This window comes from Stenella coeruleoalba (genome assembly GCF_951394435.1).
Source record: "Stenella coeruleoalba genome assembly, chromosome: 14".
NCBI lineage: Eukaryota > Metazoa > Chordata > Mammalia > Artiodactyla > Delphinidae > Stenella > Stenella coeruleoalba.
Window position 1 is genome coordinate 73065234 of NC_137160.1, and position 120905 is coordinate 73186138.

General features: G+C 49.7%; 4 protein-coding genes across 8 annotated transcripts; all 4 read right to left on the minus strand.

Annotated features, from left to right (window-relative positions):
- Positions 1-7192: 7192 nt before the first annotated feature.
- Positions 7193-22104, minus strand: ACADS (acyl-CoA dehydrogenase short chain). The gene is made up of 10 exons (XM_079942877.1): positions 21654-22104; positions 20850-21013; positions 10277-10426; positions 9921-10032; positions 9328-9479; positions 8880-9050; positions 8672-8809; positions 8410-8505; positions 8144-8200; positions 7193-7997 (listed from the first exon to the last, which is right to left on the minus strand). Exons 1-10 carry the CDS (start codon positions 21697-21699, stop codon positions 7845-7847), a joined length of 1239 nt encoding a protein of 412 aa, XP_079799003.1. The 5' UTR covers positions 21700-22104; the 3' UTR covers positions 7193-7844.
- Positions 22105-24044: 1940 nt separating this feature from the next.
- On the minus strand, positions 24045-36435 carry UNC119B (unc-119 lipid binding chaperone B). The gene is made up of 5 exons (XM_079942063.1): positions 36058-36435; positions 33407-33520; positions 29829-29952; positions 29528-29700; positions 24045-27615 (listed from the first exon to the last, which is right to left on the minus strand). Exons 1-5 carry the CDS (start codon positions 36299-36301, stop codon positions 27503-27505), a joined length of 768 nt encoding a protein of 255 aa, XP_079798189.1. The 5' UTR covers positions 36302-36435; the 3' UTR covers positions 24045-27502.
- Positions 36436-40410: 3975 nt separating this feature from the next.
- MLEC (malectin) lies at positions 40411-57415 on the minus strand. Of its 2 annotated transcripts, XM_079943160.1 has the most exons (5): positions 56478-57407; positions 50509-50687; positions 49621-49797; positions 49457-49514; positions 40415-48276 (listed from the first exon to the last, which is right to left on the minus strand). In XM_079943160.1, exons 1-5 carry the CDS (start codon positions 56710-56712, stop codon positions 48047-48049), a joined length of 879 nt encoding a protein of 292 aa, XP_079799286.1. In that variant the 5' UTR covers positions 56713-57407; the 3' UTR covers positions 40415-48046. The 2 variants fall into 2 exon arrangements, with proteins under 2 accessions (XP_079799287.1, XP_079799286.1); XM_079943161.1 differs by lacking the exons at positions 49457-49514; positions 49621-49797 and having other exon boundaries at positions 40411-48276; positions 56478-57415.
- Positions 57416-69462: 12047 nt separating this feature from the next.
- On the minus strand, positions 69463-91526 carry CABP1 (calcium binding protein 1; the record flags this gene model as incomplete). Of its 4 annotated transcripts, none has more annotated exons than XM_079942932.1 (7): positions 69463-69596; positions 72777-72924; positions 73147-73256; positions 75020-75163; positions 75436-75466; positions 78354-78530; positions 90879-91526. In XM_079942932.1, 7 exons carry the CDS (start codon positions 91524-91526, stop codon positions 69571-69573), a joined length of 1284 nt encoding a protein of 427 aa, XP_079799058.1. In that variant the 3' UTR covers positions 69463-69570. The 4 variants fall into 4 exon arrangements, with proteins under 4 accessions (XP_079799058.1, XP_079799060.1, XP_079799059.1 ...); XM_079942934.1 differs by lacking the exon at positions 90879-91526 and adding an exon at positions 83295-83339; XM_079942933.1 differs by lacking the exon at positions 78354-78530.
- Between the last annotated feature and the right edge of the window lie 29379 nt (positions 91527-120905).

The window sequence follows — 120905 nt, forward strand, 5'->3', positions numbered from 1 at the left end:
TGGTCTACCCATACAATGAAATATTATTTAGCCCCAAAAAGGAAGGCAATTCTGACACACACTACAACATGAGTGAACACTGAAGACATTACGCTAAGTGAAATAAGGCAGTCACAAAAGGACAAATATTGTATGATCTGATTACATGAGGTCCCCAAAGTAGTCAAGTTAATAGAGACAGAGAGTAGAACAGTGATTGCCAGGGGCTGGAAGAGGGAGAAACGGGGACTTATTGTTAAATGGGTACAAAGTTTCAGTTTGGGAAGAAGAGAGAGTTCTGCAGATGGATAGTGGTGATGGTTGCCCAACAATGTGAATATGAAACCTCACAACTCAGATCTCATACCCAGCCAAAACCCAGATTGGGATTTGAACCCATGGGCTGGGACTTGAACCCACTGCCCTTTTTAAATTTTAATTTATTTATTTTTGGCTGCGTTGGGTCTTCGTTGCTGCGCATGGGCTTTCTCTAGTTGCAGTAAGCAGGGGCTACTCTTCGTTGCAGTGCGCGGGCTTCTCATTGCGGTGGCTTCTCTTGTTGCAGAGCACAGGCTCTAGGCGCGCGGGCTTCAGTAGTTGTGGCACATGGGCTTAGTTGCCCCACGGCATGTGAACCCACTGTCTTTTAATTAAGATCGCACACCTGGAGCTTCCCTGGTGGCGCAGAGGTTGAAAGTCCGCCTGCCGATGCAAGGGATGTGGGTTCGTGCCCCGGCCCTGGAAGATCCCACATGCCTCAGAGCGGCTAGGCCCGTGAGCCATGGCCGCTGAGCCTGCGCATCCAGACCCTGTGCTCCACAGCGGGAGAGGCCACAACAGCGAGAGGCCCGCGTACAATCAAAAAAAAAAAAAAGGATCGCACACCTGGTCTCAGGACTTAATGAAGCTCAGGTTCTTTATGTCTCAGCATAGAAGGAATTCAGCAAGAGGCAAAGTGATAGGTAAGAAGTGGATTTATTTAGAGAGATATACATTTCATAGACAGAATGTGGTCTGTCTCAAAAGGCAAGACCTGCCCTGGGAGAAACACACTCCACAGACAGAGTGTGGGCCCAAAATATGGGGTGGTTAGTTTTTATGGGCTGGGTAATTTCATAGGCGAATGAGTGGGAGGATTATTCCAACTATTTTGGAGAAGGGGTGGAGATGTCCAGAAACTGGACCACCACTGCCCACTTTTTGGCCTTTTATGCTGGGCCTCGGGACTGTCATGGCACGAGTGGGTGTGTAGTTTAGCACAGGCTAATGTATTACAATGAGCGTAATGAGGCTCAGGGTCCACCGGAAGTCGAATCTTCCACCATCTTGGACCTAATTGATTCTGACAAGTTTATGTCATATCTTCAAGGGCTCTGTCATTCTTTTGAAGGTGGTGCCCTGCCCCCTTCCCTCCTGTTTCAAATATACTTAATGTCACTGAACTGTATGCTTAAAAATGGTTAAAACGGTAAATTTCGTCTTATGCATATATTACAACTTTTAAAAACGGGAATATAGACAAGCTGGCTGGCCCACGAGCAACCTCTCCTCTCTCTGGTGCTGGGCAACTCTAGGATGTGTGTGTGTGTGTGTGTGTGTGTGTGTGTGTGTATGTATATATGTGTAGGGGGAGAAATCTTTCTGCTAAGGAGAGGTATAGAGAGGTCACTTGATGTAAAGGCCGCATAATACATAGAGCATTCATCCCATTTCTGGGGGAAAAATACATAACTGAGCTATTTGCAGATGCACAGGAAAAGGTCCGGAAAGATGTACCCAAACTACCCCCCAGGAGGGGACTGTCACTTTTTATCATGAAAAGTGTATTTGAAACGTTTACAGAGTATAGATAAAACTTCTGAAAGTTTTTTTTTTAATTTTCAAAGTGGACATTAAAATGTAAAACCACTTTAAAAAGTGAAAGTCGGGCTTCCCTGGTGGTGCAGTGGTTGAGAGTCCGCCTGCCGATGCAGGGGACACGGGTTCGTGCCCTGGTCCGGGAAGATCCCACATGCCGCGGAGCGGCTGGGCCTGTGAGCCATGGCCGCTGAGCCTGCGCGTCTGGAGCCTGTGCTCCGCAACGGGAGAGGCCACAGCAGTGAGAGTCCCGCATACCGCAAAAAAAAAAAAAAAAAAAAAAGTGAAAGGTCACACACTATGAGTCTTTTTGCAACTCTACAGCTGGCAAGTGATTAGCAGCCAAACTATGCCCGTGGGACGATTACAAATCAATAAGGAAAAGAATAACCCATAGAAGAAACAAAGGACATAAATGGCAATTCACAGCAGGAACCAGAATGGCCAATCAACAGTGAAAAGATGGGCAACTCCTCTAGCAACCAGGGGTGTAAGTTAAAATCACAATCAGGTTGAAGAAAAATGGTCAAATCTGATGGTACCAAGGGATGGACACTCCTCCCCTGCTAGGAGGCTATGTGCTGATGGAACCACGGTGGAGATCTGGCAAATATCTGTAAAGCCGAAGCGACAAACAGCCTGAGGCCAACAAGCCCACTTCCATTTAAATGCTCAGAAGATCTCACACTTGAACAAGGAGACACAGTCTAGAATGTTCACTGCACCATGGTTTATAACAGAGAAAAACTGTAAACTACCTAAATACAGTATATTTACACAATGGAATACCATACAGCAATCAAAATAAATGAACTAGAGCTATGTGTATCAATGGGGAAAAAAAGAATCTCTTAAAAAATATTCGGTTTTTATAGAAAATGACATGGGGCCATGATGCAAGTCTCAACCAATTTCAAAGAATTTAAATAATGCAGACAATGTTCTGAGACTACAATGCAATTAAGGCAAAACTCAATAGCGGTGGGGGACTTCCCTGGCGGTCCAGTGGTTAAGGATCCGCTACCACTGCAGGGGGGCATGGGTTCGATCCCTGCTCAGGGAACTAAGATCCCACATGCCACACCATAGCATGGCCAAAAAAAAAAAAAAAGAAAAAGAAGAAAAAAGAAATCAATAGCAATGGGTATAGAGTTGCCTTCTGGGGTGATGAAAATGTTCAGGAACTAGATAGCAGTGATAGTTATACAACTCTGTATATGTACTAAATGCCACTGAATTGTACTCTTTTTTTTTTAGGAAAAATGGTTAAAATGGTCTTTTTTTGGCAGAAGAGCAAGTCATTTATTAAAATTGGAATTCAGAGTGCGCAAGTGGGTGTACTGATCAGATCTGCATTTTAGAAAGCTCACTTTGCCATCATGCACAGGATAGTTCATCTTTTTTTTTAATAACTTTTTTTTATTGAAGTAGACTTACAATGCTGTGCCAATCTAAAATGGTAAATTTTATGTGTATCTTACCACTATTTTTTAAAAAATCAATAACAAAAAATACTGCAGAAACCCCGTCTTAATAAAATAATACTCTTTCGGGACTTCCCTGGTGGCGCAGTGGTTAAGAATCCACCTGCCAATGCAGGGGACACAGGTTCGAGCCCTGGTCCAGGAAGATCCCACATGCTGCGGAGCAACTAAGCCCGTGCACCACAACTACTGAGCCTGCGCTCTAGAGCCCACGAGCCACAACTACTGAGCCCACATTCCACAACTACTGAGCCCGCACGCCTGGAGCCCATGCTCTGCAACAAGAGAAGCCACCACAGTGAGAAGCCTGTGCTCCACAACGAAGAGTAGACCCTGCTCACTGCAACTAGAGAAAGCCCGTGCACAGCAACAAAGACCCAACGCAGCCAAAAATAAATAAATAATACTCTTTGAAACAACTGATAAGTCAAAGGAGAAAGCATAATGGAACTCAGAAAACTGAGTAATAATGAAAATACAATCTACTGAAATTTACAAAATGAAGCTAAAACCATGCTTAGAGAGAAATGCATAACTTTAAATTCATTCCTTAGAAAAAAGACTGAAAAAAACCAATGAACATTCATCCCAGGAAGCTGGGGGGAAAAAAACAGCAAATTAAATCCAAAAAAATTAGAAGGAAACTATCAAATTAATTTAAAAACCACAATACTGAAGGTCAGTAGTCAAAAATTGGTATTTTAGAAGAGAAGCCACCGCAATGAGAAGCCTGCGCACCGCAATGAAGAGTAGCCCCTGCTCACCGCAACTAGAGAAAGCCCGTGCGCAGCAACGAAGACCCAACGCAGCCAAAAATAAATAAATAAAATAAATTTTTTTAAAAATTGGTATTTTAGAAAGATGATAAACCTCATCTTAATTAAGGAAAAGATAAAGCACTAACAGTCGAAGTCAGGTATAAAATAGGGACTTCACTACACTATCGTCGCCCAAAAATACACACCACGCATTTTATCACAGAGAAACCATCAGACAAAGCTGGACAGAGGGACAGTCTACAAAATTAACCAGCTGGACACTTTAAAACTGCCAATGTCACCATAAATTCAGTATGAGAAACCGTCCTAGAATGAAAGAAACAAGAGACCCCTCAGCTAAATGCAACGTGTGATCCTGGAACCACCGTGAAGGGCATGGAGAGGACTGGCAAATCGTGAGTGACGTCTGCAGACCACGGTTAAGCTTCCCAACTTTGGTAACTGTCCCCCTGATGTGTAAGTGAATGTGACTGTCCTTATTCGTAGGAAACACACACTGGGCACAAAGCGACATGATGTCTGCGACCTACTTGCATAGTTCTAGTTCAAGGAGACCCAGGGCAGAGTTCAGCATTCAGTTCTGAGCTGGAGAAGCTTCAACTAAGGAAGGCCTGCTCCCCGTCAAAGCCAAAAGGTTGGTGGTTGACTCTCCCCACCTCCTGTCCCCCCACAGGAGAGGGAGACCCCCAACCCATGAGAGTATCCAGAAGATCTGGAGCGCACAGACTGGACCTTGAGCGGAAATGGAGGACGGTATGGCCCTCTATGACCCCGAGGCTGAGGTTCTTCCCAGCTCCATCTAAGCAGACGCCCAGCTGGGGCGGCCGCTGGGAAAACAGGCCCGTTCCCCGGCCGGGCGGGCTCTGATGGCCCAGCCCTTTGCCCTGGAGAAGCGCTGTGGCCCTAGCTGGCCGCCTGGCCCTTCAAGGCCCAGAGGCTTTTCAACAGGTAGGGCAGACTGGCCCGACCAAGACAGGAGGGGCCAGAGTCCGGAGCAGGAGAGCTGGGTTCCCAGCCTGGCGTCCCAACCTGGGACTGGGGCTCAGGTCGGGCTCCTCTGAGCCTCAAAGCTCCCTCCCCCACCCCGTCCCCCACTGCCTAGAGGAAAGGCCCAGAGACAGCTTCAACCACGTGCCTGTCCCCTCACCCTCACCTGGGCCAGCAGCCAGGGCTACCTCGCTGGAGGCGTCGTGGAGCCACCTGAACGCCACTGCCCCTGTTCGTGGGGTCAGCGACTCAGGGAGAGGCCGCCCTTCGCCTGCCTCCCAGGTGGGATGGGTCAAACGCGGCTGCTCCGGGGGAGAAGCCTGGAATCCCAGCCTGCTCCCCGCACCCTCGGCTTGCACCCGAGCCCAGGGCCCCGCAGAGGTGTGAGCTAGTTGCTTACCTGGAGCAGGAGGCGGCGCCGTCCACCAGACCCCAGGGCGGCAGGGAAGCGGTCTCTGCGTCTTGTTAGCGGGATCCTTCTCCTGTTGCCCCTCACGCCCCGCCCGCCTGCGCAGTGGGGGAAAGCGGGCCGCAGCTGCGCCTGTCGGCCCTGCGGGGCCCGGCTCCTCCACCCCGCACACCTGGGCCAGGTGCCCAGACCCGGGAGGCCCGCCCCGCCAACAGCGGCCCGTGGAGGCGTGTGCGCCCGGAGAGCCGCTGGCGAGGGAGTCGTTGTTCGGGCGCCGGGGCGCTGCCCGCGGGCCCAGGGCGAGGCCGGCGCTGGCGCGGGGAGGCTGGAGGCTGCCTCCCTCGGCCGCGCGGCGCCCCTCACCCGCGCCCCTGCACGTGAACCCGCGCGCCGCGAGAGCCCGCGCGGTTGGGCGCCCACTTGATGGTGTCTCCAGCTGGTCAGGTTCCCGTCCCCTCTTCCCTCCAGAGACCTCACAGCAGTGGCAGGTCAGCTTCCCGGCCCTTCCCGTTCTGCGGAGGGCTGTCCGCACCTCTTCTGAAACTGTCTGCGGGCTCTTGCCGCCGCCCTCATCCCTCTGTTCCGTTTCTCCCCCAGCAGCTCCGCTCTCCACACCGCGCCACAACGGTTAACAGCATGGGCTCCCCGCGCAGAGGCACGTCGGCCCAAAGCCGGCCCCGCACCACCAGGACCCAAACCGAGCCCTCCTTAAACCAACTCCCTTGCTGAGCTGGTGATTAATCTCTATCCAAAACTTTATCCCCTTTCTTATACCCTCTGGCCTCAACCCTGTGCTAACTTCACACTAATCAACCAGCGTCAGATGACTACAACAGCTGTTGTCAATAACGTTGTTAATGTGCTAAAATTGCTATCACAGATACCATTACCACACAAACTCAGGGTGCTTCTCCAGGGCAAGATGAGTTCACAGACCCCTGAGCCATGGGCCACCCGGCCAGAGAACCCTAAACCAGAGACACCTTGACTCCCGAAACTACCATTCATCACAGAAATGATTAATCTCAGCCTCTCTGTCCTTCCCCTTAAGAAACCACCTGGAGTGGATCTGAGGCTTGTCTCCACTCCGTTGCTTGGGGCCTGCAATAAACACTGTAGTTCCTTCACCACAACCTGGTGTCAGCAGATTGGCTTTGCTGCACGTTGGACGAGTGGACCTGAGTTCGGTTCGATACAGGACCCTCTCACTACAGGCTCAGTGCTGGCCCTCAGTGAACAGATAGTAAGCAAATCAGACGCTTTCAAAGTCTCCGTTTCCTCGGCTTTGCTCCTTCCCCTCTCCTCTCCCCCAGCCCCTCTGCATCCTCCTTCCTCCTGCCCTGAGGCTGGCACTCACTCACCTGCCTGCCCGCCCGCGGCCCTAACCTGGCTGGCCCTCCCTGCTCAGCAGTCGGTCTCCTAGACACCCAAGCCCTTATTCTCCTGAACTGCATCAACCCTGCTTCGTGCTGGAGCTCTCCCACGGTGGAAATGGACCCTCCCGCTGCAGCCGGCTTCACATAAGCACGCACACGCGCGCGCGCGCACACACACACACACACACTCTCTCTCTCTCTCTCTCTCTCTCTCTCTCTCTCTCACTCACTCACACAGAGGGGGGGGGTTTGCAGGAGAGCAGATTAAAGGACCATCTTTCCCTCCCCAGCAGCACCCAAGCAAGGACATGAGGGTCAGGGGACAGGTATGCTTTATTACTTAGTTCCCACAGGTGATCATCCCACAGCACGAATCAGACCACCCACCTGCACTCATTTACACTTTACAAAGAACAGGTTAATGGGATGCAGGGCAGCTTCCACAATGACCCAGCCCCGAGGCTACAGGGCCTGAGAGAACACTTCTGCTTCGAGGCCTGGTCATTCCGGGCCCCCACCGCACCCCACTCCTCCAGACTCCTGACCTCAGAGGAAAGAGGAGACGCTGGGTCTCACGCTAAGCGCCAGGGCCCACAGAAGAGAACTGGGGAGTCCCCAAGTGGTAATTTCTCCCTTCCCACGGCCCAGCCTCCAGATGAAGAGAATAAGGCACAGTCGGTGGTGGAGAGGGAACAAAGCCAAGAACCTGAGCTGAGGACGGGCATCCTCAGACCACAGCCCGGCTCTTCCTTTCTCCCAGGCAGCTCAGTCTGGGGCGGATAGAGCTGAAGGTGGCAGGTCCACCCAGAAGACTGGGTCTGGGGACCCTGGCGAGAGGAGGCATGGCCCCCGGCGTTCTGCCCCACAGGCCTTGACAGGGAGTCAGGGGGAAGGCCACATGGCTCCTGCCCACTTTCCCCTGGTCCTCAGGCCAGCCCGGATCCCGGCGGGCACTGTCGGCCCTACCGAGGGTTCAGCTCCGGTAGCTCCTGAGCAGGTGCCCGGCGATCACCAGCCTCTGGATCTCACTGGTGCCTTCATAAATCTCAGTGATGCGAGCATCACGGTAGTGCCGCTCGGCTGGCATCTCTGTCACGTAGCCCATGCCACCCAGGATCTGCATGGCCTAAGGCGGAAAGGAGGGGCTCAGGAGGAGAAGACCCCCACTCGAGGGGAAAAACAGGACAGGATCAGCCGGGGGAGGGGCAGCCAGCACACTCACTGCTACTCAACCCTTGGGACCTCCCTCGCCCAGGCACCGGGGGCACTCACCTGGTGGGTGATGGCAGTTGCGGCCTCCGATGCAGCCAGCTTGGCCATTGCGGCCTCCTAACCACAGGGGATGGTGGCGTCAGAAACTCGACCATGGGCGGAGCTCCCAGCACATGGCCCTCAGCAGGGTGGGCCTGGGGGAGCCACCCCTTGTAGCAATAAACCCACGGGCCCAAGGAACCAGGACCCCGCCCAGATGTTTCCCTCAGTCCCTCCACCACCAAAGCTCTGGGCCGTGCCCAGGGAGACCCCAGCCCCACGGGCACCTTGATGAAAGGCCTCTTGTTATCCTTCAGCACCGCAGCGCGCCAGGTCAGCAGCCGGGCACTCTCCAGGGCCAGGGCCATGTCCGCCAACTTGAACTGCAACAACCCAGTCCCACCCCGGCAGTCGGTGTTTGCCCTCCCTCCCCTCTCCCTGCAAGACAGGAGGGAGGAGGGCAGAGGACACGGGAGCAGGTGAAAGCCATCTGGGAGGCAGAGCGGAAAGGCCAAAACTCTCTCCCTCCGCGGCACCGTGCCTCGTTACCTGGATGACCTGCAGCTTGGTGAGGGGCGCCCCGAAGGCCGTGCGGTTCTCGGCGTAGTTCACAGCACAGTCGAGGGCAGCCTGGGCGATGCCCAGGGCCTGGGAGGCGATGCCGATGCGGCCCATGTCCAGGGTTTGCTGTGAGGACCGCCCTGTCAGTGGCCGGCCAGCAGGGCCCCAGGGCCCCCGCCCCCGCGGCTGGGCTCACCATGGCAATCTTGAAGCCCATCCCCGGTTCCCCCAGCAGGTTGTCCTTGGGGATGCGACAGTCCTCGAAGATGAGGTTGGCAGTAGATGAGGCCCGGATGCCCAGCTTGTCTTCCTTCTTCCCTAGCGTGAGCCCAGGCGTTGGCATGGGAACCAGGAAGGCACTGATGCCCTGGAGGCCAGATGCGCCCAGTGACTTTTTCACCTGCTCGAGGCCACGCCCCTCACACAAACCACCACAGCCACCAGCTCCTGTCCCTTCCCTCCACCTCCCTCAGAACCTCGCGGTGACGCCCTCTGCCGGCTCCTCTGGGGAAGGCGCCGCCCGGGGAGGGAGAGGGACAGGGACAGCGGCACGTGCCCCAGAGCAAGAACAGCTCCATCGGACCGAGGAGGTTTGGATCTAGAAACTCTGAACGTCTCACTGACCCTCTCTCCGGGGTCCCCACCTTGTTCTGCAAGGACCTGTCCGTGCTGGCGAAGACCACGGCGGCCGAGGCCTCCCAGGAGTTGGTGATCCAGGCTTTGGTGCCACTCAGGACCCACGAGTCACCGTCTGCCCAGGCAGTGGTGGCGGCGGCCCCCGCGTCGCTGCCGTTCCCTGCCCCACACGCAGACTCAGAGTCCACCGGCGCCTCCGCCCTCCGAGGGCACCGCCACCAACTCACCCGGAACCCAGCCTCACCCCTGGCTGGTGAGCCAGACCCGGGTCCAAGGGATCAGGGTCTGGCTCCTGAGAGAAGGCTCAAGGGCCGCACCGGCTCCCACAGCTCTCGGGGTGGGGGGATGGGGGGGATGTGACAGCTGGGTGTCTTCAAGCCAAAGGGACCCCAGGGCCCAAGTCCCTCCCTCCCAGCTCAGCCGAGGCGAGCTCGGGCTCTGTGGAGATCCCAGCAGCCAGAGCTCCACCCCAGGCCCTCACTTCTGCCCTCCTGCCCCGGGAGGCAACGAGCAGCTAACCCAGCTCAGCACCGGCCCCAGCCTGAGTCACCCCGATTCTGAGGGGAGGGGACAGGGGCAGACCACTGTCCCACGGTGATACCTGGTTCACTGAGGGCAAAGCAGCCAATTTTGTCACCACTGGTGAAAGGAGTGACCCACTGCTTCTTCTGCTCCTTGGAGCCAAACTTCAGGATAGGCCCCAAGTAGAGGGACTGGGGGGACAGTGCAGAGTGGTCGGAGGCCTTCCAGCCCAGAACACCTGCCCGCCCGCGTACCCACCCCCAGGCCTCCTCTCTCCAGAGGCCCACGCAAGGGACCAGGTCCAGAAGTGGTCAGGGGCAGGGAGCCAAGGCCGGGCCTTGCCCCGGATGTGGGGCTGTGTGGCAGAGGGCCTGCCCCCCACCCACAGGAGCTTCCCCTCCACCGGTGTATCCAGGGCCCAGGCGCGAGACTCACGTTGTTGACGCTCATGATGACTCCAGTGGAGGCGCAGCCCCGGCTGATCTCCTCCATGGCAATGGCGTAGGCCAGGTAATCGAGGCCGGCACCGCCAAACTCCTCGGGCACATCCATGGCCATGAGCCCCAGCTCACCCATCTTCTTCACCTGGCCCCAGGGAAGGATGTCATGGCAAGGGCAGCTGCCAGGGGACGGTGCCCACCCTCTCCACCCCCAACCCTCCTGCCCCTGAGCCAGTGCCTGCAGAAACTCAGGTCACATGGCCACATCCACCTACCCCAGGACCCCCGAGGCTGAGTCTGCAAGACAGCACCATTCATTGAAGCCGTCCTGTCCCCACATTCCGCCCCAACTCTACCCTGTGTCTACAGACACAACCAGTGAGCAAGCAGAAGGCACAAGAAGGCTTTAGGGGCCTCTGAGGTAGGGAGCAGAGCAGGGCAGCACAGTGCCACACAGACCTTCTTTCAGTCCCTCACACGTACCACACTTCCCCTCCCCACCACAGGGCCTTTGCACATGCTGTTTCCTGCCAGTGATACCCTTTATCAACTAGTTATTATCTCCTCCCGTCCTTGGGGCTCAGCTCAAGCATCGCTTCTGCTGCATGGCCATCTCTGACCTCACTGAGTCAAATCCTTTAATCACACGCTCCTGCAGCATCTGTGCCTCTCCTTAGTGGTGCTTGCGCAGCTGTAATTTCACACCTATTCACGTGCTTGTTCTGATTAAGGTCTCTCTCTGTGACCACGAGGGCAGAGACAGTGCAGTTTTGTCCACTGCTATATTCCAATGCCAGTGAAAGAATGAATAAAGGGGAAGAAGCTTGGAATTTTTGACTTGGAATACCAGTGGTGGTCATCGTTAATTATCAATGCCCAACACTGAAAAATGCTTTATGTGTACTCTTCAATTTGAGTCTCGCCGAAGCTCTGTGAGGACAATGCTGAGTCAACCTCATGTCACAGGTGAGGAAACCGGAGCTCAGGGAGGTGAAGCAACCAGTTCGGGGCGGAGCTTGTAAGTGGTGGGGCTGGGACTGAAACCCAGCACTGACTCCAGGACCTCAACCAGCTCAGACCCTTCAGCAGGTTCCTAGGACAGATTCCTTACCCTCTGTCAGCCTGCTCCCCACCTGGGAAACAGGGACCACAACAGAACCTGCGTAGCTTTGAGAAGAAACAACTAAAACCAATGGCCTCTACGGAGCAGGCTGGGGTAGAAGAGGGACCGTTGCTTTTCATTAGAAAATCATTTTAGGACTTCCCTGGTGGCGCAGTGGTTAAGAATCCACCTGCCAATGCAGGGCACATGGGTTCGAGCCCTGGTCCGGGAAGATCCCACATGCTGCGGAGCAACTAAGCCCAGTGTGCCACAACTCCTGAGCCTGCGCTCTAGAGCCCACGAGCCACAACTACTGAGCCCACGTGCTGCAACTACTGAAGTCCGCGTGCCTAGAGCCTGTGCTCCATAACAAGAGAAGCCACCACAATGAGAAGCCCGAGAACCACAACGAAGAGTAGCCCCCGCTCGCCACAATCAGAGAAAGCCCGCGCACAGCAACGAAGACCCAACATAGCCAAAAATAAATAAATTTATAAAAAAGAAAAAAAAAGAATCCACCTGCCAATGCAGGGGACACGGGTTCAATCCCTAGTCCAGGAAGATCCCACATGCCACGGAGCAACTAAGCCCGTGCACCACAACTACTGAGCCTGTGCTCTGAAGCCCACGAGCCACAACTACTGAGCCCACGTGCTGCAACTACTGAAGCCCACACGCCTAGAGCCCGTGCTCCACAACAAGAGAAGCCACCACAATGAGAAGCCTGCGCACCGCAACGAAAAGTAGCCCCCGCTCACCGCAACTAGAGAAAGCCTGCGTGCAGCAATGAGGACACAACGTGCCCAAAAATAAAATATAAATAAATTCATAAAAAGAAAATCATTTTGTCATTTGTATCCTGTAACCGTGTTCTTAGACTATGCTGACTTCAATGAAGCAAATCAGTAAGAATGTCTGCCATATTTTCTCATTTGTCTATAATTAACATTACTTCTGTGATTATAAGTTTGATTCCCCCCTTCCCCAAACAGTACTTACTTCATAGAACTGTTTTAAGGACTAACTGAGACAATATATATATAAAATGCTGAGCCCAGTACCTGGCACGAGGTGAGTGATCAGTGAATGGCACTGTTTAAAAAATTTTATTGAAGTATAGCTGATTTACAATGTTGTGTTAATTTCTGCTATACAGCAAAGTGACTCCGTTATACATCTATATAGTCTTTTTCATATTCTTTTCCATTATGGTTTATCACAGGATGTTGAATATAGTTCCCTGTGCTATACAATAGGACCTTATTGTTTATCCATCCTATATATAATAGTTTGGATATACTAATTCCAAACTCCCAATCCTTCCCTCCCCTTGGCAACCACAAGTCTGTTCTCTATGGCTGTGAGTCTATTTCTGTTTTGTAGATGGCTTCATGTGTGTTGTTTTTTGTTTTTTGTTTTGCGGTACGCGGGCCTCTCACTGCTGCGGCCTCTCCCGTCGCGGAGCACAGGCTCCGGACATGCAGGCTCAGTGGCCATGGCTTACGGGCCCAGCTGCTCCACGGCATGTGGGATCTTCCCGGACCGGGCACAAACCCGTGTCCCCTGCATCAGCAGGCGGCCTCTCAACCACTGCGCCACCAGGGAAGCCCCACGTGTGTTGTATTTTAGATTCCACATATAAGTGATATCACATGGTATTTGTCTTCCTCTGACTTACTTCGCTTAGTATGATAATCTCTAGGTCCATCCATGTTGCTGCAAACGGCATTATTTCATTCTTTTTAATGGCTGAGTAGTATTCCATTGTATATATGTACCACATCTTCTTTATCTATTCATTGGTCGATGGACATTTAGGTTGTTTCCATGTCTTGGCTATTGTAAATAGTGCTGCTATGAACACAGAGCTACATGTATCTTTTCAAATTATAGTTTTGTCTGGGTATATGCCCAGGAGTGGGATTGTTGGATCACATGGTAGCTCTATTTTTAGTTTTTTAAGGAACCTCCATACTGTTCTCCATAGTGACTTCACCAATTTACATTCCCACCAACAGTGTAGGAGGGCTCCCTTTTCTCCATATGCTCTCCAGCACTTATTATTCATAGACTTCTTAATGATGGCCATTCTGACCGGTGTGAGGTGGTACCTCATTGTAGTTTTGATGGGCAGTTCTCTAAGAATTAGCAATGATGAGCAAGTGAATGGCATTTATTATCATTAAGTGACTGATAAGTTCTTGTCTTGACAGTGATGTCTGGGAGGAGGGGCACTGGTGAATCTGCTGAACTTCCATAATGATTTGTGTCCCTCCACGAAACTGCTTGTTTGATTCTGCCTTGAGTTGTTCCCATGGGAAACTCTTGTAAGACTCTAAGCTTGGGGTGGGCCTGACTGTGCCCAGGGTCTCCCGTGTAACACAGGGGAGGAGATGGCCAGTGCGTGGGAGGCAGAATGACAGCCCCTCAAAGACGAGCACGTCCTAACCCCCGGGACCTGTGAATATGTTTCCTCACGTGGCAAAAGGGACTCTGCAGGTGAGATTAAGAGAAGGATCGTGAGGTGGGGGGGCTTCCCTGGATGATCCAGGGGGGCTAATGTCATCGCAGGGTCCTTGTAAGGGCAAGACGGAGACAGGAGGGGCAGAGAAGGAGATGGGACAATGAAAGCAGAGGCTGGAGGGACTGGGATGCTGGCTGGAGGGGTGGGCGTCATGAGCCAAGGAATGCAGGCGGCCACTAGACGCTGGGAAAGGCAAGGAAGTGATTCTCCCCTGAAGCCACTGGAAGGGACGCAGGCCTGCCCACACCTTGATTTTAAGCCCAGAGAGACCCACTTTGGATTTCTGCCCTCCAGGAACTGTCAGACACTAAATGTGTACTATTCTAAGCCACTGAGTCTGTGGTAATTTGTTACAACAGCAACGGGAAGCTAGTACACAGTGATAAGTGGGACTCAGAGCTCCCAGGGATGTGTCATTTCGAGAATCGCTTAAAAAAAATTCTGTGGTCACCGCGCACCTGGGGCCAGCGGGGGTGATGCTGCTCGAAAAGCTGCATCATTGCAGCTGGTGGGAATCAAGGAGGGGGCGGGAGTGGAAAGTAGACAGTGGTTTAGGCAGGGTTGTCTCTGAACACGGCCCGGCGACTCACTAAGCCCTGTGCCAGCACAAGCGTGGCCTCAGAACAGAGCCCCCTTTTTTTTTTTTTTAATTTTCTTTGGTTTTTGGCTGCACTGCACAGAATGTGGGATCTTCGTCCCCTGACCAGGGATCAAACCCATGCCCCTGCACTGGAAGCGCAGAGTCTTAACCACTGGACCGCCAGGGAAGTCCCAGAGCCCCTTCTGAACCCACACTTAGGGCCTGCAACAAACCTATTCCAGGGTGGAATAGTGTTTTATGGGGAATGCCTGTGCTGGGTCAGGAGCCAGGGTCGTATTCTACCAGGTGCCAGAAATACGCAGGGTCCCCAAGATTCATGCTCAGGCCTGGACAGGAACCCCGCTGAAGTGCTTTCTCTGGCCAAACAGCAAGAGAGACTGAGCTAAAAAAAAAAAGCCCCAATTGTCTCACCCTACACGCGCCACCCAGCTTCCCTGGACACTAAGACCCACCCCCTCTTCAGCCTCTATCTCCAGTACACAACCCTGGGATAAACGACAGATCAGCCGATCACACCATGACACCATTTCACCCCAAGAAACAGAACGGGAACCAAAATTCCCAGATGGAGTGTAGGCAGGACAAGGATTATCCCATTTTCCTGTTACGGAAGGGGGCTCACGTGCAGATGGTGCCAGTCCCGGGACACCTGGATGGGGAAGCCAGAACTCCCGGCACTCGTCTCTACACCACACCACTGTCCTCTGACTCTCCTGACAGTTCTCTCTGTCTGAATAAAAAGCTGTAGGAGTTCACAATGACTGCACCCAAGCAACTTCACTAGCATGCTATTTCCCCCAACCCTTCTCATTCTGAAGTGGATCTCGAGATTTCTGGCAATATGCCATGGCCAGCTGCAGGAACATTCTAGAAAAAAATTGGAAACATGGACTTCCCTGGCAGTCCAGTGGTTAAGACTCCATGCTTCCACTGCAGGGGCCACAGGTTGGATTCCTGGTTGGGGAACTAAAATCCCACATGCCGCACGGTGTGGCCACAAAAAAAAAAAAAAAAAAAATTGGAGACAATGGCAGTGGAGAGGAGAGACAGTACAATCAAAAAGAAGAAGAAATCAGGGACTTCCCTGGTGGCGCAGTGGTTAAGAATCCACCTGCCAGCGCAGGGGACACGGGTTCGGGCCTTGGTCCAGGAAGAAGATCCCACATGCTGCAGAGCAACTAAGCCCGTGCACCACAACTACTGAGCCTGCACTCTAGAGCCCGTGAGCCACAACTACTGAGCCCACATGCCTAGGGCCCGTGCTCCGCAACAAGAGAAGCCACCGCAATGAGAAGCCCGCGCACCGCAACGAAGAGTAGCCCCCACTCGCCGCAACTAGAGAAAGCCCGCATGCAGCAACGAAGACCCAATGCAGCCAAAAATGAATAAATAAATAAATAAATAAACTTATATTTTAAAAAAAAGAAATCAGAAACAAAACAAAAAGCAGCAGCACACACACACAAAAAGACCGCATGTTCAGTTGTATAAATCATTCCTGATCTAAGCATGTTGATGGTAACTGGCTAACAGCTGCCAGGCTCCCTAATATTTTCCCCTAGCAGCCTGACCTTCAGAGCGACCTCAAGGGGAACCCCTCAGAGCTGCTACCCACGGTGGTTACTCTCGGCCCCTTGTGTCTGTGAACCAGGAGTCCAGACCTGCATCCCTGACTGGGCCAAGCCTGGTGGTCTCCAAACTCCCAAGAGAAAATGTGAGAAAGAGAAGGACCCCTTTCCTAGCAGAGTGAGCCTTCAGCACCTGCTGCCTTCATATTTGGGACACATTTAGAGGACACTTCATATAAAAATAGTGCTTTTAAGTCACTTCTAAAAGCTCACATGTTTAAAAAATCAAATTTGTCCCAGGACAAAGTCCCAGGGAGTCTGGGACTTCCCACCAGGGAAGTCCCAGACTCCTTTTAGAGAATCAAATTCCCTAACTTGTTGAAAATTTGTTGCTTTATTCAAGGGGAAGGGGCCACGGGAGCCACCTCCCCAGTTCCCACGCTGGGTCAGTGTGTGCTAAGTGCTGGGACAATAAGGACACTCAGGATGACTTAACCATAAAATTCAAGTCCATAAAGTTCAGCAAACATCTGCTGAATGCCAAGCACTTACGGAGGGCAAGGAGGTCGGGGCGTGAACAAGACCAATACGGGCCTTAAGGGAGGCAACTGTGGGAAATAACTGTTGACACAGGATACACACCATCACGTGACAAGCACACCCAGAGAATTAGGGATTATGAATGAACACTCCTGAAACACAGAGAGATGAATTCTTGCCGGGAGAGGTGAGAGGCAGTGCCATTCAGGGGACACTTCCAGGGTGGAATTCACAGAAGTCTGTGCACATGAGGAAGAAGAAAAATGGACTATGATTTGAGAGGTTTCTATGCAGTTAACTACCATCTGAGATAGGGCAAGAGGACGAAAAGCAGGTTTTGCACCTGATATATTAAAGTTACTCAATAAGGGACTTCCCTGGCGGCACAGTGGTTAAGAGCCCGCCTACTGATGCAGGGGACTCAGGTTCGAGCCCTGGTCCGGGAAGATCCCACACGCCACGGAGCAACTAAGCCCGTGCACCACAACTACTGAGCCTGCGCTCTAGAGCCTGTGAGCCACAACTACTGAGCCCATGTGCCACAACTACTGAAGCCCGTGTGCCACAACTACTGAAGCCTGTGTGCCACAACTACTGAAACCCGTGAGCCACAACTACTGAGCCTGTGTGCCACAACTACTGAAGCCCATGTGCCACAAGTACTGAAGCCCACACGCCTAGAGCCCGTGCTCCACAAGAAGCCACTGCAATGAGAAGCCTGAGCACAGCAAATGAAGAGTGGCCCCTGCTCACCGCAAGCAGAGAAAGGACCGCACGCAGCAACGAAAACACAACGCAGCCAAGAATAAAATAAAATAAATTAATTTTTTAAAAAGTTACTCAATAAACATTCACTGAGTGAAGGAAAAGAAACTGGGTTCAGTTTCATACATATAAATATGCACATGTAGGGACTTCCCTGGCAGCCCAGTGGTTAGGACTCCACGCTTCCACTGCAGGGGCCCGGGTTCCATCCCTGATCAGGGAACTAAGTTCCCACAAGATGCTCAGTGCGGCCACAAAAAAAAAAAAATGCACATATACATTTCCAGGTTCCGGAGTCCAAAGCTGGTTTGGAAACACCATTCTATTTCCTATTTCCCTTTATAACATAAAAGCATTATAAACTCATAACTATTTCTTTTTTTTTTTTTCTCGGGGGCAGGGGTTAGGTTTGGACACAGAAAGAGTAAAGTTCCGCTTAGATTACAAAACAAGCCATGTGAGCAGAAACTGGCACTAGCTTTCCACCTCCTTCGTGGCCTGCCCACCTCTCAATTCTCCCCTTGACTCTTCCCCAGTAAACCCACTTTTCTTGGGGGAAACAAATTCTTCAGGAAAAAAATATTAGAAATCACTAACTAGGGACTTCCCTGGTGGTCCAGTGGGTAAGACTCCGCACTCCCAGTGCAAGGGGCCCAGGTCGATCCCTGGTCGGGGAACTAGATCCGCATGCATGCCTCAACTGAAAGATCCCGAATGCCGCAACTAAGACCCGGTGCAGCCAAAGTAAATAAATAAATTTTTAAAAAGAAGAAAAAAAAAGAAAGAAAGATATCACTAACTAAGCATCTCCTGTAGGCCGGTGGGGTCGGGGGGAAGCTCAGAGTCTACATCTGGCTCCTCCAATCCCAGCTGTGTGACTGCTGACCAAGAAATGTAACCCCTGGCTTCAGTTTCCTCATCTGAAGACTGGAGATCAATGAAGTAACTGCCTCAGGGTGTTTTGTTGAAGATTTAATGGATAAGCACCTGGAATACAGTAACCCTCAAATGATAGTTACTCCTGTTATTATTACTATGGTCATTTTAAAACACTAGTGGACACACAGCGCAGGGAGATCAGCTCGGTGCTTTGTGTCCACCTAGAGGGGTGGGATAGGGAGGGTAGGAGGAAGGGAGACGCAAGAGGGAGGAGATATGGGGATATATGTATATGTATAGCTGATTCACTTTGTTATAAAGCAGAAACTAACACACCATTGTAAACCAATTATACTCTAATAAAGATGTTAAAAAAATTAAAAAAAATAAAACACTAGTGGTATTATTTTTAATTTTGCAACCTGCCCTATTATCCCTGTGTCTACTGCTTTGACCCTTCTGCCTGTTTAAGCCCTGGATTCCCTTCTGTAATGGGGGGAGCTGAGCACTACCCACAATAACAGAGAGTGATAAAAGCAAAAAGCCAACCGGCCTCAATCCTTAGCGAAGGGCAACATTGAGCAACCTCTGCATCCCATCAGCCACCAAAACGACAGAGTCCAGTTTGTGTGGGGCAGGGGCAAGATCAGAAGATCTATTTCTCCCCAAGCTCTAAGACCTCAGGCAATTCCTACAACTGCTCCTACATCCTCTAGACAAAGGAAATAATAGCAGGACTCCTGATAACCTAACCAGATTACAGATATGAAAACACCTGTCCAAGATCAAACCAAATAAATGCTATCACTACTCTGAGCTAGGTCATGCATCAGCAAGTCTGGACTGTGCAGCCTCCGGGTGCCAGAATGTGTCAGAAGGTAGGAAGCTGATGCTTTTGATCTCTTCCTTCCACATCCATTTCTGCCACTATTTAGTGGCAGGATCAATCTGCAACCTTCCCCGCCTTATAAAGCAAGTAAGAGATTACAAAGCCAGAGGACTGGTGAAGAGTTGGTTGGTAGAAAGCCTGTTTCTACTGCCAGTTTTCTTGCACAAAGCAAGTCTATGTTTGTAATATAATAAGTATTATAATTTGAGGGAATATAGGAAAAATAAATCAAGTGGTCTGTCATTTGGCCAGAAAAGCCCCAATATACAGCCATGTCTTGGACAACTGCTCTGAGGGCAGCACCAGAGTGTGGCGGTATGGAGGATACAGGGGTAGTTTAGGCCCTTGGCGATAATATTCCCGATTAGAACAGGGCTTCCCAGCTGGGCTTCTGGGACAAGCACGTGGCTAGGGGATGGAGCAGGGTTTTGGAGCCAATCACACCAGGTCTACTGGTCCATAGACAGTATGCCTTGGAAAATCACTTCACCTCTCTGTGCCTCAATTTTCTCAACTGTAATAAAAATAATAATAGTATTAATAGCTTCTGGTTTTCAAGTACCAGGCACCATGAACTTGACATATGTGATCTCCCACAATCCTTGCAAGCATTCCAGGAAGCCAAATGGAGATTAGACGTGCAGCTGGGGATGCCCTCAGGACTAAATGAGATGACATGATTTCAATGCTTAACACCTAAACGTTGCCCAACTAATTTTGGTGCTCAGAATGCCACTTGCCTACCCCACTTTGAGCTCCTTGGGTATTCCCACAGTCCAGGCACAGTGCCCGATACACTGTGAACACACAACATTCACTAAGCTGGAAAAGTGGCCCCAGAGCCTATGAGGCATGTGAATGGTGATCACAACTCCTGAATTCCTCAGACTGGAAAACAGGCATGGAGAAGAGGCCAGACAGATTGGCTCTTTCACAAGTTATGTACTCAACAAATATCTATTGAGTATACTGTGTGCCAGACATCTTGCCAAGCCAGGGGATGGAGACAGCAGGAACATCTCAAACTTGTCGTTAAAGATGGAGTGATACAACGGCACGGGGAGGAGGGAACTGACTGGGATCTCAGCAGCCGGCAGAAGACAGACTTGGGTTCAAACTTTAGCTCTGTAACTTATTAGCTCCATGACCTTGGGCACATTTAATCCTCTCATCAATCTGAGTTTCATCAACTGTACAAAAGGGTATGTAATAATGGCACCTTCATCTCATAGGACAGTTTTAAGAAACAGATAAGCTAGGGACTTCTCTGGAGGTCCAGCGGTTAAGAATCCGAGCTTCCACTGCAGGGGGGCGCAGGTTCTCTCCCTGGTCGGGGAGCTAAGATCCCGCATGCCACGTGGTGTGGCCAAATGAAAAGAAACAGGTGAGCTAACCCATCGGAACTTAGGACAATGCCGAGCACGTGGTCAGCATTTTATAAGCATTAACTATTACTATCAACACAACGCCCAGTACGTAGTAAGCATATCAACCATCCACCATTATTACTGTTATTCCAGAAGTTACATCCTGGCTATAGGCCTCATTCTGGACAAGGGAAACCTCCAGGGCATATTCTGGGTCCCAGGACCACCCCCCACCCCCCACTTAGGGTTCCTTGATTGCAGTCTCCGTGCCTCTGGATGTCACTGTCACCAATCATCCTGGAGCTGATGGTACCTGTACTCTTAAACTCTCACCTGAGCCGCCGGGAAGCGATGTTCCTTGTCCACCTGGGCCGCGATGGGAAAGAGCTCCTTCTCAGCAAAGTCCCGGCATGTCTGACGAAGCATCTGGTGTGTCTCGGGCAGTTCCACAGACTGGTAGATGGTATGTAAGCAACGCCAGTCCCGAGGCCGGAGAGCTGCCAATGAGAAGAGTAGTCAGTGGAAGGGGAACGTAAGAGGTCTTGCGTAGTAATAATAATAATAATAATAATAGTGATCCACTAACTGGGTGGTTCTCCACCACGGATGACTTTGTCCCCCAAGGGACATCTGGCAATGTCTGGAGACATTTTTGGTTGTCTCAACCGAAGGGTAGTATGGAGTGGGTAGAGGCCAGGAATACTGCTAAACATTGTATAGGACAGATACCATGACAAAAAATTATAGGCCCAAAATGTTGATAGCGCTGCTGTTGGGAATAGCACTGAATGTTTACTATGCTTGCTAAACACTTTGTACAACAATCCCACTCAATCACCAGTATAACACCAATAATAGTAAGAGCACAGCTCTGTGACCTTAGGCGAGGATCCTAACTTCACAGGTTTCTCTAAATGTGGAGGACAGCAGTACTCAGCTCCTGGGCTGGGAGGATGAGATACTGACTGTAGCACTTAGCACGGGGCCTGGCAGGCCCCAAGGAGGCGCAAGGAGCAGCCCAACTGGAGCAAAGGCCGCGCGTTGCCGGAGGGGCACCGCCAGCCCGCCTGCGTCAGGCGAGAATCGGCCTCCGGGTCCCACGCCCGCCCGGCCCGCCCCGGGCCGGAGCGCACTCACCTCCGCGGACGGGGCCGCAGGCCCGGGCGAGCAGTGTGGCGGCCATGGAGGACGGAGACCGGCAATGGCACTGAGCTTCTTCCAGGCGACCTCGGACCGCGAGCGCGGGTTCCGGCGCGGGGCGGGGGGCGGGGCCTGCGGGGCGGGGCCGGCGCGCGCTCGCTCTCCGGGGGCGGGGCCTGCCTCGGGTCCTCCTGAGCCCCGCCTCCCTCCCAGGAGATAAATCAAACTGTCCGGTGTTTGGGGAAGTCTCCGAAATCGGTTTCAGGCCGATCCTAAAGCTCTTCGAGGTGGGGGCCCCATCTCTCCTAAAATCCAATTCCGTGGCCTAAAAAGCCCTATCTGGCCTTCCCCCGCCTCCCTCCCCGGCCCCACGCCCACCATGCTCTTGCTGTAGCCTCACAGGGCAGCTTTTCTCTAATACTTGTAGCTGGTTCCTGCCTCCAAACCTTTGCAGTCACCGTTCCCTCAGCTGGAACTCTCCTTCCCTTCACTCGCTGAGGCCTGCCGTGACCGCAGGAGGCCAGTGTTTCCCCCCACACACTCTCCATCCCGTTGTTTTATTTATTCCTGGCACGTAGCATCTGAAATCTTATCAAGCCCCCTGTAAGTCTGAGCGCCAAGAGGGACAAGGGTCTTGTCTTGCGCTGGTGCTCATTATGTAGACATGGGGAGTTGGGTTGCTGGGAGGCTGTGCAGGTGGGGTGGCACTGCTGCTTCCCTGTTCCATTGTGGTCCCACCGTCTCACTCCCAACTGGGGGGCAGAGCCCCCCACCCCACCCCTCCACCGGGATCAGGGGGCACTGGTCCTTAGCGTCCGTCAGGACGCCTTCACCCTGCCCCCAAAACTACGGCGATTTCACTTGCCTGCCAAGGGTCTTGCATGGGCACAGGTGTGAGTCAGACTTCACAGGCTCCAGACACCTCCCACACGCCCCCAGGAACCCAGTCTCTACAGCTGCCTTTCTTCCCACATAACTCAGCCAGGCGTCTGTCCCCAGCACTGACCCACACGCCAAAAGTTCTGTCTTCCTTCAAGATCTTGCTCTGCTTCCTGCAGATCTATTAAAAGATGCGGCAAAGTCTTTCAAATGTTACCTTGCACTTAAAAGAAATGCATTCAGGGGCTTCCCTGGTGGCGCAGTGGTTGAGAGTCCGCCTGCCGATGCAGGGGACAGGGGTTCGTGCCCCGGTCCGGGAGGATCCCACATGCCGCGGAGCGGCTGGGCCCGTGAGCCATGGCCGCTGAGCCTGCGCGTCCGGAGCCTGTGCTCCGCAACGGGAGAGGCCAAAACAGTGAGAGGCCCGCATACCGCAAAAAAAAATTAATAATAATTAATTAATTAATTAAAATATAAGTAAATTAATGGAGCCAAGATCTCAGCTTCATTAATAAATTAAAAAAAAAAGAAATGCATTCAAAAGAAAGCCTCTAAATCCACAGTACTTTTACTGTCGTTGGCAAATGCTCCGAAGTTTCCTCACCTTTCATCACTCTACCTGGGCACCAGGAAGAAAAGAGCAAGAAGCAGGAGAAAGGGGGAAATGAGTGATGTTTGTGGGCAGAGGCCAATAGGCCTTCAGGTGCCACAGACCATCTAAACCAGACTTATTTTTAACTTGTATTGTTTGTGAGCTTAAACATAGATGTAAGTTTTATATGAAAAGTATACAAGTTTTCCAAAAGAGACACAAATCAGAAGATGGTTGCAAGGGGTTGGATAGAGGGAGGGAACGGGCTGCAAACACCAGGCACTTGAGGGAACTTTCTGAGGTGATGGAAATGCCCTGTATCATGATTGTGATCATGTATCCATTTGTCAGAACTCATCAAACTGTACTCTTTTTTTTTGGTGTTTTCGTTTTTTGGTTTGTTTTTTTTTTGCAGTACACGGGCCTCTCACTGTTGTGGCCTCTCCCGTTGCGGAGCACAGGCTCCGGATGCGCAGGCTCAGCGGCCATGGCTCACGGGCCCAGCCGCTCTGCGGCATGTGGGACCTTCCCGGACCGGGGCATGAACCCGTGTCCCCTGCATCGGCAGGCGGACTCAACCACTGCGCCACCAGGGAAGCCCCAAACTGTACTCTTAAATGAGGTGAATTTACTCTTAAATGAGGTATAGTTAAAACACACCTTAATGAACATGTTTTAAAAACATGTATATACATTTTTAATTCTCAAAGAACTCCATCAAAATGTAAAGCAAAAAATACTAAGCCTAAAGCTCAATACTGTGCCCTAATCACCCTGGAAACCAGCTCTACTCATTAAACCAATACTTACAGAAAGGCCACGTAAAGAAACTCAGAGCCCACCCCCACTCCATACCTGCCCGCCCCGTGACTCAAGGGGCCCAGTCAGGAGACCAGAGAGGGTACGCGCATACTGTGAAAATCTTTCTTTTATTACTGTCTCTTGTGGCAAAATAACATTTTATACAAATAAGTCACCTAGTTTACTTTGGACACAAAGACAATACAAACTGGAATGAGGACCTCAGGTGAAGGGGAAAGGGGAAGAAGGACAGACCAGGTCATTAACGCTTCTTACATTCTGTGAAAAATAGATATACAGGGGAAAAAAATAGACTTTCACAAGTTCAGTGACTTTACATGATCCTTTGTGCAACAAGGGGTAAATCCACCTCCACCAGACCCTTCTTGTACCTAAGATGTCCTGTGACACGGAATGTGAGAAACATGGTGATCTGACAATTGGGCCCCTAGGCCAGGCACGGCAGCACCCTCTGCATCAGGGGTCCACACACACAGACGAGTCTGTGCTATGATTCTGAGAACTGTCCCCATTCCCCAACCTCACTGACGTCAGAGTGACAATGGCCACCAGAAGGAAGGGACGTTACAGAAAAAAAAAGAGAGTACCCTGGGAGCCTATCGAGGGTGGCAAGACACACTAAAGCAAGACTCACCCAATCTGTACATTAGACACAGCCTATTAAGTCCATTCCGGAAATGAGTCCCACTTCAACTGAAGAAACAAGCTGAAGATTCCCCCAGCTACTGCCACGTCAAGAATCTCCAGTCTCTGCATAGCCCCAACGCCCCCAAATCACCGCCCCTATTTGAGAACTGGATGGCCCAAAGACTGTGAGGTCTTCAGGAAGGCCGACAAGGCCCTGAAAAGTACTTTCCTTGCAAGACAGCTCTGAGCTAACACACGAGGAGAGGATGACCTACTTTATCCCAGGACTACTTTTACTTATTTCCTCTGTTTACTCTTTAAAACATAGAATAAAATAAACCAGGATCTTCTTTGCAGCAGCTGAAAGGGCATCTTAGCCCAAAAGCTCCACAGGAAAAGAGAGTCACTCTCCCAGGAGACTCCAGGCCAAAGGGACACGAAGGAGCAAGACACGAGAGGGAGGGGTGCAGGCAGCAGGCCCCCAGGCGCCAGCTGGGCCTGTCAGTCTGCTGGAATGTGTTACCTTTAGGCGCTTCCTCTCAGGTACCAGCTCTGAACAGAGGGCATGGTCTCCCCAGGCAGGTAGGTTTTTTCCTCCTATCTTATTGCCCACAGGTAACTGCTATCAATAGCCCAGACTCCTTAACAACACGGCCTCCTGATTCAGCTTCTGATGAGTTCAGCTACTTTCAGAGAAGGTATGACTTCCAATTCTCTCCCCAGTTCGGGTACAAAAGCTTGAATTTCAGACTTACCCTAGCTAACACCCCAGAGAGGTAATGCTTCTCAAGGTTTCCTGAGTAGCTAGCCACAAGAATCCAGAGTCCCAGGTACAGAACACCAGACCTTCAGGAGCAGAAGATAGCAAATCCCTGTGCTGTTGGGCACAGATCAAGCATGGCCTCAAAACGGTCTCCAGTGAGACTAAAGCAAGCTCTTGGGAAGAGGATACAGCACTATTCAAGCCAGAATGCCTGCCTCCTCGGCCCTCTTCCCAGCAAAAGCTAACACTGCAGGTAAGAGACAGCCCACTAGCCTACAAGACGTGGTCTGCCTGGGACACATTTCCAAGACACACTCTACTGAGCAGAGTTCTGGGCAGCTCCAGAAACCACATCCTAGGTAATAATTAAACATCAAATAGTAGAAAAACTCTCCAGACTGGGTTCTGTCACAGAGAGAAGGGGTTATTCTGAAGCTCAATGAACACAACTCTGTTGAGGGAGCCCCAGTGAGAAACAGAAGGTGAAGAGGCAGTGCTGATGTCTGTCCGGCAGCGTATGGGATGGAGCCACACATAAGGCACCTGGATTTGCAGCCAACTCCAGTTCTGGGATTCACCGGTCTGGGGATGAGTAGCCCACCCTGCAGGGAACCCGGTCTCTTCCTCCCTCGGGGGTTAGGTGCAGTGCCAGCACACAGGGCTAACCAGGGTTTTCTCAGTGAGGAAGTTGCCAGCATCTGACACAGCCCAGACTCTGGCCTGACAAAAAGCACTGGACCACGGTTCAAGGCCACTCACGCTCTAGAATGCAAACAGGGAGCAACACCGGTCAGTGAAAGCACAGGAGCATCTGTGGCAAAGCGCTGGCCCTTCTCTCCCTGGCTCCACCTGGCCTTTCTCCCAAGCACCTAGGGAGACAGCTCTCTGGTCACAGATACCACGTACCTGGGCCCTTCCTACTGTGACCTTTCTAGCAATGCTAAACCCTGGCCGCAGCAACAGTCTTATCAGAGGGTCAGGAGTTGGGCCTGAGCACTTAAATCGCCCGCACTGTCGGACAACAGTAGGGAGCTGAAGCGCGGACAGCCCATCCAGTGAGGCCTGAGGGATGTGTGAGGAAGATTTTTGAGAACACGTCTCTCTGATAGGCCACCTCAGCTGATTTCCCCCTTTCCCAACGCCCAAAGCCATTCCAAGTAGCAGACATTCGAAAACCATTCCAAAGGACCAGAATACACATTACTTAGGTCTGACCAGCCAGGATGATTCCAGGAACTACTTCAGTACAAAAGCAGGTACGACATGACCCAGATTAGCCCCGGGAGCCTGACTGATACTATCAGAAGTCTGGCCACACATCCTATATGCTGGGAATGCCACTGACATTTTATAAAGCCTCCCCACAAGAAGCTTAGAAATAAAAAAACAAAATACAATAAGGCCTGCTCTGGCCTCCAGAGATACTACAGTTCCAAGAGCAAAACTGACACATTGTATTTCAGGAGAAACTCAAAAGTTAGGAGCCAGGAGAAGCAGAGCAAGCTCATCTTTCCTCTGGAAGGAGAACAGGAAGGCACTGCCAGGTTGAAACCTCAGTGGAGCCCCAGGAGGACCGGCTGAGGATCCGGAAGTCAGACAGATAAGCGGCCCCTACGTAAGACAGATCCTTCAGTTTGGCAGCCTTGCCCACCCCAGTGCCTCAACTCCTGGCACCACTCCTTCCCTCTGCCCCCCGAGTTGGTTTAGGACGATGCACAGGCTGAGGTCAGAGTGTGCTGATGGCGACCCCGCAGGCGAGAGAGGAGTCTCAGCTTCCCACAGCGCCCCTGAACCTACAGAAGAGCCTTCTCTCCCCGGCACAGCTCTGCCTGGAGAGACCCAGGCTCAACAGGACAACCCAGAGGAGCCATGACTACATGAAAATAAACTTTCTATTTTTATCTGGATTCCAGAAGCCTTATGCTAAGTTTTACTATAGTACCTCCGTGACCTAAGGGGCAGGGAAAAAAGGAAGAAAAAATACTGGGGAAGGAAACACAGCACTGCTTGGCACCTCTCTTGGAGCACAGGAAACTGCCACCCCAGCCTCGGCTTCCTGGGGCCAGGTTCCAGATGTGTGTTGACAGACCGCAGCTTCAGCCACCTCCGTGCACCAGGACCTTGGGCCACAGCAAAGCACCTCCCCGTCCGCTCCTGCCACAGCTACTGGCCCCCGTTATAGGCATAGTCAGCCTTGTTGTGCATTATCAGCTTGTTGTCGACAAAGTAGAAGCTGTCAGAACGGGTCTCATAGGGATTTTCAATCATCAGACGAACTGCAAGTCAGGGAAAGGAAAAAAGCAAAGACTTATGTGTGAGTCTGCCCCATGGGCCAGGTGGGATAAAACTTAGCATTCCCTCTAAAATTCGTAAACCAGCCCTTCCTGAAAATGTGAGCGCACGCTGTCAGAATAATGAAGTCAGAACAGAGGGAGCCAGGCCTTGAGAGCTGGGGAGACCTGGGGACCACAGAGGCCCCCAAACTGAGCATGCTGTCCACTTCAACAGAAGGATGCAACCAGCTCTGGACCTGACCCTCCGAGGCCATCGCCAGCCTGGTGCTCCGTCAGAACCCCAGGGAGAGGTGCCCGCCCGTTTGCCAACAGGCACCACAGCAGCCTGTTGACTTGGTGCTTCTGGTCCCCACCTCTAGACACTCTGGTCCAAATTCAGAAAGCTGCGCCTCACTGTGCTCACGTCCCGCAGGCAACCCTGACAACAAAGGAATCCCAGATGCGCATGGATGTAGGGGCACAAAGGGCAAGGAGCCTTCTCCAGAGGTGGCTCGGGGTATTAACTTGCCAACAATCCAGCAAAGGGTGAGCTTGTCTTGGGATCCAGATTTAAATCTTCTGTTTGTTCTGGCAGTTGCCCCGACCTCTTTAACCGTAACTGGAGGGTCAAGAGAACTGCGAGTCACTACCTCTGGTTGGTTCTGAGTCAATGGTCACATGCTATTCTGAATCCTCTGGAGGAAATGCTGTTGCTGACCACAGTTCTCAAAAGGAAAGCTGACTGTTTCAAGTTCTTTGGACTCAGCCAGGCCAGAGTTATTTAGTTCATATCCAGAGTACTGACCCCCACGCTCTTTTAGCTTACTTGGCTTCAAGAAGAAAAAGTTACATGGCCTTAGATAAAAACTTGAAATACTGTACATAATCTTTTCTCGCAAGCATCTACACATCCCAGCCCAGCCTGGGGAGCGGGCTTCAAACGAGGATCCTAACAGTTGATGCGGTCATCAACGCCCTGCGCACTCCTCAGCAATCCTCACTTTACCTGGGAACAGTACTGCTGCACCAGTCAAGAATACCTGTCAGAAAATGACAATTTTAAGGACCTGGGATTCTGAGAAAATTGGTCGGTGTATGTAGACCTTCGCCAACAATCCAACTAAACTCCACCACTACTCACAGGATCCCACTCACATCCTGACTGCTCTAGAACAACCTTCCCTAATTCCTCACAGGGGATGCCAATGTGAGAGGGCCAGACCGAAGCCATGGGAATACACAGCCTGTTCTTCCTCTGTCATTCAGTCCATCTCCTCCCCGGCCCAGCCTTCTCCCTCCGGCGCCTTCCCCAGTTCTTCCTCCCCAGAACTACAGGGTGACTCTTCCTCAGACACGGCTTCCCTCACGTTACTCCTTCTGCTCCGAACCTCTAACAGCTTCCTAGCGCCTGCTGGATCTATTCTAACAGTTTCATCTAATTAACTTTCTACCTGCAGAGAATGAGAAAGAGGTAGTCCTCAGGACTAGAATTCTACTTAGCTCACAGTTTCCCATGTAGTTCTGATTAGGGAAAAAGCAAAGGGCTAAAAGGAGTGCCGAGCAGGAGCCGGTGACTAGAACACAGTGAAACCATGACTGGCCGTGTATTGAACTGGACTCCCAGGGATTGTCAGGGGCCTCCTCTTATCTCCCTCAGCCACTCTCTTCCCCGCAGCAGGCATCTAAAAGGGATGGCCTGTATTAAAACCTTCAGTGTTCCCATGCAGGCAGAGTCAGAGTTTGAAACATGAGACAGGAGCAATAGGAAACGAGAAGCCTGAGGTCGAAAGACTAGAGACGCATCATGTCCCTATTTCTCTGCAAATGAGGTCGTTGGACTAGATGGATTTCATTTCAAGGTCTGTTCCTCTAGCCTGAAGAATCCAGGATGTTCTGAAAGTCAGGGGATACGTACTGACATCCTCAGAAAGCTGGGGAAACTCATAGATATGTTCACAAGTGTTCCTACTGCTGGGGATGCAGAAGCCGAAATCAAAGTCAAAGTTTTTCAGCAGGCGTTCCCGGAAATAGTGCCGTTCGATCATCCGGAAGTTTGACACAGGTTTGTCTCCCACCGTGAACTCCACCCTGCAGAATAAATCTCTGTGAGCCTGACTTTGCCTCCTCCCTCCTCTAAAGCCAACCCCAAACCTAACAGAGAACATTCTTCTCTGAACCAGAAGAACGTCCCCCCTTCAGGAAATGCTGGTACTCACGTGGCGCCCACGGTGCGGAGGCGGAGAAATGCTGGCGTGAACTGATAGCGGACGAAGCGGCCAGCACTGACATCCACATCTCCGCCTGCCGCCGCCGCCGCCTCCTCCTCCTCCTCCTCCTGGTCTGCAAGAGCACACAGAAGCTGAATCACCATCTCGGCAAAGAGCACGACCGATCAGCAGTACCGACACCGACACCGATATGGCAGGGCAGCCAGTACTCACTGAGCACATGCTGTAATTCCAGGCCCCGTGCTGCACGCCTCACAGGATCCTGTGATCCTGTAGATTTTGTCTTCATTTTATCTCCACTTTAAAGATCAGGAAGCTCAGACTCAGAGAGATTAGCTAACGTGTCCAAAGTCACCCAGATATAGGCAGACCTCAGAGAGATTTGCGGGTTCAGTTCCAGACCACCATGATAAAGAGAGTCACATGAAATTTCTGGTTTCCCAGTGTATACAAAAGTTATGTTTACACTTTACTATAATCCATTAAGTATGCAATAGCATTATGTCCAAAAATAACAATGCATACGGCTTAATTTAAAAATAATGCTGCTGGGGCTTCCGCGGTGGCGCAATGGTTGAGAGTCTGCCTGCAGAGGCAGGGGACGCGGGTTTGTGCCCCGGTCTGGGAGGATCCCACATGCCGTGGAGCAGCTGGGCCTGTGAGCCATGCCCGCTGAGCCTGCACGTCCAGAGCCTGTGCTCCACAACGGGAGAGGCCACAACAGTGAGAGGCCTGCGTACCGCAAAAAAAAAAAAAAAAAAAAAGTGCTGCTATATTCAATATCCTATAATAAACCATAATGGAAAAGAATATGAAAAAATATACATATGTATAACTGAATCACTTGGCTGTACACCAGAAAATAACACAACACTAAAAAAAAAAAAACTGTAAATCAACTATACTTCAATAAAAAAAAATTTTTTTTAATGCTGTTGAAAAAAATGGAGTCAATAGACTTATTCAATGAAAGGTTGCCACGAACCCTCAGTTTGTAAAGAACACAATATCTGTGAAGCACAGTAAAGTGAAGCACAATAAAATGAGGTACGCCTGTAGTAAATGGAGGGAGCAGGGATGTGAATCCGGGTCCGTCAGACTCAAGGCCTGTTCTTAAACACTAAGCTGTTTGCCTTTTATATAATCTGGGGCCTTGGGCCATATCCTAACGGTGAAGCTTGAAACACCAGCTGGGTGGCTGTGACGTGGTCTCTGCTATACAGACTAGGTCTGCTGTTGACCCAGTTAAAGTGCTTGCTGCTAACCAAAAGAATGAGGCTATAAAAGTTGAAACTATTCAAAAGGCACCTTCAAAAAATGCAAAAATTTCTGACATAGCAAAGACAAATCCCTAGAAATAATTGTGCTATTTAAATGGAAGACATTGACCTATAGCCTTGGGGTACTGCACTTCCTTGGACTAATGCCTATTCCAGGCCATACCAGGCCCAACACTCCGAGCACCTGGGAAAAGGTGAAGCAGATGGGCCATGAACCAACATGTGAGACCTGAGAGAGGGTCCACAAGAGTAACGACGGGCTCTGGTCTAGTCCACTCCTGAACCCAGGAATGAAAGATTTGTAAAATGAATCAGAGAACATTCTAATGTAAACAAGGAGTTAGTTCCCTCTCTAATAGCTACAGCCACCCAATATCCAGCAAGGGTATTTTTTCCAGTTCCAGGCTGAACATAGGTGCAGTAAAAGAGGAGTCTTTTTTAGCATCAAACATCTCTGCCTGTGACAAGTCCAAGAGGAGCTGGGCAACCAGACTGAGTAGGGGTTCAAAGTCAGAGACTCCACAGCCCTGGCTCCAACAATGGCATTCAAAAAGGATCAGACCAAACCTTCTCAGGGATTCGAACTCATCCGAACAAGTGCTGTAGGAGGGCACTGAATCAGTGTGTGCATATTCTTAGTGAATCAAGATCCTTAAAGGTAAAGACTGGATGGGTCGTAAATCAAGGTATTTTTACAGTATCTGCAGCTGACCTTCTTCTTGAGATTTAGTTTTATACTGAAATGACTATTCTGAGCCCAGTCTCATGCAAATCCATACACCTGAAGTAGCCCTGGGGTCCTGGGAACATCTTAAGTACTAGGACCTGTGGCTTAGAGATAGGAACGGCACAGGCCCAGGAAGCTGGCTGGCCCTGACCCTCCCAATACAAGATTTAAGTACCCACAAGCTTGAGCCTTTAGATGCCCTGGTCAGTACTAGATTATGACAGCATAAAGAATACTGGGTGGTGAGACTTCTCTGCTGGTGCAGTGGTTAAGAACCCACCTGCCAATGCAGGGGACACGGGTTCGATCTCTGGTCCAGGAAGATCCCACATGCCGCAGAGCAGCTAAGCCCGTGCGCCACAACTACCGAGCCTGCGCTCTAGAGCCTGCGAGCCACATCTACTGAGCCCATGTGCCACAACTACTGAAGCCCGCACGCCTAGAGCCCATGCTCCACAACAAGAGAAGCCACCACAATGAGAAGCCTGCACAACGCAACGAAGAGTAGCCCCTGCTCGCTGCAACTAAAAGCCCACGTGCAGCAACAAAGACCCAAAGCAGCCCAAAAATTAATTAATTAATTTCAAAAAAAAAGAATACTGGATGGGGTGAGGAGACCAGTGCTCTAGCCTTGGCTGTATAATTAACCTGAGCTGAGACTTTTTCATGAAAGCCTTTTGACTTACCTGGGTTACCAACAGCTGTCTTACCAAATTTACAGGCTCTTTCTGAATAGCAAATCAGATGAGAAAAGCTTGGCAAAAAGAGTCATCAACACAGACCATGACTGATACTCTGAAGGACTATCTAGGCTGGTGTTCTAGTAACTAACTCCAGGGGGTGCTCCATTTCCAGTGATGTGCTCCAAAGACCTACGTGTGGTCCCCTGGTCAGAAATGAATCACCCTGGAACTGCATCACAAGCACAGGAAGTGTCCATTCAAAGCTACCTTAAGGGGTCCCAAGTAGATGAGTTCACAGGTCTGGGCCTTCTGTTCATCCAGAAAATGGCAGACATTAAAGTCCAAACTAGGACTTACTGGGAAATCTGAGACACTATTTAAAGGAAAGGGCGTGAGAAGACACTGCCTCATGATCTGGACTAGAATCCTCCGTATCACCCTTCCAGAGTGTCCCCAGGACTCAAGGTTCAGGTAGGCTTCCTCACTGGAGTTTAATTTCAAGGATTCCTTTCCTAAGTGGAGGAAACATGGTAAGATCAAAGGGCAGAGGACCTTAGAAAAGTCACCTGGAAATTCTGGGCCTCAGTTCCCTTATCTGTAAAATAAGGATAATAACCCCCCAAGGAGGTGTGAGGATTACATGAACTGATGTAAACAGAAAGATGTGGAACACAGTGACCAGCGCAGAGTAGATACTCAACAAACATCAGCCTCTCAGCACAGCTTCAAGCCAACAGGCCCACAGGCAGGTTTCAGGAGGCGGCTGGAAGCAGGCCGCTGGAGTCTGTGACACAGGATGCAATGGCACACAAAAACTCAAGCGTGAAAGACCTTTTGCTCCAACTGTCAAGTGACTACTGCAATACTAAGGCCTACCTGACACACAAGGTTTGGCAATCTCAAAAAGCACTGTCCCGGTCTCCAAATCTCGAATTTTGAAGCGTGTGAAATCAATACTGTAGACGTTGTCTTCGGGTTTACATAAATAATCTGAAAATGAGAGAGAGACCAATGCCGTTAAACAATCCTCCAAATCCACCATTTCTTTCTCAAGTTTTGAAGCAAACTCAGGTTTTTTTCTTACACAATTCACTTAAAATACACCCCAAAACTTCCTTTTATGTTATAAGCAAAAGTTGTGTGGAGAGAATTAGGGGATCCAAGAAAGAAAAAAAGTGCATGGGCTTGTGTGGATGAAAGATTACTGTAACACTTTAGAAATAGGGATGGTAAAAGGGGATTTCTTTGGAAACACTTCAAAAATGGCCTATAAACCTTTCATTGGATATCACAGCAGGATAGAATTTTTTTTAGAAATCCATTTTAAAACATTTATGCTGATCTAATGGCTAATATGGTGCATGTTTGCTGAACGTATCACAAAGCACAGATCAGCAAACATTTTCTGTAAAGGGTCAGATCATGAATAATTTAGGTTTTTGGCCACACAGTCACTATCACAACTACTCAGCTGTGTCGCTGTAGCACAAAGGCAGCCACGAACATGGAAATGAATGGCGTGGCTGTATTCTAATAAAACTATTTATAGACACGAAATACAAATTTTATATAACCATGTGTCCCAAGATTTTTTTTTTTTCCAACCATTTGAAAAGGTTAAAACCACTCTTAGCTTGTGGGCTGCACAAAACCAAGTGGTGGGCCATACCTACCCAGGCAGCAGGACGGATCTGCTGTGGAGGGCGTGAGGCCAAAGTGAAGGAGAGCCCCCAGAAACCTGATCAACTAATCAAAACAGTACTGATCAAAGACAATTTCATTGATTTCTTTCTCTCATGACTCCTGAGAGCATCTTCTCCACAACTCACTTTGACACTTTATCTTATACTGCCTGTTTGTGTTAGCTGTTTCATGTTTTACGAGCTGACTCTCCAATAAGATGGCAAACTTGAGAGCTACTGATTATTCTGTAACTCCCAAAAGTGCTGAGATTGGTTCTGCACCTTTAGAGGGGACTCAATAAATAACCTGCTGAACGCAACAGACTTTAAGAAGAGTAAAGAATCCAGAGGTCACCAAGCTGACTTGTGATTTTCTCCAATAAGCTGCTGAGGTGTGTTTGGGCAATGGCACCACGCTTAAGCTCCTACACAGGACCTGAGTGCTCTCCTAGAATGCCGCGTAGGGCCAGGCATTAGAGTGGCCTAATTCACCTTTGGTATCAGGAGAAAGCATGGGGTGAGAAAGGTGAGGTGGTGAGCATTTCCGTACCTTCAGAGCCCCAAATGAAATCTGGGTCAGAACAGAAGCAGCTTTTTCACAATGTTTCTATGAAACAGAATAGCAAGACCTTCTAAAGATATACTCAGGCATGCAAAGGACAGTCCCAAACCAAACAGTGATGGAAAATGGGGATATGAAAATACCCAGACTCAAATTAAAGCTATTTTAGGAGATGGGAATTCCCTTTCATACAGGCTGGACCAAGGCCTATCCCCCCAAACTGTCATCCTCAAATCACTGGGGGCGGCCTCCATCTCCCTGAGGGACACCTGAGCACCCCTGGGCTGCCGACTAAAGCAGTTCAGCAGATAATAGGACGGCAGCCTTTAATCCATCAAGGGAGTGCTGGTGCTTCAACGTTAGAAGTCTGGAGGACAGGGCCGGCTGGGCAAGCAGGGTCTAACCAACTGACTGCAAACTCTTAGCGGGGAACAGCAGCAAGAAAAAAGGCATCAAGTCAGGGGTTGGCCTGGAAGAGAACAGAAAAGAGGAAAACCAGGACAGGGGGTGAGCTACATATTTCTCCCCACCCCTCGTACTATCAATGAAAAGGTGTAGGACGGTTGCATTTTATGCAAGAAATGCATCTCTGACACCCTGACATATTCTTAATTCACTGGAACAAGTGTCAAAAGCAGGATTCACATTTTGGTTTTGTACGTGAACTGAAACTTTATTAATATTTTTTTAATGCGGCACGAAATGCCACGGCAATGTATTTGAGGAAGGAGGAGTCCACCTGCACACAAAGGGGCAAGCTAGGGACCCAAAGAGGTAGGGGGCCAAGGCAGGCTGGAAAGGGGGCGGGGCTGTCAGGGGCCGGAGGGGAGGGAAAGGCAGAGAAAGCAGCTAGGGTAGGGGTCTGGGCTGGCAGAGGGCGGCAGAAGCTGGCTGTAGACAGGTTGAGGGCGCCTAGCTGGTCAGGAACTTCACTGATGGCTGGGGGGCAGCGGCCCACTTCCCAGGGTCAGGAGGATCCGGTTAAGCCAAGGCGGGCCCCCACCCAAACAGATCCAGCTGAGGAGGAGAACGGCCGGGCCTGAGGGCCCAGCGGGGACGGGCCACAAGGAAGCCCAGCGTGGCCGGACTCAGAGGAGGGCAGTCAAGCCCACGAGAACCCCTCCCGACCAGGTCTAGGTGAGGGTGGGCAGCGCGGCCCGGCCGGCCGGAGGCGCCTGGGTGGACACCCTGGGCCGGCCGAGCGGCAAGCGGCTGGCTCCGCTTAGGCTACAAGGGACCCAGGGACCGGCGCGAGGGGAGGGCGCGGCCTGCCCCGCACTTACTCTCTGTGACCCGGCTGAGGCGCAGGACGTGCTCGGGCCGGATGGTATCCAGAGCCAGCAGCTCCTGCTCCGTAACCGCTGCCCCGATGCCGTCGTCGGCCGCGTGGTGGGGCGCCTGCCGCCGCGCCTTAAGCCTGTTCAGGACGCCGCCGCCAGCCTTCTTCTTCTCCTCCTTGCCAGTCACCAGCCCCCCGGGCCCAGCCGCCGACCCCACGGCCGCAGCCTTAGAATTCGACCCGCTCATCGCTCCGCCGCCAAGATGGCCGCCGCCTCCGCAGCCGTAACTATGGAGAGCGGGGGCGGGGCCGGGCCTGTGGGGGCGGGACCTGCGGGCCGCGTCGCTAGCGCCCTCCCGCCAGCGTTGGTCCAGCCAGGTGGCTGGCACCTTAGCACTCCAGATTCTCCATCAGGCCCCCGAGGTCACCCCAAATGTCTAAAAAAATATCCCGTACAGTCAAATGACTTTCCATCACATAAAATGTAGACGAGGCATCTTGAGAAAATGTTTTTTCATCTGTAGTCTAGGAGGTAAGACAGTTCTTGCTATGCAAAGGCAGCTTTCCAATTAGATTGCCATTTCTAAACCGTACTGTGTCAGGCTTTGGGCTAGACATTGGGCTGGGCTACAGGGAATATAAGAATACGAAAGAGGGAGGGATTGAGTCTGCTGTATTCACCACTGTATTCAGGCAGTCTAGCTAATGCCTGACACATGGTAGGTGCTCAATGATGATCGAATGAATGAATGAGTGAAGGAAGGCCTGAACAGCACCGGGCTACGGAGGAGCTCCCACTTTGTTGGGGAAGACTGTGAAGTACATAATTCATCATGTGGCCCTTCCTCTAGATCAGCCCAATAAGTATGAATGAACCAGAAGACAAAACAGACTGCTAATTGCTGAAGCAGAGGTGCTACCAGAGCACACAGGAGGGGTCTAGGGGCTAGGGGAGAGGCTTCAGGGGTGACATCTGCACTGAGCCATGGAAATTAACCATGATTTCAAGGACTGGAGGAGGTGAGTGGGAGGGGGGAGGACACTGCCCTCTTATACCCCAAGTGGCTCCTTCTCTAGAGATTCTGGATCCACACCCTTCTCTGTTGGAGGCTTGGGCCTGACTGATGCAAAGTGTGTGTGCTAGGTTGATGTCACCTCTTAGATAGACTCAGGCCGAAGTGAAACTCTACCGTCTCCCCACTGGTCAGCCTCAAAGCCTTGATTTATGCAGGATTTGCTGGATCCCTCTCATCCGAGGGGTTTGGGAGTGGCTGACAGGCCTCGCCTGGTTCCTGGACCAAATCCAAACTTGACTCCACCTCAGCTGCCCAGCCTGGTGGAACAGTATGTGGCCAGTTCCTATCTAAATGCTGTCCTGTCTTTGAGAGATTACCACCCGGGGGGAGACTTCCCAAACTGTTCAGGGAAATTTTAAGATGTGTACAAGAATTACACATTTGCACATTGCAATTTCCCTTTGCAAACAATTCTTTTTAAACTACTCAGCAGTAAGTGGTTACTGAAGAATTTCCAGAACTCTTAATATGCTACTTGATTGTGAATCACCAAGAAGGGAGTTTAGCATGGAGCCATTTCACACAATCACTTGCTGACTAAACATTTGTCCTCAGCAACAGGACTAGAGTTACCTGGATCCCAGCTTTTCTCTTTTTAGGGATGATAACAAACGTATTGACGCGTTTACCTGCAATTCCACATCCCGGAACTTAGCCTACATGTATGCACGAAGATGTTTACTGCAGGACCATTTGTAAAACTGAAAAATTACAACAAGTTATAGTTGCACCCATTCATGTTATGAAGCTGTTAAAAAGAATGAGGTCCATCTCTACTTACTAGTATGGAGAGATCTCAGATAGTTTGAGGTGGGGGGAGCAAAGCACATAATCCCATTTGTTTAAAATTTGAAAGTAGGGCTTCCCTGGTGGCGCAGTGGTTGAGAGTCCGCCTGCCAATGCAGGGGACATGGGTTCGTGCCCCGGTCCAGGAAGATCCCACATGCCGCAGAGCGGCTAGGCCCGTGAGCCATGGCCGCTGAGCCTGCGTGTCTGGAGCCCGTGCTCCGCAATGGGAGAGGCCACAACAGTGAGAGGCCCGCGTACTGAAAAAAAAAAAAAAAAAAATTGAAAGTATATGAGTATTTCTATCTGTAACTACACAGGAAGGGGTTTGGATATACACTAGAGTTAAGTGAGGTTCCCTTGGGGGAGGAGAGAATTGGAAGGGATTGAAGGGGGATATATTCACTTTTGACACTCTTTAGAGCTACTTCTATACTATTTTATCACAACAAGCATATGATCATGGGCTGCTTGTATACCTTTAAATAAATAAATAAATAAAACTAACTAACTAACTTAGGATCTGCATCTGGAAGGCAGACTCTTAAGTCAAAGGAGACTTATTATAATCTCTTAAAATTTAAAAGCCACCTCAAACTTGATCACTTTTTTCTGCTCAAAAATTTTTAAATAAATACTGCCATATAAGGGAGTTGAGGCCTGTACTCTCTCTGATCACTACCTATAAACTGTGGTTAAAAAGCAAAAGATTATGTCTTTAGGAGAATAGAAAACACACAGAAAGAAAGGAAAAAATCCTTAAATATTCCTTTTTAAGAGGCAGTAGGAAAAATTAGGGCCATAACCTCCAATCTGCCTCTGTCTCTCCTCACCAAATCTTTCTAAGGTATGTCAAAAGGCTCTTTAAAAAAAAAAGTTTTCTGAAAAGTACATATACTAATTCCCTGTTGGGTGGAAAAAGAAAAATAGAGATTGACTGCATTAAATAGCAACCCCAATGTCTCCTTGGGCCAGACGTGGGAAGACTGGAGTGGAAAGGCTGGCCTCCCTTTCACCGCAGCTTGGTGCTCTTCAAGTCCCTCTCCTTAAGCTGGTTATTTTCCTCACTGTAAGAGGTGTGACAGTGGCTGTTTTCCAGAGCAGTCCCAGAGTTGCCAGGCAGTCTGCCTCAAATCAGGCCAGGCAGGTGGGGCCCAGAGCTGATGAGGCCAAGGTAAGCAGGACATCAGAGGGCTTTTTTCTGCCGAGCCAGGGAAGTTCAGTCCTCCTTCCTGCTGCTTCCCTAAAGATGGCATCCACCGAATCAGCAAGTCGTGGCTGGGACTGCAGGCAGGCCTTGTGGTCTGGGAAACAGAGCTAGTGATTTCCATAGTACCCAAGTCACTTCTCTCCCTGGCTGAGGGCTGTTCTTTAAAAGCATTAATTTATTATTTATATCCCACCTGTTTCCGAAAAGGATTCATGGCATATTCCAAAGTCGTACAGCACAAGACTGGTGGGTGGAAATTCACATAGCCTTGCTGAGGGCAGAACTTTCAAAATTTTAAGTGCATATACCGTTTTTTGTTTTGTTTTGTTTTTGGCCGCGCTGCGCAGCATGTGGGATCTTAGTTCCCTGACCAGGGATTGAACCCGAGTCCGCTGCAGTGGAAGCGCAGTCTTAACCACTAGACTGCCAGGAAAGTCCCGTGCATATACTGTTTGATTCAGTAATTCCTTAATGGAATTCTAAAGGCACACTTGCACATGTGCAAATATATTATGTAAATATGCGTGTACGTACATATAAATATATATAAATACATATAAAATGAAAGATATACACCAAAGATAATACACCTGTATATCCTCTAGGGATTAAAGAGGTAGGACTAAGAAAGATGAGTTTTCACATTCTGCACCCCATATAAATTTTTTTTTAATATTTTATTTATTTATTTATTTGTTTGTTTTTGGCTGTGTTGAGTCTTCGTTGCTGCGTGCGGGCTTTCTCTAGTTGCAGTGAGCAGGGGCTACTCTTCATTGTAGTGCGCAGGCTTCTTATTGCGGTGGCTTCTCTTGTTGCGGAGCATAGGCTCTAGGTGCGTGGACTGCAGTAGTTGTAGCACGCAGGCTCAGTAGTTGTGGCTCATGGGCTCTAGAGCGCAGCTTAGAAGTTGTGGCACACGGGCTTAGTTGCTCCGTGGCATGTGGGATCTTGCTGGACCAGGGCTTGAACCAGTGTCCCCTGCATTGGCAGGCGGATTCTTAACCACTGTGCCACCAGGGAAGTCCCCCGATTTTTAAAATGTACTTACGCACTTTGTATCACTAAGTCTTAAAAGGCTACTTTCTTTTTAGAGAAAGAATAATATAATAAACCTCCACGTAACCAACACCCAGCTTCTTCAGTTATCTACATTCAAAAGGTTCCTTCTTAAAAGTAGTACATCATGACGTTAAGAGCACAGGCTTTGCGGTTAGACAGAGCTAAGTTCCAGTCCTCACTCTGCCACCTACCAGTTATGTGACTTTGGGCAGGTCATTTATGCCCTGTGAGCCTAAGTTTTCTTATTTATAAGTCAGGCTAGTCACTGGTCTTTCCTAGGGTTGTAAAGAGGAGATGAGGGCTTCCCTGGTGGCGAGTCCTGGTCCAGGAAGATCCCACATGCCGTGGAGCAACTAAGCCTGTACGCCACAACTACTGAGCCTGTGCTCTAGAGCCCACGAGCCACAACTACTGAGACCGTGTGTCACAACTACTGAAGCACACGCAGCTAGAGCCCGTGCTCTGCAACAAGAGAAGCCAATGCAATGAGAAGCCCACACACCGCAATGAAGAGTAGCCCCTGCTCGCCACAACTATGGAAAGCCTGTGCGCAGCAACGAAGACCCAACACAGCCAAAAATAAATAAATAAAATAAATTTTTAAAAAAGGAGATGAAAACAGCAACGAAAAGCACTCTGCTGGCGCCAGGGAGAGTGTTTCATGAATGGTCGCTATGACAATACATTTAAGTGGCCTCTTTCTCCAGGACCCCTCTGCTGAGGGCAGGCACCCTGGGCAGGGAGAAGCCATGGAGCTGGATTGAAAAGTGCGGTGACCAAAAAGAACAGTCAAGTCAGAGCAGAGAGGAAATGAGCTGGGGACCAAGGCTTGAGGAAGCAACAGACGGAGTCAAGTAGAAGCCGTAAGAAAACCCAGGAGAGGAAGTCTTAGGACAAGGCCCCAGCCAAAAACTAAGTGGGGTTATTTTTCACTAATATAAGTGGTTAGCAACAAACAAAACTAAGACTCTTGGGCCAGAGTACCGCGGTGAGGTGCCTACCATCTCAGGTTGCTAGAGAGCAGAGGCCTGCCCACTCCACACCTCTGTGCTTCACCTCTGTTCACCTCTGTTGACCCCTCACCATTGCTATGGCAACAGGCTTTCCAGTAAATGTTGGAAAAACTCATCTCTCTTCCTCTATGGGGGGTGGAGGGGCATGGGGTACTAAGTATGGAGAAAGGTCCGACACACCGGCTCCAGCCAACCGGGAGCCTGATTTCCTTAGTGAGATTAAGATCTGGACCCAAAAAAAAAAAAAAAAAAGGATCTGGACCCAAGAGTAGTTTAACCCAACCCCCCCCACTTGGCCCAAGATCTTCTGTCAGACAGTTTCCCTCCCTGCGAGTCCCTAGAGCAGGGCTTCTTCAGGTCTCTTCCCCATTTGGCAGCTCATGCGAAGCTACTTGAAATAGTAACAGCCAAGTCTAAATTAGTAAAGAACTCCAGTTATGGGTGGGTTCAAGCTAAGAATGAGGCTCTGTGGGCCTCCTGGCTTATTTGGGCCCTGAGAACAGACTCCATCCACACAGGCTTCATTCTTAGAGCTGAGCACTGAATTCTGCCCTTCAAGGGATAACTGAGGGAGGTAGGCCAAGCTCTCCCTCCCATTCCCCAAACCAGCAGCCTCCATTCCTGCTTGGAGAAACACAGCACATGGCATCAGGCGGGGAGTGGAAGGCTGCAGAGAATAATGATTAAGAGCAAGAGTCCTGGTGTAAAACCTCAGTTCTGCCTTTTGCTGGCTGTGTGGTCTTCAGCAAGTCACCTCACCTCTTAAAAGTACCAGCTGGTTGGTTGAAGATTGAACAGAGATAACATCTGTAAAACTGCTTGGCCTTGTGCCTGGCCCATTTCAAAGGCTCAATAAAAGATATCTGTAATTATTATTCTTATAGCCTTAGAAAGATCATGGGCTTTGCAGACAAATAGACTGGGTTTGAATCCTGGCTTGATCATTTACTGACTAGCCTGGGGTAAATTACTAAAGTTTTTTGAGCTTCATGTTCCTCAGCTATAAAACATGATGGATAAATTATAGGGAAAAAAAAAATCCTTCCTGCTCTTTCTGCCCCTTCCCTTGTCAACACTGACAACACATCAGAAAAGGAAAAAGCAGAGAAAACCATCCCATGGCTTAGTCTGTCCACAGGCTATTGTGGAAGCTGAGGGGAAAACCGGAGGGGAGGCAGCAGGCTCAGCGTGCCTTGGAAGTGAAAGTGTCATGGCCTGGTGTTCCAGTGAAAGTGGAAACATAACAACTGTTTATTTTTCCTTGAATGAGCTGCTGGTTGAAATGGCCAGGCAGCATTTAACAAAACTCCATTCCCTTAACCAAACATCCTGGTGAAAAGAAAAGAAAGCTCCCAGACTCATCACGGAAGAACCCTTAGCAGCCAAGAGAACCCCTGGGTTTCCCTCTTCCCACCCCATCACGTCACTTCTTTGCAATCAAGTTCAAACTCAATCCCAACACAGAGTGTCACTGCAAATTGTTTATTAAAACACAAAGCAATGGACAGTGAAAAACATCCTGATTTTTTTACTTTTTGGTGGGAGTAGGGTGGGGCATGGAAGGGGTAGGGACAGATGGAGACAGCCCAGAAGGAAAGAGCTCTATCCACCCCTACAGCTTTCCCGGGCCAGCCAGGTTCAAAGCCCCTCAATCACATCTCACTGTGTCGCTGGAAATGCGTGTTGTGGCTACAGACAGAGAGTAGGTTTGGCCTCTGCAGGGAGAGGATGGGAATCTAGAGTTGGAGCTACAGGGGCTACTAAGAACTTGACACTATCGTCCAGTACTTGGGTACAGAATAGAGCAGCCAGGCCCGATCTAGAGGGGTGGGGTTGGTTTCCTGACGAGCCAGGTTAGGCCAGTAGTGGTTGAAGAGGCTGCCCTGAGCTCTGAATGGGCAGCTGGTCCAAGCGTGGGAGAATTTGGTGGAAGGAAAATCCAAGGAGGGAACTAATCCAGGGTCAAATTTCTCTTCATTCCCTGGATCATGACACACCAGGGAAGACAGGAGTCAAGGATGTCTCATTCCTGGTTCTGCCATAATGCCTCTCCCTGCCAACTCTCCCCTCCCACCTGGCAACTCAGCCCTCCTTTCCCGACAGTTGTCCTTTGAAAGGACGGAAAGCGCACTTCAGATTGTTGTTGTTTTTCCTCGTACTGAAATAAAGCCCCGAAGCTCAGAATAGAGGTGAGAATGGAGTTCTGCTTTTCCTGGTGCTACGTGCTCCCCTCTCACAAGACTGCCTGGATGCGAGAGGTGCCAGGGCCCTCTGTGCCAACTCCAGCAGGCACTACTGTTTCCCAGGCTGCCAGCACAATCCTGGCTCCTTGTTTTTATACTCCTGGGGGGTGGGGAGGGGGGAACCCGTCCCAAGAGATCCATCCTGCTCTTTTCCTGCCAACCCAGCCAGGCCCCAAATCATCTGCCCTTATCCAAATGATTTGGCAGCCTACAGCCAGCTTGCCAAATGCAGCTGGGCAAGGACAAACCAGCGGCAGCAAGCCACCCATGTACAGGGAAGAAACTGCCCTCGCTGGGAAGCGGACCCACTGGTGCCAACCTAGTCTTGTAACAAAATGAGGAAATCTAGCCCTCTTGCCCCAGGAGAGATATAAATACAGAGAGTCCTAGCTCAGACTGAAAGGGAAAAATTACTCTGATCTCTCCTAAGCTTGAACATGAAGGCTTCTTTGCAATTTTCTTAGAGCATTTGATCCCTAATTACATCTTCCCATAGAAGAAAAGCAGATTTCTTCTCTGGTTTCTGAACTGATCCTGGGTGTTTCTGGTTCTGCTTCTGCACCATCACTTAGCCTCGCCCCAGGCTCCTTCCCCAGGGGCCACAGTGGATGGAGGCCCAAAGCTTACCCTCCCTCCCCAACTTGTTTTTTGAAAACAGGAGCATCTATTCGTCTCTCACTCTGGAAAGCTCACCTGCTCTTCTAGGTCCTTTTGGAGAGGCATGGAGGACAGTATTAATGTTGCCACTTGATGCCATTAAGGCTCCTCGAGGCAAGAAGACACCTGAATTAGGTCAGAGCCAGACAGCAAAGGGGAGGGGGAGGAAGGGACTGTGAGACCCCCTGCCCAGACCTGAATCTAGAGGGAACGCCCACCCTGGCTCAGAGCAGGAGAGGACAAGGCACTGTGCTGACCGGGTGGGTCCTTCCCCAATCCCCTGGGAGGGTCAAGAACCTGCTGATTCTCCCCCTGTGCTTCCCAAGGTGAGCCAATTTCTAGGGAAAGGAATATAAGTGCTAGGAAAGGGAAAATACTGCTGCTGTTTTCTGAAGTTCAACTGAGATTTTAGAAGCCATGGCCAGGCCTTCCCGGGAGAGGGCAGAGGCAGGATATGGAGGAAGAGAAATTCCTTAAAACAGAAGCTTCTCCAAAAAGAAAAGAAGTCAAATCACAATTCTAAAACTGGATTAAACAGTTCCCAGGCAAAGAAAGGGGGCGGTAAACTTAACTCAAACTTCACCCCATCTCTTCCAAGCCTAAGTGACCTCTACTGTGATCCTCCAATTTCAGGCCAGTATCTCTTAGGCAAACAGTGGGAACAAGAAAACAAGATCACTCTCTCAAACCAACAGGTGGGCCTGCAGGCCCTGTGGTCCTCCTGCAATCTGACACCACTGACACAAAGAGAACCACCTTTCAAGTCACCAGAATGCAAGGTAAACACTGAGCAGCTTCTGCTCAATAGTGGAGGCTTTTTTAGAAAAATGTATCTGGTTTAGGGGACATGGGTCCCAAAGATTGTTTCCTGGCATGATGTTCCCGTCAGCAATGAGTGAAGCCCCCAAAAAGTCTGTTTAGAGGCCAGTTGGTCCCTGACCCAAATCAGGGCTACACTGCAGACTCTCAGCCCACCTCCCTCAGACATCTTTGCCCAGTCCACCCGGAAACTGAACCCAAGCCACACTTCTGGCAACAAGAGTTTCACCTTGGCTATCTGCTCTTGGCTTTGGCCAGCTGGGCTCAGGAAGATCTAAAACCCTAGGACAAGCATGGATCCAGTAGAAGAGCCCAGGCCTCTCCTTCCCCATGCCTAATGGGCGTGACTTCTCACCTCCCCAACCCCACCCAGACTCCCCTACAGCGCAGCCTCTGAGCCCCTAGCACCAGCTCAGGATACAGACGTGGGGACAAACAGTGCAAAAAGCAAAAGATGAACAACAGAGTGATTCTTGACATACACAATACAAAAATAAAAATAAAGAGTACCCCATCCCCACCCCGTTAACCCAAACTTCATGTACCTATATCATCTTGAAACAGCCAAAAAAAAAAAACAAACTTTCAAGTTCAGCATCACAAGCCAACCGTAACCAGCCCTGGGCAGCTCTGTGATCTGGGTGTGCTTGGCTCCAGGGGACTCTACCCCAGCCCCCCCCCCATACTTCTTCCTGTTTCCTCACTTCCCCTTTAGTTTTTGTGAGCCACAGAAAGATGTTCCTTCCTTTCAGGCACAACCAAAGAGGAAAGTGCCCGTCCCTATCCCTGAGCTCAGGGGGAAAGGGTGGGCTTGGAAACAGAGGCAGAAGCAAAGCTGCTTGGCTTACAGTACCGTTAGGAAATGGCCCCAGGAACCAGGGTTTCCTTCTGAGACTCTGAGTCACCGAAGGGAAGGGTTGAGGTGAGGAGGCGGGGAGCCCTCCTTCCTCAGAGAGACCCAGGCAAACTAATGAACAAGGCAAAATGGAGGCAGCAAGTCCTCCCGCATCCTGTTTACTCTACTGGCAGTAGCCTACGGCTTTGGAGAGCTGTGACGGAATGGGACTCGAAGCCCCTGTCAGAAGCCCAATTAATAGTCAGGATGTCCACTGCCCCAGGCAGGTGGTCCCAGGACCAAGGCTTCAGGACATCATCCTATAACGCAGGAGCTTCATGAAGCACTCCAGAAGTGTTCCTCTGATTATAGCTTCAGGCCGCAGCTGTCCAGCTGCCTGACTCAGTACCCAAGTATCGAGGCCTAAGTCACAGCTGAAATAAAGGGCTACGACTCTCAAAGGACTAAATGCTGACTTGGAGTAACTCATTAAGAACCAAAACCCAGGACATGAGCCCAAGGGCTACTTACTTTGTCACATAATGAGCAGTTCAAATATATGGAGCTCTTGGAAAACATATCCAAAGAGACAAACTCAAAATTAAACGCATTGTAAAAGGATGAGCCTGGCCTGAGATTCTATGCTGCTCCAGCCCAAGCATAAGCTAATCCTGTGGCTTTCCATCCACAAAATTCCTTGTAGCTTGGCTGGGTCCTCCCTCATTGCTCCCCTAACTGGGAAAAGGATGACAGGGACCAGAAAGGAGAGGAACAAGGAAGCCTCACTTCCTGCAGAAATTTTCCCATGGAATTCAAGGCAAACACTTAGAGGCTAAGGGTGGCTTCAGAGCTGCCAGGACTATGGCTGACTGGCAATCTTTCAGCCCCGTCACATCAAGAACCTGGCTGAGACTTGGACAAGGAAATGAAAGGACAAAAAGGGCACGCTATTAAGGTCAGTGAGAGGCGTCACTGGGCCAGATACAGACAATCAGTCTAGCTCCTTGGGGCAGCTCTAGGCTTAAACCAAAACTGGTTGAACCGTGACATGGAAGGATGTGGAAATAAATGAACATCAGGTACTAGATACTCTCAACAGTGGTCAGTCACTTAGTAGGGCTCAAGTCTCCGAGGTTGCTCTTAAGTTACGCTAACATAAGCCTTTTCTGATCCAAAGACCAGAAGAGACTTTTAAGGTCAAGTGTTCTGTTGCTGCAGGCTGGAAAGCATCCCTGTCCCCTGGCAGCAAGACCCTACAAAGGGGCCAATAAAAGAACTGCTGGGTCAGGTCCTCCTGGCTGCTGGCTCAGAGATCCAGGGAGGGAGGTACCAGTAAGGTGAGGTGGTAGAGGATAAGACATTCAAGCAGAGGGAACCCCAAATCCCTATGTCTCCTTCCCTTCTTGGCAATAACTTAGCGGGATGGTTGAGCGAGAGATTTCAAATGAGCCAGGTTCAGAAAAAAAGAGAGAGAGAGAGGAAATCAAGTCCCCAACAGGCACTGAAATCAAAATGATTCGTTTGTGGTAAGAAGTCAGAGGCAACTTGAGGACCTGATATAAACTAATCGTCTCGGATACCAGACAGTTCTCTAACTGGCACATGTCAGGGAGACAAGCAATGACAAAGCTCAAACACTTAAGGTGGAACCATCATTGGGCTAAAACCAGAAAGGCTTCCAAGTAAGGAAGTATCTACTTTTCTTTCTTCTTTTTAATCCCCCTTCCGTTTTCATCTTTATCATACAAATTGTACACCTTCACACACACACACACACACACACACACACACACACACACACACACACTTTGAATCCCAGGACATCTGAAAACTTATCTGGACATAACTTCACAACATACCCAACTCCCAGCGCTAGTCTTCTCAGGTAAGAAGATGACATTTCCCTGCTGTTAATTTCTAACCTAAAAAAAGGAACCGTGTCTGCTCTGAGTTCAGAGTCCTTTCCACTGTGTTTACGGATGAACACCCTGGACCAGGTAGGATCCAGTTTACCCTCTGTACCCTGGAGAGGAAAGAGACGGCTGGGGGCCACCACAAAGAGAGAACTAGGACTGGAGCAGGTCTAGGACCAGGTGGTGGATGAGGGCTGCTCTCTACTCACTCCGCCTCTTTTCATCTCCTTTAATTGTGTGTGTGTGTGTGTGTGTGTGTGTGTGTGTGTGTGTGTTTCATTTGTTTGTTTTTGTTAATCACTGTAAAAAATACAGAAACCCAAACCAACATGTTTGGTTTCTTTCCCACACCCCTCCACCTGTTCAGGATGGTGATTTGTTCTCACAATCGGCAGAGGCAGAAGAGGGTTGGAATGAAGACTCCGAAGGCCACCAGGATGGGAAACATGAGGCTGCTGTTGTCCGAGGCATAGGGGTTGGGCGTGCGGGGGCCCGACTGCACCCGGTTCTTATTGGTCTGTCTTTTGAGATTAGACCCTTCATCGTATTCTTCCTCCTCCTCCTCCTCTTCTTTCTTCTCCAGTCCTGGATGAGGCTGCAGCTTTGGTACATCTGACACAAGAAGAAGAACACTTTTTAAGTAGGACCCATGGCATTTACGTGAGGCCCTTAAGGGCAGTGAATGAGCCACAGTAAAGAGACCCTGTGACCTAAGCAGGATCCACAGGAAGGAGCAGAAACAGTTCCCAGCCTAGAGAAGAGCAGATTGCTGCGCAAACATTTGTCTTCTTTAGATTTAACTAAAACGTAGTAAAAGCCCTGAGCACGGAGAGGTTCACTATCTCCCCTTCCTGTCCTACTTCTTCAGAGCCCAGAAAGAACCAGACTGGACAAGGACAATGACCCGACACCCAAAGATTAACCTTTTCAAACCTCTCCTCCTCCCTCCTACAATCCCACATTCCCTTTTGATTCACACAGCAATCAAGGAAAAGCTGATCCACAGAGTTGTGGGTTCTCAGCACACACTACCCCTCTGTTTTCTGTCCCCTCCTGAGGGACTCTGGCTACAAATCAGTTTGGTGGCAAGACATCCTCTGGGATGTCAAAACAATAGGATGCGGAAAAAAAAAAAAAAAGTATGCGAGCCTCGGTGCTTCCAGGATGAGGTGGGGAAAGGTACAGAGGTGGGATGGGGGAGAAAAGTCACTAAGACAGAAACTTTCTCTGCAAAAATCAGCCTGGGAAAGCTGGCAGCCAGGACCCTCAACCCTGAGAAAGAGATGTACTCTCAGGCTGGATCCCAAGGACAGGGAGACATTAATAGATGAAGTTTTGCTCAGTGCAGCCCAGCAATGCTGCACTCTCTTGGAGCACACCAAAACACTCAAGGACCCTTCCTTCTGCCTTTTTCTTCTTTCTGCCCCCAGGACACAGATGTCAAAGAAACAGAATAAGGATGAGTTTTAGGCAATTCCAAATGACTACAAGGCTCAGGGCACACCATGGGTAACATTATTAATCCCAATTTATAGTAGGGTTAAAGGATTTTGTCCAAAACCAATCCGCTGATTAATTGGCGGCAGCAAGATATGAACACAGATCTTACTCAGAAGCTTACGGCTAGCACCATGCTACACTTCACCCCCGGCCACCGGACTCTGGGTTCCCCACAATCTGGCTTTAAGTATTAGTGTTTTCAAAACAGCGATCAGCTAAACCATCCCCCGAAGGGCTTCCTCAATCATATCCTTCAGACCACGTCAAAAAGCAGATCAGAAACACAACTTACCATCCACTGTCCCAGCCATGATGTAGAGTGCACAGACTTTGGGATTGTCATAGTATCCCTAGGAAATGGGAAACAGCGGTCAACCCCACACAGCAGCAAACATCCCCCCTGCACCCATTCTTTTGAGCTCATCCTCAGCTGTGAGGGCAGAGTAGGAGCGTTACCTTGACAAACTCGATGTAGAGTTTCCCTGTGAAGGTGGACACCTCCCCCTGGACACTCAGCTTCCCCTTTCTGATGCTCATCGGGATGATTTCATCATGAGCTGTACTGTGTCCAACGCGATCAAAGATATCCAAGTCCTTCACCACAACATGGCCATTCAATCGCACATCAAATACCTGCCAAGATGAGAAAAGGAGACAATGTCAAAACCACCCGCTTCACACCCCTTCCCCAGTTGGACATGAGGTACCTGCCTGGGCTTCAAGTTCAAAAGTAATTCAAGGAATGACAGGACTGGATATACTCCAGGGTGGCTAGAGTCCTTTACCTGAGCTAAATCAAAGCCATGTTCCTTCACTGTCAAGGTCGCACACTGGCCGTAGGGAACAAAGAATACAAACAAAAAGCTCAACATGGAAAGAAGGAAATTCAGAGGAAGGGACAGGAAAAGAACAGGGCTAAAAACAAGAAGGTGCTGACAACCAAGAAGGGAGAGGCTATAACCAGGAGGGCCTTAAGAGGATTAGTGGCCAAGAACTAGGATTCTGGCGTAGCCTTCTGTCACCAATCCCAAGGCAAGTTCAGTCGTGTAGTAATGGGACACAGCTGGGCAAAAGGAATCCAGCTTTGGGAGTTCCCTGGCTGCCTAGTGGTTAGGATCCTGGGCTTTCACTGCCATGGCCTGGGTTTGATCCCTGGTCACAGAACTGAGACCCTGCAGGCCGCATGGTACAGCCTTTAAAAAAAAAAAAAAAATCCAGCTTCTCCTCAAAGCTCATCTGTTCCTCCCTTCTGGGAACACGTCTCACACTCTCTGGCCCTTAGCAGAGGGCTATCCGAAAGTGGTAACATCCCACTGGTCAAGCAGGGGCCTGACCAGGCCTCACCTTCTGCTGGGACTGTGCAAAGTAGACCTCGGCAAATTTCAACACCAGTACATAGTCCCCCTCCTCCTTGATGGGCACTTCGTAGCCAAAGGTCTCCTCATTGTACCGCTCTGTTTGATACAGGATCTGGTCTTCGGGGTTGGAACGCAGAATTGGCAGTTTCATGCCATAGTCAGAGGCTGGGCACAAAAGACAAAGAGAAACCATGTCAGAGGCAGAACACAAAAGAAGAGTGGAGACCCCAGAACCACCAGAGGCATTTCCAGAGCAATGCTAATAACCCTCCCAGTGGAAGGGGCCACCTCCATTGCACCTGGCTCTCAAGAGACCAGCCACAAAGGCAAGAATCAGATAACCCGTTACCAAGGAAGAGTAAAATGAAAGAAACCAAGCACTAATCACCCCAAGAAGCTCCCATAACCCTCATAGCGGAACTTTTTGAAAGCATGTGAAAATGACTTTTCCCCAACTATATCCAGAGTGATGGGAAGGGAACAAGTCTAACTCATTACTAGAACAAAGCACTATGCTACAGCTGCTGGGCTCCCTGGTGAGGGAGAGCTTCAGAGAAACCTCATAAAACCAGGGGGATGGCCAGGAACACCGCAAGACAATTAAGTTCAAAGAATGTTGTTTTTTTCTCATTCAGAAAAGCTCAGTCTACATAAAAAACAGGATATCTGTTAGGAAAGTCATTCTTCATTGTCTTTACTACAAATTAAGATACCAGCTTTGGCTGCTTTTTATAATTATTTCATTCAAAAAGTTCCAAGGATGGTCAAAAGAAATATGTTCATTAAAAAAAGGATGTGATGGGCTTCCCTGGTGGCGCAGTGGTTGAGAGTGTCCGCCTGCCGATGCAGGGGACACGGGTTCGTGCCCTGGTCCGGGAAGATCCCACATGCCGCAGGGCAGCTGGGCCCGTGAGCCATGGCCACTGAGCCTGCGCATCCGGAGCCTGTGCTCCGCAACAGGAGAGGCCACAACAGTGAGAGGCCCGCGGACCGGAGAAAAAAAAAAAGGATGTGATGTTCTCTAATTTCCTTTGGGTCCAAACACCTTACTTCCCACAGACTCATAGAACTCAACCTCACGCAGGCTCTTGAACTTTTCCCCAGACAAACCGAAAGGAAAACAAGCTCCTACGATATCCCCAGCACCTGACACAGGCCCTGGCACATACGTAGGCACTCAATATGATTCGCTGAACGAACAAATGGTAACAAAGGAGGTGCCTGCAGAGCAGTCAAGCCATGCACTCCTCTCCACAGGGCCAGAGCCACCCTAGCAGGGAAAGAAAATGTGCCACGGTCCTATTGGCACCCCTGGCCTAAGATGCCCAGGTCCAGAGGGAGCCACCTTTCCCGTTTCAGACAGACAAGGAATAAGGTGGAGTAATAGTAAAAAGTTCTTACTTGGGTGGGTATTAGAAGAGCCAAAAACCTCTGTTGCCCTCAGCCTGCCCCCAATCTTAGTAGGAGACGGGTCTGTACATGTTTTTCTTTCCCCCACGTTACAAACCATACCCAGGTCTTTCCTCAAATATAAGATTCCACACTCCGGCCCCAGAGATGACTAGCTATGCTTTCCAGGGCTCCATCAATCTATTGATACTTTCCAAACCACAGACTTAGCAGTGATTTCAGTACATGGGCCTAGTCTCTCCTCCTCCTTGGAGAAGTCTTGGAATTAAGATTTTAAGACCATCTTCCAGTCTCACATGGTGACTCTGAAGACATCTGGCACCTAGATCCTTTGGGTGACGTTTGAGAGCGGTCATCCCGGGAGCTTTATCTTCTGAAACTCCAAGGGAGAGGATCTTTTATCTCTAAGGGAGGTAAAAGAGTAACTAAAAGATCCAATGGCTAAGGTCAAGCCCTCGGAAAAATAAACAGAAGTGTTAACAGTTCCTGTAAGTGAATGGCAGCCAGGAGATCAGATGGACCGATGAGACAATGAACAGGAAACTCATTGCACTTTTGTCTCCAGACATTTTTTTCTTCCTATTTCTCCTCAAGAAATCAAAGAAGGTGGGGGCTGAGTAGCACTGCAAAGGATGTACTGCCAACTGCCCCAGCTCTGTTCCAGGCTCAGACCACAAACCTGTAAAGATTAAAAGATTGCCAGTCCTCTTCCACCTGAGTTCTAAGAATCTCCCTCTTCCTGAAAGACCGTGATCCTTACAAATTTGCAACAGTCACTAGATTTGCTTTTCAGAGACACAGAAAAGGTTGTGCATGTATACAGAATCATTTTCCCCCCCTTCCAGCATGGAAAAAGTGAGAAACTGATGGTAATGTAATCTGTGGCACTCTCAGTCCCACGGCTATGAAAACTCAGCCATGTAAGCAAAAAACTACTTAACAATCTTGGAATTACCTTTAAATATTTTCCCAAGTGGCTTTCCAACGAGATTTGCCACAGGCAAAGTTTTGCCCAAGTCCCAAAAGAGACAATAGCAAGAAGGACTTTTTCTCCGCCCCCACCCCAGCCTTTATGCACTCACAGCTAAGTTTCTCTGAAATACAGTGTACACATGCAGCACACCACTGCAGCTGGTAGGACATGGTTCAGATAGTTAACCAAAGGAGGGGGACCAAAGGGCCCACACTATGTCCCCAGCTTTTTAGCTCTAGACAATGGAGTCAGCAGGCTACGTGAAAAATTCAGCCCAGGTTTGAAGGTAAGAGGGGCCTGGATTTGAATCCTGGCTCTGCCACCTACTATGTGATATGGAACAAGTTGTCTTCTCAAGGTGTTTTCTCACCTGGAAAATGGGGTATCACCTACCTAAATTCTCTACCAGTGAACTGCTTCTAGGAGGGCCTGCAAACAAAGTCTGCCCCTTATGTGGCAGTATAGGAAGAGAATTCTAAGCAAATCCCTTGGTCTTAAGCAAATCAGAGGTAGCAGTGTCTCTCTCACACTATCTTTTCAAGCTCTTATCTCCCCAAAGCCAAATCCTTCCCCAGCCAAAAGGAAAGGGTCTTCGTTAGGTCGACAGAATTAGTCATCCGATGGGCTCAGGCCCCTGGCCAGCTTTTTTCCCCTCCAGAGCCACATTCTGCTCCACTTTTAATTCCATGTAAAAGGTCATTGAGCAAAGAAAAAGATAGAGACACTTTAACCTACTCTGGACAGGAGAACTTTCAGACTCGTGTCACTGATTTCAAAAGCATGACAAGTTTTATGAAGGAAAACTGAAGGCTCAAGAGAGGGAAAGCGAATACTTCAAGGTCATACAAATGACTAGCGGGCATCCTTGTATGAAGAGGAAATATCTCCTAAAACCAAGCCAAGTTCAATGCCCTCAAGCCAAATAACCAGGTCTTTTCCACCACAGAGTCAAGAGGAACCCAGAAAGAGCAAGTTAAAAAGAACCTGGAATGCATAGCACACCAAAATCCCACACAGAGCGCTTCTGAATCACTCTCGGTAGTGGTACCTCCATCTGCTGAAGCACACAGGTTGAAAAAAGCCTTTCCCAGGCTGTCAGCATCTTCTATGAGCACTAGCTATCCTCAAGGCAGAAATGAAATTCAATAAACATTATGAAGTGCCTTTGAAAGCAAAAGCCACTGGGTGCCCTGGCCCACTCACGGTTACGAGAACGCTGAACTACAAAGACGCTATAGAGAAACAGCAAGTTCAAAAGCAGGCCAAACTCCTATCTGGATTAACTTGGCAACAAATACCTGAATTCATTCAACATAAAAATGGACTTTCCTCGCGTGCTGGAAACAATATCACAGGCATGTGGGAAAGACAGACATACAGCTCCTACCGCAATTACTATAAATAGCTGCAGGAGGCAAGGGTCTCCAAATACCTGGCAACCCTTACCCAAACAGTGCCAGAGAAGGGCAGGCAGAGGGAACCGCTGCACCACCCTTGGTGGTGCTGACTCCTTCACACAGAAAGAAACTAGAGAGCTGCCTTCTGAGAGAGGAAGATAAATCACTTCTCAGCCCCAGACCTAAAGCCAACAAAATGCTACTCTCAGGAGCCCTCTAAGTGCAATGTTGCAACTGGCTGGTCCAAGCTACAACAGCCTACAAGCCAACGACCGCCATCTACTCTCCATCCACGCCTTAATACTGCTACAATTCATACCCAAATGGACCGCCAGAGTGGAGCAGGGAACCTCTTTATGGAGTGGCAGGGTCTGTCTGAGACAGGACTCCAGTACACATGAGCTTTGGTAATTTGGTAAGTCGCATACTTTTACCTGCTACAATAAACTCTTCCAAAGGAACTGCGACCATGAGCCAATAACCCAAGGACAGAGAGCCTGGCTGAGTGCTGACCAGACCAAAAAAACAAACCAAACCCACCGGCACCAACAAATTAAAACAACGATTTCTGAATAAGGGGAGTAGCTGGGGACTAAACCTGTGTGGTCTTAGCTCCCTCCTCTGCACAACGGACCAAAGAGGATAATGTAACTTATGTAAAGCCTGGTATCTGTTAAGTGAAAGGAACCATCTGCACACTGTCTTACCATGGCTATCTCTAGAGGCAAAGTCCATAAACGGTCTCCTTCCTCCCTGCCCACACCCATGAAGAAAGAGGAAGGGTCCAGGATGGAGATAGCAATGACCTCCTGCTATTAAGTCTGGCTTTGGCTGCTGTTACAGCTGCTAGAGACCAGGGCCCTGACTCAGCTGAACCCAGGCTACTGAGACCTACATGCCAGAGCTAAATAAATTCCAGAGCTAAACTGAAGACAAACATAGTGCTTCAGAAAACAGCTCTGTGTCCCAACACCGTGACATGTATGGAAGCAATAAACTCCCCAATATAACAAACTCCAGGACACTGCAATTAACTTGGTTGGAAGAACTAAGTTAAACCCTTTAGGAAAGGCAAGAGCCAAATCTGGCATTGTGGAAAAAAGAGTGAGAAGGTCTGTCTCCTACTTTTCTGAAGATGGCATATTGCCAATCTGGCAGCCTCTGAACCCAGCATACGGCATAAATCTCTTTCCAACACATGAAGCGACGAACTTCCTTCTTAATCCTGTTTTCCAATCCTACTAACAGAAGAAACAGAGTCTAGAGCAGATTTTCCCAAAGGGTGGTCTGCAGATGTCCTACATCAGAAGCCCTGGGTGCAGAAACCTGGGTTTAATCTACATGTCTGGAATTTGTATTTTTAACCAGCTCCCATGGCAGTTCTTACACTAACTTTGAGAACTGTGCAGCTCTGTCAAAACTACTGTTGCTCAATCAATTAAGTCAAAATCATTTTTCCCATAAGCTGGAATCACACCTCTCAGGACCACTTAGGGTAGGTTCTCCGCACTCGCAGACGGAATATTCAGACCTTACGCTGGCTGACCCAGCTGACACACCACCAGCCCCCTGTGCAGTATGGTTTCGACATAACCGCCCTCTGGAAAGGGCCTGCAGCTTCTACTTTTATGCACACACATGCCCCGCTCCAAAGGGGGTTGGGGGAGGAGGCTACAATCAAACTTTCCTGGCCCATCCTCTTCGAAGACTCCTTTCCATTCTGGCTAAGAATCAAGCCCCGCTCTTGCAGAGAGGGCAAAGAAAGCGGCCCATTTCTGGGTCGGCAGGAATATACCAGAAACTGACTTGAAAGGCGAGCAGAACCTCCGGGTCAGGGACAGCGATAACCGAAAAACCCGTGAGGCCTCAAAGTGGCAACAGGCCGCCCTCGTCTTTACTCTCCTAGCTTGGGTGGAGGTGAGGGGTTAAGAAAATGCAGGATGCGAGGTCCAAATATCACTTCTCGCCAACTCTCTGCCTCGACGGCTCTAGGTAGCTTCGAGCCAATGCCAGGCTCTGGGCTCTGATCGGGTTCCCGAGGAAACCGTAGAGAGAAACTTCGCTCCAGAGACGTGGCCCCAGGGTCGAGGAAGGGGCTCGGGGCCCGCAGCCCTCGGCGCGCTGCGCCGGGCACGGCAGGCCCGGAATCCGGCGGCTCAGCCGAGGAGCTCTCACCTCGGCCCACCCGGCCTTCCAAAGGGTCCTTGCGAAAGTGGATGCCGTGCACGTCCACATGCGCCTCTCCGCCGGCGTTGACGGCCCAAATCACGCTCTCGGGCAGCCCGGCCCCAGCCGAGCCCACCACGCCGAGCCCCGGTCCCCGGAGCGCCGGCAGCAGCAGCAGCAGCAGCAGCAGCAGCAGTCGCAGGAGCGCCACGGCGGCTCCCTCAACCGCCCGGGCGCCCAGCATGGCGGCCTCCACAGCGGGGGGCAGCCTCCGCCGAGCCTTGTCCTCAGCCCCGCCAGGCCGCCCCGGACTCAGAAAAACAGCGCCACGGGCCGCTGTGCCTCAGCCGCCGGAGACATGTCGCTCTCAGGCCTACTTCTCAGCCACGGGTGCCACCTCCCACCTCAGGAACAACCTACCCCACCTCCCAGCCCCGGCCACGACCCTGCAGCCAATCAGCACCCGGCCCTCATTAACTACCCACCACCCCGCCGGGAGGCGCCCGCCCATTGCCTGCCAGGCGCGGGAAAAGGCGTGGCTACTCCCAGGAGCTGGCCCAACCACCGAGGCACGTGAGGGAGCGCGCGCAGAGTTGGGTTGAAGCGGCGGTTCAATGCGGAAGTGGCGAGGTGGAAGCGCCCAGGCGGCCCCGGAATCCCACAGCTGAATAGGAAAGGGGGCCTAGCGGGGAAGGTTTAGAATAGGGCGCACTGACACGTCGCCAGCACTTCCGGTGTTCCAGGTTTTGGGGACCGAATAGGCTCCCGAGGGGGCGCTGCCGACTTTCCCGCCCCCTTTCTTTCTCAGGGAGAAGCATGAGCATACGCTCTAGTAGGAGAAGCAATGATCACTCTTCCGACCTGAGACTCGGCCTTTCTCCCCGCGTGAGAAGAGAACCCATCCTCCTCTAGAAAGGTCACAGGCACAGGTTTTCAGGGCAAGGTTCTCACGAAGATCCCGCCCCCACCCCTTAGCGGACTCTGGGCTGGTGGTAGCGTCCAGACGGCCGCCCAATCAGAAGGCTCCAACGCAGCGGAAACGCGTGGCTTGGGGGGAGGGGCTCCAGGCTACCCATATCTCCATGGCGACAGCCTCGGGCAGGCCCCCCTTTGGAGGGGAGGGGCTGGGGCTTTGCCGGCTCCGGCAAGGACTTGGAGGTACCCAGTATGGAGGTCCAGGCTGTCCCGTACAGGCATGACCCTAGCTTCCTCCCTGCTTTTTGGCAGTTCACCCAGCGCTCTCCTGCCTTGGCGATCCCTGCGCTGTGGTCGCTGCCCGAACTCCCACTTCTCAGAGAAACTGAGGCCCAGAGAGGGGAGGAGCGTTGCCCAAACGGTCAAACCGCAAGTTTAGGGCGGAGCCAAGGCAAAACTCCATTTATCCATTTGTTCCGCATTATTTATCAAGACCCTACTACTAGGGTTGTCAGATTTTGCAGATAAAATACAGGAAGCCCAGTTAAATTTGAATTTCAAATAAATGGAACATACTCATACTAAAAGTAATTTATTGCTTGTCTAAAATTCAAATTAAACTGGGCTTTTTTGCATTTTATCTGACAACCCTGCCTACTACCTGGCAGGCAATCAGTTTTGGGCAGCAGTGAACAAAACTACACCCAGGATCTCGCATGAGAATCACAGTCCTGACTCAATTATTTAGTTAGAACAATGAGGAATGCTATAAAGGAACAAAGTGAGGTACGGAAAAGAAGTGTAGGTGGGGAATTTAAATGCACCCGAATTCCTTCCCCAGACCCCAAGAGCAGATTCCCACAGAGACAATTTCTGTAGTATCCTCTACTGGTCCCACTTTTTTCCCCCTGTTTTGCAAGAATCTGGACTTGCTTCCTCCCACAGACTTGTTTCCCCTCCCAAGGCCTCTTTGGGGCCCTGCCCTAGAGTGTCGAATCCTACTTTCCTCTGAAACCTGTCATCTTTGGAGGAACCTGACAAGTCAGAGCTTGAAGAGCCCTCAGTGCAGGGGCGTGGTGCAAATGGGGAAACACAGGCACAAAGAGGTGATGGAGACTTCCTCCCTCCTGTAAAGCCTATGTTCTGGCCATTTACTACACTGCTTCCAGGAGCTCATGTTTATCCTCAAGGCAGTCTAGTCTAGGAGGCACTATCACAGAAACGATTAAACTTTTGAAAAGGACCCAGAAACCCTAACCTTAAGCCTTCTCCCAGTCTCCTAGATCCTTGGTCACCCCAGGAGGTAAACAAGATAACTGGCTAGCCCCCCTCCCCCAAACTAGGCCCTTCAGAGTCCATGCCTTGCTGGGCTATCCTTGTACCGAGGGGCCTGGCCCCGCTTTTGAGGTTCAGATGCTTGTCGATTAGGCTACCTCTTAGGTAAAACAAAAGTTCTGATACCCTGGAGGCGGGATGAGCATGGGATCTGAGTTAGACTTCCTGGGTTCCAAACCCTGCTCCACCATTCACTCACCATGTGGTCTTGGGCAACCTCTGTGAGTTTCAAGTTTCCTCAACTGTGACATAATAATAGTTTCTACTTCAAAGGGTAGACGTGAGAATTAGAGAAGGTAATGCAACCATTTGACTCAGCAATTTCACTCCATTTCACCCAAGAGAAATAAAAACATATGTTCACACAGACACTTGTACATGAATGTTCATAGCAGCATTATTCATAATGGCCAAAAAGTAGAAGTAACCCAGATGCCCATCAACTAATGAATAGGTTTTTAAAATGTGGTATATCTATACAATAGACTATTCAGCCAGAAAAAGTAACAAAGTACTGCTACAGACTACAACATGGATGAACCTTGAAAACATTGTACTGAGTGAAAGAAGCCAGAAAAAAAAAGGCCACAAAGTCTATTATTGCATTTATATAAAATGTCCAGAATAGGCAAATCTGTAGAGACAGAAAGTAGCTTATGGTTTGTCTGGGGCTGGGGAAGCAGGGAGATTGGGGCGTGATAACTAAAGGGTATAGGGTGTCCTTTTGGGGTAATGAAAATATCTAAAATCAATTATGGTATGATTGCACAATTCTGTGAATATACTAAAAACCACTGATTTGTACATGTTAAATAGATGAATTGCATGGTATGTGAATTATATCTAAATAAAACTGTTACCAAAAAGAAGAGGGAAGAAGAGGAAGAGAAGGAGGTGGGTGGAGGAGGGAGGGGAGAAGGCGATGTACATTAGAATAGAATAGACATTAGAATAGTGGCTGCCACAAGCCAAGCACTCAACCAGTCGTTATCCTGGAATGAAAGGGTCCCTGAGTTTTTGCTTTCTGCAATGTAACCCCACCTGCACTGTGACAGACTGCCAGAGTTAGGCTTTTTTAGGAATGCCCAGAGCTCATGATAAGTATAATCACTGAGGTTGCAGCCTCCTCAAACTCCTTTCTGCTGGAAGACTCTGTGCCCCTTAAGGGTGACAATGTCTTCTGTAGGCAGCACCCCCTCACCCTGGGGCAGGTGAAATTGGTGGTACCATTTAACAGGGTATTTCCTAACAGAAGAATTGGGCCCTTCAATTCAAGCTCTTTCTCTTATCTCATGAGATTCTTACAGTGTTTGAAAGCCCCATAGCCTACTATCCCCATGTATATAACAGAGGAAACAAGCCCGCAGGGATAGGGGCCAGCAGTTTTCAAATGATAGGCATTGCTCCTGCAAGCAGAAGTTGGTTGCTACAGAATGGGGTCTCATCTGAGAGATTCTGGCTCAGGGGCAGTCTCCTGGGGGCAAGGCAACTTGACTGGGGCGGAGGGAGTCAAGTTTCTAGCAGCTGAAGGGTTATCAGGAGTGGGACTCAGGGCTGGGATGGCAGTGGGGGCAGGAGACAAAAGGATTAGGGTTGCAGCTGCCAAGCCAGACTGGAGGTCCTGACCCCAAGGCAGGATTACATCCAAAGTCCCTGACCTAGGGAATTCCCTGGCAGTCCAGTGGTTAGGACTCCGTGCTTCCACTGCAAGGCATGGGTTTGCTCTCTGGTCAGGGAACTAAGATCACGTGGTGTGGCCAAAAAAAAAAAAAAAGTCACTGACCTAGAGGAGTCCCCAAATAGCCCCAGGCCTGCTCTCAAGGCTGGCTGTCCACACAGCAGAGAGTGTGAGCTCTAGGAAAGCAAGGGTGTCAGTTCCCTGGTGGCACTGGGCCCAGGCCATTTCTCTCCAGCCTCCAGTGTCTCCTGCCTGCTGTGGAAGGTCAGCCCCATTTGAGAGCCCAAGGACCCTCAGAGTGGCTGCATCCCCACCTCCTTCAGCTGGGGCTGGTTTTCTCCAAAAATTACTTCAAGTCTTCAGAGGAGCAGAAACTCTCATTCATTGCTGGTGGGAATGGTCAGCCACTTTGGAAAACAGTCTGGCAGCTTCTTACTAAACTCAACATACTCTTACCATGAGATCCAGCAATCAAACTCCTGTGTATTTATCCAAAGGAAGTGAATACCCACGTCCACACAAAAACCTGCACACGGATGTTGACAGCAGCTTTGTTCATAACTGCCAAAACTAGGAGGCAACCAAGATGCGCTTCAATAGGTGAATGGATAAATAAACGATGGTACATCCAGACAATGGGATAGTCTAATATTATTCAGTGCTAAAAAAGAAATAAGCTATCAAACCATGAAAAGACAAGGAAGAATCTTAAAAGCATAATACTAAGTGAAAGAAGCCCATCTGAAAAGGCTACATACTGTATGACGCCAACTATATGCAGCAAAACTATGGAGACACTAAGATCAGCGGTTGCCAGGGGTTATTGCAGGGGGTGGGGGGATGAATAGGTAGAACACAGAGAATTTCTAGGGCAGCGAAACTACTCTGTGTGATATTATAGTGGTGGATACATGTCATTATACTTTTGTCCAAAGCCGTAGAATGTACAACACTAAGAGTGAACCTTAGTATAAACTGGACTTTGGATGATAATGGCATGTCAATGTAGGTTCATCAATTGTAACAAATGTACCACTCTGGTGGGGATGTTGATGGCGGGACAGCGGTGTATGGGTCGGGGGAGTGGGGACGTGGTAATATGGGAACTCTGTGTATTGAAGCTTTCTACTCAGCTTTGCTGTGAACCTAAAACTGCTCTAAAATATAAAGTCCATCTAAAAAAACGCTACTTCAAACCCTCCAGAACCTTCTCAGGGTGGAGGATCTGCCTCCATGGAGTGACAGGAATGGAGATTTAAGAGTCAGACAGAACTGGGTTCAGGTTCTTTCTTAGTGGCTCCCCAGCTCTGTTACTCCTTTTCTCTCTAATCACTTCTCTCCTAAAGTGCAAATAAGATCATCCATCTCATAGTTGTTGCAAGGATTAAATGAGATGGTTTAAAAATGTACCTAAATTATTTTTCTCTGTTTGTGGAAGAAAGATAAATGTTTTGTGGAAAACTCAGAAGAGAATTTTACAAAGATAAAATTCACCATAATTCCATCCAAAACTGGCATAAGGCATAAACTCAGGCCCTGAGAGAGCAGGTTCTCAAGAACCATTGTTTCCCAGCCATTTGATTCTCACCTCAAGAAGTTGGGAAAATAGAATGTCCCCATTATGCAGATAAGAAAATGAAGTTCAGAAGGGTTAGATGAATTGCCCACACAATGAAGAGGCAAAAGCTGTGGCTTTTTTGGCTTCTAATCTACTCCTTTTCCTCTGAGCCAGGCTACCTATCAGACACAGATTGGTGCAAATCACAGCTCCACCATTAATTGCTGTGTGACTTTGGGTAAATGAATTCACCTCTCTGAGCCTCAGTTTCCTCATCTGTGAAATGGAGAGAATAATTATACATGCCATGTAGGACTGTAAGAAGTAAAAAGAAATGTTTTAAACAAGGAAAATAAGGACATGTTTTAGAAGCTAGCATCATGGGACCCTTGAGCCCAGAGCTAAGTACTCAATAAATATTAGTCATGGGTGTATGGAGGCATGGACCCCTTGATTCAAAGCCTAGCTCAACTTCTTAGAGCTATGCAGCCTTGGGAAAGTCATTTCTCCTCTTTGGGCCTGTTTCCTCATCTGTAAAATGGAAATAAGATCCACCACGTAAGGGTGTTAGGAGCCCTTAAGGGAGTAGGTCTTCAATGCATAGTAGCTGTGAATCATTTAAGAAGAAATAATTATAACATGTGACACTGGTAGTTTGGTAAATAGAAAAGGCCTTGGTGAAATCTTCAGGCTAAGGAGTTGGGAAAAACCTTTCCACCCCAGGGAGGGAAAAGCCAAAGGGTCCCACAGTTCAAAAGTAGAAAATGGAGGAGCTGTTTGGAAGCCCCCAGGGGCAATTTCACCTTGTCCCACAAAACTGAAAAGGGGTGTTTCTTCCTATATAGATAAGGATCAGAGGAACAAAGCATGCTATTAATTAAGTCTTGCCTATTTTAAGTTTATGGAATATTTTTCCCCTTTAAAGATAAGCTCACAATAAAAGTTCAAAAGGTAAACACAGAGAAGGGGAGGGGGCCAGCCCTGCCTTCTGCTCAGCTCGCCCTGCCAGCCCTTGGTCTTGGAGGTGGGTGGGTCTGGTCCCAAAGCCAAGTTTCCATGCCTAGGGCCTCTAGTAGTTAGATAGCAGGGGGATCAGAACCACCCAAAGAGTCAGGGAACCAGCCCACGGTGTCTCCTGGTCCTGCCCCAAGTAGGCAACTTGAACCAAGAGAAACCTGGCTGGGTCTCCAATGTCATGGGAGGGAGAATGGACTTGGCTATTCTTTGCTTCCCCCAGGAGGATATGAGTCACAGGAAAGTTGCCTGGGACAAGGACAGAAAAAAAACAAATGCCTTCCCATCTGGGTGGCCTTGGGCAAGTCACTTCCTTTCTGCATTTCAGTTTCCTCACCTGTAAATGAGGTGGTGAGAACCCTCAGCCGCCCAGGGTTGGAATGAGGATTATATAAAAGCAAATTTCCAAGAGTGCCTTACACAGCCATCGTCAGCACTCCCTATATATTAGCTGTTCTTATTATCTCCCAGACTCTTCTTATGTTAAGGACACAATTTTTTGGAGTCAGGAACACCAGGGACGGTCTTGGCAAGTCACAACCCCTCTCTGAACCCCAGTTTCCTCATCTGTAAGATAGGGTGGTTGTATAGATGGAGTGAGATGATAAATGAAAGGAACTTAACACATACCCAACAACACCGCATAAATAAATGAAGCAGCTGCTGTATCCTTTCCATTCTCTCCCCTTGACCTGGGCAAATTAGGGAAGCAAGAAGAAATACAATAGCCAGTGCTTGCACGCCAGGTTACTCGTCAGCTGTCCCTTTAGACTTGAACTTTCCACCATGATGGAAATGTGCCATATCTGCACATCTAGTACAGCAGCCACCTGCCACACGTGGCTATTGAACTTGTGAGATGTGGCTGGTACGACCAGGGAACTAAATTTTTACTGAATTTGAATTCACTTAAATTTAAATAGCCACATGTGGCGAGTGGCTACCATATTGGATGGTATTACAGATGAGAAAACTAAAGCTTCAGCAACTGACTTAAGGTCCCAGAGATTGTTAATGATTGATCATCAAAGACTAGCATCTAGGTCTGCCCAACTCCCAATCCTTTGTCTGTTTTCTGATTCCATGGCACTGCCTGTGACTTTGAGACCCCTGTAGCACAAGGACATGGTCCCCAAAGATCCGACATTGGAACAGAGTGAGACCTGAGGTCAGGAAGCCACCAGGAGTGGGGCCTGGAGCGCTTCCTGCACCCGACGGCAGTGGTCACAGATGGCTGCCACCCTCTGCACCCCCAGGCTTTTTGTGGATTTTGTTCATTTGTTCAGTAAATAATTGCTGAGTACCTACTAGACACTAGAGATACTGCAGTGAACAAGGTAGATGTGGTCTCTGCCAACATGGAACTTACATTCCAGTGAAGGGCAGGGGGCATCAAACGATTAAAAAAAAAAGTAATATAATAAATGTATTAGGCCAGAAATTACATATATGCTCTAAAGAATATAAATGAGATGTGGCAGTGGCTTCCTTCCTTCCTTCAATAGGGAAGCCAAGGAAACATTCAAGCCCAGCCCCAAGAAATGAGAAAGATCCAACAGCTACTCAATGAATGCAGGGAAAAGCATTCCAGGCAGAGGGAACAGCATGTGTGAAGGCCCTGAGCCAGGCCTTCTATTAAGCATTATGCATGGATTATTTCTCCACAACCCCCCCAGGTATGTGCAATTATTATCATTAATAATGGACAAAAAGGCTCAAAGAAGAAGAGGGACTCCCTTAATACCTATATCCCTTAACCTCTCTAAGTGGCAGAGATGGGTTAGAAAGCAAGTTCATGTTACCACCAAAGCCCATCCCTTGATTATGAAACTCAGCCCCTTTGTCCTCTTTCGAGGAAAGACAGACATCAGTAAGATCATTGGAGCAGGTGACAGGCACCTCCAGAGGGGTGAAGGGACATTCTGGCCCTGCAGCCTAAGCCACAGGCACAGCCAACAGCATCAGGTCCACTTTGCAGGACCATACTGTGCAGATCGTCACTCCCTGGTCATAGAGCCAGATCCCAGACTTAAGCTGTGATTATCTTGTCACTGTCAATGAGAGGTTCAGCCACAGTTATTAAAGAATGCCAAGGCTGGCTCTCCCTTCCCCTTTCCTTGAGAGGGGATCACGGAGGCATGAAGACACATGGGAGAAGGGATAGGGAAATAGGGAATAACAATGCAATAATCATAAAAATAGCAAAAACCTGTATCAGGATTACTATGTGCCAGGCACCACTCCAAGGGCTTCAAGTATACTAGCTTGTTTTGTCTTCAAAACAACCCTGTAACCTCATCCCCATTTTGCAGATGAGGAAACTGAGGCCCAGAGGGTCTTATAACTCACCCAAGAAGACATAGCTTATAAGTGGCAGAGCTGAGATTTGAAACCAGGTGGCTGACTCCTGAGTTCACACTTTAAAAAACAAACAACAATTAAAAAAAAAAACTTTTTATTATAAAATAAGACAAACAGAAAAACATACAGAATAAATGTACAACTTAGCGAGAGGCAAACACCCTTGTAACTACCACATGGATCAATAAATAGAACTTTGGGAGTTCCCTGGCAGTTCAGTGGTTAGGACTCAGTGTTTTCACTGCCATGGCCCTCGGTGCAATCCCTAGTTGGGGAACTAAGATCCCACAAGCCTTCCACAAGCCGCATGGTGTGGCCAAAAAAAAAAAATAGAACTTTGCCAGACTCCCCAGAAACTCCCCTCTCTGTGCCCCATCCCAATCCCAGCCCTCTCCCTCTCTCTCCCTAAAAGGAACCACTGTTCAGACTTTTTTTTTTTTTTTTTGGCTGCACAGGCATGTGGGATCTTAGTTCCCTGACCAGGGGATTGAACCCACGCCCCTGCTATTGGAAGCGCAGAGACTTAACCACTGAGCTGCCAGGGAGGTCCCTATTCAGATTTTTATAGGAATAATTCCCTTGTGTTTCTTTATGTTTTTTTGTTCCACTGGAGTGCACATCTCTAGACACTGTCATTTATTCAGACCCATTTTTGTTTGTGGCCGTGCCACGTGGCATGTAGGATCCAGGATCTTAGTTCCCCAACCAGGGATCAAACCCATGCCCCCTGCAGTGGAAGCACGGAGTCCTAACCACTGAACTGCCAGGGAAGTCCCTATTCAGGCCCGTTTTTTAAAAAACCTTGATACCTGGGACTTCCCTGGTGGCGCAGTGGTTAAGAATCTGCCTGCCAATGCAGGGGACACGGATTCGAGCCCTGGTCTGGGAAGATCCCACATGCTGCGGAGCAACTAAGCCCGTGCGCCAACACTGCTGAGCCTGAGCTCTGGAGCCCGCAAGCCACAACTACTGAGTCTGCGTGCCACAACTACTGAAGCCTGCACGCCTAGAGCCCGTGCTCCGCAACAGGAAAAGCCACCGCAATGAGAAGCCCGCGCACTGCAACGGAGAGTAGTCCCCGCTCGCCGCAACTAGAGAAAGCCCGTGTGCAGCAACAAAGACCCAATGCAGCCACAAATAAATAAAAAAATAAAGGTTTTAAAAAAAAAACCCTGCTGTATAAAAAATAAATAAAATAAAATACACGGCTTCCCTGGTGGTGCAGTGGTTGAGAGTCCGCCCGCCGATGCAGGGGACACGGGTTCGTGCCCCGGTCCGGGAAGATCCCACATGCCGTGGAGCGGCTGGGCCTGTGAGCCATGGCCGCTGAGCTTGCGCGTCCGGAGCCTGTGCTCCGCAACGGGAGAGGCCACAACAGTGAGAGGCCCGCGTACAGCAAAAAATAACAATAATAATAAAATAAAATACAAAAAAAAAAAAAAAGAAGTCCCACCTGAGCCGCTCTACCCTCCAAGGTCTGCGGTGGGGTCAGGCCTTGCCTCTCTGACCAGCATCATCTCTACTCCTCCCTCCAGCCCAGTACACCAGGCAAGTGGAATTCTGCTTCGTTTCCCAAAGGAGCCACACTCTCCCTTACCTCCAGGTCTTTGCTTCCGCTGTTCCTTCAACTGGAAACACTCTTCCCCTCACTTCCTCTGACTGAGCATGGCTGAGCCTTCAGGTCCTAGCAAATCTGTCCCTTCCACCCCACTAGATTGGGTGGGTATGTTTTAGTACCCTCACTTCTCCTAGGCTAACCTCATAAGTAACCTAGTAACTATAGCACTTATACCACTACATTAGCCTTGTCTGTTTTCTTATCTGTTTCCCCTTCCAGTCTGAGCTCCTAGAAGACAGGGACCCTGGCACAGGACCTGGCACATAGTAGGTGCTCAATAAACAGTGGTTGAATGCATGAATGAATGAGTGAATGAGTTGCACTTTACAAGTCACAAGGAGGCAAATCCAGGCCCAGTTTAAGACCTTACAGACAAGGAGAACTCTTCTAAGATGACACCCACCCACCCAGGGGTGAAGACGCAGAAAGAATTCCTACCTGGGATAGGGTCCATCTCGGAAAATGGGTCTCAGTTCTTGGAAAGTAAGAGAAACTTTTCTTCAAATGATCTTATTAGGAACCCCTAGATATAAGACAAATTCAAGGGGAGAAGCACTAGTTTCAGCATTGGCGAAGGCAGCAGCCCCACCTCTGGGCCTCCCCTTGACTCGAGCACTCCTCTGAACAGTGGCCTGTCATCTTCTCAAGTCGCTTTATCACAGCTGCCTTGTCTATGATTTTAGGAGGCCACAATACTGAGGACAGAAGTGTCCTAGCTGACACCCTAACTCTACCCTCTCCCTGAGGTGCCCCCAAGGGTTCATCCTGTCAGCTGACACAGATGCCCCCAGAAGCCCCCTTTCTACAAATGGCTCCTCTGGCCCTCCAAGGTCACTGGATTTCTGAAACAGTGTAGATCTGGGGGTCTTTGGGCAGAGCTAGGTACAGGAGCAGGCAGGGCTGCAGGCCTGCCTACTGGGGCACAGAGCCAAGGGCTTAGTCTCAGAATTGGATTATTCAAGGGAATTTGGAGCTCCCAGACACCCTAGCCTCTGGGACACGGGGATTACCCAGGCCTTTGTGTGGGGGGGTGCCCGGGGGTGCCCACAGTCCTTCCCTGCAAGATCCGAGAGCACGAATCCTCCATCTACCTTCTGCTTCCAGCCTTTAGCCCACAGCACACCTGCCTCCCTCGTGTCTGGGATTTACAGCAGTGTTATTCAAATTGAGGTCCTGAGAACATCAAGCATGCCCTGGAACTTGTTAGAGATGCAAATTCACTGAATCTGAATCACTGGGTGGGGCCCAGGCCTGGGGGCGAGGCTAACAAACCCTCCAAGCGATTCTGATGAAAATACTCAAGTTTGAGAACCACTGGCTTGGAGAACATGGGTCCATCCCACACACCTGTCCGATTATGCCGCAAGCCTGTCAAAGATTCTGGGCGACTTCTACCCACAAACTTCTCCTTTGGATTCCTTCAGCCCTTGGCTTATAGAAATTAATTGCAATGATTACAGTGGATCCTGTTTAATAATGCCACTTTGCACAATTTCACAGCCCCTGGAGGTGGGCAGTGCAATACCCTGAGATCATTTACTGTGGACTTTATTATCCCCTTATTGCACATGAGGAAACTGAGGTTCAGAGAGGAGACGTGACTCGCCCAAAGTCACACAGCAAGTAAATCCAGGACCTAATGACTATACCATCCTGCTTCTCACTCAGCAGAGAGTCTGGCAGCTGATTCCATTCTAATACATTCGTGTCCTCACACACACTGCGATTTCCTCCAGGGCAAAAACCTCGTTATCACTTCCTCAGGGAAGCCTCTCCTGATCTCCCCAGAGAGTAGTCCAGGCCTCCCTATCCTACCCCACCAAAGGTCCCTGCATTTTTCCTTAAAAGCAGGATCACAATTCGTAATCACATGTGGATGTGATTATCTCGACCAGTGTGAAATCGCCAGGGAGGCCGGAAGTGCGGCAGACCCTGCTAGATGCTTACCCAACCAATATCCAGTCTCCTTTCCTTATAGAACTTGACCTTGTTTGGGGTAGCAGCAAATCCAGCTACATCACTATATGCCCCAGTCTCCCTTTCAGTCAAAGGTGGAAGAGGCTGGGTGCCTAATGGGAACTCAGTACAAGTCAAGGGCAGGGAGGTTCACCCAGTTCTGAGCGCGCAGCTGGTACTCAGGAAACGCGTGTGTCATCTAACCAGGCTGGAGAAGCAAAGACCCCCCCCACGGCCGCCTTTCTCTTGGAAATATTTTTATTGGTTCTGAGATAACAGGGCTGAGGCGAGGGGGGGCGGGCACAGAGCTAAGGGGGGCGGCGAGAGGCTCTGCCCCGGGGGGCAGACATGCTGTGTGGGGCGCCCCCAGTCAGCAGCGGCTGGGTCTATGGCACTTGGCGCCCGGCCTGACTTCCGCCGGCCTGGCGCGGTGGCCTCCTCATCGGCGGGCGCCCCCCTTTCCAGTTGCAGGAGTCGTGAGTCTTTCACAGTGCGGAGGGGCGGGGGTCCGGGGTGGGCACCTCCCCGGGGTGCAGGCAGGCCCCATCCGCCAGTACGTCCCGGGCTCTGGGCGGCGGCGGCGGCGGCGGCGGCGGGATGAGGCGAGCTCCGGCTCCTCTTCTCCCCGCCCGTGGAGCTTGGCAGTCCTGGAGGGGCCCTGGCGGCCTCAGCGGGACATCATCCGGACAAACTCTGCGGTGGGGTGCACAGGAGGGGGTGGGGAGAAAGCAGCAGTCAGGGCCCAGGACGCTGCCTCCAAACCTCCCTCGGATCGGTGGCCCCGTGTCTATTGCCGCGGCCCCTGACCGATGCTGGTCCCCAACGTCCACCCAGCATCTTCTTTTTTTTTTTTGCCAGCGCCACACGGCATGCGGAATCTTAGTTCCCCCACCAGGGATCCAACCGCGCCCCCTGCAGTGGGAGCGCGGAATCCTAACCGCTGGACGGCCGGAGAATTTCCCCCATCCAGCATCTTCCAATCCACCTTCTACACAGCAGCTAGCAGGAGTTTTCTATCTGCGTATCTGACCCCTCTTAAACCTCTCATGGTCCCCACTGGATAACGTGCTGGATGCTGACACGACCCCAGGGCCTCCCTGTTCTGGCCCTAGCTGACATCTCCAGCCTCACCTGTCACCACTCACCTCCAACCACTAAGCTCTGACTCCACAGAGCTCCCTGTCAGCGCCTCAGGGGCAACCAACACACGCCCCTCCTGTTCACCTCTCAGCTTTCCTGCAGCCTATCCCTGCTCCCTTCTCTTTTAACTCGACTTCATTTGTTAGACCAGTTTTAGGTTCACAGCAAAATTGAGCAGAAAGTACAGATTTCCCATACGCTCCCTGCCTGCCATACACACGCACGGTCTCCTCCATCGTCAACATCCTGCAGCAGAGTAGGACGTTGGTTACAGTCAATAAAGCTACGCTGACACATTATCACCCCGACTCCACGGTTACATTAAGATTCATCCTTGGTGTTGGACGTTCTGTGGGTTTGGACAAATGTAGAATGACATGTATCCCTATTGTACTATCATACAGAATAGTTTTATTGCTCTAAAAATTCTCTGTGTTCCCCGTCTTCATCCCTCCCTCTCCTCACAACCCCTGGCAACCACTGATCTTTTCACCGTCTCCGCAGTTTTGTCTTTTCCAGAATGTCATATCGTTGAAATCACAAACTATGTAGCCTTTTCAGACTGGCTGCTTTCACTTACTATGCATTTAAGGTTCTTCCGTGTCTTTTTATCACTTGATAGCTCATTTCTTTTTAACGCTGAATAATATTCCATTGTCTGGATATACCATAGTTAATTTATCCATTCACCTACTGAAGGACGTCTTGGTTGCTTCCACGTTTTGGCAATTATGAGTAAAACTACTATAAACAACAAATCTGTTTGCAGTTTTTTGTGCAGATATAAGTTTTCAATTCCTTTGGGTAAATATCTCTTCCTTCTTTTTCACCTGCTGGCTCCTACTTATCTCTTAAGGCTCTACTTACTTATAGCCTCCTCCAGGAAGTCTTCCCTAATCCCCCCTCCCAGCGTGGCAAAGGTGCCCCCACTGTGCCCCACAGCCTGCTGTACTTCCCCCAAACAGCATGGACCATACTGCTGGCTTCGGCTTTCCTCGCTGGTCTTGGGCTCCTCAAGGCAGGGATCAGGTCTTGGCACACACTAGGTGTACAACACACGCTGGTAGAATGAATGGGGGATGCTGGGCTTTCAGGGAAGAGCCGGCATCTGTGGGAGTCACTACCTGGACATGGGGTGACCTGAAATGTTCAGCTCTCGTGGTAGCAAAGCCTTCTCTCCATTGCCACACTCTCTTTGACCTTGAAGACCAGCTACTCCCCAGAAAAGGCCTCCCAGCCTTTGTGTTCTGGACATATTCACAGTCTTGCTCATGGTTATCTTGCCTTTCTGCTCAGAATGCACATTCCTGGAGTGCAGAATCAATGTTTTGCTGTTTTGTTTTTTTTTTTCCCGTATCCCATGGTGCCTCGGACGGTATCATGTACAGTGTAATGTATGTAGTGGTTGAGATTCCAGGCCTGAGTTTATGACCCAGCTCTGCCTCTTACCAGTTAGGAAGTTATATTACTTCTCTGAGCCTCAGTTTCCTCATCTATAACATGAGGTAATAATGTGCAGTCCCTAGAGTCATTATGAAAATTAAATGAGATAATATGTGTAAAGCTACTTACTACAGTGACTGGTATACAATAACTGTACAGTTATAGATGATCACTATTATAATTATTATTAGTTATTTTAAAAACACTTTTACTGAGCGTTCATTATGTGTCCGGTACTGAGTTCTGTGGGAATGACAGAGATAAAGAAAGCAGGGTTCCTCTTCTCCAAAAGTTCAGAGTCAAGCAGAGATATAACTAGCATTTAGGGGCCAGTGTGAAGAATGAGGGTGAGCCTGAAGTGCTGTGAAAGCCCAGAAAAGAGGAAGTTCTATCTGGGGAATGAGGAAAGCAGTGTTTGAGGGAGTGGCCCCACTGCTGGGTCTTGAATGATGAATAGAATTTAGGACCAGCGAAGAATAGGACAAAAGGCCTCCTGACAAAAAGAACAATGTATTCAAATGACAGCTTGTGAGGTTCATGGACCACCTATGGCTTTAAGGTGGAGTGTGAGTGAAGGAATGGTAGGAGCTGTGGCCAGAGAGGTGAGCTGTGGAGAGATTTTAGGGGGCCTGAGTGTCAGGTTGAGGAATGTGGTATTCAGAAAATACCTACGTGGATGGATGCAGGAGTAGGTGGACAGATAGATGGAGAGAGATGGATGGGGGCAGATGGACACAGGGATGGATGGATGGATGAGTACATGGATAGAGATGGGAAAATGACTGTACAGACTGATGGACAGATCAGTGGAAGTATGGGTAGAAATATAGGCAGATGAGTAGAGATATATAAATGTATGAATGAATGTTGAGAGCTAGAGATGCATGGATAGCTGGAGAGAGGTACATGGGTAGATGGATGCATGGATGAATGCATGGGTGAATGTAGAGAAGAATGAATAGGTGCGTGGATGGATAGATAAGGCCGTAGATAAATGGTTCTATGGATAATTGTTTACACATGGGTGAGTGGGTAAATAGGCACCTGGACAGATAAAGCAATAGATGGATGAAAAGATGGAAAGAGAGATATGGAAAGATGGACAGATTGTTGGATGGATGGACGGGTGTAGGGATGGAAGCAGATTAGAGGGGTGGCAGGATGGAAGGGTAGGGGGATGGGAAGTTGGAGTGCACTGATGATTGCATCATGGATACACACGTGGAGGGCTCTGTGGATGCCCACTACTGCCCTGGTTTCTCTTCCACTCTCAAAACCACTTCCACCTACCTTCAAAGTCCACTCGTCCATCCCCATTGAGGTCCACATCTCGGATAATTTCCTCTATGTCTCGGTGTCCCACCTGATGACCCAGGAGTTTCCTCATGGCCTCTCGTAACTCACTGGTACTTATCTCCCCATCACCATTGGTGTCAAACTAGAGAGGGCAGGAAGGAGGGAGGAGTAGCTACAACATGGAGACTGTTGGAAGCAGATCCCAAGGTTGAGCCCCTTCTCCAGCACCACTGTCCCGCCTTCCCCGGATCCCTTCTCTGTCCAAGCTCCTTCCCCTGGTCTGGGATCCAGAGCTCACATTTCCATCCCAGGTTGGAATTCTAACAAACTCCCCGCCCCTGCCTGTCCACTGCCCATCACTCACCTCTCGGAAGGCATCTCGCAGTTCCTTTACTCCAATCATATCTGCCGTCTCCGCCAGGAGTTTAGGTCCCATTAGCTCCACAAAGTCATCAAAATCCACATGGCCACCCACTGGGGACAGAGGAACAGGCTGTATCATCCATCTAACCACTGCCCATCTGGGACTTCCCTGGCAGTCCAGTGGTTAAGACTCTGCACGTCCACTGCAGGGGGCACGGGTTCGATCCCTGGTCGGGGAACTAAGATCCCGCATGCCACGTGGCGCAGTCAATAAATAAATAAATATATATTTAAAAGAATAAAAATTTAACCACTGCCCATCTCCAACTAGGCAACTGAGGGAACTGCCAACCCTCCTTGACCTGCCCAGCTCCAGGCCCAGGGTATAAGCAAAGGCCAAATGAGGACAGAGAGGTGACCATGGACCGGGGATTGTCACAGAATGGCTCAGGGGAGTGGCTGGAGTTTGACTAAAGGAACAAGTCAGGAAGTTGACAGGGGTGGATACGGAGGGGAGAAAGAATTATTAGGTCACAGAGACAGGCAAAGAATTTCAGAGAAGGAGAGACAGAGACACACATGCAGAAAAGCAGAGAGAGAAGCAGAAGCCGTGGGCACCTGGCCCACCTGCCCCCACCTTTCCCTCGTTGTGCAAATAGAATTCACCTTCCAAGCGGCCCTCAGCGGGGAGAAATACAGGGGACCTGCCCCCTGGGGTCTGCTCACAGCACTTTCAGCCAGTGACTGAGTTTGGGGGATAAATACCCAGCTGAGAGGTAAGGGCTGGGGACAACTCCGAGGTGGGCCTGCTACGCCAGCTTCCCGAGCTCCCTGCAGAACTAGACTCCATCACCCACAGTGGCAGCTGCTCCAGCGCCTCCTGCCTTGGCTCCTCGTCTCCGCCCTCTCATCTCCCTACCTCCTACCGATGCCGTCCTGCCGCTACAGAGTAAACTACCGCACTCAAACCCCTGTCTCCTGGTCTGCTCCTGGGAGAATGAAAATGAAGACAGAGAAAAACATAATAATGGCATCCTCTGTTCACCTCTTACTGTGTGCCAGGTATTTGGCTGTTTTAAGTACGTCCAAAAAAGAAAAACAGACTCACAGATACAGAAACAAACTAGTGGTCACCAGTGGGGAGAGGGAAGTTGGAGGAGGGGTGAGATAGGGGCAGGGGATTAAGGGATGCCAACTACTATGTATAAAATAAATAAGCCACAAGGATATAGTATACAGCACAGGGAATAGAGCCAATATTTTATAATAACTTTAAATAGAGTACAATATATAAAAATTTTTGAATCACTATGTTGTACACCTGAGACTGATATAATATTGTAAATCAAGCATACTTCAATAAAAATAAAAAAGAAACTTCCAGAATAGGCAAATCTGCTTAGATAGAAAGTAGATTAGTGGTTGCCTAGGGCCGGGGAGGGACTTGGGGGTAATGGCAAAGCGACACAGGGTTTCTTTTGGGGGCCATGAAAATATTCTGAAATTGATTGTGGTAATGGTTGCACGACTTTAAACATACTAGAAGCCACTGAAGTGCACGCTTTAAGTGAGCCAGTTGTATGGTCTATGAATTATATCTCAATAAAGCTGTTACCAAAAATAAAAATAAAAAATAAATGAATAAATACACCATGAAAAAATAATAAAGAAATAAACATACCCCCAATTGACTTCCTGTGCTCTATTCCCTCTATCCCACCCCTCATTTTACAGGTGAGGAAATCGAGGCACAGAGAGAGTAGTTTGCCCCAGGTCACAGAGCTGGGAAGAGGTGGGCCGAGAACTTGAACCCAGGCAGAGGACAGCAAGGGCGAGGCTGGGGAGGGAAGGAGGTACCCGGTGGAGGGACTCACAGTTCATGTTGATCTGCTGAGACAGCTCAATAAGCTCCATCTCGGTAGGCATGTAGCCCATGGTGCGCATGCAGTTGCCCAGGTCCCGGCAGTTGATGTAGCCGTCCTTGTCTTTGTCAAACTCTCTGAAGGCCTCCCGGAGCTCTGGGGAAGCGAAGGGAGCGGGGGAGGGTTGGTTGTGGACGGTGGGGTGGGGGGTGGGGGGATGACCTGCAGAGTCTCTGGGGCAGAGGCAGCCCGAGGGTCTGCTGACTCTTGCATTCCTCCAACGCCTGGCTCCACAGATGATGCCTGGCTCTGCACCAGGCCCCGTTTGCAGGAGGCCGAGATATCTCTGCCTCTCTTCCCACCCACCTTCCTCTCCTCATCTTTCTGGATGGCTGAGCAGCCCTCTCCCCTAAGGGGCCAGTTCTTACCTTCAATCTCCTCTGGCCGCAGTGATCTGTCCTGAAACAAAAGAACATGTCCTATTAGCAGCTGCAAGGGGCCCAGAAGTCGTACATGGCCCAGCTGACGGCCGTCCCAGTGGCAGCAGGCACTGGGCGGGAGGTGATGGGGCAGCAGCGGAGGCGTGCCTGGACCATGTCCTGGAGGGGAAAGGATGCAGCCCCACCTGTCCCACAGACATGGGAGATGCCCAGGGAAGTAGGAGCCCTCTCCAGCCTGGGTACAGAACCTCTGGGCCCCCAGTCCCTTATTCCAGACACAAGAACGTGTCAGCGAACAGAGCTGGTCTGGAGGCCAAAACCTGTAAATAAAACGGGGTTAGCGAGAGGTCACAACAGAAAGAAGAGGGCTCTACCCAAAGAAACCAGGAAGAGTAGGGGAGAAGAGGCCTGCAAAGCAATGGGAGAAGCGAGGGGCCGGGGGGGAAGTGGGGGCCCGGACAGGCACCCAAGAGGGAGGAACAGGAGGTGGAGGAAGAGCTGAGGGAGTGGAGGCAGGATGCGGCTGTGCCCTGATTCCTGGGCACCGCCCCACCTTCTCCAGTTGGACCCCCATCCTATACCTCGCCCTGTCACAGGACACAGCATAGGACCCTGGGGGCTGCCAGTGCCTCTGGCGGCTGCCAGGGTCCAAAGTGCATGTCTGCAACCTCAAACAGTGCCCAGCTCTCCTTGGGGAGTCAAGGAAGCCCTGGGACGAGGCATCTGAACAGATGGCAGAGAAGTCTCCAAAGAGCAGGCCCAGAGGAAGCAGGGGGCAGGCTCCGGCTGGTGAGGTGTCAGTCGCCCCAGGCCTGCCCAGGAGGGAGACAGACTGGCATGAAATGGATGCGGTGCCCAGATGGACATGCTTAGCAGGCTCCAAAACTGGTCCACGGGGCTCATCCTCTCCATATGTCACAGCTCTCTGCCTTTGGGCAGGGAGAACACGGGGCAGGGTGTGCCCGCCCTGAGGAAGTGCACACCAGGTGTGGGCACACCGATTGCAAACACAGACACACGGGTGTGCCACAGCGAGCGGACCACAGCGAGCATGAGGCATCTCAGCTGTGCACATAGGCTGTTCTAGCCAGTAGGGCCAGGGCGGGTGAGAGGCTGCTGCCCACCTGCTCCAAACCGGCCCCAGGGCAAGGGACCCCAGTGCTGGAAAATCTGAGAATCTTCTAGAAAGGGGCTGCTGAGCAACATTTTGTGGGACCGCCAGCTGCGCAGGAAGGACCCGGCTCTCAGAAGTGGCCGTACGTGGTAGGACAGTGCTGAGAGCGTACGTGAGCCTGGAACGAGTAGGCTGCAGGCTACCAGGTCCTGCTAGCGGCATTTTTAGCTGAAGGTAGGACTCACCTGAAGGTGTCTGTTTCTGTGAAATAATCGTAAGGACTTCCACTTTAAAAACCTGTCACTGTTCACAGGGAGGGGTTGTCACGCCCTCTAATACCTACCTAATCCTACCTCTATCACCCACTAGCTGCTCCGAGTCAGACTGGGATCTTGGGTGACCAAAAAGAATGTCTTTTACGATGCCCGGGACCCCCAGTAAGTGAAAGTGTCAGCGACTATATGCATGCACTCACACGTGCAGAGTATGCTCACTGGGACAAGTGACACAACCTTTCCCACCCTGCAGGCCTCAAGTAGCCTCTCACATCTCCAGGACCCAGCTCTGCAGCCCCCACCCTACTTCTTATAAACCCAGAGCCAGGGAGCAAAAAAGCTGGGTACCCCTTGGCAGTGTGCCCGTGGCCGGAGCTGGTCCAACTGAGTCCTGCTGGCCGGTCCCTGAATCATACACTCCCCAGGGCAGAGTGGCGTGAGGATGTGTAGTAGAGCCGGGGATGCCCACCGATGGGGCAGAGAAACCATGAGCACCGATTTGGGGGGTCAGGTGGGAATGGAGCCCACCACACCTCTCACTCCTCAACTTAAGCAGTCAAGGGATGACCTTGGCCTCTAGAGTCAGATGGACTCAAGGGCAAAGCCCAGATCTGCTGCTTCCTAGATGTAGGATCTTGGGCAGGTCCCTTCAACTGTGTGCGCCACAGTCTCCTCATCTGTGAAATGGGTTAATACCAATACTCACCTTACACGGCCTTTGTGAGCATCTGTGAGGCAAGATGCGTAAAGTGTTTAACAGGTGGCATTTAAACCTACTGATGTTTGAATCTGTAACATCACTATTAATACCCTCCTCTCTGTGACTGTTCAGATACCCATGGGAGGCCGTCCAAAGCAGTGGCCACATGTGACTATTTAAATTGGAATCAAAGAAAATTAATAATTCACTTCCTCAGTTGTACTAGCCACATTTCAAGGGCTCGGTGGCCACAGGTGGCTAGTGGCTACTGTAGAGGGAGGGCAGCGCAGATTGGACAGTGTTTCCACAGAAAGTTCTACTGGATGGTGCCGCGTATTCAGTACTGTTGTTCAGAGCACAGGAGGTCTTTGAGTCAGTATCCCTGAATCTGAATCCCACCTCTATCACCCACCAGATGTTACCTTGAGCATGTTACCTCTCCAACTCAGTTTCCCCATCTGTAAAATGGGGAGGATAATAGCACCTACCTCTTGGAGTTGCTCTGAGGCTTAAGAGAGGTGATGAGCCAACGCACTTAGCACAGTGCCTGGCACATAGTAAGTGCTTAAAAAAAAAAAAAAAACACCCAAGCAATATTAGCTGCTATCATTTCTTGCTGGTGGATGTGGACTCACCAGGGCTTTGCAGCCATCAGTGGGAAACTTTGGGGGTCAGATTCACAAGTTGCGGGTTTGAGGTGTATCCGTTGGGGGACGCACACTGCTGAGTACAGAGCCCCCTCTTCTTCCCAGCACCTCTTTCCTCACGCCCTGTGAAGCCAAGTCGAGCGCGGCTCCACCGGGGCCAACTTACGTACAGGCTGCCTGTTCTCCGCGAAGCCCTTACGCAGGAAAATGCAGGCTGGGCCCAGCAGGTTGTGCATGACGGCGCAGTTCTGGGCCAGCATCAGGAGCGGTCCGGGGAGCTCGCCGCTGGCCGCCAGCCCCTCCTCACTCGTCTGCACCACCGTATAGCTGGTCTCCTCCTGGCGCATCTTCAGCCAGCACCAAGCAAATACAAAAGAGAGGCGGGGCATCACCTCCCTGCCCAGCTGGGTCCTCCTGGCCCCAGCCTGGCTCCTGGTCCTAGAAGGGGCCCTTCCCAAGAGCAGACCTTGCGAGGCAAACAGCAGGGTGCAGAGAGCCCTCAGGATGCTCTGGGGCAGGCATCAAACTGGTCCAACAGGTGGAGTCCCCAGTCCTTGGCCAAAACGGATGCTCCAGGGAGAGCTGGGTCTGATACACTCTGTGTGGCCCATGTGCAGACACAAACACACATACACACACACGTGCACAGAACCACACACTCGTGTGCATGCAGAAGCTCAGAGAGAGAAGCAGGCAGAGGGAGGCTTCTGTTCATTCAGGGAATAATGTCCTTTCCCAAGATGCTCCCAATGTCCCAGCGCAATTCCCGGGGCTAAGCTCCCCGACTGACCTCTGACCCTACCCCCACTGGAACCCACTGGAAGGCAGTGAGAACCATCAGAACTGGTGACACAAAGAGCAGAGGCTCAGCTAGCCTGAGAGACCGGAGGCTGCCAGACACAGGTGCCGCAGTGAACAGAGATGAAGCAGGCAGGTGTGAGAGGCGGGGCCTGGGGCAAAACGGATGCTGTGTGTTCCCTTTGAAGGGACAGCGTTATGTAACTCCAGCCCTGTGTTGCCAGATCTTCTGATTTAAAGCACCAGGTGGGCTAAACAAAGCACATCTGTGGGTCAGATTCCACCTAGTGTGTGGCCTCGAGACTAGACGCTCTCTACCACCAGCAATTCTCCTCGTCCCTCCCGCCTTCACTGGCACCCTGCCCAGCCCAGCCTGCAGGACCTCTAGAGGCTGAGGCAGGGGCCCTCTCTGCTGGCGGAATATAGCTGGGCTCCCAGGCCACAGCCAGCCCACCCTCTTCCCTGATGTTTCCCATGCAGTTATAAAAAGTCAACACTGCCCACAGACTGTCCCCTTAGGGCAACAGCGGCAGCCAGACACAATATTCTCTTCCACCCCAGCCTCCCGGCCAGGATGCCCAGCACCGCCCCCCCCAGAATCCAGGTGAGGGCAGTCTGCCTTCGGCCCTGAGCTTGATGCCTCCCCGCCCCCCGGCGTGGGGATTTGGAGCCAAACCTTCCAAGGAAAGACAGAGTGGTGGAAACTTAGAGGGCTGTCTTTGTCCAAGAACGCCAGAGCTGCATGCCCTGCCCGTCCATCCTGCTGTACCTGCTTTCTAACAGTTTCCTCCAGCTCAAGGAAGGCCACGCCCAGGAGGAGATCCCACGACCTAACAGGTAGCCTGTCCTCCTAGGCGGACAAGCAGAGCAACCTCCCCCATCTCACCCTGTCCTCGTGGTCCTCCTCCCCGGAGCCCCACACTGTGGAGCTATAGTCTAGACTCTCTTCCAACTTCCTAAGCCTCTTCCAGGCCTACAGATGAAGGAGCAATATTCTGGCTCCTCAAAGGGAAAGCAGCAACTCAGACCCGAGGTGCAGGACCTCAGTCCAAGGCCTGAGTCCAGTGAGTGCAAAAAAGTGTCACCTTAGGTAATCTTAGAACTTGAGGGGTGTCAGACATGACCAGGGTCCATTCTGGTTTGATGACCAGGAGAGGTTCAGAGCCTCGGCCACACTCGCATAGGCTTCGGGGACATGTCTCGAGCCAGGGCAGGACCAGAGAGACCTTCATGACAGAGGGAGCCCAGGAGTCGACCGTGGCTTAACCCCAGGAAACAATCTCGGGAGATGTTGGTAGAGAATCAGCCTTTTCGTTTCTGGCTGATTCTCACTCACTTGGCTTGGATGAGCACACCCAGAAGGAGGCAGCAGGCAGCACAGAATTCCGAGAGGAACTTGAGTATAACTGGCTTTGGACTCAAACAGTCTTGGGGACAAATTCTGGCTTGCCGCTTGCTTGCTATGTGACCTTTGGCAGGTCATTTGACCTCTCTGGGCTCTGGTTTCTTTCTCTGTCCAGTGGGTACGATCAGGGCAACTCACAGAATTCTGTGAGAGGTAAATGGGCTATTGCACAGTGCCTAGAGCAGCGTAAGGGCTGACTCTGTGGGGTTGCCATGGTGATGACAATGATGATGACAACGATGATGACAATGATGATGATGATGCAACTTAAGGGATGCTGGATGCCAGAAGGCATTTACATCTGGCTGCAGAAGAAGTGGGAGAATATTTGCCAATCAAGAAAGAAGTGAGAAGGACAGAGAAACATTTGCTCCTACGAAGGAGGAACCAGTGATGGCTGGGAAATTTCCACTGCAGCTCTTGATCTTAACCCTGCCTGGCACCAAGTTGCCCCAGGACGCTTCTGTTCTTCCCTGGCCAGTGATGGTACCTGACAGCCCAGTCCTGCCCTGCTCAGAGCCTGGAGGATACCTCCTCTTTCCATTACCAATTCCCAGCTACTACTTAGGAAGCCAAGTGGGCAGCGGCCCACAGGCTGACAATGTTTCCTGGCACTGAGGGGACGTCTCCTGAGTGTGGCAGGGCAACAGGAGGGGCTGGCACGACTCATGACCTAACAGCTCTCTAACAACACAAGCTCGCCAAGCACAAGCTCCTTCTCACTGAAGGTATTCAAGGAGAAGTTGAGTGAGGAAGCACTTGGTGAGGTGGGCGAGAGCATTGCCCAGGGAGTGGGAATTTGGGCTAAGATGACCTGTAAGGTCAGGTTCCTTAATCTATGAATAACATCTCTGACAGCAGGAAAAAGAGAGAGGCAGCCTCTCACAGAGGCAAAAATAAAAACAAAATACCAGATTGGGATTGACATATATATACTAATATGTATAAAATAGATAACTAATAAGAACCTTCTGTATAAAAAAATAAATAAAATTCAAAAGAAACAAAAAAAAACCCACAAAAAATACCACCTCTGGATTTACACAGACCAGGGTTTACATCTCAGCTCTGCTTCTGGTTGGCTGTGGGATCTTAGTAACGCTCTTATCTCTGAGTCCAGCTCCTTTCTCTAGAAAATAGCCAAGAGAACTACTGGGTGGAAAAGAGCAAATGAGATAACAGGTGTTGGAGATCTTGCAGATATTCAGGAAGAAGCAATGATTACTATTATACAAATACATGAAATTGAATGCAATACGTTTTATGATCTTCTGCCCTACTCCATGGATGCAAAACCTCTCCTATTTCCCTTTTTACTTCCATCCCCCTTCTCAGAAAACCCAGAGTGGAAAAGCTAATAACACTAGCTAACATTTACTGAGTACTATATTCCAGGCAGCGTTCCCAGCTCTTTCCTTGGCCCCCAAAATCACCTTGGGAGGTAGATGTTAGTATTTCCACTTGATGGACAAAGGAACTGAGACCCAGAGAGGTCAAGTAACTTATCCAAGGTCATATGGCTAGAAAGAGGAGACCTGAGAAGTCTGACTCTTAAGCCCTCTGCTGTATAAGGGAAGATGGGTTGGGTAGGACAGAAGGACAATACTTGTTCTTTAGTTTACCTCTTGAAACTCTGGACAGAACCCAGGGAAAGGGCCTTCGCCCTGTGGTCCTCTAAACTAATTCAGATCCGTTTCTGCTTCTCTGCAACAGTGTGGAGGCCACCTCTGATGCAAAAGACTCTCCTTTAAGATGACAGATGATTGGGGGGTGTGTGCACAGAAGAAACAGTCAACCCTCAGAAGGATCCAAGGAACAGTGAAGATTAAAAGGAATTTGATGTGAGCAGCTTAGCTAAATGAGGAAGATGATGAGCAGAAAAGCCTGAAATGTCCTAAATTGAGAGGCTGTCAAACTAACAGAGGAGATAGAATGGGGCTGGGGGTAGAGAAGCCATTAGCTAACCTGAGACCTTGGGTTAGTTACTTAACCTGAGTGGCAATCAAGTTCCTCATCTGGTAAATAAAATAATTTGGAGGAAAACATCCCTCACATTACTTCTTCCTTTAAGTAATATCTATGAGTTTCTTCTATGGCCTGACTACAGAGGACCAGAGATACAGGCAGAGCCCACTTAAAGCAAGACCTTACAGATATAAGCCCAGGTTTGCAGGAAAGATGCTTTGGAGGTGATTATTTGCTTTCCTAAAAGGATTCTTGCAAAAGGATATTACCGTGGTGTGTAAGCAATACATCCACTACAGAAAGCAACTTACAGATGCCTTTGCTGTACACTCTGTTTCTCGATGGAAACAACCCTGGGGCCCCAAACCAGTCTGGTTCTAGCTGTGAGTCTTTGACCTGACTCAAGAATTATCAAGGGTAGAAGGGGACACCTGGCTTGGTTCCTCTCAGGAGCAAGACGATCTACTTCAAAACCCACAACTCTGAAGGCTTAGAGACCACCAGAGAGGCTCAGAGACGCTCAAAGGAGATGAATGAGCCCCCATCCTAATGCCGGGAAGGAACCAGCAGCAGCAGGGTCAAAGCCCAGCTCAACCCTCTTCTGATCCTGTTGGCTCCAAGGGGGGGGTCTGTCCACTCACATCCTAAAGATCCACGCTTTTCATGGAGCTATGTGGCTTCTTTCCTAAATCTTGCACAAATTCCCAAACACGGCGCCCCATGCAGCTTAAAGTCCCAACTTCAGCTCAGAGCCTGGGACATAGAAAACTGTGATAGGAGGGAATCTGGAGGTAGAAACAGGGAAGCAGCTCTAGACAGAACCCACGGGAAGGGTAGCAAGTTTCAGATGCCCACCCTCTCTGCCCCCAACTTCTGGGGCAGAGGGCAAGATGCTCCAATCCCCCACCCCAGGCTTTGGGCCCTGATCACTCCAGAAACATACCTTCCTTGAGAGATTTCTCAGTGGAGACTTGACACAGTTGCCCATCCTAAGCTGAGGCAGCCCCTCTCAGGATCCCCGGGTCCATGAAGGAGGCTCCTGGGGGCTAAGAGACCTTAGTCTGGGTCCCCACCAACCCTAGCCTCCCTCTGCCTGCGCCGTCTTCCTCCAAGACCGATCTGAGTCCTCTCTCTTGCGCGCGTGCTCTCTCACTTGTCTGCCTGCTCCTGTTCCCAGATTTTTTTTTTTTTTTTTTTTTTTTGTAGATTGTGTGTGTTCATGTGTGTGGGTTTAACTTTCTGGACACTTTCTTAAGGAGACGAAGGTAGGAGGGGAGAGTGCAGGCATAGAGGAAATCGCCCGGAGAGCTGACGGCAAAGGGCAGCCGAGCTGGAGAAGGCTGCCGGATCATCTACATCAGATTACAGCTGAGGCCTCTCCCCAGTCCATTCCCCTTCCCTCGGCCCCTCCTCTCTGGCTGTCAAATCTGCAGAGAGATTGCCTCGGGGAGGGGAGCCCAGAACGGCAGCTGCAGCTAGGAATTAGGCCAGCAGACCCAGAAGGGGAAGCAGGCTAGTTTGGGCCCCCAAAAGCCAGGGTGCCTCCCAGCTTCCAACCTTATGTGGGCATACACACACACACACACACACACACACACACACACGCACACACACACACACGCGCGCGCGCGCGCTCAGGGACAAACACGCATCTTAATCACCCCCGCCATCGCAGCTGGATTGAGAGCAGACAGCTCCAGTGAGGCCCTGGGAGATCTTGTGACGAGTCTCCATCACGCTCCATTTTTCACACTTGCCTCCTCACCGAAACGGGATGAGGCTCCAGGGCTGGAAGCACAGCTGAGCCGACGCAGCTCCTTCGGCTCCCTTCACTGTGCGCGCTCTCTCCGACCCAAGGGAAATCAAGAGCCGGCCCTGAGGGGGTCCTGATGGAGGCAGTGCTGGCACGGCGGGCGGCCGTGAGCGAGCGAGGGCGACAAAACTCCTAATCCTCTGCCTGATCCCCATAGAGGATCTTTCACCGGTTTCCTTGGGGGTGCAGAGAGGCCGCCCTTTGCAAAGCGGTCTTCAAGTTCCCATGAATGAAACTTTTTAGGTAACTGGCACGTCCTCGTCCCTCCAGCTTCCAGCTTTGATGTGAATTCATCTCAAGCCTCAGATGTCACCTCTGTGACCTACAGCCCCAGCCAGACGACCCAGGAGAGGAAATGTCCCCGTTTCCCTGCACCCGGCTTTTCCCAGCAGGGGGCACCAGAGCTAGGCTGGGAAGCCGAGCTCTTCCCAGGCCCTGAAGCAAAACCCTTTACACGCAAGGCTGAGAGTTTCAGTCCAGAGGGGCTCCTCTCGCAGGAATTTTTGTCCAGTTTTGGGTGGCTGGTCAGAGCTCCCGTTAGGGGAAGATGGGTGGGGACGCTGCCCAGAAGGTGCCACAGGCCAGCTCCCAGGGAGCTGGGGAGGGAGGTCCCTGGATAGCTTTTGAGGACCGTGGCGCTGACGACGATGGAATGGTTTATTTTAGTCGGGGAGTCTCTCAGCAGCCTGGTTCCGGCCTCTGGAGGCCAGAAGGAGGAGCCTGGGTGGGGCTAGGGGGGCGCTGTTGACACTTAAAAGGGCAGGAAAGGGGGTGAAGATGCTGCCGGGGAGCTGGTATGGGAAGAGCAAACAAAAATGCCTTCTTCAAAGACCTGTTCCTCGGAAACAGAGCCTGAAGGCAGGGTCGTGGGAAGAGCAACGGACTCAGATGGATGGGAAGGATCTGGAGGTCTGGGGCTGAGTCCTGGCTCACATGGCAGCTCACATGGCAGCCCTCAGTTCCCTCGCCTGGTGATACGGTGCGTGCGGGGAAAGTGCGTGGCACAGGACAGGTACTGGATAAGGAATTATTGAAACGGAAGAAGGAAGTATCATTTGTCCCATGTGCTTGGCTCTGGGAAAGTTGTGGGAACGAGATACACACGGTCCCTGCTTTCAGGGAGCTCACATTCTGGCAGGCGGGCAGGAGATATTAAAGGGCTATCAACATACTTAATCTCAGTTCAGGTAAATGCTATGAAGGAGAAACACAAACACTCTGAGAATGTGAGACAGGGATCTGACTTAGTGTGGAGGGATCAGGAAAGACTTGTAGACAAAATGTAGAACACTGCCCATCTGCAGACTCTTTTGAAAAGCTAGGTCTCACCGCAGACCCCAGAGGGGAGATGAGTTAGGCTCCGGGTACAAATCCAATCGTATGAACTAAATGGGTGGATACGTGAAAAGGCAGCACAGTGTGAAGCAGGGGTTCTGAATGCTGGCTGCAGACTAGAATCATTAGGGACCTTCCCCAGAGATGCTGATGGAGTAGGTGTAAGTGAGCCCCGGACGCTGGTGTTGTTTAATACTCCAGGTAATTCTAACCCACAGCCAGTGTTGAGAACCACTGATCTAGAGGTAAAGAGCTCAGCATACAGAGTCAGACAGACCTGCGTTCAAATCTTGCCCACCTGCCTAGCAACCACGTGACCTTGAGGACTTCTTAATCTTTCTGAGCCTCAGTTTCTGAGGCTGGGTACTCTAATAAGGCTTCCTTCATAGGACTCTTGTGAGGAGTTAATAATACATGCAAAGGGCTTGGCACAGTTCCAGGCACATAGAAGGTGCCCCTTCCCCTGCCCGGTGGCGACGTTGGTCCTAAAGGGTCCAGCAGGGCCTCCATTCACTCAGCAGGGCACCCACAGGCTCAGACCTGGTGGTTCCTGCCCCCCGCAGGCCAGTGCAGAGCACAGCACACATTTGTCGACCTTGGGATACGCCTCTGTCCTTAGAGACAAGGAGACCAGGAGACAGCAAAACCAGGCCCTTGTGGAAAAGTCCACGCACTTGGAAGAAATCCCATCCTTTAGCGAAGAGGGTGCTGACACCAGCTTGAGGCTTAAGGGCAGCCAGGGATTCAGGATTCCAACCCAGAGCTTGCTTAATCTATTTTAGGTTGAGCAGATGGGGTGTGTGGTGGTTCTGTGTGACAGGAGTAACTACTGATCTTGAGGAGGCAGATGGCTTGACCTTTGGCAGAAAATTTCAGAGGGCTGAATGGTGGGGGCTTCCCTAAGGAGTAAAGCACATCCCACGGCCCCGCCTCCCCATCAGTATGCACCGTGGCAGCAGCCCCTGGGCCTCCAGAAGCCACGCTTAGAGTTCTGGAATGGAATAATAGGATCAGAGGGATGAGAAGGATAAACCCATTGCTGATTATTCCTGATTAGGAGGGAGGCTGGCTTTGGGCCCTGATCAGTCCTATCACCAGCATTTGAACTTGGATGGCAGCCCAGTGTTAAGACACTTGGGGAAAGCTGGGTCGTAACCTGAGAAGTGCTTTGTGGATGCTTCTGACAAATAGGAAACGCGCTTCTGTGACTTTCCACCGGCCAGTATGGTGTGGCACTGGCAGGTTGTTTGGAGACAGACACACCACATCACAGTCCTGCCATTTACTTACACTGTGACCTTTGGACAAGCCACTTTCCCTTTCTTGAACCTGTTTCCTTGTCTCTAAAATGGGGCAAGATAATGCTAAGTTTCATAGGTTGCTATGAAGATAAGATAATGAGAAGATACTTTGTCCATTGTTTACTGGGCTCTAGACAGAGGTTGAAAGTGCCAATGTTGCTTCTGCAAAACCTACAAACTGACACCGAGTGATTCCTATCATCTACGATTGATCTCAACCACAAACTGACCTTCTCTTCCCCTTCCCCAGGACCCAGAGAAAGGCCACAGGGACTCCCAGCCATCTCAGAGAACAGTAGGGAGTGACTTGTCTGGGCAGGAGTAAGTAATATACACAAGCCATCATTCTAGGCACACAGGCCTAGTGCACTTGAATCCGTTAGGATCCGAACCATATGGTCCCTCTCCCTCATCTAAGCTATAGGAACCAAGAAACTGAAGTGCAGAGGCTGGAGATTCATTCACTCACGCATTAAATACCTTGACCCTCTTAGGTACAAAGCAGTGTGGGAATTGGGCTAGCCTACTCAAATCAGAAGAGATGTCTCTATAGTTAAAGAAAGGGGATGGGACAGAGCTATGGTTTTTTTCCTCTTTGCCTCATCTACAAGAGGTGTTTCTTCCCAAATTTAGGGTAAGGAACAGAAAGACTATTCTTAAAATAGTTTTCCAAGACCCAGTGCCAAGAGTTGCCCCCAAGTCATGCCTGTCCTGAGTTAATTTTTGATACCACATCTTCTCTCTAGGCAGTTGGGTGGCTCGTCCTTAGCTGGCTACAAAGAGGGTACTAGAGGAGGTCCTTTGTCATTCAGCTCCTTTTTTTGTTTTTTTAAAATTTATTTAATTTATTTATTTTGGCTGCATTGGGTCTTCATTGCTGCGTGCGGGCTTTCCCTAGTTGCAGCGAGCGGGGGCTACTCTTCGTTGCAGTGCGCAGGCTTCTCATTGTGGTGGCCTCTCTTTGTTGCGGAGCATGGGCTCTAGGCACGCGGGCTTCAGTAGTTGTGGCATGTGGGCTCAGTAGTTGTGGCGCATGGGCTTAGTTGCTCCGCGGCATGTGGGATCCTCCCAGACCAGGGCTCGAACCCGTGTCCCCTGCATTGGCAGGCGGATTCTTAACCACTGCGCCACCAGGGAAGTCCCTGAGTTCCTTCTTTTAATGGCCTTCCTCACTTGGCTCAGAGACAGCTTTCAAACTACCTGACGCAGGCCCTCGTTCTGACAATTACTCTATTAATAATAGTATTAATGAAGCCTGTGCCCTTTTCCAGCACTCACTCTGAGCCAGCCCATTTGACATCCTTAATCTTGTATAACCCTCATAAGAGCTCTGCAAGGTAGTTTTTTGTCAATCTCATTTCTGGATGAAGAAACCCAGACCAGAGAGAGAAAATAACAGGCCCAAGGTCACAGCAATAGGAAGTAACATTGCTGGGACTGCAACCTGCAGCTCTATCTCCTAAGCCACCATTCCATGCCTTAGCCTCAAAATCACACCGTCTCCCTGCAGGCAGTAAGGATGCTCTGTTAGGTCACTGGAAGAACCCTAATTCCTGTTCCCCCTAATGAAAGAGTCCATCTTGGTACCTTCAGTGTCACTTTGGCCCCTGGCCCTCCCTGACTCTATTACAAATGGAAAGAATTTCTGACACAGTCCTTGGTAGTTAATCAACAACAACAACAATAATAATAGCTAACATCCATAGACCCTTGCTCTGGGCCAAGCTCTGTGCATATCTCCATATCCCCTTTTATTCCCCCCGAAAACCCATTGAGATACTATGATTATCCCTATTTTGCAGATAAAGAAACATAGGCTTACTGAGGTCAAACGATTCACTGAAGGTTAAAAAAAAAAAGGAACTTGGGAGACATGAAAAATGTACTTCCCCAGGGCTATATTTTGCCCAAGGCAGATCCTATCGGAAAGTTTCTATATTCAGAATCTCATTTCCCTTCTCTTGGTCCTGACCCTGTCTCTAAGGACAGAAATCTCAATGCAAAGAGAAGGGACGGAAAGCCTAATTCTTGCAGGAGACTGGAGACTCTGACACAAAGTCCCAGGCCGGGTTTTGTTGCTGTTGCTGTTGCTGGAGCAGATGCCTTAGAGCCGTCAGCAGGAAGGCTAGACGGGATGTGCCCAGCTTTAAAGACAAAGCCTGCAGCTCCAGGGGCAAGAGCTTCCAGAGGGAGCTAGTAAATATTTGATGGGACCTTCCAGTTCTTCCTGACTCAGGTGACCCTGGTGACATTTCAGAACACAGAACTGGAAAACAGCCTTCATTTTATGACTGAGGAAGTAGAAGCAGAAAAGCACATGAGCTGAAATGCTCTGAGCTCACAAAGGGCCCAGGCAGGCAACTCCTGCAAGACTGCAAAGAAAGGACCCTTTTTCCAGAAACGAAGTCAGATCACCGGCAAACTAAATAACCAGAGTGTGTGATCCTGGGCCAATGACCTACCCTTCCAAACTGCTAGATTGTAAGCTCCAAAGTAGCCAGAACCCTGGCTATCCTGTCCACTTCCGTCTCCATAGTGCCCAGCAAATGCCTGGGCAAAGTAGGCGATCAAAATATATTTGATAAATGGATAGTTGTCACCAATTCAATGACACAGTGTCCCTTTTGCAATCCAGACCACTCCTGCCCTAACACCTGACACCCCCTCACTAATACAGAAGCCACTGCAGTCAACTCTTCAACATAACACTGCACTAACTTTCACAGCTCTGCATTCAAATCTCTACTCTGGAGAACCGTTTCCAGATAACTTGGCTAACGAGGGCTCCTGGCAGGAACAAAGCCACACTGCTGCCCTATCACGCCACCACAGCAGCCCCGTGCAACCCGAGTCTACGTGCAGCTGCCTTCATGTCAGCTGCCTTCATGCCTCCACCGGCATCAGCCACTGCAGAGTAGTATTTTGAAAAGGAATGTGCAGATCTGAAACAAAACACGCACGGCCTCCTTGGAGCATGGGCTCTAGGCAGCATGGCAAGCCAGGAGCTTGAAACGGCTTCTTTACGCTACATCCTAGCACAGAAACGCACAGGCCCCACCTTCGCCCACACAGCACGCGACACTCTGATCAGACCCGTGTTACACCCCTCCTCGGCTGCTGCAGAACTGTGTCCATGCTGTGCCAACGAGTTTGACTTAATTATGGACTCAGAACTAGAGGAAATCCTGGCTTTGCTCAGGAGTTCACAGGATCCTGTCTGCTGAGCCTCTCTCCCCAGCAGCACAGCCCCTAACTGTAGACCTGGATTATGACCACGGGGCCATTTTTAAAGGGCAGATGCCCAGCTGCTTGGGGTTCTTGAAAGAAAAGAAACAAAACGAGCCACTCATGACCCCTTAGTGACCTTTCTGACCCTAGAATACACACTAACTCAGACTAGGGATCTCTAGGTGTTATTCCATGTCCCACAACTCGACAACTGCCCACTACCGTCTTAATGCCATCCCTAGATGACAACCTCTTTAAAATATCCCCAAAGTTCCAGTTTGAGCCATAGCTCTGTACATCCCTCCATGACTACCCAGACACTCCTCTTTTCTCATATTTTTACCTTTCCTAACTTTTCCCAGGTCTTTGGGGCCACCACAGGCAATGGCTAGGGTCCCTCATCCCCAAGCAAGGCTGTGTACCCCGAGGTCCCCACTCTTGATCCCCAGACTCCATGCCCATTGCTCTCTTGGGTCGCTCATTGGCCGTCTTGGCCAGAGGCCGGAGGAGTGGGTTTGGTGCCACCTGCTCGGAGCACCCCTCCTTGACCCCTGCAAATTTCCAGGAGGTTTGTGGAGGTCGCTCCCCGTCCAGGACTGGCCCATTCCGGCAAGTGGAGGGAGGCTAGGCGGTGGGGCCTCGCCCTGAAGACGCCCGGAGCGTGGACAGCGCACAGGGTGCTGAATCAGGCACGGGGGAGGAGGCGCGCGGGCTAGGGCGCCGGGCGGCGGGAGGACCAGAGGAGCGTGACCCGGGGACCCGCGGGCAGCGGGAGGAGGGCTGTGGGCGCGCAGCCGCGGCAGGGTCCCGAGCGCCTCTCCAGGGAGCGGGCGGGAGGCGCGGCCCTTACCTGGCCGAAGGCGGAGCTGAGCATGGGGCGCAGCTGGTGGAGGAACGGGTCTGCCTCGGACGCGGCGGCTGGAGCTGAGTCCCCGCGACCCGGGGCTCGCAGAGAGCCCCGGAGGCCGAGCGCCGGGGACAGCCCCCGTTCCTCCCCATCCCGCCCGCGGGCCGGCGGCAGCGGCGACGGCGGCGAAGGTCGGGACGCCGCGGCCGGCGGCGCCTCCCGGGGCCTGCAGTGCGCCTGGGGGAGCCCGCGCCGGCTCCCCCGCGCGCCCTCCTCTCGCGGCGCCGGCCGGCACAGGGGCCTCCGCGAACTGGGGTCCCCGGACGGCGGCGGCGTGCCCGGGCAGGGGCCGGGCAGCCGGCGGCTGGACAGCACTGGCTCCCGGACAGGGCCGTGGCGGGCAGCCCGGCTGCCCCCGCTCGCCGCCGCCGCCTTCAGCAGCGACGTCTTGGACTCGCTTTTAGCGATGTGCGAGCTCATCGCGGCGGGGCCCGCGCTCGCATGGCCCGGCGGGGGCGGCGCGGTGCGGCGCGGCGCTGGGCCCCCGGCGGGCAGAGAGCGGGGCGCCCGGCGGGAGCCGAGCCCGAGGACGCGCTGGAGGCGGGCGCCGTCCCCCGGCCGCTTAAATGCGGCCCCGTCGCCGCCGCCCATGTGACAGCGCAGCCTCTACGCCTGGAGCCCCGAGCTCCCCGGCGGCTGGCGGTGCGAATCTGGGGGGGCCGCCGGCTGTCCCAGAAGAGCCCACCCCCGGCTCCCCGGCGGCCCAGGTACCGCCGCGCCCCGCCCCTTGCCCCGCCCCGCGCTCGAGGAGCCCCGCTTCCCGGCGGCCCCTGGCGGCTGAGGGGGCGCTGCGGCGCGTAGCCGGGAGCGCCGGGAGAGCGAGGGAAGGGGCTTGGCGAAGGGCCCCAAAGATGCCCAGACCTTGGTGGCGCCGGCTGTCCCCCTTAACGTGCCCGGACGTTTCCAAATGACCCAGAACCGCCGGAACGTCCAGAAATGCTGGCGGGGTGCAGTGTCCACGGGGTACAACTTTGGAAAAGATGACGAGAGAGGTGAAGGAAGTAAACTCAAGACCCAAGGAGGATGAAAGCACGCTATGCATGACACCACCACTACAAAGCCCAGAGCCAGAACGGCGTGGAAGGACACTGCTGGAAGGAAAGGCTCCACTCTATGGGGGCTTCACCCACTCCCAGTACCCTAGAGTGGGACCAGGATGACCCTGGTGAAGCAGCCACAGGACGTTCAGTTCTCAGAACAGAAGCCAGGTGGTATCCGCTTAACCTGGGCTTTGCAGGGTCTGGTGATGCTCAAGTCTCAGGTAGGACCCATTTGCTGCCCCTCCAGCTCTTGTCCCCCCCTCACCCTCTTGCCCTTCTAGATGTTAAAGAAATTCCTGCTCTTGGTAGGCAGCCAGGAAGTCACACAGGCCTGGTTTGAATCTCAAACCCCTGCTCTGCCACTTACCATCTGGGTAACTTGGGCAAGTGTCATCAGCCTCTCTGAACCTTGTTTTCCTCTTCTGTAAAATGCAGATAATAATCATAACTAACTTCTCGGTTGACATCCGGTGACATCCGATGACACCATCACATAAAAGTCCTAGTCTAGTGTTTGCAACAGGGCCGCACGTGCAGTTAAGCTAGTTCCCTTCCCTCTGCGCCTATGAGGCCCCATCCCCTACTCTTGTTTAGTAATCGGATACTGGAGATTTGAAGGAGTGGGGTGTGAACCTCCCAGGCTCTCCCTGTTCTGGTCTCTGGCCCTGATGCCATCCATGCAGGAGAATAGGGCAAGTCTGGCGCCACCAGGGAAGCCCTAAGGAAAACAGGATGGGTGGGAAAAACAACTGCCCAGAGGCCAAAGCGAACAAGGGAAGTTCCTCTTGTTCTCCAGCAGCTGTTCCCCCCTCACCTACTCTCAGGGGCTGAATTGCCACATCAAATCCTGGGAGTTTAGGAACTCCCAGGTTCCTAAAGCACAAATACTGAGGCCGGCTGGGGTGCAGTAACCCTGATGCCTCATTGCCATGTCCATTCTCTCGGAGTCTGAGGTCAATCAGTGTTTTACCTGTTCCAGTCCTGAGAATAATCAGTGTTGGTCAGGATTAACAACAAATGTACATTCTGGATAAATCACAGGAGATAAAGTACCTTATCCGAATCCCCCAGGAGTTTTTTTTTTTTTTCCCCCAGGAGCTTTTGAAAGCAGTGGGCTGAAGGGTATTCTAAATCCCCGCTGTGCCCCTCTTGGAGAGCTTTCTGAAATTCCCTAAATATTCTTGGGCAAGACCTCGGTCAGAGACGAGTTTCTGAAAAAGTGAAGAACTTGGTTACATCACCTATGATCTTAGAGTAAATAAAACAAATCAAGATTATGTTCGTGGAGCAAATGGATGAAACACTTGCCTCCAGATCCTGGATTATCGTGGATATAGGCCAAGATGCCATTTCATTTGTAAAATTCGTTACTTTGGTCATTTACTTAACAAATCCGTCTAGAACCAGGCACTGTGTTAGGCACCTGGGCGACACAGATTCATCCATTCATTCCACAAACACTTGAGTGCCTGTTGTTTGCCAGGCACTGCGTTAGGTACCAGGGACATGGTGGTGAACAAAACAAAGTCTGTATCCCTAGCAACAAATTTCCTGGACCAACCAGGAAATTAGGCTCATGAACAACTAGAGACGCACAGATAATTAATAGTGACCAGCTGGTGGTTTAGTGCCGTGAAGAGATTAAAAGCAGGTAGGAGAGGAGGGCTTAATGGAGGATGCTATCTTAGCTGGTGATTAGGGAGGGCCTTTCTAAGGAGGGGATGTTTGAGCAGAGGTCATAATGAAGGAAGGGAGCAAGGCAGGCATATATTCAGGGGAAGCACTTTTCTGGCAGAGGGGAGACAGTTCAAAAGTCCCGAGGAGGGGATGAGCACAGTCATAGAGAAGCAGAGACCAGTGGGGCTGGCATGAGCAAGAGGGAGAGTGATAGAGAGATGAAACTGGAGAGGAAGGCAGAGGCCAGAGAGTCCAGGGCTTTGGGGTTTTGTTGTTGTTGTTTGATTGTTTTTTGGTCATGCGGCATGCGGAACTTCCCCGACCAGGCATCGAACCCGTTCCCCCTGCACTGGAAGCACGGAGTCTTAACCACTAGACCACCAGGGAAGTCCTCTGGAAGTCCAATTTGTTTTGTTTTTAAGTGTCCAGGGAAGCCACGAGCAGGTCTGTGGTAGAGGCGAGGCATCTGGTTGTTTACATTGTTTGAGGAGCATTGGCAGCTTTGCAGCAAGTCCATTGCTGGATGGCAGTGTGGCAAGGGGGAGACGGTCGGGTGCTGTCGTGTGGCACAGGCGAGAGAGGGTGGTGGTTTGGACTAGCTTGATAGTGGGGGAGGCGGGAAGGAATGGTCAGATTCAGGAGCTGTGTACAGAATCACAGTACGATTCAGTTCCTGCTCTCCGGGAATTTGCAAAAACAAAAAAGAGAGGATAAACCCCGCTATAATATAATGGGTAGCATGCAATAAGGGAAGGACAAGCAGGCTTATATGGGAGCACCAAAGTGGAATCCTTAGGGGAGTTGGAGAAGCATCGGAGAGGGTGACATTTGAGCTGCGTTTTGAAGAAGTGAAATTCCACCAGGTGAATAAGGAAGGTAAAAGGAAGGTCATTCCAGGCAGGGGGGACAGCTTTGGTGAAGGCTTGGGAGTGTGAACCTGCAGAGGGTGTCTGGAAACTATCTAGTGGTTTGGCGGGGCGGGGGGATAAGGGCTGGAAGACAGGCCTGGAAAGGTGGCTGGAACCAGACCATGAAGGCTCTGGAATGTGATATGCAGGAGTCTGTCCTTTATTCTACAGACAACAGAGTCCTCTAAGGTTTTTTGAGTGTATATAGGACATAAGCAGAACTGTGTTTTTGAAGGTCATGCTGATGTATCGTGGAGTAAACTAAAAGGACACTGAAGGCAGGACCAACCAGGAAATTAGGCTCATTTATGTAACAAAATGCTTGAGTGCCCACCATGTGCTAGGCGTTGGGAACAGAGCAGTAAATAAGGGAACATCACGCCTTTCTTTGTGGATTGTAAGCCTGATGGGGAGGTAATAAGGCCTAAATGTAGAGGCCGGGTATTCAGGAAATATTTCCGAAATCTCACCGTTAAGACATGGGAAGTTCTGCATGTGGAAAATGAGAATGGCTTGCCTCTCTGATTATTGCTATAATGAGAGTATAGTTACTGCAAAGTATCCTGCCACATAGAAATAAATTTTTAAATAATCCTTTTGGATTATACATATTTTTATAGCTTTAAAAGCACTTTCACATAAAGCCTCTCACTTGCCTTTAAATGTTATACAAATTATAATTATTAAATAATTACATGTATAATTACATTATATTATTTGACTGCAAAACCCTTGGTGAAAGTTGTGCAAAAGAAGAGCTGTTTTGGAGTGTTGGAAACACACAAGGGCAGTGAAATAGAGAAGATGGGTCTGGGACCACGACATTAGTCTAGAGAGAACAGTGTGTTTAGCTATCTTTGCGTCTCATTTCTTTCTTTCTTTTTTTATAAATTTATTTACCTATTTATTATGTATTTATTTATTTTTGACTGCATTGGGTCTTCGTTGCTGCACGCGGGCTTTCTCTAGTCGCGGCGAGCGGGGGCTACTCTTCATTGCAGTGCGCGGGCTTCTCATTGCGGTGGCTTCTCTTGTTGCGGAGCACGGGCTCTAGGCGCGCGGGCTTCAGTAGTTGGTGGCACACATGCTTAGTTGCTCCGCGGCATGTGGGATCTTCCCGGACCAGGGCTCGAACCCGTGTCCCCTGCATTGGCAGGCGGATTCTTAACAACTGCGCCACGAAGGAAGCCCCTGTGTCTCATTTGTAAGAGCATCCATTCAGATGAGTAAAGCAGGGTTAAGGGCAAAATTCTTAAAATGTACACGGATCTCTCATTTAAAATACCTCCGTCTGATGTTGTCATGTCCCTGTAGCAGACTCCTTTGAAAAGTGTTCTGTCCTGAACAGAACCGTATGTCATGTTCAGAGTCGTGAAAAAGGTGGGGAGGATTTGGACAGCGGTGCTTGGATTACTTCTCCAGGACGTTTCTTGTCTAGCTGGTTCCTCTCTGCCATTGTCAGAATCAAATTCCGTACTTAATCTCTTCCTTGTTTTCAGATGACGAAAATCTCTCTGTTAGGTTTCAGAAAGCTGGGATTACAAAATGTTCTTATGGCTTTAAGGCCTCTGTGGTGATTGGGGAACTCGGGAAAGGATTGGATGATAATTTTTTTCCAGGGGGTGGGGGGAGGGGACAGTCAGTGGACTGAATAGGGGATTCCTTTTCAGAAATCTGCCTTTGGACCCAAATGTTCATCACTTAAGAGGATTCCAGGATTTTTAAAATAAAATGAAAAGGGATGTGGGTTATAAGAATATATATGCATATGTCAAAACTGAACTGTACATCTGAGACACCTAATCCTGCCGTGTATAAATTATAACTCAATACAAAGAAAAATCAAACAAGCGGGACAGACAGAGCAAAAATAATTAATACTGACAAGTAGAACCAACTACCAAGCTGTTTTAGGGACATGAATTATGATTTTCAAAATAGTGGTGACTGAATTCCATTGGGAAGAGGCTCTGACAGTGAGGCCAAGGTTGTCACGAGCTGATTCCTACGTAGGCCATTAACCATCCATGGTTTTGGGGGTGCAGTTTGTACCCCTCCTCCTAGCTAGCAAGTTCTGTATTTATTTGTTCCCTGGTTTCAAGAGCAAAGGAGAGAAAAAGCATAGATGAGAGAAATTCTGTCCCCTACCGATGACTGATTGGTCAGAAGTTACCATCTTCTTTTAAGAACAGCCTACCTGATCTCCAAATATTAAATATATCATCGTCATCATTGTCATTAAGAATATTCCTTATTTTCTTTCCCTAGTCCAAGGCAGTTCTCAGCCTCTCTGAGATCTTGACTGGATACAGGAAGTGAACTCACCCCCCGACCCTCGCCCCACCATTACTCCTTTAATACTAATGCCACACACCCCTATACTCTAGCAGTGTAGGCACGTGCACTCCATATACCATTCACCAGAAGTCACCATTACATCCATACAGTTTCCATCAGCTGAAATGCAACCCATGTCCAGATGACCTAAGGACACTCCAACCATGGTGGCCTCCTTTATTATCTGTCTCCCCCACTAGGCTGTATGTTCCACGAAAGCAGAGACAGGGTCTGTTTTATTCACTAGTAGATATCCCACACCTAGCAAGGTGACCGACACATAAGAGCATAGTAGGTACTCACCTGACATTGAGTGAATGAGTCACAAATTGAAAGAAGCAAAGCATTCGTTGTTTTTATAGAAATTAGTCCCCTATGCTTGGACTCAGTGGGGGGAGGGGATGGAACTGAAAGAAGATTCTACATGATTAGGTTTGTTTTCCTCCTTCAGACAGATCGTTTCTGTCATCTGTATATACAACCTGGATCGTGAGTGACCAGCCAGCATAAAGGCACATGTGACCTTCAAGGACCAGCCATGTTTGTGCCACAGGCAGGAGGGCTCTATCCTTTAATTGCCTGGAAGTTCCATCCAAAATCCGAGTCAGCCAACAGTCCAGTCTGTGAGCAGGGCAGTTACATCTGCAGCACTTGGAGGTGAGCCTGGCCCAACACCAAGCAGACATCCTGGTACCGCGCGGTTGGAAACAAAGTAGCAAAGGAGGCTCACAGTGCTGCATGGAAAGGTAGAGCTGCTCATGAAATCACCTAGGGACTTCCCTGGCGTTCCAGTGGTTAAGACTTTGAATGCAGGGGGTAGGGGTTTCATCCCTGGTCAGGGAGCTAAGATCCCACATGCCTCACCCCAAAAATCCCAAACATAAAAGCATAAAACAGAAGCAATATTGTAAAAAATTCAATAAAGACTTTAAAAATTATTCACATCAAAAAAAAAAGAGATCACCTAAAATAAGAGCCTCTCAATGGACTTACATATTAGCAGAAGGATGGGAGGCACTTGGGAGCATAAAGATATAACTATTTAACAACTGATATGGACGTATTTCAATATTTTCACAACCAGAGCATGTCAGCTGATTTCTGGTCCAAAGTATCAGTAGAACTATACCCACCACAGGATGCTCAAGAAGCCTTTGCTTCCTTGGAGGCTGCCGTTTCCACGTTTTTAGATTAGCTACATAGGCAATATCTTTGCCTGGACATCTAAACATTGTGGTTCTCGCTGACAGGGCCTTGCTGGGAGGCTCCTTCCCTTACAGAGTACCGAGATAATTTTCCCGAAGCAAGGATGACATCACTGGCCTGAAGGCGGATCCAGGCAACTGCCCTATCTGGGGAACAATCATTCCTGCAGGTATGTGACTCACAGAGAGCGAAAGAGCGAGAGAGAGCGAGAGAGAGCGAGAGAGAGCGAGAGAGAGCGAGAGCGAGAGCGAGAGCGAGAGAGAGAGAGAGAGAGAGAGAGAGAGAGAGAGAGAGAGAAATTCAGAGACGTTATCAAGCAGCTCTCTGGTCTCCCAGCTCTGTCACAGCCAACCCCGTCCCTGGGCTGTGTGTAACCCAGCAACAAGGATGGACCCGGGGACCAGCTGGATGAGGAAGGTCTGGAGCTAAACTCTCCAAAGATGCTCAGCCTTTAATGGAGGAGGCCTTTTAGAAGAGATCTGGCAAATTCTCTGCCCTGGCAACTTCACTTTCTGTTCTCTTTTTATCTGCTTTCTGTATTTCCAATTAATCTTGGAATGAGAGCCCAAGGCAAGAAGCCAGCGGTGCCTGAGGAATGCTAAAGAGCAGACTGAGCCAGGGAAACAAATGCCAGTGAGGGACCCCACAGCAAAGAGACGGGCACCGTGAGCAGCTCTCCTGTTACCATGAGGCTTGCGAGGCGTGTGTGCGGGTCTCCGCGTTGGCACCATCTGCTAGTTCCTCAGGAGGACAGAACAAACCAGTGAGGCGTGGAGATTAGATTATGTAACGCTCGAGGACTGCTGTTTTCAAAGAGGAAACGAATGGAACGAATTGATTTGCTTGTCAGAGTCATGTCACTAAAGGAGACGCCTTCCCTCCTCTTCCAAGAGGACCTCATTAAAGAGGGGGACGATTTTACAGATTGAGAAAGTATGAGACCACAGTCGAGTCCATTCACAAGAGCAAGTCCTATTTCCAGAATTGCACTGATAAATCCTCTTCTGGTCCCCTAGCCTGAAAAAATGACTATTCAGCCACTACCTAAAAGGTACCAACACGGCAAGAAACATAACTGCCTGTTGCCAGCCACCAGATTCAGAACCTGTGCGCCTTGCCTGAACTGAACTCTCTTGCTTCTGGGGAAGGAAGCAGCATCTAATTTTGAGTCCAGTGGGGTCACAGGTATATTCAGACCTCTAAACAAGTGCTTCTGTGATAGAGTGGGAACGTGTTCTTAAAGTACATGCATCAGGAAGGAGAATTCACTGCATTTCTGGGATAATTTTGTCATTGCCGGGCTTCTCTCAAAACGCCCAGCATAATACTTTTTATAGAATGTTCAGTAGATCCGAAGAATGAACAAATGATAACCTTGAACCTACTGCCAAAGGGCCATTCCTAAAGACACATTGTCTAAGACACCAAGATTTAAATGTCGGGTATTTATTCCACTTGGAAATGAAGCCCGCTGTACCAGATATTTTCTATTTGCCCTTTTTGATCCACCATGTAGCCTGGGATACTCCCCTGTACAGACTCCATCAACTTGAGCCTCTAGCTTCCATTTGGGTACAGCCAGTGGGAGGCGACAGCAGCAGCAGACTGGAGGGCAGAAGGGCAGTGAGGGTGAAGTATTTATTTCCCTGGTTCTCTCCCTGCCAGATCGCCTCAGGTTGGTTATGTCTTTTGATAAAAGGTCACTGCTCCCTCTCAAGGCAGCCCTTTCCACACAGCTCTCTTTCTGGGTTCCGGAATTTCTCCCTCCCTTCAACTTTTAGATCTAGGAATGGTAAAGACCCCAGCTATCCCTAGCCCCCTGGGTACTGCACTACCCCTGTGGCTTCCCTACACTCTACCCAAACCTTTGTAAATAGTCCCTTTATTAAAACCTCCTCAAGTTATCTAATTTGAATGTACCATCTGCCTCTTATACAGAACCTGACTGATACACCTACCACACATGTCAGTCTGTTCCAGGCCCTGCACCACAGTTTAAAAAAAAAAAGTAGCAAAATTAATAATACGATATGCTACTACTTTATAGTTGTTCTCCATGTTCACCTTTTCACAAGGCTATAATAACAACTTAAAGATAACACCTAATTCTTCCTTACAACATAATTGTGCAGTAGTGTTTGTATGAGCTAAATATAATTCGAGAACAAGCTTTTTCATGCCATCAAAATTCATGTGAACAACTATGAAGAGAGAATTGCAGAACTGATGCCCCCGACTTGAGATTTAGCAGAAGATTTATTCCAATATTTAAATCAACCCCGCAAATATTCAAATGCCTACTACGTGGCCAGAAAGATGGAAATCTTACAGTGAGGAATAACATCGCTACGGGCTCTGACATGGTGAAATGCGGTCTTGTTTTATGCTGTAAATGTGTTCCTAAAAAGTTGAATAGAGATTGTATTTCCATAAATCAGAGAATATGTTGTATGATCAGGGGGACCTCACTATTTGAATAATAATTTGGTAAAATAATCAGCCTTTGATCTTTTGAACCAATTCTGTTTTTTCATCCATCTAAAGTACTTCAAATGAAATTTATCTTTAGTCTGTAGGGAGGATTGGTCTCCTTCCGTGCTCTTGGAATAGCAGAAATTGTGAAATGGAATTCAGAGGAAAGATAAGGGAACTACCATTTATAGACCACACACAGAATGCTAGGCAATTTGCATCTGTTAGCACATTTAATCCTGGAGGTAAATGCATATTCTACCATTCCCTTATTTTCTCCTTCTGAAAAATAAAAAAACCCAAAAAATTACTTTGACAGGTGTGGAATTCAAAATCCTTTTTTTTTTTTAATGAGAAAGCAAGGCAAAAATATTATTCAGTGAAGGATCATAAACACCACATTATTCCCCAACCTCAATAGCTTTCCACTGCTCTTAGGATGAAGTCCAAAATTGTTCACAGGGCCACTGTTCTGCCTCAGTTCTCTCAACCATCCAGGCTTCTTCCCACTTGAAGGCCTTTGCACTCTGTCCCCAGATCTGTCTGCAACCTCTTCCTCTCCCTTCTCCAGACTAACTCAGACTCACCCCTCCAGTTTCCCTCAGTTCACACTTTCCAGGGAATGCCTGTCTCCCCAGCTGGGCCTGTGTCACTGTGTCCCTATATCCGAACACCCGTGAAGAGCTGAAGGCTCAATTGTTGCCTGACTGAACCCAGGAGGGCTGCCCTGCCTGATGGTGGCCATTTCTACCAATTCTTTGGTCCCAGAGGCCCAGCAAGATATCTCTCAAAAATGAAAAGGTCAAAAGAACCTCTTTGAGGTTCTGGAAGGTCTTTGCTTTCTCTCTCCCCCTCAAGTGTATACCTAGGCGCTTCAAGACCTGGAGCTCCGGCTGAGATGAGAACATGACAGGACCGCGTCCCAGTGGGAACATAACGTTCCTTCAGCCTTGCACCTTGGGCTTGTCTGGCATCCAGCCACGTGACTTTTGGAGGCTGCGCATGCGCGGGAGGATTAGTTCTCTCGTCATCTCTCCACCCTCGCCCAGATGTTGCAGCTGTACATTTCAACCTGGTCCGCTTAAAAGCGGGAGGCAGTGTAGGAATGGGAAAGAGATTCAGGAGGTCAGTGGGGGCGGTCAGGGTGGGCTTGGGATGTATTGAGCATCGTCCAGTGGCAGGCATTGGACTAAATTACCCCAAGGGCTTTATGTAGTAGGGATTGCTGTGTCTATTTACAGATAGAGAAACTGAGGCTCCTGTGGTTTGGGGGACTTGTCCACAGGCATAGGTAATGACAGTCCTGGGATTTGAACCAAGTTTCTCTGGCTCCCAAACGCCCAAGCTCTCTTAGGCCCTCCCTCATCTTTCAAAAGTAAAGTTTGTTTTCCCGAAGTGTGGTCACCACTGGGAAGTGGTTCCCTCTCTCCATCCCTAGTAACTCTGAGCCAGCTGCCTGCCTGGGTTCATGTCCTGGCTGTATGATTTCAGACAAGTCATGTCACCACTGAGCCTCATCATCATCTGTAAAATGACAGTATTGCCTGCCTTCCGCTACTCAGGAAAATTAATTCTTCTAACAAAAACGTAGTGACGCCTACCAGATGCCAGGTACTGTACTGTGTAAGTTCGGGGTGTGCAAAAACAGAAGAGATCGTGTAATTAAATGAGATAGAGTATGAACATGCTAATAATCTCCAAAGCCCTTTAATAATATATGTAGTGTGTTAGATGGTAGCAAGTGCTATGGATAAAAATGAAGCAAAAATGAAGCAAGGAAAGGGAATAAGGAGCGTATTGCATGGGTGCAATTTTAAGTAAAAGTGTCAGGGCGAGGCCTCCCTGAGATGTTGGCATTTGAGGAAAGACCCGAAGAGGGAAGAAAATGTGCCAGGGATTGTTCTAGAAACCTGGGCAAGTTTGGACCCATTTCCCCTTAAGAACAGATAAGATCTAAAATGGGCCTGGCACCCCCAATGAAGGCTGCAGTGCTCCTGTGGGCCTCCCTCATCCAACAGTGGGCAGTGCTGCTGTGCGTTTCTCACAGCTGGCTCCAGAGGAAGTGAAAACAGCCTGTTACAGGTATGAGGATTCACAGCCAACAAGCTCTTCCCTTGCATCTCCAGAGGAGTTGGTGTTTCCATCAGTTAATTGGAGAAGGGTCAGCCATGCCCTTGGAAATGTCTACTTTTTGCTCCATTGAAAACAAAAAGAAGCAGGAAGACAGAATTAGGACCTGTACTGACATTTTGCTGGAATGTCCCATCCCAAACACATGTAGAGGCTCATTCACACAGATGCATCTGCTCAAAGCCCCTAACGTAGATATAAGGGTGCTGGCATATGCCTGATTACAGACCCGAAAGCTCTGCACAGAGAAGCCTAGTCTGGGAGAAAAATATCAAGCCAGGCCTTGGCCAGCTCTCCTTTCAGCAAATGTTAAAAAAAAAAAAAAAAATGTATATCACAGGAAGCAGGATGAAGGGATAGAGCCCTATGACTAGCCAAACTGGGAGGCCACTGAATCCAACAGACTGAGGCCCAGAGAGGGGAGGTTAGCTGTCCAAGGTCACACAGCAAGTTTGTGAAAAATCCCAGTGAATTCATGCCACCAACAAATACTTTTTGAGTGCCATATATGTGCCAGGCACTGTTCTAGGCACTAGGGTTACAGCAGTAATCAAAAGAGACAAAAATTCCTGTCCTCCTGGAGCTGACATTCTAATTGAAGGAGACAGAAAATAAAATGATAAATTAGTAATATATGTAGTGCGTTGGATGATGGCAACAGACACAGAAATGAGGCAGGGAAAGGGGACTGGGAGTATACTGTGTCGGTGCAATTTTAAATAGAAGGGTCAGGGAAGGCATCACTAAGAAGTTGGCATTTAAGCAGAGACCTGAAGGAGATGAGGGAGGAAGACAGGCCAGTATCTGGGGAAGAGTGTCCCAGGAGGAGGAAGCAGAGCCAAGGCCCCCAAGGCAGGAACATTCCAGTAGTGTTCCCAGGAGCAGCAAAGGAGACACATCGTGTATGAGCTTTGTAGGCTGCTGTGAGGGCTGTGGCTTTTACTCCAGATGAAATGGAAAACCACTGGAGAGTTTGGGGCAGAGAAATGACATCATCTGATCCAACAAAAAGTCTGAAGCTATGGCTGTTCATTCGTTCATTCATTCAATCATTTATTCAAGCCTCTTAGGGGCCAGGCACTATGCTGATGACAAGCCAGACTCCCCCAGAGCGAGCCACAGGGTATCTGAGTGTGTATTTCGTGCTGATTGGAGAGTCCAGAGCAAGGAGGAGGGAGGCTGGGCCATGGCCTTCCCTGACCACTTGCCTTCCCTCCTTGCCCTGAGGCCCAGGGTGAAGGGCCCCAGGTAGCTTCAGGGCTCCGTGATCCGGAGGCTGCTAGAACCTGCAGGTTATAAATAGCATCTCCTGTGGCTGGGAGTCAAGCTGCTCAGTCTGAATGACTCAGAGGCTCAGAGCCACAGCCCCCTGAACTGTAACATCACTTCCCAACCCCACCACCCCATCCTGGGCTCCCTTGCTGACCCCCTAATCAAAGCTGGGCCTCTGCTTCTCACCATGAACCTCTCTGGCCCTGTCATTCTCCTCTGATTCCAGGCTCTACATCCTGGAGCACCAGGAGACCCACTGCTTCATTAGCTCTGGGAGGCAGGATTGTATAACATTTAAAAGCTCAAGATCTGTACTTGGGGACTTCCCTGGTGGCACAGTGGTTAAGAATCCGCCTGCCAATGCAGAAGACACGGGTTCGAGCCCTGGTCCGGCAAGATCCCACATGCTGTGGAGCAACTAAGCCTGTGTGCCACAGCTACTGAGCCTGCCCTCTAGAGCCCGTGAGTCACAACTACTGAGCCTGCGCACCTAAAGCCCATGCTCCACAACAGAAAAGCCACTACAATGAGAAGCCCGCGCACCATAACGAAGAGTAGCCCCTGCTCGCCGCAACAAGAGAAAGCCTGTGTGCAGCAATGAAGACCCAACGCAGCCAAAAATAAATTAAAAAAAAAAAAAGATCTGCGCTTGGGCCTACCTGGATTTCAGGCCCAGCTCTGCTGCTTCCTGGCTGTGTGACCTTGGGCAAGTCACTTCACCCCGGGAGCCCCATATTCCTCATTCATAATAAGAATAGTATTATAGTGGGACTTCCCTGGTGGCACAATGGTTAAGAATCTGCCTTCCAATGCAGGGGACATGGGTTTGAGCGCTGGTCTGGGAAGATCCCACACGCCGCAGAGCAACTAAGCCCGCAAGCCACAACTACTGAGCCTGCACCACAACTACTGAGCCTGCGCCACAACTACTGAAGCCCGCACTCCCTAGAGCCCACGGGTTGCAACTACTGAGCCCACGTGCTGCAACTACTGAGCCCACGTGCTGCAACTACTGAAGCCCATGCACCTAGAGCCCGTGCTCTGCAACAAGAGAAGCCACCACAATGAGAAGCCCAGGCACTGCAACGAAGAGTTGCCTCTGCTTGCCGCAGCTAGAGAAAGCCCGTGTGCAGCAACGAAGACCCAACGCAACCAAAAACATAAAAAAATTTTTTTAAAGAATAGGGGCTTCCCTGGTGGTGCAGTGGTTGAGAGTCCGCCTGCTGATGCAGGGGGCACGGGTTCGTGCCCCGGCCCGGGAAGATCCCGCATGCCGCGGAGCGGCTGGGCCCGTGAGCCATGGCCGCTGAGCCTGTGCGTCCGGAGCCTGTGCTCCGCAACGGGAGAGGCCACAACTGTGAGAGGCCTGCGTACCGCAAAAAAAAAAAAAAAAAAAAAAGAATAGTATTATAGTAATAATATCAATACTATTGTGATGTTATGATGATGATAATAATAGTACCTACTTCATGGAACTGAAGTAGGTACTATTCAACAAGATACTCCACATAAAGTGCTTAGCCCAGAGCCTGGCTTATAGTAGCTGCTCAATTAATGGAGTGACCGTCCCTGTGCTCAATTAGATTATAATCTGGAGAAGGGTAATAATAAATAAGAAAATGACAGCTTTCATCTAATCTATGGAACATCTACCATGTGTTTGAGGTATGGGCTCCTGACATCTAATGCCGTATGTCTAGTCTTCATAACCAAGCCAATTTCACCATCTCCATCTTACACAGGAAGAAACAGACTCAGAGAGAGCCATATGTCTTGTCCAAGCCATACGGTACCCGGTGAGGCAGAATCTGACATCAGCAGAAAGGCTTAACCAGCCCCCGTCTGACCGTGGGGACATGTGCAGACACTTGCTCCTAGCCCACCCCACACGTGATGTGCCACTGAGTGGAGGTAGGGGGTCAAGGGAAAGAAGAGGGCAGGTGGGCGGAGGTGCAAGATATCTCTGCTTCCTCTGACCATCCCTCCCACCTCCTGAGATAAGAAGCCCTCTCTCTGCCACCTCCCCAAAGCCTAGACTAGCTCTCCTTTGGGTGATATTGAATAAAATTCTCTCTGCCTAATGGCTCCCAAAAGATGGTCTGTCTGTTTAATAATTTTTAGATGTTACACACATTGTTTAAGGATGAAGATGATGGTGACATTCTGGCTTCATTGATCATCCCCCCACTTTGATCCTCCAGAGTTGTGTCTGGTCATTCTCCAAAACCCCCAGGTTCCAGAGAAATCTCCTTAAGTCCCCGTCCCCTGCCCTCACCATGCTGGAAGCCTTATAAAGTAGTAGAAACGGCATGCATTTGGGAGTGAGATAAATCTGGGCTCCCTCTTGTCTCTGTCATTTCCTAGCTGTGTGACCTCGGGCACGTCACTTCACCTCTCTGAGCCTCATTCATTTAGCTAATGCATATTTAGCAACGTGGTCAGGAAGAAAGTGACATTTATTCTGAGACATGAATGGTGAGAAGACCTAGAGGCACAGAAGCCTCGAGAAGGGAATAACTTTGGTGTGTGGAGCTGGTGTGGTGGGAACAGAGCGAGCCAGGGGGGGAGAGGGAGATAAGGTCAGAGAGGCAGGCAGGGGCTAGATCACAGAGTGCCCAGTGACGAGAATCCCAACTTCTCACGCTTGTGCGCGTTTGGTGGGATGATGCATAGATCTAGCACAGGACCTGGCATACTGTGGGCGCTCAATACGCAGTAACTATCATGATGATGAGTTTTCCTTGTCCTCCTCCTCCTCCCAGGGACCCTCGTGTCCGTCTCCTGCCTCTTAACCCCCTCTGCCCCACGGTCTCTCCCTGATCCCGGGAAAAGAACAAGGAGTCAGCAAGTATCACGGCAGGAAGGAGGAAGCATTCCCCATTCTCTCCCCCGCCCCAAACCCTCCCACCGTAGCCCAGTGATTTTCCTGCCTCTCACAAGGCGATTTTATTAAACATCTCGAAAAAATATTCTCTCACTCCCTCTCTCTTTATTTATAAAAATCAACTTAACACCCTGCTCCTTTGTTCTATTTGGAAACTGGAACAGCCTGGTTTATATTTAGCTGAAATCCTGCTCCTTTCCCCACAGATTCCAGCACAGCCCAATGAGCTAGAGGGGCTAAGGAAGGAGAGGGGGAGAAGGGGGCTGAGGGAGGAAAGGGCCATGGGAAGAACGGGAGGTGCTGTCCCCCAGGGGCCCAGGTCTCCGCTAAATCCGAAGGACCTGGAAGGGTAGGAGCTAAACAGTCCTTCCCAAGACTTGGGATGATCCAAGTCCAGGCTTTGCCCATCATCCTGTCACTCTCTAGTCCCATTCAGGTATCCCCAGAACAAGAGGCGGGGAGACAGAATATGGAGAAGAAAGATCCCAACCCTAATCTGGAACCAGGCTTGGAAAGGCAGTATAAGGCAGTCATTAAGGATGTGAGTCTGGGTTCACATGCAAACTCTCCTCTGCCCCTCACGAGCTGGCTGCCGCCAGAGAAGTTGATGTGCTCGTTACAGTGCCTGGCACATAAACAGTGGCCATTATTATTAATCACAGTGGGCTGAAGGAAAGCTCTCACTCCTCAAACTTCAAGGCTCTCCTGAAAAGCTGCTTCCTCCATGAAGCCTTCCCAGATTAAAACTCATCTCTTCAGTGGCTTCCCATGTGGCGCAGTAGTTAAGAATCCGCCTGCCAATGCAGGGGACACGGGTTCGAGCCCTGGTCCGGGAAGATCCCACATGCCGCGGAGCAACTAAGCCCATGCGCCACAACTACTGAGCCTGCACTCTAGAGCTCGCGAGCCACAACTACTGAGCCTGTGTGCCACAACTACTGAATCCCGTGCACCTAGAGCCCATGCTACGCAACAGAGAAATCACCGCAATGAGAAACCCGCGCACCACAACAAAGAGTAGCCCCCACTCGCCACAACTAGAGAAAGCCTGTGCACAGCAACGAAGACCCAACGCAGCCAAAAATAAATAAATAAATAAATAAATAAAAGTTTATTAAAAAAAAAATAGATGTGGTACATATATACAATGGAATACTACTCAGCCATAAAAAGAACAAAATAATGCCATTTGCAGCAATATGGATGCAACTAGAGATAATCATGCTAAGTGAAATAAGTCAGAGAGAGAAAGATAAGTATCATATGATATCGCTTATACGTGGAATCTAAAATGTGACACAAATGAACCGATCTATGAAACAGAAACAGAATCATGGACATAGAGAACAGAATGGTGGTTGCCAAGGGGGAGGGGGTTGAGGGAGGGATGAAGTGGGAGGTTGGGGTTAGCAGATGTAAGCTTTTATATATAGAATGGATAAACAACAAGGTCTTACTGTATAGCACAGAGAACTATATTCAATATCATAGGACTTCCCTGGTGGTGCTGTGGTTAAGAAGCCACCTGCCAATGCAGGATACACGGGTTTGAGCCCTGGTCTGGGAAGATCCCACATGCTGCAGAGCAACTAAGCCCGTGTGCCACAACTACTGAGCCTGCGCTTTAGGGCCCACGAGCCACAACTACTGAAGCCTGCACACCTAGAGCCCATGCTCTGCAATGAGAGAAGCCACCATAATGAGAAGCCCGCGCACCACAACAAAGAGTAGCCCCCACTTGCTGCAACTAGAGAAAGCAAAGAAGACCCAACGCAACCAAAAATATAAATAAATAAATAAATTTAAAAATATATATCCTATGATAAACCATAATGGAAAAGAATATTAAAAAAAGAATGTACATATATGTATAACTGAGTCACTTTGCTGTACAGCAGAAATTAACACAACATTGTATATCAACTATACCTCAATAAAATAAAAAAAACTAGGTAAAGAAATTGTGGTGTGTCCATACAATGGAATATTATTCAGCCAAAAAGAGGAATGAAGAACTGACACATGCTATAATGTGGATAGGCCTCAAAAATGTTATGCAATGTCAAAGAAGCCAGACGGGAAAGGTCGAATGTTCCATTTATATGAAGTGTCCAGAGTAGGCAAATCCATAGAGAAGGAAGGCAAATTGATGGTTGCCAGGATCTTGGGGAGAGGGAATGGGAAGTAGTAACTGCTTAATGGGTGCAGGGTTTCCTTTTGCAGTGACTAAAGATATTTTGGAACTGGATAGAGATGGTGGTTGTGTAATGCCACTGAATTGTTTGCTTTAAAATGGTTAATTGTATGTTAATTTTATGTTCACCTCAATTTAAATATATATACATATCTGGGTTGACTTCATGGTCATGTTAATTGATATGAAAAAACATTTGATAAAATTAACACCTAATCATGATTTAAAAACAAAAACAAACAAGTCAGAATAGAAGAGAATTTCCTTAATCCATTAAAAGGCAAGGCTTCAAAATACCTCACATATATAATGCTGAAAATCTACACACTTTCCCCCCTGAAACTGGGAACAAGGCAAAAATATCTGCTCTCACCACTTCATACAACATTGGGAGGTCCTAGCCAGGACAATAAGGTGAGAAAAAAAAAAAAATGGAAAAAGGACAAAGTTAAATGGTCTTTATTTTCAGATGACATGATTATGCATGTAGAAAAACCTAAGGAATTTACAAAATAAAACTAGAACTAATCATTTTATTTAACAAGATCAAAGGATACAAAGTGAATATATAATGTGTTTCTATATATAGTTGTTCCTTGGTATCCACAGGGGATTGGCTCCAGGATCCACCACCCTGCCCATGGATACCAAAATCCACAGATGTTCAAGTTCCTTATATGAAATGGGATGATACAGTCAGCCTTCCATATCTGCAGTTGCAGAACCCCTGGATACAGGAGGGTGGACTGTACTAGCAATGAACAATCGAGAAGTTAAATGTATAAAAATATTTCCAGTAGCATCAAAAAACATAAAACATTTAGGGATACATTTAACAAAACATGTGCATGATTTGCAGTCTGAAAACTACAAAACCTTACTGAGAGAAATTGAAGACCTAAATAAATGGAGAGATATACCATGTTCACGTATAAAATGCCACTCTCCCCAAATTGATCTTAGATTCAATACAGTCCTGATCAAAATTCCAGCAGGGTTTTTTTTTTTTTTTTTGTAGAAATTATCAAGTAGACTCTAAAATGCATATGGAAATGCAACAAACTAGAGTAGCCAAAACAATTTTGAAAAACAGGAACAAAACTGCAGCACTGAATGCTACTTGATTTTGAGAATTACTATGAATCGGTAGTAATCAAGACAATGTAATATTAGCATAAGGATAGACATATAGATCAATGAAACAGAATAAAGTCCAAAAAATAGATCCACATAAATACAATCAATTGATTATTTTACTGAAGTTCCACGATGATTCAGTGGAGAAAGGATGTTAGTACTGAAACATATCAACACAGAAGAGAAAATGAACTATGACCCCTACCTCACATCATACATAAAAACTAACTCAAAATGGATCAGAGACCTAAATGGAAAGACCAAAACTATAAAATTTTTAGGAGAAAACCTTTGTGGCCTAGGGGTAGGCAAAGATTTCTTAGGACACACAAAAGCACAAACATTAAAAACAATTCACTGGGGACTTCCCTGGTGGCACAGTGTTTGAGAGTCTGCCTGCCAGTGCGGGGAACATGGGTTTGATCCCTGGTCCGGGAAGATCCCACATGCCGCGGAGCAACTAAGCCCATGCGCCACAACTACTGAGCCTGTGCTCTAGAGCCCGTGAGCCACAACTACTGAAGCCCACGTGCCCTAGAGCCCACACACCACAACTACTGAGCCCATGCCCCACGCCGCAACTACTGAAGCCCGCGCTCCTAGAGCCTGTGCTCTGCAACAATAGAAGCCACCGCAATGGCTGCGCACCTCAATAAAGAGAAGCCTCCGCTCACCACAACTAGAGAAAGCCTGCGCGCAGCAACGAAGACCCAATGCAGCCAAAAATACATAAATAAAATAATAAATTTATTTTTAAAAAAATTTTAAAAAAGGCTTACGCTATATCTATGCAGTGGAATACTACTCAGCAATAAAAAAAAGAATTACCAATGCATGTAACAATGTAGATGGACCTCATAAGCATTTTTGTTCAACAAAAGGAGCCAGTCACAAAAGAGAACATACTGAATGGTTTCATTTACATGAAGTTCTAGAACAGACAAAGCAATCTATAGTCACAGAAAGCAGATCAGAGCTTGCCTAGAGCAGGGCCCAGGAGGATTGACTGCAAAGGGCATGAAGGAAAATTTTGGGGGGTGGGGGGGATGAAAATGGTCTATATCTCTACTGTAGTGTTTTTATTGTATGTAAATTATAGCCCAATAAAATTGATTGAAAAAAATACTCCATCTGCATTCAATTCCTGGGTTTGCCACTTAGGTGTCTAATCTTGGGCAAGTTATTTCACTTTTCTGTACCTCTGTTTCCTAAACAGAAAAGTGACAATAATAATAATAATACTCATAGGGATTTTTGTTTTGTTTTGTTTTGTTTTGTTTAGATAACCTCCTAGGGATTTGGAAAGGATTAAATGAGTGAATGTACTGGGAACTGGGGTAGCCAACCTCCAAGAAGGCCTCCAAGGATCCCTGCCTCCTGGCATTCCTGCCCCCATCTGCCCCTACCCCCGACATTGAATAGGCTGACCTGTGAAACCTACAGGGTATTGTCGAAATGATGGTCTGTGGTTTTTGAGACGAGGTCAGAAAACATCTTGAGGATTCTGCTCTTGGATCATTCCTTCTGAGGGAAGCCAGCCACCCACCACACCACGAGGACTCTCAAGCAGCCCTGTGGAGAAATCTGGATGGCAAAGAACTTGAAGCCTCCTGCCAACAGCCAGCGCCAGGCTTGCCAGCCTCAGGAGTGAACTACTTGAGATGAGCGGCCAACAGCTAGGCTGTAACCTCAGGAGAGACGGAGCCAGGACAATCCAGCTGAGCTGCTTCCAATTCTTGACCCACAGGAACTGTGTGAGGTAATACATGTTTATTGTTTTAAGCCACTAAGTTTTGGGGTAACTTTTTTTTTTGGCGGCGCGGCTTGTGGGATCTTAGTTTCCCCAACCAGGTATTGAACCTGCGCCCGCTGCAGTGGAAGCACAGAGTCCTAACCAATGGACCACCAGGGACGTCCCTGGGGTAACTTGTTACACAGCAGTAAATAACTAATACAAGCACTAATAATAGTAGCTAACATTTATTGAGCATGTCTCATGGGACCTACTACTACTTCTGCTATTACTAACCAGATAGTGATAAATCAATAATCCTTCATCTGTCCATCTAGGAACACTCTGCACCTTTTCCCACCCTGCTGTGTGCCCAGGGAGACTGACCTCTTCAGACTCAACATCCCCAGACTTCTAATCAGGTTTGGCCAATGGGGAGCCCCAGGAGGAGGTGGAAAGGGGAAGGAAGAGGCAGGTCAGGATGTTTTTGGGGTTTTTTTTAACATCTTTATTGGAGTATAATTGCTTTACAATGGTGTGTTAGTCTCTGCTGTATAACAAAGTGAATCAGCTATATGTATACATATATCCCCATATCCCCTCCCTCTTGCATCTCCTCCCACCCTCCCTATCCCGCCCCTCTAGGTGGTCACAAAGCACCGAGCTGATCTCCCTGTGCTATGCAGCTGCTTCCCACTAGCTATCTATTTTACATTTGGTAATGTATATATGTCCATGCCACTCTCTTACTTCATCCCAGCTTACCCTTCCCCCTCCTCGTGTCCTCAAGTCCAGTCTCTAAGTCTGTGTCTTTATTCCTGTCCTGCCTAGGTTCATCAGAACCTTTTTTTTTAGAGTCCACATATATGTGTTAACATACAGTATTTGTTTTTCTCTTTCTGACTTACTTCACTCTGTATGACAGACTCTAGGTCCATCCACCTCACTACAAATAACTCAATTTTGTTTCTTTTTATGGCTGAGTAATATTCCATTGTATATATGTGCCACATCTTCTTTATCCATTCATAGGTCAGGATGTTTATTCCTCTGCTCCCTCCCTGCAGGGCACCTCAGGCTGGCTGCTCCCTCAGCAGAAGGGCACAGCTTCTCTGAAGGCGGTTCTCTCCACACATCTCCTTCTGGGTAGTAGAACTGCTCCCTGGGCCCAGGCTGCCAGGCCTGACAGCACTTTCCTTACCCCCTGCTCACACCTAAACTGTCCCTTTATTCAGCCTTCCTGAAAGTGCCCAATTTGAACATGCCATCTGTTTCCTTGTGGGACTGACTGGCCACCCTAATTAAGATCCCCTACTTTAGGGAAGGAAGTGGAAATTCAAAGAGAAGCAGGGAGATATCTCAGAAACAAATGAGAAAAGAATAGAGGCCACCCAGAGGTGTGCTCTGCAGATAGCAGGCATTAATGATGCTTGTTGAATGTCTGAATGAATGAATGAATGACTTGATGAGCACCGGGGAGGACCCTGCTACCTTGAAGGTAATGGATGCTAGACCCAGATGTTAGCATCTGAACTACTTCAGACAGACAACCAATGACCTGCCCCTGGCCCAGCCTGAGTCGGCTTCAGGGAGTCTTGCCTTGAAAGGAATAACACACAGACTGGGACACCAAGGAAGCAGCTCCCCACCTCTGTGAGAGACTCCAGATTTATTTTTGAAAAGCAAGCAAGGCCTGCGGGCGGCCCTGGCAGAGCTCAGAACTGGAAGGGAGAGCCAGGCACAGAGAGAACAGACAGCGACTGCAGAACCCATGCCACGTCCCTGTGACGTCAGCCCCGCTCTCTGTGACATAACATTGCCCATTCCCCCCCATGCCGCCCCCCATCCTGAGTCCCCTTGGGAATTGTTTTTTAACTGTGGTAAAATTTACATACCATAAAATTTAGCCTTGGAAATTTCTGAGCCACTCCCACCCCAGGCTGAAAGACATTGAGGACTGGATACCAAAAGGAACAGGGAGAAAATACTTGCATCCAAATGGTGTGTGAGGTTTTCCTGGAAAAATCCTGCAATTGGAGGGAGGGTCACCACTCCAACTGAGGCAAAGTCTGGGGACCAAGGATTGGGAAAGAGTTGATATCCCCACCCTACCAGATCGTGAGGAGGCAGAAGCGGCTGTGGAGCGGGGAGCAGAGAGCAGGTGTCAGCTCGAGTCTGAGCTGCAGGGGCAGAAAGTGAGCGGTGGGGAGGCAGCTAACGAACCCTAACGTGTGCAGTTGGAAGCAGAGGTGTTTGCTACCGGGTGGTGGGGGTGGGGGTGGGGAGTGAGGCCAGAGGGAGCCATCAAGGCCCCGGAATAACTCCTGCTTCTGCCAGGAGACTCTGGAACTAATCAAGGTGGGGATAATCCGAAAATCCATCAGAGAGAGGTTGCGAGAGCCCTCCTGTCTCCCAGCGGGGATTGGAGGGGAGGGAAATGAACAAAAGGTGTGGTTTTCAGGGAGGGGCTCTTGTCCTCGAAGATGGTGCGAGGCTTTCCTAGGGCCTCAGTCAGAGGGGTACCCGTAGCTACCCTCTGTTGGGTGCCTGGTGGGTGCCTGCTGTGTGCCCAGGGCCGGTGCACCGGCTGAGAATGTGAGCTCTGTCATCAGCCTGCTGGATTCGAATCCCTGTTCTATTTTTTGCTGGCTCTGTGATCTTGGACAAGTCACTGTGCCCCCATTCTGAGCCTCAGTTTCCTTATCTGGAACATGGGCATAAAATTCATACCTGCCCTGTGGGGTAGTTGAGAATAAGTGCTCGATACATGAGGATCTTTTTTTTTTTTTTTTTTGGCCATGCCACACAGCTTGCGGAATCTTAGTTCCCCGACCAGGGATCGAACCCGGGCCCCTGCAGTGAAAGCGCTGAGTCCTAACCACTGGACCGCCAGGGAATTCCCTGAGGACTTTTAATACAAATCTTTCTAGTGACCCTGGAGGGTGGGTTTTCATCTCCTCGTCGTCCAGGGGAGTAAACTGAGGCTCAGAGAGCCCAAGGCCACATGGTTACTAAGTAGAAGCATCAGAATTGTGTCCCTTCACTAGGTCCGGCTGCCCTGGCCCCTCCTCCCCGGGGGGGAGGGCAGTAACCCAAAGCCCCTCACTTACCACCTGTCTCCAGGCCCCATGCAGGGAGGCAGGACCAGCACGGACACTGAAAACAGACTCCAGGTGACATATGTGGGGTCCAGTGGGGAGAATGTTGCCCTCAGCTGGCTGTGAGACCTTGGCCCAGTCCTTTCTCCTCTCTGGGCCTGTTTCCTCAGTTTCAGAACACGGGGGTAGTGACAGGTGATTCTAGTCCCAGAGCGTCTAGATTCTCAGTCACTGCTCTCTTGTGGATGTCTCAGGTAGGGGGCAGTGAGGAGGGGATAAAAGAGAGACCTGGGCAGCTGCAAGGCAGTCTTTTTTTTTGGGGGGCCCTGCAGCATGTGGGATCTTAGTTCCCCGACCAGCTATTGAACCTGCACCCCCTGCATTAGAAGCGCAGAGTCTTAACCACTGGACCACCAGGGAAGTCCTAAGGCAGTCTTTCTTCATTGCTCCCCTCCCTTCCTCTGGGGAATGAATGGCTCCAGGCAGAGGAAACGGCAAGCACAAAGGTCAAGAAATAAGAGGGAGCGTGGCATGTTTGGAGAGCTGCAAGCAGAATCATCTAGCAGCCTGGCTTATTCGTCCATTCGATTTATTCGACCCAAGTTTATTACCGCAATCCAGGCACTGTACAGGGCACAGAGCAGTGAACAACGTAGACGGACCCAGCATCTTCATGGGGCTCACATTCTAACTGGGGTAACAAGTAAACAAACCAGTAACTAAGATAATTTCAGAATGGGATGAGTGTTACGTGAAAAACAGCAAATTTTTTAAAGCATCTACAATGGGCCAAACATTGTTAACAGATGTTAAATAGTTTCATCCTTACTACAACCCTATGAGGTAGGCACTATTATCATTGGCCCCACTTTACAGCTGAGGAAACTGGCACAGAAAGGTTAAGTAACTTGCCCAATGCCACCCAGCTAATAAGCAGCAGAGCTGAGATTCAAACCCAGGCCATCTGGCGCCTTTGTGCCCGCTGGTGGGAAGGGCATTAAATAGGGCAATTTGTGCAGGGAAGAGCACTCTGAAGACATGACATTTGAGTGGAGACGCATGATAAGACACCAGCCCTAGGAAGTCCAGGAGGAAGGAGGATCCAGATGGAGGGAACATTGAGAACAAAGGCCCTGAGGCATGTAGGAGCTTGACAGGTTGGAAAGAAAGCAAGGAGGCCAGCTTTAGCTGGAGCAGAGGGACAGGAGAAGAGGTCAGAGGGGTGCAGGGCAGACACACAGAGGTGGGAAGAGGTGCAGAGGACACTCCTGGGGTCCTCCCAGCTGCCCCCGGGATGCTGAGGAAGTGGTCCAAAGCCCCCTCCTCTCCTCACTTTGGGCCAATCAGGTCCAGGCAGAGTTGAGCTTTTCCCCCAGGGCCTATTACTGGGAAAGGACCCCAGCTGGGCTCCTGCCCACTGTTCATCCTCCGTGACTGATGGGGACCGGCGCAAGGAAGAGCTCATTTCATTCCTCTCTCCTTATCCTAAATCTGCATCCTCCCTGGCCCTGCACTCCCCACACAACCACAAATGAGGGACTTCCATCCTTCAGCAGAGGCCAGCTCCTGCCTTCAGGGACCTTCCAGGCCTGAGTCCAGTCCCAGCCCAGTGAGGGGTAAGGTGATCCTCAGCCTGGTCTCAGAGGGCCTGAGAGTCTGGAGTCTGGCCTCTGGGAGAAATCTTGGGGTGGGGGGAGGTGGAAAGGACTCCAAGCTCCTAGTCCTATAGGCTTGAGTTAGAATCCAGATTCCACCGCCGTGTGGTCTTGGGCAAGTGGCTTCACCTCTCTAAGCCTCAGTTTCCTCATCTGAAGAATGGGGACGATAATAATACCTACCCCTTAGGGTCACTGTGAGAATTAAATATCCCTGAAAGGGAGTTTTCAGGGGGCTGGAAATGTTCTACATCTGTACCTAGGAGGTGGTATATATAAAATTTAATGAACAAATTTGAGATTTGTTTGGTTTACTGTAGGTACATTGTAGCTCAATTTTTTGAAAAGCGAAAAAGCCCAGATCTTGAAGAGAGAGGGTCTGCGGTTAAATTCTGGCTGTGCTGCTAACCTGCTGTGCAACTTCAGACAGGTTGAGGAACGAAACTAAGCTTCAGTTTTCGAATATGAAAAATGGAACTAGAAATACCCATCACTCTGAAGTTTTGTAAGAATTTTAGATTAACGTTTGTAAAACACCAAGTAATGAGCACATAGTAAATGTTAAAAAAAAAAAAAGTGCAAAGTGACTGGCCCATGGCTGGCACCACATAAATGTTACCTGGTATTAGTATTAGGAGTCCTATAGCTATTCATTCAATGAATGGAATCTTAGCATCCTTCCATGTTTCCTTGATCATTTATTTGGTGCCTGGATGCCTGAGAAAGCTCAAACTCAGCATGTCCAGGACTGAGTTCTTATTCCCTTCACCTAAGTCTTGCTCCTCCCCCAGGCTTCCCCATCTGCCCAGTGACACTGACTCAATCCAGAAAGGTGGATGTCACCCTGCTTGCCTTCTCCACCCCCTTCCCTCCCCAGCCCCTCATGGACAACTCATCACCAAGACCTGCTGTGTTGAACTGTCTCCAAAGATGGCCTCCAACCATCCCCCCCCCACCCCCGCCGTAAGGGCATGCTGACGTCCCGTCAAGAGGTAGAGCTAAACCACATGCAAAAGAATGAAGTTAGACCCCTACCTCATTCCCTATACACAGCCTCCTGGACTTCCCATGGCTGGCATCTTATGTGTCTCCACTCAAATGTCATGTCTTTAGAGTGTTTCTTCCCTGAACAAATTGCCCTATTTAATGCTCTCCCCACCAGTCACCACAATGAAGCCAGATGGCCTGGGTTTGAATCTCAGCTCTGCTGCTTATTATCTGGGTGGCATTGGGTAAGTTACTTTACCTCTCTGTGCCTGTTTCCTCAAAATTAACACAAACTGGATCAATGACCTAAAAAGCTAAAACTATAAAACAATTAGAAGAAAATATAGGAGTGAATCTTCATGACCTCTAATTTGGCAATGAATTCTTAGATTTGACACCGAAAGCATGAGCAACAAGAGAAAAAATAGATAAATGAGACTTCATGAAAAGTAAAAACTTTTGTGCATCAAAGGACATTATCAAGAAAGTGAAAAGACAACCTATAAGATGGGAGGAAATATTTGTAAATCATATATCTGATAAGGATCTAGTATCTAGAATATGCAAAGAACACTTACAACTCAACAACAAAAAGACCAAACAACCCAACTGAAAACTGAGCAAAGTACATTTCTCCAAAGAAGATATACAAATGGTAAAAAAGCACATGAAGAGATGTTCAACATCATTGGTCATTAAGTAAATGCAAATCAGGACCACAGTGACATATCACCTCACACCCCCTAGCATTGCTTTAATTAAAAAAAAAAAAAGTTGGCAAGGATATGGAGGAACAGGAACCCTCATACATTGCTGATGGGAGTGTAAAATGGTACAGCTGCTGTGGAAAATAGTTTGGTGGGTCCTCAAAAAGTTAAACCACACCACATGACCCAGCTCCTAAGTACATACCCCAAAGAATTGAAAACAGGTGTTCAAACAAAAACTTATACACAAATGATCATAGCACTATTCACAATCACCAAAAGATGGAAACAACCCAAACGTCCATCAGATGAATGGATTAGCAAACTGTGGTATATCCATACAGTAGAATAGATCAATAATTCAGCCACAAAATGGAACGAAGCACTGATACATGCTACCACATAGATGAACTTCAAAAACATTGTGCTAAAGAAACCAGACACAGAGTTCACATATTTTCTGATTCCTTTTATATGAAATATCTAGAATTGGCAAATCCATAGAGACAGAAAGCAGACCAGTGATTGCCAGGGTCTGGGGAGAGGGGGAATGGAGAGCAATGGCATAATGGGTACAGGGTGTTCTTATGAGCTGATAAAAAGAAGCTGAAATCAGGGAGAAGTGTTGGTTGCACAACATTGTGAATGCATTAAATGCCGCTAAACTGTACAAATTTGATAAAAGAGGTAGTGCGTATTTCCCCTCGCCTTGAACGAGGCTGGTCTTAGGACTGGCTTTGATCATTACGATGCAGCCGAAGTGACGTTCTGGGACTTCTGAGCCAGGCCTTAAGGAACGTGGCAGCTTCCGCTTCTTGGAAGCCAGCTGCTATGCCGTAAGAAGCCCAAGCCCCATGGACAGGCTACATGGAAGCGAACTGAGGCCCCCTAGACGATAGCCCCAATTGACGGCAGCCAATACCTACTACCAGCCTTCTGTGGGTGAGGCCACTTCAGAACCTTCCAGCCATCCCAGTGCCCCAAGCCACATGAAGCAGAACTGCCCTGTCACCTGACAGAATCATGAAAACTAATAAGTTGTTGTTTTAAGCCGAAAAGTTTGGGGGTGATTTATTACGCAGCAATAGGTAACCAATTCTACCTCTAAAACCTTCACAAAGCCACTCATTTCTCTCCATCCCCCCCCACTCCAGCACCCTAGTCCAAGGCTCTCTTTTCCCCCCCAGGCAGCACCCTCTTCATCAAACTTCCCACCTTCAGTCCAACCTCCTGAGGTCCGTCCTCCCTTGAAACCAGAGGGAAACTTCTAGCCCCCGATCTTATTCTCTCAGCCCTCCAGATGGTATCCAAGCCCCTTAGTGTGGACAGCAAGTCCCTGAATGACTGTCCCCATCCACCTCTACAGCCCCAGTGTCCCTCACCCATACCTCTAGCCCCTGCTCCTCAGAGTTCCCAGAATTCAGCACTTCCTCTCCTAGCACAAGCCGTCCCTCTATCTAGAACTCTCTTTCCTACATCTCTTTCTTCTCCTGGCTAACCATTTTTCTCCTTTTGGGCCTCAGTTCAGACATCACCACCTCCAGGAAGCCTTCCCTGACTTCCAGGCTGAGTTAGGTACCTCCTCCTGGCAGCCACTTGCTCCTGTTCTTACACCCTCATCACAGCAGCTGCCCTGTATTGCTCTTGTTATTTGGGCAACCTCTTTCTCTCACCACACCCTGAGCAATTTCAGGGAAGAGACAAAGTCTTCCTTGTGTTTTCAGAGCCTAGCACAGACCTGGCATATACTGGGTACTCAGAGAAACCCCGGGGAACAGAGGTGGGAATTCGGTAGTGGGGGCTGAGGACCAGCTCACATCTGACATGGGACTGCTGTGTGAGTGAGGCTCAGCTGTGGACTTCCCCTGCCCCTGCACTGAAAAGGTCCTGGCTACTAGGAGGGGCCTGGAGAAGAAAGAAATCAGGGAGGTAGAGTACAGCCCTCTTCCATGCACTCAACTCCTCCTACCTGGGACTTCCCTGGCGGTCCAGTGCATGCCATGAGGAACGGCCAAAAAAAAAAACCTCCTACCCAGCCTCCGGACTGCACCAACTGAACGACTTTGTCCGTCTCCCCGGTAAAGAGACAGTGTCATGCAGCGGTTTGCATGAGATCTACAGGCAGGCAGCCTAGGTTTCAAATTCTGGCTCTGCAACCTCCTGGCGGTGTGACCTTGGAGGAGTGACTTCACCTCTCTGAGCCTCACTCCCTTCAGGCCTAAAACAGAGCAAGATTATGTCTCCTCATAGGTTGTCATGAGGAATAAATGGGATGCTGTAGGTAAAAATGCTTTGCATAGTAGCTGGCACATGGCAGATTCCCTGAAATATCAACTAATCTCTTCTTGCCACTGCGTGAGCTGCACCCATCTAGGCCTAGCACTGTGCCTGGCACACGGGAGGTATTCAGCCAATGCCTTAAGGATGAACGAGTGAGGAATCTGATAAGAAAACACTAACAATCATAATAGCCACAAGTATTAACTCGTTCAATCTTCACAACCACTAAAGAAGCTGGGAACTATTATTGTGCC

Excerpts from the sequence above, each read along its gene's own strand:
- ACADS (XM_079942877.1), bottom strand. The coding sequence starts at position 21,699 with ATGGCCGCCACACTGCTCGCCCGGGCCTGCGGCCCCGTCCGCGGAG. Across the intron at positions 9,480-9,920 it reads CTTTGCCCTCAGTGAACCAG|GGAACGGCAGCGACGCGGGG; the intron begins GTATCACCGTGG and ends CGTGTGGGGCAG. Across the intron at positions 8,506-8,671 it reads CCAAGCTGCAGGTCATCCAG|TTCAAGTTGGCGGACATGGC; the intron begins GTAACGAGGCAC and ends GGGTTGTTGCAG.
- UNC119B (XM_079942063.1), bottom strand. The coding sequence starts at position 36,301 with ATGAGCGGGTCGAATTCTAAGGCTGCGGCCGTGGGGTCGGCGGCTGGG. Across the intron at positions 29,953-33,406 it reads TGCCAAACCTTGTGTGTCAG|ACCAGGAGGAGGAGGAGGAG; the intron begins GTAGGCCTTAGT and ends GTGCTCTTGCAG. Across the intron at positions 29,701-29,828 it reads CTCCGCACCGTGGGCGCCAC|GGTGGAGTTCACGGTGGGAG; the intron begins GTGAGTACCAGC and ends TTTATTCTGCAG.
- MLEC (XM_079943160.1), bottom strand. The coding sequence starts at position 56,712 with ATGCTGGGCGCCCGGGCGGTTGAGGGAGCCGCCGTGGCGCTCCTGCGA. Across the intron at positions 49,798-50,508 it reads TTGCACAGTCCCAGCAGAAG|GTATTTGATGTGCGATTGAA; the intron begins GTGAGGCCTGGT and ends TCATCTTGGCAG. Across the intron at positions 49,515-49,620 it reads TCTACATCGAGTTTGTCAAG|GGATACTATGACAATCCCAA; the intron begins GTAACGCTCCTA and ends CCCATTTCCTAG.